Below are 144,179 nucleotides of genomic sequence, written 5' to 3'. Positions count from 1 at the left end.
TTATAGCGGGTGTCAAAACTCTGTTCATGGCAGTGATGAGTGCATCACAATCGTAAAGGACATAGCTATTGGACTCGAGTAATGGATTAGCCCAAGCTGCTGCTGTACCCCCAAGATGGGAAAGAACAAAGGCTGCCTTTGTCGTGGAATTAGGAAAAGCAGTGGGCCGACACAGAAAATGTAACTTGCACTGGTTGATAAATGTCCGGTATTGTTTGTGTTCCCCGGAGAAACGTTCTGGGGGGGGCCAGCGGGAACTGAGTAGCCATAAGCACCGGGTTTGCCATAAAACCAGAAGCAGAGGCCGTAGGAACACTCGAACCTGATGCAGTAGCACCAGAAGTATCCACCCCCAGGGTTTGGGGAGTTGGAAAACTCTGTAAACTGTCTATCCTATTATGGATAGCATCATGTGCAGCTGTCATGTCAGACCGAAGTTCGGACACCAACCGAACCAAGGTGGCCAAAGGATCGACTTCTTCCATGGCTTCTGTTTTTTGTTACTCACCGGTATGGGGAGTGCGTAAAAAACAGACCGGTCCTTTTGTGCTGGGTATTTGCTTGAAGAGCTCGGGTTGGAGCCTCCACCCGAGCCTCCTCTCTCAGAGGGAAATGAACTCTTTAAACTGAAATGACCACCTGCTGAACTGTACAGGCAAGTGGACCGATCAATCAAAAGAGCGGGAAGAACACACCGCCATGGACCCAGCTGTAAAGAAAAGACAAGAGATGAATATTCTAACTGAATCAACCCTGGCTTTCCTCAAAACCATTACCCTTAATAGAGTACCTGAGTGAGTTCCCCTTATGCCGTAAAAAAAGACCTGGAGCAACCTATAAAGCAGAAGAGAGTTTAGGTACTAGCTAAATGTGAAAACTGCCCAATGATGGTAATCAAGGAATAATACTTTACCACTGGTGGAGGCGAGAATAGTGCAAAGAATCCCCGGCAACAACGAAAGTATAAAACAAAAAAAAGGAAGGTTAGTAGGGTAGCTATCCCCGGACGGCACGAGGGTTGCACTGGTTTCGGGATGGTGCACCACAGCAAAGCGTTCCAAAATGCACTTTGGAAATGAAGCAATGTAATCCAAAAGATGGGGTAACAGTTCGATGAAAAAACAGGATTAAAAAATGAAGAATTGGCCTTACCAGTGTTATTCCCCAGGAGAAGGCAAACACACCGAGGAATGAGCTCAAGAGTCTGTGGACAAGTGAGAGATGGTATTCATACAGGAAGCAACTGTAGCAAAGTCATAAACCAGGAGTCCAGGAGCAGGCAAAAGGTCTGGTACACGAGCGGACAGCAAACAAAACCAAATCACAATCCAGGAGTCCAGGAGCAGGCAAAGGGTCTGGTACACGAGCGAACAGCAAACAAAGTCAAGGCAGGGTCAAGAACTAGGAGTCCGTGTGCAGGTAAGATCGGTACACGGAGAAAACGGGAGACTTCCGGAGTTAAGGCACTGAAAGTAGCACTTCAGAAAAATGCCGGCTGCAACTATAAACAGAAGCGGTGTTCTGAAAAACCGCTGTAGGTTAAGTAACAACAAGGAGGCTGAACATAATCGAAAACGAGGCTCTTGTATTAATGCCGGAAACTACAACCCGTTTTAGGTTTTCTGGGAAATGTAGTTTATTGCAGCTATTCTCCATGGCAGCTGCCACCGTGAGAAAAAGGGTGCATTACAACGCTGTAGCCCCTTATGAAGAGCAACCACTTTCTTTTTCCTCCTTCTGGCTTTACATAGAGCTCCCCAACTGTCCTTGTTAACGCGGGAGACCGGGGGGGCACGGGGCAGACACCGGGATGTGGGAAGAGGCGAATGTCGGGGTGTAACACCACTATACAAGGAAGAAAGACCCTGGTGGGGAAGCAGAAGGAAAAAAATAAGACATGATCCAATATTCACGGTCAGGCTTTGGAAGACATTCAATGCCTGTTTGTGGGAGAATGTGGTCTACCATCCACAAAACTGCTAAAACGCATATCGAAGCAACCAATGGGAATGAGAGGAGGAAAAAGTGCAACAAATATAGCTACACAAACAGGTAGATTGAAGATACCAGAGAGCTGGACTGATACGACACATGCACAAGACACACCAAGGTCCAAAATACAAATGTTGCCCTTGGAGATGGATTTAGTGCCCTCGAACTCAAACCTGTGTCAACAAAAGAGTATCTACCTCCACTAAATCGGCAGCTTTTTTATATATACTTGACACTGTAGTTGCCCTGCGGGTTATTACCTCTGATGTTCTTAAGATTGTTGATCAATTGGAGGATTTAGCCATACCTATATCTAATGTTTGGTTTACCTCTGAAGCTATCCTTGAATAGATCATGCAATATGAAGATGATCTCTACTGTTAAGGATATACGTGTAGGGTTGTAAAAATGAGATCCTATAAAGATAGGAATGGTTTACCAGTTGATAAAGTAGATAGCAACGTAAATCCCCCAACTCAGGGCCGAGTGCAAAAGACACAGGGAGATACAATTATATCGAGAGATGGCCACCAGGAAAGTTATGGCGAGTTGTAATTGTAAAGGGGAGACCAGCAGAAGGGGACTGGCATCACGTGGGTGCTGCTGTGAGAAACTCTGGTTGTTCCCCATCTCAGTGAAACTACAGATTCCAGAAGGCCATAGGAGAGCCACCAAGATATGTCAAAGTGGTCATACAGGAGTTCAAGCAAAATCCCCATACAGTCGAAAGCCATTGATCATACGAACTATTAAGAAAGCAAGGGAAGTGAATCCCGTAATATTTAAAGTAAATGTGAAGGTGAAGTGGGCAAGAGTGAACCCGGAAGAGGGATGCTGACGAGGAGGGGCAGGGTCTAAAGTCCCAAGAAACTGTGTGTTGACAAAAGTGAACCCGGCCGAGGTATGTCCACTACAACTGTTTAAAAAGACATTAAGATTGATGGCTAAAGGAAAAGCCATAGTGAACCCGCTGGAGGTGTAAAAGCAAGAGGAAATATCGAGGCTGAGTACCCCAAAAGGAAATACACCAAACACGGGCTTATAAAGATTCACAGATCTTTATTCTAAAACTGTACAGTTACAAAGAAAACAAAATCAGATCGTTATCTGGCCCTCAGTACATCACAGCGAATACCAGCCCTTTCGGTGTGAGAAGTGAGAGCCCAGCTCGCTATCTGATTTTGTTTTCTTTTGTAACTGTACAGTTTTAGAATAAAGATCTGTGAATCTTTATAAGCCCGTGTTCGGTGTATTTCCTTTTGGGGTACTCAGCCTCGATATTTCCTCTTGCTTTTACATATGGCGCTCGAATGGGGACCCTCAAGATTGATGCCATCTCGTTGAAGGTTGACACGGCTATCGGACCGTAATCGGACGGTGAAAAAGGGGCCCCTTTCTTGGATGAGACTCGATACCTCAGCAGTACTGCAAGACCCGATCCCTGGACGGTGAGCACGCGGTCCGAGACAGCATCTTGACCAGAGTCCATATATCAAGGCGGGCAGATTTGCCGAAATCCTCAACCACGTGGGACCTTTGAGTTCTTTGATATCCAATCGGACCTCCTTAGAATTTGATCAGGTGAGTCGTGACCCGATTCTCAAGTATCCTGATAATTAGTTTTGGCGGATTGCACTCGCAAGTACAATTATTGACCAGGTAACGCCAGTATTCTGATATGCCTGGGAAATTGTCTGCCTGCTTCAGGGCGTTATTCCGCAGTGACAGACAATCTTTGGAATTTGGCCGACCGGCGCCAATGATATTTGACACAGACAAACTGGACATGCTTCCGAACTTCAGTGGCCAACCAATGGTAGTTTTGAAATTCCTCGCATAGAATACTTAGAATCCATATTATTGAAGAAAAAGGCTAGACCTGCAGCATTTGATGTATTACAGAATTGGAAGAAAGAAGCTATGCAGCAGCTTAAAAGTAGGGAAAAACATCTGCGCCGTCATATGATGAACGCCGAAAAAGCATTGTTATATGATCAAAATAAACAGTCTGAGTCAGTTAGGAATGTGGATAGGGCTTTTTTCACTTCGCATCCAGAAAATGTATCCTTCTAAAGACTTTCATGTATCTGATGAGCAGATTGACAAACTTTGAAATGAACGAAGGCCTGGTGCCACTGCGCCACCTCCGTATGTTCCTCTTCCTGCTGTTATTCCTCCTCCCGTAGCTCCTCCTGCTCCACCTATCGCTCCTCTTAATGTTCCTCTTCTTCTGGCTGTTTTTCCTTCTCTTGTCGTTGCTCCTCCACCTGCTCCTCCACCTTTGCCAGCTGTTATGGGTTTGGTGGGTGTAACGCTCACTTGGTGTCCACGGGGACGTCACTCAGCCTGTTCTGACCTCTTACGACCTCAAACCCTTTCCTGGAGGCTATTCGACTGGGGACTGGGCCTGAAACACATGATTGGTAGAGTTTAACTCCATATTGTCTCTGTGTGCTTGAACCCCTTTTTCCCCGGGGTCCAACCCTTCCCTTTGATCCACAGCTCATCTTGTTTTCTTGGATAGTGTGCTCGCCATCCTGCTTTCAGCGCAGGGGCGCGTTGATTGATGCAGGCTCGTTGCTGCCTAGTTACTTCACTGGCAAGAGTCCGACAGGTAAGTATAATGAGTCTTTTGAACAGTTCTCTAACTTCGTTCCTTTCCTTCCTTAGATGATGGCTGGCGTCCGGGGATGGCGGGGTGCTGCTGAGATGAGTAGTGCTGAAGGTGAGTGAGAGCGCGATGGACCCCTTTCGTATTTGCATTGAACTGAGTTCTTTTTCTGTGTCTTTTAGGTGCTGCGATGTTTTCAGCGTGGATGCCGTTTATGAAGAACAAATGTGGTGGGTAAGCGCGGTATGCGGCGCCTCTAGATGTTTCCACGCTAACCTGGAGTGTCTTTTCCCTCTTGCAGATGGTTGAGGAGTTCTGGAGACAGAGTTCCCCCAGAGCGGCTGGGATTCAGGTAAACGTTTGAAGCTCATACAGTATTTAAAAATAAGCAAAGATTGCTTACTAATGCCTTTTTTTCTGTTCTTTTCCCTTTTCCTTAGGAAGCAGCGTGCCGGGATGGGAATGACACCACCGAAGATGCCTGCAGAACAGAAGGAGCGATGAATGATGGGCAGAAGCACCGCAAGGTAAGGCTGTTCCTAACAGTGTTCTTGTTCTTGCAGGAGCTGAGCACAGAAGAAAGATGCAGACCTACTGGAGACCGTTCCAAACACGGTGAGTGTTACGCTGCAGGTGCAGAAAACGCAAAGCATGTTTCTCAGCCTGGGTGTGGCTTAAATAGTCTCTGGGTATCTCAGGTGTCTCTGGGCTGACCACACCCAAAAGACTAGACTGCACATGCAGTTCTGGGAACCGAAATATGTGGGGGCATTCATCTTGCCCCCATCAATGCACTACAAGTCCAATCCCCAATGTTATCCTATGGGAATGAGTGAGTCTTGTACCACAGGCGGCAAGTCTGACTCCAAGTGGGTCTTTGGAGGGATGGAGAGGCCCTTGAGGGCCATGTAGGTGTTCGTGGCCTGGCTCCAGCATGACATCTTGGAGGGCTGGGGACATGAGGGGCAGGAATCATGACAGTGGGTTTGCCTGTTCACCAGTAATAACACCTTTGTTACCAAATATACAAGACTTGCCTACTCTTCCTCTTCCAAGCGGTTCTACACCACTTGTAGTTGATCGGGGAGTGGGATCGAGGGTTGTAACTCGTAATACTGTATCTCCAGAGAGAAAGCATGAATTGACTGCATGGGCTAGACACAGCATGGAGAGGGGTGAACAAGCTGATGTTTTTGCCACACTCTCTAACTTAGACAATTTTCCTGAGAAAAACGTTTTTATTGAAGGATTGGGAGTTCATTTCTGTATAATGTGGAACAGATTAAATGATATAGATCTCCCACAAGGGTTGAAGGATCTGAATATTTTAGCGTTTTCAAGATATACTGCAGAGAAAGTACATGAGCACGTCGAGAGGGTTTTTGAGTATAGAAGGGAGTTGGAAAGGTTGTGGAATGAAGATGTGATGGTGATAGTTGAGATGCTATGTTGGTACAGAAACGGTTCTCGCCTTGTTGCAAATCGATAAATGAGGAAACATGAATTTGTACAAAAGATGCGATTAGGTGGATTTCAGACATGTCGATAACTCCCGTAGAAGTATATGACACGTATAGTCAGTATATGCCAGAAAAGCAGAGGAAAGTGATACAGGTAATGGTAGAGTACCTGCAGGATGAATGTATAAAAAGAAAGATTTGTTGTCCCGCAGAATTATTGAATATTTATAAGAGCTTTTTCACTTGACACTTCTTCAGCTGCTTTAGCGCTCGATCTAGCTCTATTGCTCAGTAAGCGTTCGGAGTTGCCTACTTCTCAGTTGCCTATGAGAGAGGTTCCTCCGACATTTGTCCCAAAAGTCGAGATTCCAGCTAATGTTGCAGCTGGAACACCTGCTCAAGATACCCCTGCACATTATGTGTCACAGTTTGTTCACGTCCCGTTCTCGAGAAAGGAAGTGAACATCATTTAACAATCTATTCCCGATATTAGGAAGAATCCGACAGGGTTCTACAAAGAAATAGTCTGTCTTACAATCATCAGTATTTACCTTGAGCGATATTGATTTGTTATTTCCCGTACTCCTACCTGTTGATTTGTGGAAACAGATTAGGACTGTAGACGATGTACCAGGGTTGGGGGATACATGGGATGATCTGGTTAGACTAGATAGAGATAGGCCAGCTGGTGAGAGACCACCACAGGTAATACTAACTTTGCCTGATAGAATAGTTACAAAGTTAAAAGCTATAATTCCTGAAAGAAGTATAATTTGGGACAAACTTACTGCCTGTGTCCAAGGGAAATCCGAGGGTGCTACCGAATTCTGTAATCGGTTTGAACAAGTGTTTTCAGATTTTGGTGGACAAGATTTGAGCACAGAGTCTGGGAAACGACTATTTGTGGACAAATTTGTGCATGGATTGCTGCCTACATCCAGTCGTAAATTATGTCCTCAGAGAGCGCTTGGCAAGCTAAGACTCAGTCAGAAGTATTGCCTATGGCTCAGTACTATGAGAATCGTGTCAATAACGAAAAAGAAAGAGTGGAAAAGAGAAAGGGAGGCTTGAAAACAAAAGTTCTGTTACAGCAAATTGTTAGAGGCCGTTGAGGGTGTAATTCGTAATTTAGGGGTTAGTATGTTCCAAAGGGAAATGCGCCATTGGGTCCTGTAAACATAAACCAGTGCGCTTATTGCAGACAAGAGGGTCACTGGCGTGCACAATGCCCGATCCTCCAGCAGAGGTCAAATAACGCATTTGGTAATATGGGTATACGATCCAGAGGCCGCCCTGGGGCAGGGGATCCTGGTAGAAGTCAGTTTTCGCAAGATTCACAGCAACCATTTTCACAGGATAATCAGGCACCGAGTGTGGATAATAGAAACATTTTTGATCATCCTTCTACCGCTTACCTCTCTGAAGAACTTCCTTTTGACACCATTCTGTTTTGCTAGGATTGCCCAAAGCAGGGTTTGGAACCGACGCCTATTCTCGTTAATCAGAAAGGTCCCTACGTTGAGATGATAGTGGGAAATAGGAAAATCTATTCTTGATAGATACAGGGGTACAGAAGTGTTACATTGACCATTCACGGGTTCCAAACATTCCACTGTCAAGGCAAACCAATGTTTCTGTAGGGTTTTCTGGCACACAATTAGTCTGTCCGGTTTCTTCACCGGTACCGATTACCTTGGGTCCATTTATGGACCACTGTCCATTCCTTTTCACTACGAATTGCAAAAAGAATTTGTTGGGGTTGAATCTGTTGAAGGAATTAAATGCGGTAAATCATTTTTCTTCTGATGGGGTGCCTTTGACAATTTCACCACAGCAACTTTCTGTCTCTCAGTTCTTGACCAGACCTTTGCCACCCGAATTTAGTGATGTTCCGGAGTGTTTGTGGGCGATTGATGATAATGATGTCGGTGTTTTGCAAATTGAGCCCGTTAAGATTATCTTGAAACATGGAGTAAAGTTGCCACGTATTCCCCAGTATAAGATCTTGGTTGATGGTGAGCAAGCTTTGAAATGCAGAGTCTCCGATTTTGTGCACCGTGAGGTGATTGTGGAAATTGCAGGTAGTTTGTGCAATAATCCGATTTTTGCCCGTGTACAAAAAGGCGACAATGCAATTCCTTTTTGTTTCATAATTGATTTACGTGCCATCAATAAGATTGTTGCTCCACAATTTCTCATTGTGCCTGATGTGACGACAATATTAACTATGATTCCGGCTTCAGCTACTCACTTTAGTGTTGTGGATCTTAAGAACGCTTTCTTTAGTATTCCTATACATAAACACAGTAGATACTTGTTCGCGTTCACCTTAGGGGGAAGCTTGTTTAACTTCATCCGTGCGCTGCAAGATTACATGGAGAGTCCTAGTATCTACAGTAGGGCTTTGAAAGAGCAGCTTGATACACTCGAGTTGCCCACCACTTGTACACTGCTTCAGTATGTAGATGATCTACTCCTAGCTGCTGATTCAGAGAGCGCTTGTAAGGAGGGCACTGTGTTGTTGCTTATCCAACTAGCACGACATGGACACAAAGCTTTGCTTAAAAAGTTTCAGTATTGTCGACAGGGGGTCACCTATTTAGGCTATCGCCTGTCAAAGGAGGGAAGAAGGTTGACGCCTGAGCAGATTAAAATCATTTCTAGCATGTCTGTCCCAAATACACAGAAGGAAGTCAGAGCCTTGATAGGAATGGCTTCTTACTGTAAGCAGTGGATCCCCAATTTTTCGTTAACAATTAAACCAATGTTGGCTTTGACGAAGAAGGGCATTTCTTCACCATTGCCATGGAACTTGGGACACCAGCAAGCATTTGATTTGCTCAAGACTGCACAGTGCTCGGCACCAGACTAGAGAACACCAAATTATGAAAAGGCCTTCCTGTTGTATGTGCATGAACGTGATGGATGTGCTTTGGCTGTATTAACGCAGGAATATGGAGGGAAGAATAGGCCGTGCGGCTACTTTTCTTCTGCCCTTGATCCTGCACCATGCACTTTGCCAAGAAGTTTGAGAGCTGTCGCTGCTGCTGCTGCGTCCATGAAACAGAGTGAGGGAATGGTCCTAGGCCATGCTTTAACCCTGATGGTTCCTCACTCTGTGGATGTTCTATTAAACAGAACACAAATGCAACACCTCACCTCCGCACGATATACAAATTGATCTTGTTTGCACCGCACATCAAAATACAGAAGTGTTGTGTCCTTAATCCGGCTGAACTTACCTTTCCCGCAAGGTACTGCTTGCAGTGACGAAGAGGCACATGACTGCCTTTACACCACAGAGCAAGAGTTAAAGGCAGAATCGATCTAAAAGATACTCCTTTGAACAATGCACAAGGGGAGCTGTTTTGTGATGGCTCCTGTTTCAAACTCCAGGATGGTACATCCACAGCTGCCTATGCAATCACCACATTGAGCAAGGTCATGGAGACCAAAAGAATCAAGCATAACTCTGCGTAGGCCACAGAGATTATAGCACTGACCCGAGCTTGTGAACTTTCCGAAGGGCTTACAGTCAATATATATACTGACAGTATTCTTTTGGCGTGGTTTACAACTTTGGCAGACTTTGGGCAGAACGAGGTTTCTTGACCTCACATGGCACTAAAATCCAGTATGGCTCCTTGATAGAACGGTTACTCTCAGCGCTTGCACGCCCTACTCAGTTAGCAATTATGAAATGCGCAGTGCATCAGAAGATTATAGATAATGTTGGAAACAGGAATGCTTTTGCTGACCAGGTAGCCAAACAGACTGCTACTGATCTCTCTTCAGAAATGTGTACTTCAAGGGAAGCCACAAATGCCTGTACTTTGGATGAGGGTATTGAATCTGTGAAAAACATTCAAGCTGATGCCACGTTAGAGGAATCTAAGAAATCGGATGAGGGTTTGGCAAAATTGGATGATGATGGGCGTTGGGTGGACAAATTAGAAGGGAAATGGTTACTGGCAGATGCGTACATTACGATGATGGTCGCTATGGCTCATGGTCCCACCCATATTTGTGCTTGAAAAGTTACCAAAATGTTGCAAAATGTGTGGGTGAATGATAAAATCTCTGAAGTAGCTGATCGCTTTGTCCAAAGCTGTATGATTTGTTTGCAGCATAATGTGGGAAAGGGCACATTGACTCCTAGGGGTAGTTTTGGTCCACCTTCTGTCCCCTTCGAGGTTAGACATTTTGACTTTATTGAAATGGAGCCTTGCAATACCAACAAGTACGTACTAGTGGTTATCTGTGCTTTTAGTAAATGGGTTGAAGACTTTCCTGTCAAATATGCCACAGCCATGACAACGGCTAAGACCATGCTGAAGGAATATTTTCCTAGGTTTGGTTTGCCAAGAGTCATCTGACAATGGTCCACATTTTATCGCTGCTGTAATTCTGCAGATATACGCGGGATTACAGATCGATAAACGGTTCCATTCGGCTAGGCACGCTCAGAGTGATGGATTGATAGAAAGACACAATGGCATCATCAAGAACAAGCTCGCTAAGACGTTTCCCGGCACCAAACTGAAATGGCCGGACGTTTTACCAATCGTGTTATTGTCTATGAGAACGACCCCTCAAACTAAGAATGGGCTTTCTCCATTTGAGGTGGTCATGGGTAGGCCAGCTAACATTTGGAACCTGCATAAGCCCCGCTCGCTATGTGATATTGAACATGTATTTCTTTCTGATTACTGTGGACAGTTAACTAAAAAACCTGTATTTGATTTACCAACGGGTGCGAGAAGCTCTGCCTATAAAGTACGAGGGCCCAGGCCACAACATACGGCCGGGGAGCTGGGTCTTGGTTAAATCATTTGAAAGATCATCTTGTCTCGCACCTCGTTGGCGGGGCCGACACCAATTTCTCCTGGTCACACAGACTGCTGTGCGAGTGGAGGGCAGGAAGCACTGGATCCACGTGTCCCACATCAAGAGGATTCCCTTCCCTTTGCCACATGATACAGAAGACACAGATACCCCTACCAGTACCGTAACCAATGATCACAAAGCATGAAACAGCATCGAGAGTGCGTCAGAGACTCTCCCTGAGCCCGTGGGGCCTGAGGAAACAGCCGCTTCATCTCCACACTTTCCAACAGTTCCTTTTGCAAAACCTGTTTCGAATCTTGTTTCAAATCTTGCTTTGAATTCACTGCTTCCATCAGGAAGTAACGACACGTTGTTTGCAGATCACTCAGTACCAGGGATCACAAGGTACGATCTGCATCTGAGGAAGTAGACTTACTGCACGGTTCGGCTGTGCCATCAAGGAAAATCATCGAAGGGCTTGTCTCTTTGGCCGATCTTTTGTACGTAAGGGGATTCTGTTGGCTAGGGTTTGGGAAAGGACTAAGAAAACGCTCGATCTGGAGATCTCCAGCACATTAACTTTGGTGTATTCTTTTGAAGAAAAAATGCCTGCAACCGCTCCAACTCGTACGGAACAGATAAGAGACTGTGTGACCGAACCGATCGTAAAAATTAACAATCGAATGCTTGGGCTCCAAAAACCTATTGTTGTCTTATGATTATGTTAACTGGTTTCACAATAGTCATTGCCTTAGGATTTTGGTATTTGGAAGAAGTACATCCGCTTGAAATTCTGTTACCCACTGAAAATGTACCTACTGTTTCTACACCTTTCGTGCATCTGCACACTCTATCTCCTAGAGACTCTCAGCACAGGCAGAGTTACCATAACAATACTCTATTACTCATTATGAATGCCACACATGCCATTTTTAATAAATTCAATTGTTGGGTCTGCTCGCATTTACCGCAACACTGGGATTAGGGGCTGGGTTGGTATATTCATCCTTTACCTTTGACTACGGCATGCTATGCTTCTCTAAGGGCACTATTCTTTGGCCGATGGAATGATAGCATCTCAGTGAACTTTGATGGAACTAACTTGAACGACTTTGAGAAACTTGTTGTAACGCCCCTGGGATGCTCACTCTTTGCGAATTGGAGCAAGCCTAATGTTGCTTCTATTAGGCCTTCTGATAGACTTTTCAATATTTGATATCTTTCAAGATGGCTCCTATAGGCAATAGGGATGCCACGCCACCTTCTTACACTGTTAACCATAGCCCCCATTCAGTTTCTTTCTGCAGACAGAGGAATGGTACTCAGTCAATGGGTAATTTCAAGAGTTGCACCAACGTTGCGAATTTGACTAGTGAGGACAGACCTTTGTTTGTCGGCGAACCTGTCTACTTTGTGGTAATGTAGCTTTCCCATGGTTACCTAGGGATTGGCAGGGAACCTGTTATTTAGGGATTCTGTTACCCAGGGTATTTATTGCTAGCACTGTAGAAATTTCAAAGGCTCGTCCAAGACGGGACGAGAATGGCATTACTTCAGCACAAGTTCTGGGCGATGTAGCAAAATCCTTTTTGCCATTTTGGGGGCAAATACTGAACTCTGAGGATATCAGAAGACTAGTGCGAGTACTGGCGAGGACCATCAACCGGACCACTGACATACTCTATTACATGACTTTAGAACAAAAAGCAATAAGGTTAGTGGCACGTTAGAACCGGATGGCATTAGACGTCATCCTGGCTGAGCGTGGAGGGGTATGTAAATTAGTGGAGTCCGCTTGTTGCGTTTTCGTGCCAGATTCCTCCCCAATTATCTTTAGGGCAATACAAAATCTGCACGTCCTTAGTTCAGAAGTCCATATTCCTGAGGGAAACTGGGATCTTAGCGCTTGGTTCTGGGACTTCTTGCGATCTTGGGGATGGAAACTACTTTCGGTCTTGCTGATCATTCTAGGTATTCTGCTGTTTTTCTGTTGTTGTATACAATGTTTTCTTGGTATGTGTTCGATGTTAGGAGGATGTTGTGCACAAGCGATGGGTACATTAAGGCACAAGGTATACACCCCTGAGAAAATGTCTAATGAATTCGTGCTGAAGGAAATCTCAGTATCTGACCTCATGGCAATCAATATCTCCGATAGTGATTCAGGATGTATGGACATTGAGACGTGGAGTTACTTGTAAAGTGACTAGAAGTAGTTTAGAGCTTGGGTTAGGCCAAAAGGATGGTTTGTTAAACGGGATATCATATTGTGCCTCCTTTATTGTATATATTGGCCTAAACCCAGTCGCTCTGCGAAGAAAACCGTGTTGCAAAGTTCCGATTCTAGATCGACTTCGCCGACATTTTCGGTCTATCCGCCATTTTGATTTCCATTCCAATGTAACTCTGTGTTCTAAAATGGTGGACAGTGTTTCCCGCTTTTAACTAAGCCATCCTGAACCTTGTATTGAAGTTAATGTTCAAACTGTTTGTTGGCCGAATGTTTGGGTTGAGTAAAGAGACCTTGTCCCATGCCTGACTTGTAGACAGAGGATTGTCTGCACCAATAAGTCCGATCCACAGACATACATCGACTACGATGTGGAACAAATACTGAACGTGGACACTAGCTGAACTGCATTGTAAAGGACATGTGTTAAGACTTATTGTTAAATCCAAGAATACACTGTTGCCATTGTAACTTGTTTGTATGTAAACTCAGGATTATCCGTGTGCATATTGTCGGTCAAGCCAGAAGTGAACTCGGCACACACTCTAGACCATGGATTATTAACCTACAGAGGGGCTGGACATCATTATTGGAAATGTATAAAATGTACAACTGTTTAGACGTCCAGTACCTCTCAGTTCTCACACCGAAAGGGCTGGTATTCGCTGTGATGTATTGAGGGCCAGATAGCTATCTGATTTTTGTTTTCTTTGTAACTTTTCTTTGTAACTGTACAGTTTTAGAATACAGATCTGTGAATCTTTATAAGCCCGTGTTTGGTGTATATACTTTTGGGTACTCAGCCTCGATATTCCCTCTTGTCTTTACAGAGGGAGGCGGAACGTAAAGAGGGATCGGCATCCAGGAGTGAAGAATCCTCTCCCTTGGTAAAACTAGGGAATTAACTTTTGTTTGGTTGAACTAACTTTTTTTTGTGTTTTGAATACGTCAGGCCCTCAAAGGCAAGAGACTTTCAGGAGAAACACGACTTGGCCATCGACGGTCCTGATAGCTGCTAGTGGAACTGTCGTCTTTTTCTGTGAAAGCTCAAGTGTGTGCTGTGCTCCAAGATCCCACCTGACCCGTGCTCAAAACGTTGGGAAAGAAGTCCCAGGCTACTGCATCCTGACATATTATTTGTGAACACTTCTTTCTTTTCTTGAAAACTATCCCACACTCTTTTTGTATAAGTTGTACAATTTGATAATAGGTTTCTTAGTATAGGCCTTTTTATTTTGACACAACATCACTAGGACTGCCTTATTTTCATTTGATGGTCGACGTTTGCATCCATCTTAGGTTTAGGTTTAGTTTAGGCGTTTTTCCAACCTGCATACAGTGTAATAAATACCCTTTAACTGTGATCACTTGTGTCTGTCTTTACTGTTCCCACCATGAGTTCCTTACACCACCTTCGTTCCCTATCTTTTAATTTTCCACTAATAAAGCACATGGGGTGCTCCCTGCCTTTACTATCAAATTGGCCCAAGGCTGCTCCTATCCCTATGTTGGAAGCATCAGTTTGGACTAAGAAGGCCTGAGTGTAATCTGGAGCTCTGAGCACTGGAGCTTCACAGAGGGAATCGTTCCATCCCTGGGAGGCTTTTACACAGTCCCCATTCCACCTGACCTTTAAGGGTACTTGGGAGAGGATATGGTATTTAGAGGAGATGCTATGGTCCCGTCTCAAGGAGGTTCCTGTAATAACCAGTAGGTCCTAAGAATGACCTTTCTTGAGTTGGAGTAGTTGGAGTTGCCCAGTATTTTACTGCCTGTACTTTGCTGGGTAACGGCTTGATCTCCCCTCCTCCCACTTTATTCTGACCAACTTGGCACTTACTTGCTTTGATGGTCAGATCGGCCTGTTGAAGGCCCTGCAACACATGTCCCAGGTGGTCAAGATGTTCTTGCTAGGAAGGTCTATACACTGCTATGTCATCCAAGTATGCCATGAAGCTGTTCTCTAACCCATTCAGAACATGGTTAACCATTCTCTGGAATGTGGCAGCTACCTTCTTTAAACCAAAGGGCATGACCTTAAACTGGTACAAGCCATCCGGAGTTGAGAATGCTATCTTCTCCTTGGACTGGTCAGTCATGGCAATCTGCCAATAACCACTTGTCAGGTCAAAAGTACTGAGGAATTTTGCTGCGCCCAGCTTATCCACCAGTTCATCTATCCTTGGCAAGGGATTGGCATCCGTCTTGGTAACAACATTCAATGCCCTATAGTCCACAACTTAGTTCCTGCCTTTGGTACAGACACAACTGGGATAGCCCATGGACTTATGGAATGTTCAATCACTCCAGGTTCAAGCATCTTATTCACCTCTTATATGTGGTTCCTTCCCTTTGGCTGGTGGGAACAACCAGTCTGGCAGACAAAGGACAGTGGTGTGGAATACCCCGATTCCTGCCTGCCCATGCACTCTGGAGCCTGGGTGGGATACCTACTGGTTCCTGCCAAAGGTAAAACGCACACTCACACACACAGACCACCCCCTCCCAGAATGGTGGTAGAAGGGCTAACAAAGAACAAGCAAGCTAGTAATGGCAAAAAAAGAAGGGGGGGCCCCAAGTTGGTACTTGGGTGCCCCTATTGTGCACTACCGAGGCTATGAACATAGACTGCGGTATAACAAAATACACAATAGTTGGTAGAACATATCTACTGCCACCAGCCATGACTAGGTGATTGTCTATGTGACTACAAAGTCACAGGAGCAGAGAGAAGGGGGATACAAAGTATCCCATCAGCACTCCACTGAAGGTGGTGTGTGCCAATCTCTCAGCCTATAGAGTTTTGGGAGAGACCCTAAGGGCCTGATTCATAGAAGAGTTTTTATAATGGTGCAATCCCATAGCAAAATGCTACGTGAATCAGGCCCCAAGTATCTCTCTATCCTTAAGAACAGTAGTTACTTAAGGATATAGAAAAGGGATCTTAAAGGAGGACATTAAGGGTCCCCAGCAAAACTGCTCATAAGGAGCTGTGTACTGCAGTAGTAAAGCACAGATGCCTTTAAGAGCTATGGAGCAGACAGACTCCATAGTACAGGTAGAACACAAAGAATAGAGTTCCAAAAGACAGAACCTAAAAGAATGAATGAGGGGATAAAAGCTCCACTCATTCAGGATTGAAAGAAAAAGGTCCAGAAGTCCCAAAGAACGTGCTGGGGGTCCCACTAGGAGAGGGGATGCACAATAATTATAAATTGGGTGGTGCTGAGGCAGACTAGTCCCAAGAGGGCCCAAAGGGACCAGGAAGCCAGTCGCAGCAGCACAGCGATATTAGCAAGGAAGGGGGAGAAGGAAGGAAGGAAGAGTAGAAAAAGAAGGTCTTGAGAACCTTCCGGAACTTAAGTAGATCCGGCTCAAGTCTGAGAGGGGTGGGGAGGCCATTCCAGAAGGAGGCTCCTGCCGAAGAGAGAGATCTACCCCCCACTCTGTGCTTGGTGAAACATCTGACCTGCAGAGATTTAGAGCTAGAGGACCGAAGGGCTCTAGCATCGAGGTATTTAGGAAGAGAGAGTTGAATGTAGTGCGGCCCCAGGCCCCACAAAGCCTTGTGGGTGATGCAGATGGTCTTGAATTTGATCCTTGCAGCCACTGAGAGCCAATGGAGAGATTCTAGGGCTGGAGAGATGCGGTCGCTGGGCTTGAGGCCAAGGATAAGTCTTGCAGTCCTATTCTGGATTAGTTTGAGAGGGCAGAGAGAGGAAAGAGGCAGGTTTAGGAAGAGGCTGTTACAACAGTCCAACCTGGAGAGAACCAGAGATCTAGAGATGCTGAGATTCTGGGGGAAGTTCGAGGAAAGGGAGAATGCCTCTGAGGAGGTGAAGCTGAAAGTGAGCCTTCTTGAAAAGGTCATTGATATGAGGAAAGAAGGAGAGAGAGAGAGAGAGAGAGAGAGAGAGAGAGAGAGAGAGAGAGGAGGCGAAGATGTCACCCAGGTTTTTAGCCTTACAAGAGGGTGAGGGAAGGGGCTCAAGAAGAACAAGTAGGGGTGAACAAAAGGGGCGGGAGTTCCAATTAGAATGATCTCGGTCGTTAGCAGCACACCATGCCTGAATAGCAGTCAGACAATCAGGAATGAGAGAGTAAGGAGAGGAGGAAGAAGAGGGGAGCTTAAAGGAGAGTGCGTGTGTCATTCGCATAACACTGGAAATGAGGAGAGAGGGTGGAGATCAAGTGGGAAAGAGGGGCAAGATAAACGTTGAAGAGCCACAGCGAGAGGATAGTGCCATGAGGGATGCCACAAGTAGAGTGTGAGGTAGAGGAGAGAAAAGGGACCAGTTGGATTTGAGAGGGCCGGTTCGAAAGGAAAGTGGACCACCAAGCCAGTGCCTGGTCCGGGATGTCCAGAGTATCACAGAATTGATTTAGGAGGGTGGCTTGATTGACAGTGTCAAAGGCAGAGGACAGAACAAGGAGGATAAGAACCGAAGGAGAATTGGAGTCACCACTTCACTGTGTTTCTATTTATTTGCTTGAGGTATTACTTGTCCCACCTTTCCCACATTTACATCTCATACATGGGGACTTGTTCAAGTTTTGTCTTTGTGTTTTATCAGGTTGGTATTCAAATATTCTTATTTCATTTACTTGCCTACATGCCTGTCAATACGCCTGGGGTCCGCAATTGCTCTGGGCATACTCACTGGTAGTTTGCAGCGTTCCTAATCCATGGGCAGTCTCTGTGATTGAGCTTCTGCTCATCGACGGCCTGCTTTGCACTGCAAACCATCCACCAGCATTCCCTGCAATTCCGCCCTCACCCACCGGCTTCTCTTCGTGACCTGGATTGAAGAATGCTGCTTTTCAGCACACCCGTATCTCTGGTAGCTCTGTTGCTGCTACCGGTCCTCCAACGGTCCTCCAACGGTGCCCGCTGCATCTCTCCTTCCTTCACACCACCTGGTATGTGACACTCGCTGTTGCGAACTGCTATTTGGATGTGCCTGTTCTTTCGATCTCCTCCGGCACAATCCTTTCCCGTTCCGCCTCCTTCTGTGGCTATACCTGCATCTCGAGTGTGGATACCATTTTTAAATGTCCTGGGCACTCGTGATCCACCAAAACAACTAGTCCGCATTTTCAAATTTGTGTTTTTCAATCTCGATCAACTCCTTCCTCCTCTTCCTCGTCTCAATACTTGAGGCTTTATGTGAGTGGAAGTCCATAGAATTTCTAGGATCTCTAAATGATGTAGTTTAGGCCTTTTACTTAGAAAAATATCAGAAACAGGAGCTGTTATGGGTATGTTGTGTATGTTTGAGCGATTAATGGTATTTTGTCTAGAGTGATTTGATGGAAGGGGTTTCTGGGTTTTACAATGGGAGAGATATGTGAGGTGATAACAAGCCATGAAGAATTTAGGAATTATAAGGTCTTCAGTAGTAAGAGAAGAATACTGTGTCTTTCCTGATGGAGCCACCAACTTCCCTTGACAAACGTCTCCTTGCATGTAATCCTCCCTCATATTACCAACCCCGGGGTCAGGAACAGGTAGCGGCTGCTGTCCCCTGGCCACATGGGAGGAGATCATTGACGGGGAATCTGTGTTGATGCCACAGGATTCATCACAAGTGTTAGTTTGTACAATAATTCCTAAGCATTTTTCACACTGTTTTTAATTTCCCCGAGTTCCAGTGTGTGGTAAATACGACTTGCTTCAAATATAATCATCATACATGACAAACCTAATCAATTTTCACTTATTTTTGTTCTTCAATTCTAAGTACACAACAATAAATCACTTGGATATATAGTTCTTGTATATGTCCTCATTAAACATATTTTAAATCATGGAATATGTAACAATTCCTCAAAGAAGCCACACTTTTTACATAACAATGGTTCACTAGTTCTTGTATGTGTACTCATTAAGCATAGTTCAGATAATGGAGTATACAATCACTCTTGCATGTTTTTCACTATAATGTCTTTAAGCAGCACATCCTAAACACTCATTCAGTGTGGAATTCTTGTCTAGCTTTGTATAGAACAAGAAAAGTTACATTCTGCGTTGTAACCAGCTGGGAATAATGAGTTCAGCCGGTCTATCCAGAAAGTCTCTTGTTGGTCGAAAAGTTTATTTTGTATTGTCCTTCTCTTTGACAGATAACCTCCAAGATCTGTAAACTTATCTCTGACACTTGGTGTTTACATTGTAAAAAATGTTGTGTTACAGGTGACCTCATGTTCATAGTTTGTAAATTGGAATGGTGTTTATTTCAATACAGTTTGGCTTTGTGTGTAGACTGACCTACGAAATACTTGCCGCATGGGCACTTCATGCTGTATATAAAATGTTTGCCCTCACAAGTACCAAGGCGTTTCAAGTATATTTTTTTGCCTGTGTTGGGATGATGTACTACGTTGCCTCTTGGCACAAAGTAACAGTCTGAACACTGTAATCAGGCATAGGTAACGTATCTGTGCTGTTATGCTTTGTCACTTTTTATCAACATGTCCTTTTAGTTTTGGTCCTGCTGCATGCAAATAATGGTGCCTCTCTGTACACATGTCCCAATGTCTTATCCTCTGCTAAAACATGGCAATGTTTCTGCACTATCTTTTCAGTGCTCTGACTTTCTGTTGAGTATTTAGACACATATACTAACGATGGTTTGTATTTGGTCGTTGTTTTGAGGGTATTACAACTTTCAGGACATGTTTAAAATAAAATATGCTCAAATCGAGCTCCCAAATCATGTTCTTGTCTAGGGCAAGCACATGTTTTGGATTTCAGAACAAATGATTTGTTTTTTGTGTTTAACTGTGTTTTACCAGTTTTTACAAAAATTACGCTCTATGATGTTCTGTTTTTCCCTTAAAATGAGTCTCTTTTTCTCTGTTGATTAGATCCTTGTGTCCAAATCTGAATTGGATGTGGTTTTTTCCAGATAGTGTGTTCAGGTCCAGACTCTCCACAAAGCTTCCGACAGCAATAACCGGTTTTCCATTTGATTTTATTTATTTATTTATGTAGCGCTTTACACCAAGGCGCTGTACAGTGGAACAACAAAATAACAACATTTAACAATGAGAGCAAAATGTACATCTTGAATCATTCAACAAAACAGTGCAAAGAGCAATTAACTTAGGTGGGGGGGTGGAAAGGGGAGAGGGAAGAGGTGGGGGGAGTAGGAGAGGGACAGGGCGAGGGAGAATGGAAGGGGAAAAGAGGAGTAGGAGAGGGGAGAGAGGAATCAGATGAGGGTAAAAAGAGGGGGTGTGGGGGGGGAAGTGAAGAGGGCAGAAGAGAAGTTTTCAAGGAGGAGAATGGAGGAGGAGGGATTTAAGGGAAGTGGGAAATGAGGTGAAGGTTGTGGTAGAGCGGATTGTAAGAGGGAGCGAGTTCCAATGCAGGGGTGCAAGGAGTTGGAATGAGCGGAAACGGGAGGAAGCGCAAGGGGAAGTAGGAACAGTGAGAAGGAAATGGTCAGCGGAGCGAAGGGAGCGGGAGGGGGAGTAGAAGGAGAGGAGGGAGGAGAGATAAGGAGGAGCAAGACCATGGAGGGATTTGAAGACAAGGCAGAGAAAGTAGAACTTTAGTTGTGAGTGGAAAGGTAGCCAGCCAAGGTGAGAGAGTGAGGAAGAGATGGAGTCACGGGAGGTAAGGAGACAAAGGGTACAGACAGCAGAGTCGTATATGGATTTTAGAAGGGCAGGCTGAGATGCGGGAAGTCCAAAGATTAGAGAGGAGCAGTAGAAGAGGCGGGAAAAGATGAGAGAGGAAATTAGGAGTGATGGAATGTGAGGGAGGGACGGATTTTGCGTAAATTGTAGAGGTGGTATCGGCATAAGCGGGAGGTGAGTGAAATATGTTGAGAAGGTGAGAGAGCAGTCAAAGAGTATGCCTAGATTACGAGCTTGGGGGGAGATAGGAGGGAGGAAAGTGAATGAAAGGAGGAGGGGAGGGAGGGGGAAGAGAGTTAGAGGAGAAGAAAAGGACTTCGGTTTTATCAGTGTTAAGAGAGAGAAAGCGGGAGGACATCCAGTTCTTGATAGCAGTGAGACACGAGGAGAGTTTAAGGTGGAGGTCAGGCGAGAAGGAGGAGAAAGAAAGAAAGAGTTGAGTATCGCCAGCATAAAAGTGGTGAGAAATGCCAAACGAAGAGATGACAGGGGCAATGAGAGAGGTTTAAAAATAGAAAAGCAAAGGACCAAGTACAGAGCCTTGAGGAACACCGTAGATAAGAGGGAAGGAAGGAGAGGACTGGCCTCCCCACGATACAGCAAAGGAACGGGAGGAGAGGTAGGAGGATAGCCATTTTAGAACAGGGCCGTTAAACCCGAAGGAGGAAAGAGTATGGAGCAGGAGTGGGTGATCGACAGTGTCAAAAGCTGCGGATAGATCAAGTAGACTAAAGATGGAGGATTGCTTAGCATGTCGAGCAGAGAGGAGTGAATTAAGGATAAATATGAGAGCAGTTTCAGTAGAATGTTTTGGACGGAAGCCAGATTGGAAGGGAGGAGGGAGAGAGGAAGAAGTAACAAAGGATGAGAGTTGAGAGTAGGCAAGGCGCTCAAGAAGCTTAGAGAGAAAAGGTAGAAGAGAAATAGGTCTGTAGTTAGCAGTGAGCAGTGGATCAGCAGAGAGCTTCTTTAGATTAGGAATAATCGTTGCATGTTTGAACGCAGAGGGAAAGATTGATGAGGAGAGGCAAGAGTTGAAGAAGGTGGTAAGGTAAGGGTTAAGAAGAGGGTAGATCTTGGGGATAAGAATGGGGGGGAGAGGGTCAGAGGGGCGGACGTGGGTTGGGCTTTGGAAAGAAGGGAGGAGACTTCAGAAGGGGAAACGGGAGAGAAGATGGACATAGTAGAAGGGAGGAGAGGGGGGGGAGGAGAGGGGGAGTCAGAATGGGATTTAATTTTTTGCCGGAGAGTGAGGATTTTGGAGGAGAAGAAGATTGAGGGGGAGGAGGAAGATGGATATTAAAGTCACCAAGTACAGTAAGAGGAGAGGGGAGGGAGAGATAAGTGAGAGGAGGTGATCAAGGTCTTCATAGAAGGAAGAGAGAGGGCCAGGGGGGCGATAAATGATCAGGGAGGAGATGGGGTGAGGAGAGGAGAAAGACTTGTACAGGAATTCAAAGGAAGGGAAAGAGGGGAGAGTTGGAGAAGAAGAGGAGGAGATATATTTGGGGTGGTACAGGAGACCAACGCCTCCACCACGGCCAGAGGGGCGGGGGTGTGAATGAAGGCGGAAGAAGAGGTTGTCAAGGAATAGGCCTCCCACCAGTAGTCTTCGTCCAAAGTGCAGAAGTGTGAGTGTAAGTGCGCTAGATTACATTTTCTGTTAGACACCAGTGCCAGGCATTTAAGGATGAGGTGCTTTAGATTTTCAATCGAGAGTGGATCTGTCCTGAAACGACAGGAGATTACGTCAGTCTTGTTCCAGGTCCCCAGGATTTTGTTTGAATTTAGGGTATTTAACCTTGCTCTCAGGAAATCGGAACACATTTTCTTATTAGGAAATTTTAGGAGATAGCTTATAGGCTTGTTCAGTTTCTGTGCAAAGGGCGGAAGTTGTGCGCTGCATTTATAGCTTATTGCCTTGGTCAAGGTGTTACACCAATCGGTTTCTTTAAATTTCCTTGCCACTTTTGTTGGGTTTGTCAAAAGCTCCTCTTCCGAGCTTCCTATTTCTTTCCTGATTTTTGTTCACACAGTTTGTCAACATTTTATTGGAAATTTTCATCATTTCTTCATGGATGAGTACAAAGATTTTGTTTTTGGAAGATATTATTTTCCTGAATAACATTAGGCCGTTCAGATCGACAGTTCCCTTGAGAGATGTGACACTTGGCTCTCTTCTGATTTCAGCCAGTGGGGTAGATTGGGGAAGATGTAACAGTTTCCTCCATACCGATGCCTCTAGCCTGTTCCAGATGTTCCCAGGAATCATTGGTATTGCTTCTGCCCCATAAGTAAGTGCAGGAATCACTTTCGCCTTGTAAAATGTGATTGCCACTTATAGTGAAAAGCGCCCAAACGTTCTGTCCATCAATATTGTTTGATTTGTCAGGCTTTTGTTTTTTTGGATCAAAGTTTCTTGCATCGGTAATTTGCGTGGATGGTTACTGAAGATGATTCCCAGATATTTAAAGGCTTTAACTTTCTAAAGGCGCTCTTTAACAAGAAACCATGCTCCAGGATCTTTTCGCCTCGAGCCTTTGTCTAAGTACATTACTTTGGTCTTTTTTGTGTTGCTCTCCAAGTCATTGGATTTAAGGTATTCGTCTAGGTTGTCCAACTTTTGTTGTAAACTGATCTTAGTTTGATCGATTAAGATGATATCGTCCGTGTAGATCAACCTGCAGATTTTTCCTGAGCCCAGAGAAGGCGGGAAGGCTTTAACTGTGATTTCAGTATGCTGGTAGTCGCCTGTATAAGCGTAATACAACGCCAGAGCCAGAGGGCATCCTTGCTTGACTCCACGATCAGTGCCGATATTTGTTGAAAGTAATCCCATTCCATTGAGGCGAACTCTCATCGAGGTCGGCGAGTATAGTTCTTTGATCGGTGCTAGCAGTGAATTAGGACAATTCCAATTTCAAAGTGTCCTCCACAGTTTGTTTCTATAGACTTTGTCGAATGCTTTTGTCAGATAGATAAACGCAAGGAAGAGATGAGGTGAAACTTCCAGTACTTTCGCCTTTTAAATGCTGAGAGAAAATATATTGCGATTGTTCCTAGGTTTTTTGTGAAACCTGTTTGGAAGGGTTCCGAACCTTCAGAGGATGAGACCCATACTTTGAATTTGTCTAAGAAAAAGGATCCAAAATGTTTCCCGATGCTATCGAGTAGAGCGATAGTGCGGTAGTTATTTGGGTCACTTCTATCCTCAGATTTATAGAGCGGCGCCACATTTGCGGTTTTCCAAGATGGCGGTATTGATCTTGATAATGAGGATGATTCGAATATTTCGACTATCAGCAAGGACCATGGGCCAGAGTTGTTCTTTAGGTCCATGTTTGACAATCCATCCGGTCCTGGGGCACGAGATGATTTAAGCTATTTGATTTTTTCTTCGATATTGCTTCTGTCCAGTTCTATGTCCTATCTGTCGGCGTCCTCAATGTATGCCGGAGGTAGGTTTGGACAATCATCCAAGAGATTAGCAAAGTGCCTCACCCAGGTCTTCTCGGTCACACAGTTCGTTAGTGAATCCTGGTTTATTTCTCCTCTTGGTGAGAGTAATGACCATAAGGCTTTTTGTTTTTTTGCCACTGAGGGTTCTTAACATCGCCTCGGAGTCTTCTTGATACAGTTGTATTTTGTATCCCTTAAGCCAGTTTTTATAATGCTTTGTGACCGAAATAGCCTTCAGAGGATTGTGTAAAGAGGGGAGACAAGTTGCTTTTCTTTTAGCTCATCTCATGCAAAGTCTCTTTTCCTTCAAGATCTGGTTGTTGTGGTGCTGTCTTTTTTTTAGTTGATCTAACCCCCGTTTTCGGTGCTTGATATGGTATCGAGAGGGGACAGTAATCTGTAAGAGATGGAGCCACTTTTCGCTTTTTGAGCTTTTTGATTTGGCAGTAGCACTCGGTTAAATTGGTGATAGCTGTGACTTTCAACCGTAGACGAGTACCCTTGTTGTTGGTCTCAATGTTAGACAACATTGAGGGGCGAGCAAGAATACTGGTGGAAGTAGTAGATTTCCATGTTGTTAACAAGAGGTTGTGATCACTGTGCGCGGTGCAAATGATCTTGAAAAGCGTAACTTTAGTAACTTTAGTCAATAGATCACAAGAGGCATATGTGTGATCTAGAGTTGCCTTACGACCTGCTAACTCCCAAGTTGGAATGGCCAGTCAGAGGGATTTTTTAGAGCGTGTAAGTTGTGCATATCGTAGGCATCCATGACTGTTGTCCATTTATTTCCTCTGGTTATAGCATCTGGAATTGTTAAACCTTTGTTTTTCTTTTCCGAAGTGCGATTTATTGTCACATTGCATTTCTGTCCTTGCATGGTGATTTTAGGGTTCAAGTCCCCACATATAAACGTGTTGTCTATTGTGTGGGCCCTGCCCACTTTATCCATAATTTCTTCAATTTTAGGGATGAATGTCTCTTAGGGATGAATGTCTCTACAGGAAGTTCTCGCGGGTTCCAATAGATATTTATCACAAGATACGTGGTTCCTTTCCATGAGTTGGTGGTAGTTTGTATTGGGGACCATCTGATTAGAGTGGTAAGTATATGCCGATCATTTGTTATTGTCTTCTCTAATTGGAGATCGCCTCCTATTCCGATTGCTGTAATTAGGCCTGCCCTTGTTCTTCCTGCCGGTCCTTGCAAAGCTGCGAAAAAGGCGATGGCGAAACCGTCGATCGAAGGCTTGTTTGTCATCCAAACTTCTTGGGGGCAGAGGATATCAAAGAGCCCAAAGTTGATATCTGTGCAATGGACCAATTGTGAGAAACCCTGGGTATTCCAAGAGCCTAGAGTCAGACGGTTGGCTTCCACTTTAGTGGGGGCTAAGATGTCGCAATGTATTCCTATGCCAGCCGCTAATTGCTAGAATTTGGGTTTTATTGCTAAGGCTCCTGGCAACCATGCCCAGTTTTTCAATTCTTGTTCCATCCAATTTTGGTTCATGGTATTCGTGGTATCCAAATGTCTCTGTTTTGGTTTATCCTGGTTGATCGTTATGTTCCAATTTTTTGTGGTCTGGCCGGGTCAAGCTCATTTTCCAGTGAGTTAGAACTGCTTTGGCTTTTTTGATCTCTCGGAGGTATTGTATGATTGGTCCTGGTAACTCGCGATGTAGCTCTGTATTCTTCCTTTTGGGTTTTTCTCTCTGGTCTGTCTCTCTTCCTGCTGTAGTCCCTTCTTGTTTCGATAGATTGACTTATTTGCTTTTATTCCGTGGAGGAGAACTTTGTTTTACATAGTTCTTGGTGTACCGAGATTTCAGATCAATGGTTCTACTTCTGTGCCCCCTAGTTGGTCTAGAGGTCTTGGGTCTTCGATCAGATGATTTATGAGACGGAGGGTGCTAATTGTAATGAGAGATTGATCGATTCCTTGATTCGTTGTTCTTACATTCTTTTGAAATCGTAGCCCAATGCTACATTTTTGGCCTCGATTAGGAGGGACTTTGTGGTTGGAGATTTTATATGGAGGTAGATACGGTCTGTGCAGTCCCCATCCATAAACTCCACGATGAAGATCTCATCTGATGACATGTTTCGAAGTGAAGGGATGTGGTGCAGAATGGTCAGAATAGATTTCCTATTTAGTATGAAGGAGGAATCTTCTTTCCAAATATATTCTAGCGTGAAAGTACAGGTTTTTGTGGTTCTTACCGAACAGAATAGCGATGCACTTTTTTTCATTATATCCTTGCTCTTTTTGCGCTTGTGATGCTGTTGTGTGTCTCTTTTTAATCTCCCCGAGCTGGCTTTTCTTCTTGTTTGCATTTACTTTTCTCGTCTCTCGCTGTCATTTGCTTTGTTGCGATGTCGTGAAAGGGGTCTACAAAAAGAAGACCACCTTTTTGACCTTTGCTTTAAGTGAACTCTGGAGCTCCACCTAGAAGAGATCTTTTTAGGGGAGTTAGTTTTGTACTTATATTAATCTTCTTTCGACTCTGTCCCATTAACTAATGGCCGTGGTTGGAACTTAGGTTGTTCCTTTTTCGTTATATGTTGAGCTGGAGGATATTTGTTGAGATTTAGATGCTTTTTCTGTATCAAAAGTTTCAATTATTTTTCCTCTAATGTTAGGAATATTGGACTTTCAAGCTCTGGTATCGAGGCCTTCTGGGCCGGTTCATCCACCCCTGACAAATAGGTGCCTCGATTTGCTTTCCTCTTTCCTCGTAGTGGAACACTCTCTTCTGCATCTAGGGTGCCTGTAAGGGCTGCATCAGATTTTCGGACGGCTTCCATGAGTTTGCTTTCTGTTAATGATAGAATACTGGTTTCTGACTCCCAAGCAGTCTCAACATTGATAGGAGAGGCTCTGTTTTGAGCCCTTTTGGTGTGAGAGACAGACCTTTTTTCAAAGTTTAGACCTGCTTGTTTGAAAGTAGCCATTGTTTAACACTTGTTGTTTTTGTTTGAATATGTGGGCCATGTCGTTTAGCCGGCTGAGTGTCTGCAGGACTTTCATTATCTTTTGAAATAGAGATGTCAGTGGTCCAGACCGAACACCCGTTCTTTTTGCCCGAAGAAGTGAGGACTTGGTTTTGTTTTTCCACTGGGCTATTTAGCTGTTTTTGAGAGTTGCTGCAAAACATCCAAGTCTGAGAGATGAATTGGAGTCGTTTCTGCAGGATGTACCTTAGGTTTGGGTTTTGGCAGAGAATTTCCACTAAATTGAAATGTTGTGTTAGGGATCACTTCTGTTTGAGTAACCGATTCAGAGTTTGCTAGAAGTTTGGGTGACACTGTCTGTGAGGCGACCTCTCTTGTGGCCAGTTTATTGCTTTCTTTAGCAGTGATGTACCCTTCAAGAAATGTCAATCTTGTTTGTATATAAGCAATTAGTGTGACCTGATCTTTGGATGTGTCACTGAGGGCTTTGTAAAGCTTTGTGAAGGGAGCCAAAGCTATTGTCAAAGTTGACACGATAGAGAAGAGATCTGTTCTTTTAGAAGGCATCAAGGAGCCTGTTCTTTCATATTTTCAATGGATCTTGAGGATTTCCTAGGAGTTTGTGTGGTTGTCATGATCTCTGCTTCCAAAAGGTCAGGGTTTTCCCAACTCCCTTGGAAGCAGATCCATAACCCAGGTTCCGAGTGCCAACCAGTCCCAATTGGGACCTTTTGGACCCAGTCCTGGCGCCAGTGGCACCAGGCTCATAAATATGCCCAGTCCCAGCGCTGGAAGCGCCGGGCTCATAATGCTTGGGTGGACTTACCTTCAGCAGACCATGCTGCTTACTTGCCTGCCAGTTGAGCCTCTGATCCTCTTCTGTTTGGAACTACTTTTCCTGTTGGGTGGGGCTGGAGCCACTCCCTAGATTCAGAACACTGGAACTCTTCTGGAAGGCAGGAACTCTTTTCTTACCAGGAACTCTTTTCTTACTTAGGCGTGGCTGTGGAAGGAGACACCTAAGCACTACAGGAGGCTATTTAAACCACACCCGGTGGATGAATCTTGCTTTGCGTTATTCTGCAACCTCTGCAGCAGAACGCTCATCGTGTCTTCTGCATCCGGTCCTGGGCCTAAGGAAAAAGGCTTACCATCCTGAATCCAGTCTTCAGCAACACCTATAAAGACAAGAAAGAACAGGTTAGCATTCCGGCATCTGAAAGGCAAAGGCTTACCATCCTGAATCCAGTCTTCAGCAACACCTATAAAGACAAGAAAGAACAGGTTAGCATTCCGGCATCTGAAAGGCAAGTTTACCAAATCTTCGCACGCTCCGTAGGCCTTCTGCGCTGCATCCCGCATCTGAAAGACAAAACAAGGTGCGTTTAAAGACATTGGGGAACTTTAATACTCACGTGCCATTACTCCTTTCCACATCTAATCCAGTGGGTATTCCGGCACCCTGCAGCCGCTCCGAACTCGTACCTGCAAAATAAAAAGACAGTTAGAGCGCATAGTGAAGCAGGCAACAAGCGCTTACTTACGTGCTTCCAGGCGCTTCTATTCATCACACGGGCTCCATCTTCAACTCACTTCAGCCCGTCATCCGCCATCGCCGGAACCCTGCAAAACAAGAGACATCATTACTAAAGACTTTAAAGACATTTGAATGACTCGAAACTTACCGTTCGTGCAGTAAACGACGGACAGCAGTCCTCTGAAGTCAAGAGGCCTGCGCTACCTATCCAGTGAAGAAACTGGTTACAGCACCCTGCCCCGAGGCAGATGGAGAGCTCAGCATTCACTTACCTAAGGTGAGAGCGTTAACCTTTGGGGGTCTACAGGAGAGGAGAAGAGGAAAGAGATAGGGACACCCCAATAACCCCAGTTCATTAACCCCATATTTTCTATCTGCAGACATCTTACTCTACACGTCAGGCATACAGTGCACAGAGGTCCAGCCCAAAGAGCCAACCGGGTGCTACACATCACCTTTGAAGATACGGTAGTCGCCCAGTCAAGACCGGCGCCTCTGCGAGAATCAGGTGAGCGTTACAGTGGTTGTGGAGAGGGTTTGAGGTTCGTAGTTTACCATCGGTTTGTTTAATCCCAGGGAGTCAAGATTAGTGGATGGTCTGTGAACCGGTTTCATGGGATCATTAGGTTCAGGCACTTTGAGATGATCCAACCTTTCCTCGCGAGGTAGACTGTGTTTAGAAGGAGTCGTACTCTTCTCGGGAAGAGTTCACTTCTGCGCTTTCAAGCGGCTGTGATTCAGAATTTGCTGTTTGAGTTGCGCAGGCTAAGGGGATCTTTGCCTAGCAAATTTGTCACTGCTTTGGAGTAGGACGGGACATCCTGTGCCGTGAGCAGGGCTTCTCCTTCCTTTGCGGGCCGTGGTTTCATATGCCATTTTTTTCAAGAATGCTATTTTTCTGAGTGATTTCTTTTCGTCCTCTGGTTTTTGCCGGGAACCTGAATGAAGAGGGGTTCTAAAGTCAGAATCAGTGGGCAGCTTGTGACGTGTTCCCTCAAGTAGGTCTGCATCAGATATCTTTTTTTTTTCCGTAATCTGTGTTTTGGTTTTTTTTAGAACAAAGAATTGTTTCTGTGGTAAGAACCCCTGGTGAAAAGAATTCCGTACTTTTTTTCATTTTAGTTTTTTTGTTAATTAGCCATTGTGGACTAGTGCAATTAATTGTTTATTTTTTGTTCGTTTTTTTTTTAATTTGATTTTATTAAGTTTTAACACATAACAGTTCTATCAATGAGAAAAGAGAAAAAAGAAAAGGTTACATATGCATCCATATTCGTTACACGGGTGAAAGTAATTCCAATATACAGTGCTTAGTTTCGTTTCTATACATCCAACGGTATAACAATGGTAAAAAAAAAAAAAAACATATTTTTCTCGTTCTCTTAATTCTTTTACACCTTCCCCCCCCTCCACCCACCCCTGACGGACTAAGGAATCGTGTAACGAAGGAGTTGTGTTTTCATGGTCATGCGCTCGTTGTCGCAGGCAGAAAGTGTTTCGATGTGGTGTGTTCAGGGACTCGCCATAAGGAGGGTGTCTTGTCACGGTTCTACTGATGTCTGAGAGGGAGTGCAGAAGTAGTCTCATAATGGGTAGAGGGGGAAAAGTACCCAAGAGGAGAAGGACCCAGTCGGGCCCTATAGACAGTGATCCCTATCTCCATTTGGGGTGGGATGTCTGTTTGATGTGTGTTTGCTTAGGAGATCTGACCACAGGACTTCACACTGTGTCGCCCTGCCATGGAGTGATGCAGTAATTTTCTCCATGGTACATATGTTCATTGTAACATTGATCCATTCATTCTCGGTCGGGGTCGTGATTGATTTCCATTTGGTGGCAAGTAATGCCCGAGCAGTGAGCAACAGATGGGGAGCTAGGCCTTGGACTCTCTGCCACTCGTCCTCTATTTTCTCGAGACCGAACAGGACAAGATGGGGGACCGCCATTCTTTGAATCCCGTCTAGGTGTCGAATCCACCCCAAGACCTCATCCCAATAAATCTTAATCTTAGGACATCCCCACCACATATGCCAATAGTCTGCGACTTGTCCACATTCACGCCAACAGAGGGGGGAGGATGATTGATACATTTTGAATAGTTTATAAGGGTCATACTGCCAGCGGTGCAAGAGTTTGATGGAGTGGAGTTTGTATTGGCACAATATGGAAGTGCGTGTTGCCATGCGGCACATTTTATCCCACATGTCTTCATCGATTTCCGACCCCATGTCATTCCCCCCAATGTGCTCTGAGATTATGTGTGTTCCCTCTACCCGCCTCCACTAGTAATTTGTACATGGCGGAAATCAGGCCCTTTCTGTCAGTCTTGGAGTCCAACAGTTTTTCGAAGGGGGTGAGCTCCCTACTCAGTTCTTTCTACCATGCTGCCTTTGTTAAGACCCCTTTAATCTGTAGGTAATGGAAAGTGGACAGCACACCTATATTTAGGGCCTCTGTTAGCTCTGGGAGAGTGATAAAGGAATTGCTTCGGAGAAGCTGGCCCACCCTTTCTAGTCCTGCTTCATACCACGCCTGGAATCTTTCAACATTGGGGATGTGGTTATTTATGCCCGGGACCATAGGTGGCTCAGTGGAGACGGCCATGTTGTGATTTCTCTCATCTCTGGACATTCCTTCCTTATTTCCCACATGGTGGCAAAGAGCGGATGCGCCTTCGTCCTCGTCAACACTCTTTCGTGGGGCCCATAGCCACTCTGAGAGTGTTGCTGGGTCGAAATAGTGGTTGTCCATTGCTATCCATTGTGGTTCTTTTTGGTTATGTAAGTGAGAGACGAGCAACCGTAATTGGGCAGCAACATAATACTTCTTGAGGTCTGGGAGGCCTACCCCTCCTTTATTTTTGGGCAACGTTAATGTGTTGTAGGCGATCCTGGCTTTTTTCCCACGCCACAGGAATTTCAGGGTCGCTCTTCTAACCTCGGTGAAGTATTGCTCCAGTATTTTAATGGGAAGCATCTGAAAGGGGTAGAGAAACCTCAGGAGACAAGTCATTTTAATGGCGTTAAGCCAGCCAAGCCACGAGATTGTCAATTTGTCCCACCTGGCCAGATCCGTATGGAATCTGGCAAGAAGCTGTGGAAAGTTTGCTTCATAAATATTGTCTATTTGTTTCGTAATTCAAATGCCTTAATATCGCATGGTGTCGTGCTCAAGCGACAGCCCAAGGGAGGAATATTTTCCGTTTGCCTCTGCCACCCCCTGGAGGGGGAACAATATGGATTTGGACCGATTGACCTTGAACCCTGATAACTGACCATATTCTTCAAGGAGGGATATAGCTCGGGGAATGGATCTTTCAGGATTGTTGACATGGAGGAGTATGTCGTCGGCATACAATGCCAACTTGTACTCTGGGTGTCCCAGGTGCATCGCTTCTATACTGTTGTCTGTTCTCATCTTGTGTGCTAATGGTTCAAGCGATAAAGCGAACAAGATTGCCGACAATGGGCATCCCTGTCGGGTACCCCGCTTCAATTGGAACCACCTAGAATATATCTCATTTACAAATACTGAAGCTGTAGGCATCGAATAGACCGCCTGGATTCCCTTTCTAAGCTTGGGGCCCATCCCAATTTTTTGAAGGACACCCATTAGAAAGTCCCAATCTACCCTATCAAATGCTTTTTCTGCATCAATGGAAAATAGTGCGGGATCAGTGTTCAGGTTGTGGGAGGCATGTACCAAGTGCAGGGTCTTGCGCATGGTGTCTGCACTCTGGCGGCCCAGTATAAAGCCCACCTGGTCAGGGTGGATGAGGCGGGGCATGAATGATTCAATTCTAGCTGCCAAGACCCTTGTGTATATCTTTGCATCTAAGTTGAGTAGGGAGATAGTAGGGAGACGGTATGATCCGCATTTTTTGGGATCTCTCCCTTCATTTGGGATGACCGTTATGAGTGCTTTGACAAATGAATCCGGAGGTTTCCCCGTCTCCAGGATCTCATTAAATAGTTTCACTAGAAAGGGTGTGAGCTGTGAGGCAAATGTCTTGTAAAAACCTGCAGTATACCCGTCTTCGCCTGGGGATTTACCTAGTGTTAGTCGTTTGATGGCCTCCTGAATCTCCTCCTCAGTTATGGGGGCGTCCAGGATCTCAGACTCTATGTATGTCAGTTTGGGCATATCGATATCAGCTAAATAGGATCGGATGCTAGACGGGTCTGATTCCGTCTCTGGGGTATACAGGGCTTCATGGAAGTCTGCAAAGGCTTCGGGGATGGTGGTCGTACTTATAACTGTGTTGGGTCCTCCATCAACTATTTCCTGTACTCTGCGTTCTGCCTCTGTGCTCGTAGCCTGGCCCCTAACAACGCGTCTGCTTTGTCCCCTTTCTCATAAAATTTTTGTCTTGGGAAAAGAAGTTTGTGAGCTATTTGGTCATGTTCTAGGAGACGGAGTTCCTCCCTTTTTTTCCTTGCTTGGCTGACTTTTTCATGGTCCATTACGTCCCCTTCCTTTGCTTCGTTATCTAGTTGGGCGATTTCTCTACGGAGTCTATTTTCAATCAGGGTTCTCCCTCTCTTTTTATTGTCTCCCTCCCTCATCAGGTCCCCCCTCCAGGTCGCCTTGCCTGCATCACTGAGCCCTTGTGTAGAGACCTCCCCGGTATCATTCAATCGAAAGTAATCAGCAATTTCAGTTTCCATCTCCGACTTAAAAACAGGGTCTTTCCATAGGGTCTCATTGCATCTCCATTTTCCACCTCTAACTGGTAGGGATTCCCATATTATATCGGCGGTCACCATGTCATGGTCAGACCATATGATCGGTGTGATTTCTATGTGTGAGGTCGTATCGCATAGATCTCTTGAGAGGTAGAGATGGTCAATGCGGGTGAGTGTATTGTGAGGGGCTGAAAAAATGTGTAAGCTCTCGCCGTGGGATGCATTTGTCTCCACACATCAGTCAAACCATACAGTTCCATCATCACCCTGAATTGAGCGTGGTCTCCTCCGAGTTTATCACGTGTTTCTGGGTTACCAGGTTTCCAGTCTAACGTGGGATCTGCCCATGTATTAAAATCTCCTCCAAGGATGATATGACCCGTTGACTCTAGCATGATTTTGGGGATTGTTTTGGAGAGGAATCTAACCTGCCCTACGTTGGGGGAGTAAATCGTGGTGATTGTAGTGGACACATTCCCAATGGTCCCTGAAACAAGCAAGGCTCGGCCTTCAGCGTCTGACCAAACCTTTGTGGTCTTGAAGTCTATCCCCTTCTTAATGATTATTCCCACTCCCCCCCCCTCTTTAATGGTCCAGAGCCCCAGAATTCAATCCCGGATCGCCTCCCCAGGACCGCCCTCTCCTCACCCTTCATATATTTAGTCTCCTGCAATAAGAGGATATCGATATTTGATCTGCGAAACTCTCTAAAGACAAGTGATCTCTTGGTCGGTGAATTAAGACCTTTGACGTTCAGTGTTCCCACCCTTATGGCACCCCTGCTGTATGGTTCAGCGGTCATCGTAACAACGGAATCTGAGACCATACATACTCTCTGATCATTTCAACCCGCTTCCTCCAGTGTTAAAACAACCATGTAACCATTGTACTGTTCATAGTTCTTGAATATCCCTTTGATTTGACACGTGCCTTCGTCTGTCTCCCCCCTGCCCCCTTCCTTCTTCCTGAGTTCGGTGGCGTCCGATCGAGCTTAGTTAAACGCACTAGCCCAGAACCGAACCACCAGTGGAGACCGTTACCTCATGATCCCCTTGTAAAATAAGCATCAAAATAACTAATGAGCCCCGGTAACCTCCCCCCAGCGAGCACATTTCTGCAAAATAAGTGGAGGTCTCAATCACGTTCCTCCAATAGACACCCATGTTCTCCCCTTATCAAATGTCAATTCAAGCGAAGAGTACCGTACTTGTCGAGGATCAGCTGCCCCCTTTGGGGAGCCGTTCCCCCTGTGATATTTCCTCGAGCCTTTCACCTTCTTCCTCTTCGGGCCCTGTATCTGCCATTCCCTCCGTCCTTGGGGTCATGGTCATGGGATTCCTCCCGTTCCTGCGGGCCCAGCAAGTCAGATATGCAAGCTTTGATTTGTTGCTCGGAGCCCAACCTGATCCTTGTGCCTTCATGTTCGAAAGAAAGAGAAAAAGGGTATCCCCATCTGTAGCGTGTGTCACAAGATTTAAGCCATGCCGTGAGTGGTTTACACATTTTCCTCAGGGCCAAGGTCAGGGAGGAGAGGTCCTGGTATATCGTTATTTGGGATCCGTTTAGGGAGATGGTGCTCCCGCTCCTCGCCTTTTCCAACACTCTCATCCTATCTTGATAATGCTGAAATCTTGCCAGAACTGATCTCGGGCCTCCAGGTGGGCCTCCCGCTCTATGAATGCGCTCTGTCTTGGGGTTCATCAATGTTGTCGTCGGCAACCAGGAGCTTGATGATGTTGTGGAGGGTTGTTTTCAGGTCCTCTTCCATTTCTCCTTCTTTCTCGGGAATCCCAAAAAAACGTAGGTTGTTTCTCCTTTCACGATTCTCCAAATCGCCCATCTTAAGTCTAAACTCTCTCTTTGTTCTAGCTCAGTTATTCTGTGGGCCAGCTGTGTTTCCAAGACATCGATTAAGGCCTGGTTGTTTTCGACGCCTTCAACTCTATCCTCTATGTTGTCAAGGCGCTGTGTAAGTTTATCAATCTTTCCTCCTATATTGGCACCCATGTTCCTTATTTCCGCCAGTAAATCTGCTTGTCTCCTTTTGTGGCGGCGGTTTCTGTATCTGTGATTGGCGATGTGGCCATTTTGGAGCTGACATCGATTTGGGGTATCGAGACGTATGCGTAATTGGCACGTTTCTGTCAGGCGTTCATGCGCCTGATGTCGTAGTTTCAACGTGTCGAACCGTGCCGCTGCTAGAACGCCTGTTACCACAGAGGAGGCACATGCCCCAAGGTCACTTATTTCGTGCTTTTGCTTTCCGTCCCAAGGGGACCTTTCCCTCTGTGAGGTAGATGCGTCCGTTATTGCAGTCTGGGTAAGGTCCTTATCCTCTGGCAGATGAACGGAGGGGGGGGGGCAAGGGCAGACACTTCTCTCACCCCATCCCAGGTCGCACCCCAGACTGGTGGCGGGCCCGCCTCGCTTCGTCCGTCAGGGGAAGCAATCTAATCCTGATGCAAAGTTTGTTTCACCGGAGGAGGAAGCACGTGACCCGTGCCTCCGTTTTCTCCTCGGGGCGCCTGGCGTCGGACCGCTTCCAAAGTTCTCCCCGCTCCTTTCTCCACTATTGCGGTCTACCATCTGCTCCGCCGGGTCCATCCATCCAGGATTGGCGTGTGTGGACGTGGGGGCCCAGCCTCCAGCGTGCGCTCCACTGGGTGTTGCCCCCAGCAGGCCAAGAGTTCCGGACAGTCTCAAGTCTGATTCTAGTTTCGTTTTCACCTTCACAGTTTCACGATGATATTTGGTGGATGCTGGGGCTGTTTTCACTCGGGATTTCTTCCATACGTGGCGAATACCTTCACAGACCTTGGTCTCGAGTTTCCACCCCAGGGGGAGTAAAAAAACGGGGGCTCATTCTGTTCTTCGGGACCTCGGGACGGGAGCTCACGCTGGAGAGGATCTCATCCACGCGCCCTCCTTCTTTCCTTTCTCGGAGATCCTTCCGCTTTCTATAGCGATGGTGGAGCGGACCTTGTGGAGTTGGCCAATGTTGGTGTTGAGCAATTCTCTTTTTTTGTCAATATCATTTGGAACGGGGCATTGAGGGCCAATAAGGAGGGATGTCTCCGCTTCTTCATCAGAAAGATCTATCGTAGAGAATGAATAGTCCTCAATTTCTGATTCCTTGTCACTTTTATGTCTGTTAGGGGCACTGAGTAAATCAGCCTGAGCATAGACAGGGTGGATGTCCATTTTAATTGTCCCCTTAGAAAGCAAGAGGTTCTCCTGGCACTCTGTTGAATTTTCAGATGGCTTAGAGAGGTGGTCTATCCCACTCATTATGCCCGGACTGTGTTTGAGGTAACTCACTTCCCCCGCTCCATTGACAGAGTGCAGGGGGCTGGGTATTGAAGTCCCAGAGGATAATCCTGCCTCCTCGCATTTGTCTTGCTTTTTTTCCAAAGTCGTCTGCTCGATCCATTGCATGGCGGTCTCTTCAGCCTGCTGAGTTGGCGCGCCGCCGGAGACTTGTTGTTCCTGACTCCTTGGTACGGCGGTCCTCCCTGGGTTCCCGCTCAGAAGCTCCTCCTCATATTCCAGAGCCAGCCCCTTGGTAGCACTGCTACCAAGGGGCTGGCTCTGGACAGTCTGCGCCGCCTCCGTATGATCAGTCAGTCCACGCGATGGATCGGCGACTTCAGGTAAGCGATCCTCTGAAGTTTGTTTCATTCATCTTCGTAGTGAATTGTTTTTGCTTACTGGGACGATATGGTATATCCTTTTAATCCCCGGCGAAAATGCGTTTATGCGAAGTCATTACTTTGAAAGTTATTTCACATGAAGCGGTAGAGCCTTTGGGCGTGTGTACCGCCAAGTTTTGATCCTCTACCCCAGTCAGACTAGCAGTGATATTTGCTGGAAAAGTAGTGCCGAGACCAATAGCTGTGGTTGTGATAGCTGTTGTGACTAACATGCCAGACAAGCCCTTGAACTGGCGGGCTTTGTTTTCTGATATTACTGCAGCCTTTTTCTGTTGGTGGGTGGAATTCAGTGGACTGCGGCATTCCAAGCCGCTGTCTTCACTGCATGTCTATTGGCTTCTCAGCCAGTGGCCTTCCTCGCCCTGCAGTCGGGAGGTCGTTTCCTTAACCAGCAAGCTGCAGTCGGGCCGCGGACTGCCACAGACTGCCTTTACTCTGCAGCCTTCACTCCGTGGCCTGCTCTGCGGCTGGAATGGAGCTTTATGGAGGCTCCTCCTTGCAAAAAACAGCACAGTGGAAAGACTCTCCAACACAGGGTCGTGCAACCACAGACTGCCTTCACTCTGCAGCCTTCACTTCGCAGGTAAGCGATCCTCTGAAGTTTGTTTCATTCATCTTCGTAGTGAATTGTTTTTGCTTACTGGGACGATATGGTATATCCTTTTAATCCCCGGCGAAAATGCTCCGGGGCTGGAATGGAGCTTTATGGAGGATCCTTCTTGCAAAAAACAGCACTGTGGAAAGACTCCAACACAGGGTCGTGCTGCCACAGACTGCCTTCACTCTGCAGCCTTCACTCCGCTGCCCGCTCCGCGGCCGGAATGGAGCTTTATGGAGGCTCCTCCTTGCAAAAAACATCACAGTGGAAAGACTCCAACAGAGGGTCGTGCTGCCACAGACTGCCTACACTCTGCAGCCTTCTCAATAACAAATTATAGGTGTGTGACTTAATTTCCCATGGTGCTGTTAACCTAATAGACAGGTCTGTTTGATTTGCTTGGACCTGACATGGAACGACTTGCTTTCAAAACAAATTACCCCATGGTTTGTACTAATAACCCAAACGTGTCTGGGGTACAATGTATAATAAGCATCAATTTTGCAAATATGCAAATCAAGGTTGCAAAACATTCCCAGTCTGAGCAGCCTGCTTGGGTGTGAGGCAACACCTTCCTACTGCCATGGCCCGCCTAATTAAATATCAAAGGTTCCATGGACCTGCACTATTCTGTTGGTCTAAGTTCTATGTGGTGGCAGTGCAAACTAATGAGAGTTAAATGAAAGCAGGCCTGCGAAGAGGCTTTGGTCATAGAACTAACACAAGGGACAGGAAACTAACACCTCTTTGATATGCAATGTGTCAACTTGAAGCTAGCTCCCACCCCCCTGTATGAAGGGCAGCGAATGCCATGTCTGGGACAACTGTTTACAGTATGCAACGTCTGCAGGGAACCCCCTTTCAGAGGGAAGAAGTATGTGATTTGATGGAGACAGAAAGTCTGTTCTTGCCACAAACCTCAAGGGAGACCTGCGCTTTGATCAGGAGTTATAGAGAGCTTAATTAATCAGAGACTCTCTTTGATCCACAACAGACTGGATGATGGGTGGGCCTTAGTAGTACATGCTATCACCCCTTACCTTTTGTGTTGCAAAGCACTTTGTTTATGACCACACGCATAACAGAAGATTGTTGGTGGTGACCCAGGGTTGGTTCATTAAGGTAGGCTTAGCCTGCACCAATCACTGGGGCCATTTGGCTTTAATAGAGGGCTGAGCCCATTACTTAGCAGATCATCCGACAACATCGAAAGAAGTAAGAAGAAGGACTCATTTGGACCCTGGCTGAAGGTACAGTCTGTTTTACACATCCCGCCAGTGAAGGAAGGCCAGGATTTCCAAGAGGGAAGCAAGATCCCTAGCATAAACATCTCCCAGGGAACACAGGCCGATACTGACTTCAGAGGACCCGTCCCACTATTCCAGAACTGGTACCCAGCCATCACACAGCGTGCCTTGCTATGCAGTGCTAGCAAGCCTCCTCGGTGGGAAGTGCCAGAGAGTCTGACTAAAGGACAAGGCCGTTGCCTGCAAACACTCTCCTCAGCTTTGGGCTGTCTGCCTTAAAGGATGTCACAAGCCCAGCGAAGAAGCTAGGAGGAGTGTCACAACAAGCATTTTCGAGGCAGTCAAGCCCTCAAACCGCGACCGACTGCATCACTGACTGTTGTCATGCTGCAGTCACTAAAGCCATCTGAGATGCCTTGATCAGCATTCCAGATCCGCCAACCAGCACAGAGACAATGCTTCTTGACCCCGAGCCGCTGTGTAGGCGAGCCTGCAACCGTCCATCCAGCCTCACTTTCCGAACTGCCTGCCGCCTGATACCCGCAGCTGTCTCCCATCTTGAACTCTGTTGCAGGAGATGCAAAGCGCCCTGGTACTGACTTGACGCTGTTGAGCATCAAGATCATCACAAGCACCAATTACATTGTGGGTCTGTCCCCCTGGTCCTTTTCCGAATGCCCCTAGTGACATTTACGACTCCTTGCTCCCTTGAGGCTGAAATCAAATAACCTTGAATGAATAAGACTGATTGCTTTACCGACTACCCTCCAGTCAGTATCCAGAGTGCATCCCTTTACCTCGTGAAACTGTGTCTGTCCTCTGTGTTCCTTTACACGGTGGGTTGTATTTTGTAGAGTGCTAGAACTGTCTGTTGTAATAATAATAAAATAGATATTTTTATACAACCTTGACTGGACAGTCCCTTTTATCATTGGGTAATCATTGGGTAATATTATGGTATAATGTATTTTCGCTGTATTGCAACTAATCAACAATCCACGACCTTGCATAGATAAGCCTGCCTTTACGTCCACGTTACCAAAATTGGACAAGGCGGTCTTAATAATTCACTTGCATTCCATTCTTTGCGGATCCCTTCTGGTGCACTAGAGGTGTGGGGCTGAATGATGGTTTAGAAACCGATATTCATCCCTGGAAAACTGGTTCCTCTGGAAGTTGATTTGTCACACATACTTCCACAGGAATTACCATTATTTTCATTACACTCCAATAGACCATCCGAAAAGCCAGTCCAGTATTTATTGATAAAATAACCTGCAGAAATCAATCAGGACACTGAAAATGTTGCTAGATACTGCATGTCATGTATAGAGTGATAACCTATGTTACTGATATTTTATGCCGGCCATTCAATAACATAGGTTTTGTTTTTTTTTTAAACTTCATTTTTGCATTTTTTCGCTTTACAACAATACAAACTAGCCTGAACTACAGGCTATGTAACTTACGCCATTACCATTTCCCCACCACCCCCGCACCCGCCACCCTCGACCTCCCCCCTGTCGTATTTGTTTGACGATCATCAGTCCTCTTAGATGGTGTGTTGGTATTGGTGCTTAGACCATACCGGTTCCAGTTTGTGCTGGGTGTGGCGAAGCTGTGGGGGAGTCAGCATTGGTGAGCAGATATGATACGTAAAGGGCCCATATGTCAGGAGGCCTCGCGTGCAGTGGCAGTGTTTTTATGAATTCTGCTTCCACTTCCTGGCAATAGAGGATGCCCTTCCTCCAGTTTGCTATTGTGGGAGCGGGGCCTCGTCCCCATGCCATAGCTATTCTTCTTCAAGCCAGCATCAAAAGTATGTTTGCCAGTTTCCTCATCAGTGGTGCTAGGGTTTTTGTCATCCATAGTAGTGCTATAATTGGGTCGAGTCTTATCACTTCGCCGATTATTGCTTCGGTTTCGTGAAGCACTTCTGTCCAGTATTTGGCTACTGCTGGGCAACTCCAAGCGAGGTGTATGAAGTCGGCTGCCGGTGTGCCGCATCTGTCACATGTTGAGTTCAGCTCTGGGTGGTGTTTGTTCCTTTTTTGGGGCATGTAGTAGGTTTGGTCTAGGAAAATGAAGTGGATTTGCTTGAATCGTGAGTTTAGTGCCACTTTCTGTGTCTGTCGTAGTATGTAATCCCATTCTTCATCTGGGATAGATGTTAGCAACAATTTCTCCCACCTTTCTTTTGTCTTTGGGCTCATTGGAGATGTGTCCATTTGAAGAGATCTGTATATTGATGACACCAGTTTTCCCTCTCCCTGTGTCAAGCCGTGTAGCAGCTGCCAAGTTGTTGGTTCTTGTGGGAACAAGGGGATGAGTTCTTGTACGGCGTATCAAAGCCTAAAGTATATAAATATATACAGGGAGGTGATGCTGCCTTTCTCTTTCGCCTGTTGGGGTGTTATAAAGGTTCCTTGGTCGAAGAGGTCGTCTAGCGTGCTTATTTTGCATTTGTCTGCCCAATTAAGGAATAGTCTTTCAGCGGTGAGGAGTATCCCTTGGATAAATTTGATGGGCAGGAGAGGCGAATATGTAATCTGTTCTTTGTATTTATCGGCCATTTTCCGCCAAACGGAATATGTGGAGTGCACTATTATTCAGTGTGGTGTGTGGTACCACCTGCTTGCTGATAATCAGGGCTCTCAGCAGGTTCGGTGAGGCAAGGGCTCATTCGACCTGCACGTGTGGTCTTATGAACTGAGTTGAGTACCAATGGCTGAGATATTGAGCCTGGGCTGCCCAGTAATATTTTTCAATATCAGGGAGTGCAAGGCCACCTTTAGTCACTGGAAGCGTGAGTAATGAGTATGCCACCCTCGCTGGTTTGCCCGCCCAGACTAGGTCTAGCACTAGGCTTCTCACGGTCCCCAGGAAGCATCGAGATAGTAGGATGGGAATATTAGAGAACAAATATAGGACTTTAGGGAGGATTACCATTTTCACTAGGGACCCCCTCCCCCATAGGGTCAATGGGAGTGTTTTCCACCTATTCACCTTTTCGCGTAGTGCTGTGAGTACGCGTTCATAATTGTCTCTGAATATTTCGTGGTGATTCAGGGACATCTGAAACCCCAGGTACTGGACATGAGTGTTTTCCCATTTAAAATTACAATCATCCGTGAAGGAACTGGTGTTGGCGTTTAGGGGGAACACAAACTTTTATATAAGCGGATTTTGATGTCCCTAGGGTGATCGCAGATTGGGGTTGGTTATGGAGGAGGGAGACCAGTTTGATGTATTGTTTTCCGAGCCCATATTGCTGCAGTACTTCGAACATGAAGGGCCACTCGACCGATTAGAAAGCCTTTTCGGCATCTAGAAGCACCGCTATCGCCTGCTGATTGGGATCGACCGCAGCTATTACCCCGAACATTCTTCGTATCCTGAACGTGGTATTATATCCGGGTACGAAGCCCACTTGATCTGCGAGTATTAGCGCAGGCATTAATGGGAGTAACCTATTTGCCAGAATTTTTGCCAGGATTTTGTTATCGAGATTAATTAAGGAGATTGGACGAAAGTATTTTCATTCCTAGGGGGGTTTATCTTTTTTATACAGGAGGATTACGTTGGCTTCTCTTAGAGTTTGGGGGAGAAAGCCAGACTCACTTGCTTCCTCATAAACTTTTAAAAGGAGGGGGGCTATGTTGTGGGCAAAAAATGTATAGACTTCGCCAGTTAACCCATCATGTCCGGGGGCTTTGGAAGAGGGTAAACTCTTTATTGCCTATTGAATCTCAACTGATATGGGGTCATTTAGGGGTTCACAGAGTTCTCTCTCTACCCAATATAGCTCAGAGTCGTCGAGATATTTGCAGATCGCCTCCGCGTCTGGCGGGTGGTTGGCGCTATACAGCTCTTGATAGAACGTTCAGAATACCTCGACGATTACGTCTTCCTTGTACACCAGGTCTCCTTGTGGGGATCGGATTCATTCCACCTTAGTAGGCTTTCTATCCGCTGCAATCAGTCGGGCGAGGAGCGCTCCTGGTTTCTGGCTCTCACCATATTGTCTGACCTTATGTCTGTGTCCCAGGAATTTTATTTCCCGCTCGGCTAGGGTCCTGAAGTTGAGAAGTTCTTTCTTCAGCTCTGCACGGGTGAGCGTTTCGTTAGTCATATGTTGCTGATTTTCTAGGGTTTTCAGGCGATTTTCGCTGATCATCAGTTGGTGGCAAATTAGTTTCAAGATTCCATTTTATTTGGCTAGGCACACTCCCCTTATAAAACATTTGAGTGATTCCCACGGCTTACCTGCAGAGTTAACTGTACCCTGGTTGATCTCAAGATAGGTATCGATTTCTTCTCGCAGCTCCGTTGCGAACACTTGGTCAGCGAGTGCTCCTGGTTTAAAGCGCCAATGTGGTGGCCTCGGTCTGGTGTCGGATAGGCTGCATTTAAGTGTCACAGTGGCGTGATCAATTTGGAGAGTATTTGGCATGGACCCCATTGCCACTTACTGTGGGATGAGACCAGTAGATTATCAATGAGCGAACTCGAGTTGTGGGTGTTAGAGTGTTGTGTATAGTCTCCGTTTTCCCAGGTTTGGTGTCTCCATATATCTATTAAGTCGACTGTTTTGCAGATTTCTTGCACCTGTCGGCTGGCTTTAGATGGGGTCGCAGTTGTTGACTGTTCTATCTTTCTGTGGATCGAGGTGTGTGTTCAGATCACCTCCCCATATTATAGTTGCATTGCCCACTTGTGCTAGACGAGGTTGCACCCAGTCAAAGTTATTTGCTCCATCTGTGTTGGGGGCGTAGGATTTGACGAAGACTATTTCTTCTCCTGCCACCACGCCCTGTACCAGGAGGGCCCTCCCCTCCTTGTCCTTTTCAGTCTCGATCAGGCGGAAGCTTAGTGACGGGGGATGAGGATTGACCCTCCTCTTGCATAGGACGAGTACAATGAAAAATATCGATGACAGCCCCAGTTACGGGCCCACTGGTGTTCATTATGGGGGAGGCGATGTCTCCTGGATCATTGCCACCTCTGTTTTATGGCGTCTGAGGAGTTGCAGGACCCTCCTTGTCTTGGCCGGGCGGTTGCCCCCTCCAATATTCCATGATGTTACTCTGAATTGTCACGGAGATGTGTTATTTTGTGCCCGCAGGGAGGGGTGGCGGCTGGTTTCTCGTGATTCTTGCTACTTCGGCTTTTATGACCACGTTGCGAGGTACCTTCTTCAGATGCCTGGGGGTATGGGGAGTTTATAGAGGCTGAGGGGCTGGGGTGGTGGCTGGGTAATGACAGGTTGCGCGTGTCTTGAATGGCAACAACAAACCTTTTCCCTTTGCATGAACAACCCCCAACTTGTCCGTTAGGAACCCCCCCAACTTGAACTAAAAACATGCTTTGCTTGGGGCGCAGGTGCCTTTCCAAGAGTTGGCTCCCGTTTCCAATGCTGATATTGCCCTGACGGCAAGTTTCAACTTAGGTGTGTGCAGGTATTTCATTTATTCTTCAGGAAGGGATTCTACCCATTCTTTCTCTCCTCGGTGGTCCGGAATTTTGGTTGGCTGGTTTGCACCCCTGTCTGTCTAGAAACAATGTGGCTTCGTAGGGGGTAGTGAAGAATTGTGTACTCCCATCATATTGGATGCAAAGTTTCACCGGAAAGAGCATCAAATAGGGGATTTGGTTGTCGCAAAGTCTATGCCTGACATAGGTAAAGGACTTCCGCTGGGCCTGGACTGATGGGGAGAAGTTGGGAAAGAACTGAATGTCATCGCCATCATACTGGAGTTTGCCTTTTTCCCTTGCCATTCTCAAGATTGTGGCTCTATCCTTATAATTTAGTAGCTTGGCTATGATTGGCCTAGGTGGTGCGCCTGGGATAGATCTGGTGGATGGGATCCTGTGGGCTCTCTCCACTACAAACAGTTAGGACAGCGCAGTGGGTCTGAACAATTCAGTGCATATTTTTTCGATATGTTCCTCCATTTTAGTCTGTAGCTGTTGTTCTCTAATGCCAATCACCCTTATGTTGTTCCATCAGGAACGCCCTTCTAGGTCCTCATTTTTAACCAAGACTGTTTTCATTTGACCTTCTAGTGTAGTGACTCTCATGGTAAGTGAAGAGGCTCCATCATCGAGATCTGAGATTCTCTGCTCAACATTGTCCAATCTGTCATTGTGTTTATCAAGACGGTGTTGGAGAAGGTCTACTTTGGATGATAGTGTGTCCATCTTGCTGCCCAGGCCGCCTATTCCGGCTTTTAAGTCCATTAGTATTTCTGATATGTCTGGTGGTTGAGGATTCTCTTCTTCTGGGAGGTTTGACGGGGACTCTGGGTGACTCTCTGATCTGGAGGCTTTAGATGCTGGGCCAGCATCGAAATTGAGTTTTCTCTGGTACTTGTCAGTTTTGCCCATGGTGGCCCAGGTAAGGGTGTGTCTCCTGATTTTGTTAGGGACCGAACTGTTTAGGAGTGGAGCCGAGATCTTTGGTTTGGAGAGGTTGCTGTTCCTAAGAGGTGTGAGTGGTCACTTCTCGTTGTCTGTTGGAGGGGCTGTTGTTTTCTTTATTGTGAGTGGTAGCAGGGTGCTGCCCTCCTGCCACCGATTGGCGCCTAGCTGGGTTGGTGCAGCGTGGGGGGGCTGGGGCGAGCCCTGTGCTTGATGCTGATGTTGGTTGTCTCCACTCTTGTTGGGATTCCGGCACTGGTGGTTTTGGCGCCGTTCTTGGAGGATTGAGGCCATGTGGTTTGGACTTATAAATCAGCATTTGGCGGTGTGCACTTATGTTGAGTGGTGCGCCGCTTATATGGCCCTGGGGGTGGGGGACACTCGCTGCTGGGGAGCGTTGGAATGCCACCTTCTGGGAGAGCACTTCTGGTGGTATTATAAGGTGCACTGTGCTTATGGCCCTTTTATCAGATGTCTCCTCGTAGGCGCCAGTTACTAGTGCTAATGTCGGTTGCTCCTGCTCCCCTCCTCGATCTGTATCCACTCCGTCCCCGGGCCGCGTTGCGACTTTTCCCTCTCAGCTCATTTCTTGAGTCCGCTCCGGCTCCGTTTCGTCTGGCGAAGGGCGGGTCGCTCCGATCCCTCCGCCGGGATGCGAGGGTGCTTCTGCAGCTGCCTTGCCTCATCCCTACTTTCACAGGGCTGCTCGATGAAACGGCGGTTGCATTCCCCCCAAGTTCAGGTAGTGGTGTTTGCCCGGCTTGGTTTTGCAGCAGTTGTCTGGCAAGATCATCAGTGTGCTCCTTTGACACAATCAGTTCTCTCCTGAGGGCATTAGTTTCTTGGCGTCAGGTTTTGTGTGGCTGGATGCAGGGGGGGGCGCGGCTCCGGCCACCGCCAGTGCTGGCTGTGGGGGCTCTCTTACTGCTCACTGTGGTGATTATCTCCACCCTCCGGCGTTTCCTTCTCCTCGACCGCTGCCTCTTGCGTGTCTCGGCATCACGACCGTTGTCTCACACGCGGTGTAGTTTGGCTCTTTGGGTCTGCGTGAGATCGGCTGATGCGGCCTACCCCACGGTGTTATCTTGATGGGGGAAGCTCAGTTTTCACAGTTTTTCCGACCGCAGGGTCAATCTCGGGTAGCTTAGACGTTGTGTCTGCATATATTGAATAGTGCACGTCAGGGATGCCGCGATTAAACAGGATTCATTTGGGTGGACGCCGGGAGCTCACAGGGATGCCGCCATCTTGGTTGGGCCTCTAGCGCCCCCTAATAATAACATAGGTTTCTGAAATGAAATGTTAATACAAGTACCTAAATTACTGTGTTGACTGCTTTTGACAAATTATATTTTTGAAATTAAAAAGAATCTATAAGGGTGTGTGAAAGGCTGTGAGCATCGTCCGTGATTCCATGATGACACGCGATTGTGTTAAGGCATTGACAGAAGCATTTTTCCATGACGGCTGCGCATGGCAAAAGCATTGGTGTGCAGGGGCGCAACAAAACTTCCATTTCGGGGTGGGAGGGGCTAACTGGTGACGGGAGAGGCCTAATTAGAAAATGGGTGTGGCAAACTTGGAGGCTCCACCCCCTCTGTTCTACCCCACAGGTTGTCTGGCGTTGGGCACAAGTACCAAATGGTAGCAGCCCAGCATTACACATAGGCATTCATGCAATTACACATTCACTCACTCATTTAAGCATCCCATTTACCATACACTCGCTCATTTACATGCACACCCAGCCTCTACTTACATCACTCACTCCTTCAAACACACATTAGACACACTCCTTGAACACATGCACACACAATGAACTAATATGCATTGCTAGTTTTAGAAAAGGCTTTCCTCACGTCTCTGGCTAACAAGAAGCAAGTGTGCACATCAGCCCCTTCCCCTCAGATGTGAAAGAGCATATCATGTTCACACACATCCTTGGTCGGGGCGGGGGGCTGGTGTGTCCATTTGATTTTTGTTAGGCATAGAGGTAAGGGAAGCCTTTCTTGAAACTAGCAGCTTTAAAGTTTTGCTGCGTTTGTGCAAATACATTTTTCTGCACACACACGCCTGTTTTAGGAAACGCTTTCCCCTATCTGATTAACAGAACAGTATGGCGTTCAACGCCAATTAGCTAATCGGGCCTCAGCCCCGCCCTCAGCTCACCTTTCAGGGTGGGGGGCTGAAGCCCGATTAGCTCAATGGCTCACGCACCTTTTGGTGTGATTGTGTTGCAAGAGCAGTTGAACTTAACTTACATGTATGGGACTTTTCGTCACCACAAGATGGCTATGGTGACAAAGTTTGGGTCGTGGTGCAAAGGTCATGATAAAGCACGTGATTCTCTGTATAAGACACAGTGAGTGTACATCGCTGTGAGGTGCAGGGCAGGGGTAGAGATGACATATTGAGAAACAGTGAGAGGAGTGACCATTTCTTTAAGGACCTTTGTACCACCGCAAAATATGTTGCAGTGCTGTGGGCACTTTAAAAGTGAATTGCGCCAAAAAGTCGAAAGTGAATGCTGCTAAGATGTCGAAAGTGAGTGCTGCTATGATGTCGAAAGTGAATGCTGCTAAAGAGTCGAAAGTGAATGCCGCTAAAGAGTCGAAAGTGAATGCCGCTAAAATGACAAAAGTGAATGCCGCTAAGATGACATAAGTGAATGCTGCTAAGAAGTTGAATGTGAATGCCTCTAAGAAGAAGAGTGAATGCTGCTAAGATATCGAAAGTGAATGCTGCTAAGATGTCGAAAGTGAATGCTGCTAAGATGTCGAAAGTGAATGTTGCTAACATGTCGAAAGTGAATGTTGCTAACATGCCGAAAGTGAATGCCGCTAAGAAGTCAAAAGTGAATGCGCTAAGATGTCGAAAGGGAATGCAGCTAAGATGTCGAAAGTGAATGTCGCTAAGATGTCGAAAGTGAATGCAGCTAAGATGTCAAAAGTGAATGCAGCTAAGATGTCAAAAGTGAATGCAGCTAATATGTCAAAAGTGAATGCAGCTAAGATGTCAAAAGTGAATGCAGCTAAGATCTCAAAAGTGAATGTCGCTAAGATGTCGAAAGTGAATGCAGCTAAGATGTCAAAAGTGAATGCAGCTAAAATGTCGAAAGTGAATGTCGCTAAGATGTCAAAAGTGAATGCAGCTAAGAAGTCGAAAGTGAATGCCGCTAAGATGTCGAAAGTGAATTCTGCTAAGATGTCGAAAGTGAGTGCTGCAAAGATAATAATAATTTCGCATTTATATAGTGCTACGAACCCTCAGATATCTGAGCGCTGCTTATCATTACCCAGGGTGTGTGGTGCTCATTTATCGACCTCTGAAGGATGAAAGGCTGAGTTTGGCCCTAGCGGGATTCGAACCTGCGTTAGCAGGCTCTGCACGGATGTCAAAGCGAGCGCTCTACTCGCTGTGCCACTTGACCGGCTCAGCGAAAGTGTTTGCCGCTGAAGAGTCGAAAGTGAATGACGCTAAGAAGTCAAAAGTGAATGCGCTAAGATGTCGACAGCGAATGCCACTAAGATGTCGAAAGTGAATGCCGCTAAGAGGTCGAAAGTGAATGCCGCTAAGATGTCGAAAGTGAATGCTGCTATGATGTCGAAAGTGAATGCTGCTATGATGTCGAAAGTGAATGCTGCTAAGATGTCGAAAGTGAATGCTGCTATGATGTCGAAAGTGAATGCCGCTATGATGTCGAAAGTGAATGCCGCTAAGATGTCGAAAGTGAATGCCGCTAAGATGTCATAAGTGAATGCCGCTAAAGAGTCGAAAGTGAATGCTGCTTAGAAGTCGAAAGTGAATGCCTCAAAGATGTTGAAAGTGAATGTCGCTAACATGTCGAAAGTGAATGCTGCTAGGAAGTCGAAAATGAATTCTGCTAAGAAGTCGAAAGTGAATGCAGCTAAGATGTCGAAAGTGAGTGCCCCTAAGATGTCGGAAGTGAATGCTGCTAAAATGTCGAAAGTGAATGCTGCTATGATGTCGAAAGTGAGTGCTGCTATGATGTCGAAAGTGAATGCTGCTAAAGAGTCGAAAGTGAATGCCGCTAAAATGACAAAAGTGAATGCCGCTAAGATGACAAAAGTGAATGCTGCTAAGAAGTCGAATGTGAATGCCTCTAAGAAGAAGAGTGAATGCTGCTAAGATGTTGAAAGTGAATGCTACTATGATGTCGAAAGTAAATGCCGCTAAGAAGTCGAAAGTGAATGCAGCTAAGATGTCGAAAGTGAATGCCGCTAAGATGACAAAAGTGAATGCAGCTAAGATGTCGAAAGTGAATGCCGCTAAAATGTCGAAAGTGAATGCCGCTAAAATGTCGAAAGTGAATGCCGCTAAGATGTCGAAAGTGAATGCTGCTAAGAAGTCGAATGTGAATGCCTCTAAGAAGAAGAGTGAATGCTGCTAAGATATCGAAAGTGAATGCTGCTAAGATGTCGAAAGTGAATGCTGCTAAGATGTCGAAAGTGAATGTCGCTAACATGTCGAAAGTGAATGCTGCTAGGAAGTCGAAAGTGAGTGCCACTAAGAAGTCGAAAGTGAATGCCGCTAAGATGTCGAAAGTGAATGCTGCTATGATGTCAAAAGTAAATGCCGCTAAGAAGTCGAAAGTAAATGCCGCTAAGAAGTCGAAAGTGAATGCAGCTAAGATGTCGAAAGTGAGTGCCCCTAAGATGTCGAAAGTGAATGCTGCTAAAATGTCAAAAATGAATGCAGCTAAGATGTCGAAAGTGAATGCAGCTAAGATGTCGAAAGTGAATGCAGCTAAGATGTCGAAAGTGAATGTCGCTAAGATGTTAAAAGTGAATGCCGCTAAGATGTCGCAAGTGAATGCCGCTAAGATGTCGCAAGTGAATGCCGCTAAGATGTCGAAAGTGAATGCCGCTAAGATGTCGAAAGTGAATTCTGCTAAGATGTCGAAAGTGAGTGCTGCAAAGATAATAATAATAATAATAATTTCGCATTTATATAGCGCTACGAACCCTCAGATATCTGAGCGCTGCTTATCATTACCCACGGTGTGTGGTGCTCATTTATCGACCTCTGAAGGATGAAAGGCTGAGTTTGGCCCTAGCGGGATTCGAACCTGCGTTAGCAGGTTCTGCACGGTTGTCAAAGCGAGCGCTCTACTCGCTGTGCCACTTGACCGGCTCAGCGAAAGTGTTTGCCGCTGAAGAGTCGAAAGTGAATGCTGCTAAGATGTCGAAAGTGAATGTTGCTAACATGTCGAAAGTGAATGTTGCTAACATGCCGAAAGTGAATGCCGCTAAGAAGTCAAAAGTGAATGCGCTAAGATGTCGAAAGGGAATGCAGCTAAGATGTCGAAAGTGAATGTCGCTAAGATGTCGAAAGTGAATGCAGCTAAGATGTCAAAAGTGAATGCAGCTAAGATGTCAAAAGTGAATGCAGCTAATATGTCAAAAGTGAATGCAGCTAAGATGTCAAAAGTGAATGCAGCTAAGATCTCAAAAGTGAATGTCGCTAAGATGTCGAAAGTGAATGCAGCTAAGATGTCAAAAGTGAATGCAGCTAAAATGTCGAAAGTGAATGTCGCTAAGAAGTCAAAAGTGAATGCCGCTAAGAGGTCGAAAGTGAATACCGCTAAGAGGTCGAAAGTGAATGCCGCTATGATGTCGAAAGTGAATGCCGCTAAGATGTCGAAAGTGAATGCCGCTAAGATGTCGAAAGTGAATGCCGCTTAGAAGTCGAAAGTGAATGCCGCTTAGAAGTCGAAAGTGAATGCCTCAAAGATGTCGAAAGTGAATGCAGCTAAGATGTTGAAAGTGAATGTCGCTAACATGTCGAAAGTGAATGCTGCTAGGAAGTCGAAAATGAATTCTGCTAAGAAGTCGAAAGTGAGTGCCGCTAACATGTCGAAAGTGAATGCTGCTAGGAAGTCGAAAATGAATTCTGCTAAGAAGTCGAAAGTGAGTGCTGCTAAGAAGTCGAAAGTGAATGCCGCTAAGATGTCGAAAGTGAATGCTGCTATGATGTCAAAAGTAAATGCCGCTAAGAAGTCGAAAGTGAATGCAGCTAAGAAGTCGAAAGTGAATGCAGCTAAGATGTCGAAAGTGAATGCAGCTAAGATGTCGAAAGTGAATGCAGCTAAGATGTCGAAAGTGAATGCAGCTAAGATGTCGAAAGCGAATGTCGCTAAGATGTCAAAAGCGAATGCCGCTAAGATGTCAAAAGTGAATGCCGCTAAGATGTCGACAGCGAATGCCACTAAGATGTCAAATGTGAATGCCGCTAAGAGGTCGAAAGTGAATGCCGCTAAGAGGTCGAAAGTGAATGCTGCTAAGATGTCGAAAGTGAATGCCGCTAAGATGTCGAAAGTGAATGCCGCTAAGATGTCGAAAGTGAATGCCGCTAAGCTGTCGAAAGTGAATGCTGCTAAGAAGTCGAAAGTGAATGCCGCTAAGATGTCAAAAGTGAATGCTGCTAAGATGTCCAAAGTGAATGCTGCTAAGATGTCGAAAGTGAATGCTGCTAAGATGTCGAAAGTGAATGCCTCAAAGAAGTCGAAAGTGAATGCCGCTAAGAAGTCGAAAGTGAATGCCGCTAAGAAGTCGAAAGTGAATGCGCTAAGAAGTCGAAAGGGAATGCCGCTATGATGTCGAAAGTGAATGCCGCTATGTCGAAAGTGAATGCCGCTATGATGTCGAAAGTGAATGCCGCTAAGATGTTGAAAGTGAATGCCGCTAAGAAGTCGAATGTGAATGCCACTAAGAATTCGAATGTGAATGCGGCAAAATGTTGACAGTGAGTGCTGCTAAAGAGTCGAATGTGAATGCTGCTAAGATGTCGAAAGTGAATGCCACTAAGATTTCGAAAGTGAATGCAGCTAAGATGTCGAAAGTGAATGCCACTAAGATGTCGAAAGTGAATGCCTCAAAGAAGTCGAAAGTGAATGCTGCTAAGAAGTCGAAAGTGAATGCGCTAAGATGTTGAAAGTGAATGCCGCTAAGAAGTCGAAAGTGAATGCGTCTTGATGTCGAAAGTGAATGCCGCTATGATGTCGAAAGTGAATGCCACTATGATGTCGAAAGTGAATGCCGCTAAGATGTCGAAAGTGAATGCTGCTAAGATGTCGAAAGTGAATGCCGCTAAGATGTCGAAAGTGAATGCCGCTAAAGAGTCGAAAGTGAATGCCGCTAAGATGTCGCCATTCGAGGTCCTTGGAAAAGAACAGGCTTTATCAGGGTGTGCTCGGCCTTGTGCTGGGCTTTAAGTTGTTGAGAGAATTTGGACATGAAGAACACCACCACAAAGATCCTAAAAGAATCATTCACTATGCAAATAAGAGGTAGCAGGCAGAAATACAGCCAAGATGGACTCTTTCATTGTATGAGCTCTCCAAAGAACTCGGTACAAGGCGAGAGGGCACAAGACCCTGTATCCATTCAAATATATTTCACACTCTTCGAACTAATATCTGTCACACATGGCCAGCAACTTAAACACACAGGACCATATGTGTGTGAAAAAGGCACACTGTGGGATATTAACCCCATTTTGCACATCCTAAATATTATGTCAAAGTGTCCACGCTTCAAGTCACCTTAACATTAATTTATTAATTGGGCTAGCCCTTAGAAATATTAAAACAATTCAGCAAATATCACAAAACATCATGATTTGATGCCGTATAAAAGCAGATTATTGAAGCACATTGATTCCAAAAATGACAATGTTTACAGAATAAATTAAAGAAGAAGAGAGGAGTTGTGGAAAGACTGCCTTTATACAATTCATTTCCCATAGCGTCACCCAACTATTACCACCAAGACTTCGAAATTGCTACAGTTCATGCTTGAGTCTACTGGTTGTCCCTCGCCCCGAACCGAGACACCCCCCCGATCCCCCTCCGCATGGAGAGCAGGGTTATGTATACACCAGCCATGTATCCAGCTAGAAGTACCCCGGGGGATCCTCTCAGGCGACGTTCTTAATCTCCCGAATGGTACAGCCGAACTGAACTTCTTTTGGGGGTTCAGGGAAAGCGGGTCGTGAGTCCCGCTGGTGTGGTTGCATTTGGTTAGATCTAACCAATCAATTAAGGGTGGTGGCGGCCCCCTAATGTACTCGACGCACCCTGATGTTGCCCCAGTCCATCCTACATCTGACCCGGCTCACTGCAGTATTTGAATACAACCGTATAATTGCTTGACCCCTACCGATCATATTTGCATTGAGTCATCTGTTAAACAAATACTTTTCATTGGTTTATGGTGTTTTGTATGGACTGTATGAATCGATGTTAGAAGTATTCAAAAACGTAGTAGAACGACGCTCCCACCGTTCCCGCTCACTTCGACCACCGGTATGAATACTGGATACTTTACAGCACGGTTTGTCAAGGATATAAGATCTCAAGGAACAAATAATTAGATTTTCTCGTGTTTCCAGGATGGGAGAGAGTAAAAAGCAAGACATTTAATGGAATGCTATAGTAAAGGTGTGCTCTTTTAATGAAGGGTTTAGGTATTCACTTACGGTGGGATGAAGAGGTCGTCTAACCTTCACCTAGAGACCCTTTGCCCATGTGGATGCTGGTGACACTGGGGCACTGCCCGGCTGTGCCTAGGTGGAGAGCAGGTGTAGTGTGTGTCAGGTGGATTGCATGTCGTGTCTGTGCAGATGCAAATCTCTCAAGTTTCCCCATTCCATACAAAAGAAAGCCCCCCCCAGTCCCCCAGTCCCCTTTACTTCTTGGAATTCTGCAATCTGTACTACTACATTTTAAATGGTAAAGACAAAGCTGCACGAGGACTGGATGTCCTTTTTCAAGCGTGGGATAGTAATCTTGCTAGGTTTCACCATCCATTTTCTCTTGAAATGTTGAGACTTGTGCTTTTGCCTCTCCTAAATTAAATGTAGGACTACGCATCCCAGAATTCCACCGGAACATACAGTATTGGATGGCTATTTCATGTATGGAATGCAGAATTTGAGAGCTCTATGTGATTCATGTATGGTGTGTGCGAGGAGTGCTTGTTCACAACTGGGTAGACTGGTTGGGCTGAGAACTGGTGCAAAGTCTGAGGGGTGGCTTCCTTTTGAATTCGATCAATTACACAGACTATTGCAATGACATCCACGGAGTACAGAGTGTTTCTGCGTTGAGTTCAGGACAGGTGTCTTGTGTGTTTAATGTCCCATGACCTGGATGTAGGATGCCTAGAGACCGTCCGCTTCCTGGTCGAGTTAGGGGTGTGCTGTCATAGATTTGCATTCCATCCCCATCTGAGGTTCTTCAAGCCCCAAGAAAAATCATTGGGCTACATTGGAAGTAGCGGCACTCAGACGCTGACCGGTTCATACATGTTTGAGAGTTTCTTGGCAGTAAGTAAAACTCACGATTAGGCTGTGTTGGAGCTGCCCTGCTTTTACCCAACTTTATCAGTAACTGGTTGACACATGAAAAATACAAGCCCTTTAAATATTGTGGATTTTTGAAAATTAATTGATCTTATCGTTGACATCTTAAGGCTTGATTCATGGATTTATTTTGCACTGTGCAAAGTGACTTTGCACTGACAACAAACACCCTGATTCATGGAACTGTGCAAAGTGTATCTATGCATTGGCAAACACCCTGATTATAGAACTAAAAAAACGTATAGACTCCATCTACTTTACGTTTCTCAGTGAAGTACATAGACTCAATAAGATTTTCCAACATTTCCATTTGCATTTTGTGTTATGCTAATGTGAATATTGTGGCATTCATCCCCCGTTCCAGGGACTGGAACAATGGATACCAGACCAGCAGCCAAAGTTATCAGCCCAAGCAAAGCAAGGGTGGATTATGAGGTCTCTGGACCATTATCCCCCCCATTCCGGCCCCTGTAATGGGGGATGAATCCCATTAGCACCCTAGGTTCCCAAAGCGGGAACCAGGGTGCTAAAAAAAGGATTTTCCTTCCTACATCGGGACGCCTTAGGCGTCCCGGTGTAGGAAGGAAAATCCTTTTCCAAGATGGCCACCATGGAAAGGAAAGGCAGGGTTCCATACGGGGCCCCTCTTAGCTTTCCATGGCAGCCTGCAGAACATGAAAAGAGAACCCTATGACCATATTACCACAAGCACATTTTTCTTCCCTTTCAAACCTATCACAATTTCGAATAACTTTACACAAAGCCAGTCCCAGGTGGACATGCCACTTTAACCCCATGAGTTGTCCCTCGTGGTCATGGCCAGTAGCCAGATTGTCCAGATCATGACCTTATTCCACTGCTTATGGCCACAAGCTACATCTCAGTCACAAAGGTATATCACTATTTTTTGTACCTACATTATGACACTTGTCAAAAAATAAATCGCGGACGCATTTGCAAAACCATTCTTTAAGGTCCTTGCCAATGCTCCTCACACAAGTTTCCTGAAATCCACCCGTTTTATATTTTCAAAAGTGTCAAATGTATGCCCATACAATAGTCATATATCAGCCTCCACTTGACAAAATCCATTCAGACTTTACAAAAACATGTATATCTAGATTTCAAATCTTTTTGTAAACTTTTGTGTAGGTTCATCAAATTTCACCACATTTATAAGCCTTTACAATATTTTGGGACCCCCCCTTCTAATTTTGCCCCCTCTTGACAGAATCCCACCAAACCCATTCAGAATCGGGTTAAGATCATGCAGTTATATTAAGTGGCGCCAAAGTTATAAGCCATCCAAGAACTGCTTTTCACCAACCCTGTAATGCAGAGGTGCCCGCAAACTTTTCAGGATTGTTCGCGAACCTCCAAACTGTTCACGGACTTTCACAGTGAAAAAAGCCCGTTTTTTTTGCTTCTTGCAGCCATATCCCATCCTTATCACCCCTCACCTCCTCAGAGATTATTTCATGTCCGCAAATCCATGATGGCGGGTGCATCGAGAAAATGTGACGCACCTCATGCAACCAATCAACGAACACGCTGTCTGTCCGCGAACACAACGTAGGTCCATTGGCCAATTGGTGTCCTGTTCGCAGAGCGAACATTGAAGTGTGTCCGCGGAGCGGACATAGATATCACTAATTATTTGGGACCTACTTTTTGTAGGTTTTAATAAAAAATTACTGGACGGTTTCCACCAAATTTAAAAAAGCACGCTTTCGGGACCAAGCCGCCACTCCTACCGCAAATTTGGTGTAAATCCGTCCAGCGGGTGGGCTGTAGGTGTGAGCAAAGTTTTTCTCCATTCAGTCTATGGGAAAAAAAGACATTTTGGACCACCCCATAACTTTGCGCCCCTCTTGACCAAACCTCACCAAACTTTGCAAATAGATTCAGGGTGGGCCATATGCTTACCTTGCAAGGTTTGGTGAGGTTCGTCCAGGGGGAGCAAAGTTATAAACCACCCAAAAAGTGCTCCTCCTATGGGTTTAGCAACTTAACCATAACTACATGGCCACTACCACAGGTCAGCTAATATATATGCAAATATCATTTATATTAGGTTTCTTGCATTGCCCCAAATACTCAACAATATCAGAGTGGAGGCATTGTACTAATATAACCCTCTGGTTAGGAGCTAGCCAATCAGGAGGCTAGAAACACGGGTTGATACTCCTGATCTATCCCTGTTCCAAGCCACCTGATCGCTGGATCCCAAGCCCACCATCTTCCTCTAACGCCGCTACAGTCCTTTTGCCTCCCACCCCCCAAACTCCACTTACCTGTTTGCTACGGTGGCGGTTGCCGCTGCAGCTCCAGCAGCTTTTCTCCTTGTTCCATTTGGCTGCCATGGAAAGGGAAGAGGTGCTCATACTGAGCCCTGCTTTCCTCAACCGTGGCAGCCATCTTTGCACAATATTTTCATTCAATGAATGGGAGGCTGCGCGCGTCTCGTTCTTTGAATGAAAATACTTTTTAATACCCCGGGTTACCGGTTTGGGAGGCTTGGGGTGCTAATGGAATTATAAACCTGTTCCATGGGCTATACTGGGGTAACGTCCCGGTGCCCTCGTTAAATGCACTTGCTTTGCTCGGGCCTTTAACTCGGGCTGCCGGTCCGTTCACCCAGTATAGCCTGTGGAACGGGTTAATAATGTTATAATATTACATTTGAGGGCATTTTTAGCACCAGGGTGATGCCCATTAAAACACATCTAGTGAGGACCATGTGTACGGCTGTCCAGCTATACACGGGTGCCTATATATCTGGGCAAGGTGTACATTCACAGTGCTGTATTGGTGTAAAGACACTTTGATGTGTGGGGGAAGGCTATTATTATGGAAAAATGGCCAACAGTTTGTGTATTTACTTTATTACCAATGCTACTAGAGGTAGGGGGTACCTCCACAAGGAAAACGAGAGTGGCTGCAACGTGTCCCGCCCAGCCCCCAGGTAGAGCATCCGACAGCTAACAATTAGTTCCCTGCTCCAAACCAAAAAAGTTCAATACTTTTAGAAAAGTCTTCAAATAAATATATTTCTGCTGCTGTTTTGGGTGCCGCCACAATAGCCATCCTCCCGGCTCAGGAAACAATGGAAGGAGAGAATGTCTGCAGTTTTTGGAGCACCTTTTGTGCCGAAGAGTCTGCCCCTGCCCTCTGCTGGCTGGGCTGATTCCACATGGCATATCCTTGATGGGGGGAAGGCATGGTTGGCATCCCAACCCTAAAGCAGGCCTCTGACAACTGTTTAAGATGGGATTCCAGGGGCAAATATTTTAGTAAAGCCCCAGAAGTGCAGGTGGTGGCTTGCTTGGACTTTAGGCCATAATAATGGAGGCCTAGCGGCCGATTGTCGCTCTGGGGGCTCGCTTCCAGGGATGGGGTCTCCTGGCTCCACGTTATTGCTTCGCCTCTGTTCTGGAACCTGCTTTCGGTGTGAGCCGGCCTTGTTGATGAAAGGGGCATGGATGGACTCTGCACTTTCAGGTGTCTGCCAGCTGAAGACATCAGGCAGCTCGGGTGATCGTTTGTGGATGTAGGCACATCTCGACAGCTCCGGCGACATGATTCCAGGAAGCTGTTCCATTGCTCGCCATTTTCTCTCCGACAGGCTGGCGAGGAAGTTACAGTCAATGCATGGCCTTCGTGAGCTTTACTGTACACAGTATTGTATAATCCTGGGTTATTGAAAGAGGTCATCAATACATCACCATTCGTTGCATCAATAAACCGGCTCTGTTTGATCGGTGGGTACAAGTCGAAATCGGTTGTCCTTCGGAGGAGCGGGTCTGATTCTGCTCGCTGATTTGGCTGTAGAGCACCCACTTGAGGTGCTTTGCAGTGGGACTCAGACCTGGCAGCTTTCTGCCAGTCTGGAGTTGACAGCACGGACTGGGTGGGTGGGATCATGTGCATGGTCAATTCATGAGGTAGAGCCTTCAAAAGTCTGTTTGGGGTGATATCTGTCAGAGCAGCAAAGGCGCCATTCATTCTTGCAGAAGGAGCCATCATGGAAGCCGGATCGGCTGTGAGGTCCAATGAGGTGTCCATTCTCGGTTTAGCAATGTCAGGATAGTCATCTTTAACAGGAAGTGGGCCATATGGGTTCCTAAAGTATGTGGGGTTTGGAGAATGTAAATTTGCCATCACAATGTTATTCACTACAGCAACACTCCCTCCAGGACATGGATCTCTGGAACTAACGTGGCTCTTCAAAGGGCCTTCTGCCTTCGGGATCTGATGCAGAGGATATAGAGAGGAAACCTGGTTGAGAAACTTGGGAACGGTACATGTCGGGGAAGAGGAAGGATCTGGTTGGACCTTCTGCCCACTAGAAGGTTCAGGACTTTGTCTTTTGGATGACAGGTTCAGAGGAAGCTCTTGCCTGCCTCCATCTTGGCTCTCGTCCCAATGACGCCCCACGGGTTCCGTCGGCACGTGCGCCACTGGCCGTTCTATGAAACTTCTGTTCGGTTCTCTTTGTTGCACCCTTGAGATGTGGTTGGAGTACTCCAAAGACAGCGGGAGGGTGGCACGGGCGGTTGAAGGAATAATGATCATTCCCTGTAAACTGGGGAAGAGAACAGAGCGCTCCAGTTGCTGTTGCTGCCATAATTGTTGATAGTCTGTTAAGCGAGAGATGCTACCCATTGAAACCCTGTTGATGCTTCGATGAGCTGAGTTGGTTGCGTCCTGCAATACCAATAGAAAAGGAAGAGTTACTACAAAGTACACCCGTACTCAATTCCACACAAACAAATGACTTAATGGAGTTACTGGTTTGTTGGCAGAAGTTGACGACAGCCCCCATTTAAGTCACATGTCTGCCTGTTTCATGCCTTCAAATTCGTCAGTTTCTATAGTGTTTAGGTGAAATGAAACATTTCAAAACTTCATTAATAAGAAGAAGAAAAAGAATCCATTGAAAACTCCATGCCACAACGATCAGCCCTAATCGATTTCCAATAAATGCAGCCTAAGTCTTAGCAATGCATGTTCAATTACCCATGGCCAGAGAGACACACAGAAACACATATGCCAGTGTCTGCTCCCTGTGTCGTCCTGCACTGCTCGGACAGTTCTGGAGTTCAGCCTGGGTACATCAGCAGCTCAAGCCACACAGAGGAGCTCTACACATGTGCTATCCTACCTAACAACCTAAAAGAAACCTCCTCATGGTAGTTACTGGACTCCAAAGAAAGTATGTGTTACAACAAAAAAACACATGGGTTTTTTAAATTGAAATTTACTATTTTGCCTAAAAATATACTAGTCAACCATGTGCACTCCTTTTTTTTAACTTCCTGAAAAATACATTTCCTCCTGCCTCCCACCAGGGGAGAGTAAACTACACAGTTATATGATCTGTGAGAAGAGTGGAGAAGTTTGTTTGTTCAGGACCACAAGTCCAGTTAATTGTACTCAAGAAGCTAGCAAGAATGATCTGTTTTACTTGGCATGTTCCAGATAAGATCACTACGTCTCCCACAATGCACTGTAGTTGCCTAGTACGAGGCCTAGAACCATAGTATGCACTTTCCATCACTATGCCTGCACAATGCTCTGTGCTTGACTGGCGGATGGCTCTATGTCTTCTCTACATGCATTTCACCTGAAGCCCAGTGCTGCATCGAGATTTTCCAATCACCGCAAAAAATGTGAAATGGGCACTATGAAAGTAAAGAGTGGAAGTGGTGATGTGAGAGAGAGAAGGCACAGGGGAGAGCAAAAAGGGGAGAAAGGAAGCACACACTGGGGGTAATAGAGCACAAGGTGAGTACATGTGCTACTGTTCTGGTTATTTCAGCTATTACGTTTACTACTATTACATGCACAACTACTACATTTACATTTGCTGCTATTAATTTTCCTACATCTACTATTACATTTACTACTATTACATGTACTGCTATGACATTTACTACTATTACATTCACTATTTCTACGTTTATTACTATTATATTGGCTGCTATTACATTTACTGCAGATACATTTAATACTATTAAATGAACTACTATTACATTTACTACTATTAAATGTACTGCTACTACATTTACTGATATTATATTTACCACAACTACTGTGTGTACTACTATTACATTTACTACTGTTACATTCACTACTACATTTACAGCTACTACGTTTATTGCTATTATATTTACCACAACTACTGTTTACTAGTGTTACATTTACTACTACTACATTGACATTTGCTGCTATTATATTTAATACAACTACTACATTTACTACTATTACCTTTATTAGTACTGCATTTGCATTTTTTGCTATTAATTGTACAACTATTACGTTTACTAGTATTACATTTACTACTACTATATTTACATTTACAACTATTACATTAACTACATTTGTTGCGATTATATTTACTATAAATATTACATTGACTACTATTAAATCTACTACTATAGTTATTACAACATTTACAGCTTTACCATTTACTACAACTACCACATTTACTACTATTATATTTACTATACACTACTCTTACATTACTACTATTAGATATTCTACTATTACATTTACAGATATTATAGATACTACAACATTTACTACCATTTGGTTTACTACAACTACTACAATTACATTTACTACAACTGCTAAAACATTTACTACTGTCAGGTTTACTACTATGAAATGCATTATTAAATATACTGCTATTATAGTTACCACACCATTTACTATTATAACATTTACTACAACTACTACATTTACTGCAACTACTACTGTCTTTACATTGACTTGTACTACTTAATTTACTGCTATTCCCACTTCTACTATTTCTACCGATAGTTATGTTAGTATTGACAATAATGCTTCCCCGGGATGTAAAGTCATAGTTGGGGTTGGGTGGACGGCCATGTCACGACCAGCCACATTCCAGAAATCTCAGAGTTTTCAATGAAAAGAATTTTCAATTATCTGACTCTTTTATCTCATCATTCACGAATTATTGATGCAGGGAGTAGTTAGAAAGTTGTATCCTGTCTACAAGGCAGATATTTTGGCCAGAAAACCTGTAGTTCTTTGGCCAAAGAGCTATTGGAATAATAGTTTTGAGTTGCAACTATTGTTTTGCAGTTTTTTTGCAAATAATCCACTTGCATTTACTTCCCTCCTCATGACGTATAGAACTTTAGTTCTTGTAAGGGAGGATGATAACTTAAAGAAAAAGCCCTCTTTGCCCTCAATTGAGGCCAACAGCATTTCTTGAGCTGCTTTTGCTGGACAGAAGTGACACCACGACAATTACCCATGCACTGTATTCAAAATGCATGGAAGCTCCACAGTTGAGGATAACATAGCTTTGCTCAGTGTCTATACGTGGCTCGGAGGCTCAGGATAGGACGGGTGGCGTTCTTTTGGAGAGAGGATAGCACACGGGCAACGTGCTGGCCTTGGAAGCAAGACTACGCAGAGCAACAGAGGTTCGAATCCCCGATCCGCTTAGAAACCGAACTCCGGCATTATGCGCGTTATAAAAAACGAATTAAAATTAACATTTTACTTCCGGTGGCATTAGCAGAACTTCTCAGCAGGACCTTGCTTTCTTAATTGTGCAGCACCAGCTCTCCACAGCAGGGCTATTATGATTTAAATTGGTCATGAGCAACGCTTTTCAGTACATGAACTATCATTTAACGCAAAAAGCACAAATAGAGGTCTTTGCATTAAGTCAAACCAATTGCAATTTTTCAGAATACATTTGTTTAAGTATTAACAATATCTATTGTCACTTCAAACAGTTGCACTTGTGTAAGTAAAGTAAAGTGAAAGGAAATGAACTTCATATAACAGCCAGTTGCTCTTAAATGATGAAATAAGCAGTAACGCCGACTACATGACTCCGAGTTTCACCTACTCAGGGTTTTTCAAGGTGGTTGTAAGGTCAATCAAAGATGTACATGCAAAACTGCTATCACTCAAACGATATTAAGCAAAGTAAAAGAACATAAAATGTAAAAGAAAGCAAGAGAGAGAGAAAGTAGGTGGGAAAAGGGAAAATAAATAATATTAAAAAGAAAATCCATTAGTCATATTAAAATAAATATTCACCAGAACAATGTAAATGAGCAGCAAGTTTGAAAATCATATACTAATCATGTACCTCCATAGTAGTTAGTAAAGTGTGCTGTGGTAATGCTGCTCAAATTGAAACATATACGCGCTCCTATTGAGCTGTTGGATATGTCCAATGAAGCTGAGAAATAAAAGAAAGTCCCTAATTAGTGTCTGAAAGTCCAAAACATTCTTTCATGCAGAATCAAAATAAAGGGTTCATAATAGATGTCTCTATTGGTCTTGGAAGTGTGCCCTCTTCCTCTGCCGTGTTCGCCTTCTAGTAGCGTCCCTCATGACTTCTAGAACGCCATCTTGTAACACAAGTAAATATACTGGCAGTGATGTCATCACGCTTAGACGCGTATGACGTGCTATACTAATGAAAAAGTGTGTCCCGATGATAGCGTCAGTTTACGCGAAGGTCACGTGAGATGAATTAGAATTATTCCTTCCAATGAGAGCTATGTTTTCCTAGGACTTGCTGTGCACATATTTCGATGAACATGACATAATATCCCAATGAAAGTACATGTCCAGCTGAGAATTCCAGTTTATGTAATTTAGGTAATGGAAAAAGTTGCGTGAGACAAGAAGGAAGAGGGAATGGGAATCATCCCCTTAAGTGAGAGGTATGTGTTACAGTCATGTGATCTATATCGTCCACTCTATTTCCAACTGTATTCCTATAAAAATAGGAAAACACAACAACCGAATTTTTGATTTTCAGGAAAATGTGTTTGTTAGTACACTGCATGTTGGTTTGTATCTCTAATGCTGTTACACTGCTGTGACAGCCCATAATTAAATCAATATTCTCATTGAAACTTGAGCAGCATTACCACAGCACACTTTACTAAGTACTATGGAGGTACATGATTAGAATATGATTTTCAAACCTGACGCACATTTACATTTTTCTGGTGCATATTTATTTTAATATGTCTAATGTTTTTTTCTTTTGAATATTTATTTCCCCTTTACCCACATATTTTCGTCTCTCTTATTTTCTTTTGCACTTTATGTTTTTACTTTGCTTAATAATGTTTGATAATAATTGTTTTGCATGTAGAATTTGATTAATTTTATTTATTTGCATTTATAAAGCGCACAGAACTGCCCTGGGGCATCGTGGCGCTGTTACAGCAGACTTGATCTTGAACATAGCATAGGAATATAGTAACAGAGTACAACAGTTATTTGCAGTGGGACATTGAAGTTCCAGGGTTATGCATTGCTGTGGTTACAGTGCAAGCATAGCTGTGCTTGGGAAAATTCACATTGGTCATAAAACATTGAACCTAGAGGTTATGCTATGCTGTGGTTACAGTGCAAGCATAACTGTGCATGTGGAGGACTTTATCGGAATAGGAGGGTTTTGAGGTTTTTACGGAAGGTGTGGTATGATTTTTCGTTCCTTAGTGAAGTAGGTAAGGAGTTCCAGTTTTTAGGTGCGAGGTGTTGGAAGCTGGATCCTCCCGCCCTGGATCTTTGAAACGTGGGGACATGGATCATGTTGGAGCGGTGAGCTCTGGTGGGTCTGATGGAGGCTTTCGGTGTGATTCTTTCTGAAAGATAGGGTGGGGCATCCAGAGACAGGCATCTATGTGTGATGGCCATGGCTTTGAAAAGTATGCGTTCCTTCACCGGTAGCCAGTGAGCATCTTTCCTTGCTTGCGAGATGTGTTGCCTTTTGGGAATGGACAGCGCTGCCCGGAGCGCATTGTTTTGCGTGATTTGGAGTTTTTTAAAGTTGTGGGCGGAGGGGCCTAGGAATAGGGCATTACAGTAGTCCAGTTTGGTACCTATAATGGCTCTGGCGATGGACAGGCAGTTTTTAGTGGAGAGAAAAGGCTTGACAGCGTTTATCACCTTGGTGGTGAGCACTGAGGAAGAGGCTATGGCGTTGACCTGGCGAGACATAGATACTGAAGCATCTAGGTGAACACCTAGGGTTTTAACAGTCTTGGAGACCGTGATGGTAGAGTTGTCGATGTTGAAGGATTTGTATTGAGGGGGGAGTTTATTGAGAATTTCGTTGGTCCCTACTATGAGGATTTCGGTTTTGTCCCCGTTTAAGCAGAGGCCGTTGGCCGCCATCCAGGTTTGGATGGCTGTGTAGATTCTGGTTAGTGCTGTTACATTTTCTTCATAGGTCCCGTTAGCGGGAGTAGTACCTGCGTATCGTCTGCATAGTTGTTGTACGCTATGTTACGACAGTCGAGGTCATTGAAGAGAGGGAGGGTGAATATATTGGAGAGAGTGGGGGCGGTGCAGGAACCTTGGGGGACGCCGCAGTGGATGATGGTAAGGGTAGCAGAGGCAGTGTCTGAGAAGACTTTCATGAGTCTGCCATTTAGAAATGAGGCCACCCATGCAATGGCTTCCGGAGAGAAGTGTGCTTCATTTTTTAGGTGCATGCCTAGGATATCGTGGTTGACAAGGTCAAAGGTGGCAGATAGATCCAGTAGGAGAAGGAGTGCCGGTTTGCCTTTGTCCATAGTGTCTGCAAGCTGTATTTTTAGATCGAGTAGGGCTGACTCTGTCCCGTGACCTGGTCGGAAGCCCGACTGTCTTTTGCCTAAGATATGGTTGGTTTCAAGATAATCCTGGATTTGCGTGTAGGCAACTTTATCCAGAATCTTGAGCAGGAAAGACACGGTGGTGATCGGCCTGTAGTTGGTAGCTACTTCTGGGTCGAGGGTAGGCTTTTTAGAAGCGAGCGCACCCAGTCTTCTTTTAGACTGTCTGGGACTGTATTGGCGTTGAAGGAGGCGTTAAGAAATGATTTAAGGAAGGGGGCGAGTGTTGCAGTGCAGTCTTTGATCAGACTGGCGGGGCAGGGATCTCCTTTGCAGTTGGATGGTTTAATCTTGTTCATTATCTCAATAACTTCGTGTTCTGTGACCTCCCTGAATTTGAACGGGGTGGTGGGGGCTTTGGTGGATGGGGGCCCAGAGCTAAGGGTAGGCATGTGGCTCGTGGTGGTGGTCGATTTGAGGTGCTGTGATAGATTTTTGTGGTGCTCCTTAATTTTTGTTTGTAAGAGTTCAATTTTATTTAACAGGGCAGATTGTATGGAGTTACACCAAGTTTGGTCTTTAACAATGTCTTGTAATTTGGTGGCCGGTGTGGTGAGTTCTTTGAAAATGGCGAAGAGTTCTTTAGATTCGGAGCTTGCATTAGCAATTCTATCATTATAGGAGACTGACTTTGCTGTGATTATGGCTTTTTTGTATTGGGCAGTGATTTTTTTGTAGGAGGATAGGGTGGCTGGGGAAGGCGATTTCTGCCAGGAGTTCAGTGCTTTTCTTTTCTGTGAGCAGAGTTCTTTGAGTTCAGTGGAGAACCAGGTATTTGAGTATTTAATAGTTTTGGCTTTTTTTGTCTGTAAGGGGGCGATGGTGTCTATGGCAGTGCTTATGGTGCTCTTGTAGATATCTGCTAACTCTGACGGGTCGGATGACTTGAGATCTGTGGAGAGGATGTATAGGTGGGGTGTAATTTTATCTTTAGTAAGATTTTTTAGCGCATCTTGCCAGTGCTGGGGGGATGGGGTTAGGTTTGTTTGTGTTAGATGCGACGGGAATGAAGAATTGAATGAGGTGGGGATTTGACCAAGGAGTTGGGGTGATGGAGCTAATGTCGATGTGACAGTTGTGGTCAGCTACCCAGTCAAGGATGCAGCCTTTGTTGTGTGTGTGTGAGGTTATTTTTTGGTCAAAGCCTAGTTCCTTTAAGGCTAGTGAAAGAGATTTGGCTGGTTTATCCTTTTTGTCATTGTATCCTAGGTTAAGGTCACCTATAAGGATGCTTCAGGAGGTGAGTTTTAGGCTTTCTGTTAATCGATGTAGGAGGTTCTCATGGAACTCCAATAGTGGGCCAGGTGGGCGGTAGACAAGGTTGATGGTGATGGTGGAGTTGGGGGAGAGGGTGGTTTTTATAGCTATGGATTCTATGGTGTCACCCAGGTTAGAGGTGATTTGTCTGGCCTCAAGGTGATCTTTCAGGATGAGTGCTACCCCACCACCTACTGAGGAGAGGCGGTCTTGCCGGATAATGGCGTAACCCTGTGGGATGGTAAGGTTGAGGGCTGGCCCTGCAGCGCTATGAAGCCAGGTCTCGGTGATGGCTAGGATGTCGAGGTCTAAGTTAATTAGGAGTTCGTGAATTTCAGTGGCATGGGCAGGGATGGATCTAGCATTAATGAGGGCACACTGTAGGTTGTGTGTGTGTTGGGCTGAGGTTGGGGTGGTGTTGAGAGGTGCAGCCGGATGTGGTGCGTCATGGCAGGTGTAAGTAAGGGTGTTTGACCGTAAGGGCTGGCGTAGTTGGAGTGTAAGGTGTGATGGGTGGGGCTTGGTGGGTGAAACTAGGGTATCTTGAACGGAGACCTAGGAGTTGGTTCCTGATGTTGGTGGGTCTAGTGTAGGAGGTTATGCTAGGTGGAGGATGACGTGCTGTGGGGTTGCTTTCAGTGAAGAATGATGGTAGGAAGTAAGTAGGAGGAATGTTGGAGAGGAATGTCAGTGGGGCAGCTGGTGAGCTGGTGGATTGGGGATGAGACATGGCGAGAGTATGTGTGGGCTGAGATTAGATAGCAGAGCCACTGGATACTAGGTGGTGCAGCTAGGTGCAAGTGCAGTGAACGGTGTATGGCAAGCCTTCGGCAGTGGGTGTGTCTGGGTGTGTCTAGGTGCAAAGGGCAACTACTAGGCGGTATTGGCCGTTAAGGAGTGGTGATGCTGGAAGCGACAATCTGCGGCAGGAGATAGTGTGGGGGGTCAGGACTCAGGCACAGCTGGGGCAGTGCAATGCAATTTGGGCAACGAGAAACAGGCATAAACTAGGGATCCGCTTGCAATAAGGGGGTCAAGATCTAAGGCACATCTAGAAATGAGATGCAGTGTGGGCAGCAAATCACGGCACAATTGAATCAAAATACAAATGGGGGTCAAGATCTAAGGCACATCTAGAAATGAGATGCAGTGTCGGCAGCAAAATCACGGCACAATTGAATCAAAATACAAATGGGGGTCAAGATCCAAGGCACATCTAGATATGAAATGCAGTGTGGGCAGCAAAGTCTTTCTGGGTGGCAGTATGCGGGGCTTGCAGCATCGTGAGAGAAGGTTATCTCGTAGCGAGGGCTGTTTCTTCAAGTGGGGATGGGAGGTGGCTGGTTGGGTGGCTGTGTAGCTTTGTAGTACGTGGTTGCTGGGTGGGCAGATGTGTTTGGTTTTGCACTGCGTGCAGGTCAGCATGCTAATTGCTGTAGATAGCAATTCAAACAGGGGGTGGTGTGGCCTGCTCGAGGTCTAGCGTGCGAAAGGACGATTAAGGGAGCAGGGGAGGGACAGGGCTATGTGCAAGAGAATCGTACCTTATATTTTCCTGATGGACTCAGCAAAGCGCAATTCTGCGCATAACAGGCGTACAACAGGGGCCTTATCCGAGCAGGCCTTGCCGGATGAGGGCCGCTTTCGCCTGCCGGGCGGAGGGAGGGATTTAAATCCCTGTTGCGTTGCTGGGCAACGTGAACCTTCTCGTGCTGGAGGCACGGGCGGCAATCTTAGAGGCAGGCGAGGGATCAATCGTGGATTTCTTCAAACGGTTATTTCACACCAAAGATGCAGTGTGGGCTGCTATGTGGGCACGCTTGGGTAGGGATCCTCTTACCTACACGCTAGAGCCCACCAGGACAGATCGGTGCTCCATTATGTTTCGTTCTGCTAGGAGGCGGGTTGGTGCCGGCTGGAACAGCTGTTGCAGAGAGAGCTCCTGCTCCCTCTGTGGATCGTCTGCAAATGGGGATCAGGCATACAAAAGGGGCCTTATCCGAGCGGGCCTTGCCGGATGCGGGCCGGTTTCCGCCTGCCGGCAGGAGGGAGGGATTTAAATCCCCATTGCGTTGCTGGGGAACGTGAAGCTTCTCGTGCTGGAGGCGCGGGCGGCCATTTTAGAGGCAGGCGAGGAATCAGTCGTGGATTCCTTCGAACGGTTATTTCACACCAAAGATTAACCTTAAAAACGCATTGAAAAAGCCTGAGGAGGTGCAACTCATAGTCACGTAGTCAGTGTTACTGCTTATTTCATCATTTAAGAGCAACTGCCTGTTGTATGAAGTTAATTTCCTTTCTCTTTACTAATATACACATGTGAAACTGTTTGAAGTGAAAATGGATATTGTTAATAATTAAACAAATGTATTGTGAAAAAATACAATTGTTTTGACTAATTGCAACTGAGCAACCGCACTGGGGTTTGTGCTTTTTCTTTCACAAGATTATGCTAGCACTGGGTTGGCAGATCTTTACTTTCTATTTACAAACTATGGAACTGGAGTGGCACATCTTTCATAGGTCTAACAACCTCTGACATTTTTTCGCTATAATTTAATGGAGCATGACCCACAATCTTCTCTTCAATGAGTGCTGTCAGAGCCAAATAGGTATGGAAATAGGGAATACTGCACTTTACAAATTCATCTTAACACAACATTGCTTACCGTTCTAGCTGGACCACAATACAGGGGATTGGGCAAACAGGATCAACCTTTTTTGGCCTTACTGGGACAAGCTTAGAGGTGTTCCACAGGGTTTATGTATTTTATTGGGTATGTCCCAGCACTTCACAGGAGATCAGCTGTACTTTTAAATCAGACCACAATACCACTTTCCAGCAGAGTGCATACAGGACAGTGCTGGTGTAGAGGTGCAGCCTCTCCCCCCTCTCTGGTAACAGACAGACGACTATGCAATTTAGGGGACATGTCTGGCCCCCTTGTCCAGGAGTGCAAATATGAGAATTGTATACTCGGACAACTATATTATCCATACCCTAAACGGAAACAAACAGTGAGGATAAACATGGTGTGGACCAAGGATGACAGATGTAATGTAATTTCACTTATGACATCACATAGTTGCATAAGAGACAGGGTAAAATGTATTTATCATAGAATAACACAGACATTAAGCCACACTTTGTTTAGATATGGAGGATGTTACTCAAACTCAATAGACGTTAGACATCAGAAAACTGGTAGTGCTCAAATACATGCCCTGACAAAGAAAATGTGACCACAGCAAATGTCCATTATCTTAAAAGGGACTTCACAGTTCGCCTTGCAAATGAATAACTGCCTTAAGTCTGATAGAAGTTTGCAAGTGTTTAGAATCACAGAAACACAGAGTTGGGAAAACACCAGATAAATGGTTGAGCCCCAGCCAAGGTTGACTGCGAGCAACTGAAGACAGGTGAAGACAATTTGATAGAATTTTATAGAATATGTGGTTTCCAATGGTGTGACTCATAAAAAGAAACTGGCATACAGTCAGAAAGGATAAGGTAGGGAAATTAGCCAATAGAAAACCAGACAGTTTATTTATGTCTTGTACATACTGTGCTAAGAAGTTTGAAGATGTGCGTCATTTCTAGAACTTGTTTTTGTCTAGTTTTTAAGGTTTCAACATACAGCTTGTGGTTTTAGTGAAATTTGAAAATACCTAGTCATGTTAATTAGCATAAAAGTCATGTGTTCAGAAAGTGTTTATGTCCAATGAAAATTAAGTGATGTTTGACCTTTTAGTAAAATGGCTAATCAAAGCATATTGAAAATATAAGGTTACTATTAGCATAAAATCATTGTGTAATCTGTTGCCATTATATAAAACCCATGGTGTATGCAGTAAAAAGTTGAGACATTTCCTTTTTCAGCTGTAAGAAGCAGTGATTAAGCAAATGTACTCCAAGCCGGCTGGCTAGATGTCTCTTCCTTGCAGAAAGGTATCTTTATTTCCAGGGATGGCTAACTGCAGAGCATTATGGCTGAGAATCAATATGTTTACACTGGCACTACACACCAGAGATGCTGAACTTTTAATCATGCAGATCCTACACTTCACAACTATGTTCCTAATTGTTTAAAGAGACAAGACCAGCACTTAGGGTCCAGGACTCCAACTACTTATTAGGGCTTCTTCAATTTTAAAGAGGCAGTACATGCACTTATAGGCCCATTTGCTATACCTTCAATAGGACAGGACCAATACAAGCAGGACTGCCTTGCCTTTAATAGGGCAGAACTGTCCCTTATCAGAAAGCCTGAAAAATGCTTAATTGGACATTGCTAGAACTTCTTTTATTATTACTACTGTTAGGGTATTTATTGAGCATGGACTTAGTTTTGAGGGGCGACAGAGTGCTTCATAAGTCATAGGTGAAAGTACACAGCGAGGGAAGCAGAGATACAAGGGATCAATTCAAGAGAGCGGGGGACTAACAATGGGGATGGGGAAGGCGGGCAATTGGGCAGCAAGGGATCTACATGCAACATGGGGGGATCTGGGAGAGCAAATCACTCAGGTTAGGTGGGGCTGCTGAAAGGTCTGCTATGCTCTTAATGGGGCAGTACTAGCACTTTCCAGCAATCTTTAGTGGCACATTACCAGGAGTTCTGTGCAGTGTGACTGCTGTCAAAAGATAGATTAGACCATTAAAGGGACAGGACAAAGACTTATCACCTGTGCTCACGTATCTTTTATTAGACAGTCCAATATATTAATGTCTTTATCTGGACTGAAGTCCATGTTAAGGGGTAGCACCATCAGAACGTCTTGCCAAGGCTGCTATGCATTTAATGGGGAAGTACCAGCACTTCTAAATACCTTCATAGACACATTGAAGAAGCTTCTCCTCACAAGGCCTGCTCTCGGAGAAAGGAAATGGCTTTGCTTTAATTTTTAAGCATCAAGCATTGGACCTTTTTTCATTAATATTTTCTACAGACCACTTATTGTGTCATTAGACCAGAGCTTAAACTACGCTATCTTTGCTCTTCTCTAGGTGGCTGACAGGGGAGGTCATGCACTCATAGATTTGGGGGTTGTTTTCTGGAAGACTCCTGTCTGCAGGTTTGAATATCACCACATGTTCAAGAACTGGTGACAGCTGGCATGTGACTGAATTTTCACCTACACACATGCTATAAACCGCATGTGACACTATCTTACCTTCCACGATGTGCTGTCTGGCAGTCTTGTCTTCTTCTCGTCTGGTCTTGGTTCCTCAGAATCTTTACCTTTGTATATTCCCCGATTGCAACGTTTGGTGGCGGCCTTTGGTGGTGAGGTAGGAAGCTGCTCCTGGCCATGGATGTGGCGCTCGTAAGGTAGAATAAGCCTAAAGGTGTCAACAGGAGGAAGGAGGAGGTAAATAAATCAACAGAAGTACTTTGGCATAGTTAAGAAATCTGGCATGAGTAGCTATTTATGAGCAATATGTTGGGACAGTATTACAGTCAACTACAAACAGATGTTTCTGCAGAAATTGAATCTGGACCCGATATCGATACAGAAACTGTACACCCAATGTCCAATACAAGTCTAGTTCTCGCAAAGCTCAAATTGATGTTATGTTAATTAAGCAATATGACCCGAGGGGGGGCATTACCGGCCGGGTAATGCCTCGAGACCATAATTAGAAGCCCGAGTGAGAATGCAGCAATCTGTGTTTGTGCCCTTATTCACTGTGGGAGTGTGGCGAAGGTTGTGTGTAGGCATATGTTAGAAATGGTGTGTTTTCCCCCTTCTCTGTGTGAGTGTAGTAAATATCAGTTGTCCTCCTCCTTCCCTGCAGGAGTTCATAATAAATTAGGTGCCTGACCCACATCCTGCTGGGAGTGCATTGCAAATATTGTTTGTGTGTGACTCAGTCGACTTACTCAGTGCAATGGTGTGTCCAAGCGGGGACATTTGCCACATATCCCTATGCTACATTCAGACCATAGACATATACAATGCAGCAGGCGTGCGACTTCACACTCTGGGACAACAACTTAATGAATGTCTTTTTCATCACAGCAGTTTCCTGCAAGAACCATTACCACCAGTGTCATGTATTCTTCAGCCACATGCTACTAGTATCCATGACAACATTAGCCACAATCCCCCTTACATTGCACTGGCTGAGCTACTTTCTGCTTGGACAGAGGTCATTCTCTAATGCCACCATGGGCAGTTTTCAGACTGTGTGTGCTTTCAAAGCACAGCACCCTGATCTGCTGCGATAGGGGTGCTTATTACTGTTGATGAATGTTCATTGCTTGACACAAGGCACAGAGAGACTTCTGTTATCAGAGAAAGTTCCTCCAGCAGCATTGAAAACATATGCCAATGTCACACTAGCTGGGAAATCTTAGGATGTCGAGGGCAACACAGACTATTGACGCTGGCCATGCAGATCGCTTGTAAAACCAATACTGCAATGAGTCATCACCCTTGATGACCTGGTGTGTGTCACTCAAATATGCATCCATCATCTGTGCAGCAATGTCCGCTACTGCTGGATGTCCATCACAATGTGGAATGAATCCATCTTCTGAATAGACCCAGTCCGGGTTTTCCAGGAGTCTGATGAGGTGTCTGCAGAGGAGACATGGGAAGCTCTCGATGAGGAGGATTTGGAGTTTCCGCTCTCAACACTAGGCCTGGCGAAACCTGTCCGTGGGCAGTCACCCATGTCAGATGTGTAGAATATTTCTCAGCCAAAAACACCCAATCAACCCCCCCCTGCGCCCCTTCCACTCATTTCACCTCTGAATCAGATGATGGCGGTGGTGAATCTGATGAGGGGAATGATGGCCATATCAAGAGTCCAGAGCTTTTCCTCGATGACATGTCTTTATATCAAGGTTATATATAACAAATGCGCAATCTTTTATCTTGAAAACCTTGATACTAAATGCATAATCTTTTGGGGGGGTCCCCCCCAAACACCGGTTTCCCACCCCTAAAAACCCACACAGACTGTTTCTCCCAAAAATGTAACCCTTTACCCCACCCTAAATACATTCACTATAACGGTTTTCAAGATAAAAGATTCGATATAAACACTGTATACCCTTTTCCTTGACCTTTGGTGCTGGGGGCTCTCGTCCAGAGTCTCCAGGGGTCAAAGTATGTCCTTAATCTGTACTTCCCAGCCAAGAAGGCTTTTAGAGAAGACACTCGCAGGGTTCTGTGACACCCAGTAGCATATCCTTGGTACCAGTGGTCCCAGTTGAAGTAGGCCTTGTCGAGCCAGCAGGTCGCCCTAGATGTTCCTCATGGATGGTCAAGAGAAGGGCCTTTCTCCCTTCTTGGAGCCTTTATCTTAACCCCTGTGGCAGAGGGCTTTGGAAGAGACTGTGCTCCCAGTGAAGGCCCAGATGTAATCATTTTTCGTTAGTATTCTAAAGATGATTCAACAGGTTGGGTGTTCTCACCCGCTTAAATAGTGAATCTAGTCCAGCAGATTGGTTGCTTTCTACTATTCTGCAAGGGGACCAATCCTGGCCACTGTTTCAGAATCCTGTGCCTGTCGATGTCATACCCAGAGTGCTCTGTCTGCAGAAAGTGTGGAGTGGTACAGGATGTTTGGAAGACCCAGGAGAATCCATGATGGTGGGATGTCTCTGTGGACTGATGCTTTGCTCCTGCTACTCTGGATTCTGTTAATTCCCACCCTGGATTGATTCCCTTTGGCCCGGCAAGTCCCTGGGCCTCTCCCTGCTCCTGGTATGTATGCCAGGGAAAACAAGGCTTTGGAGGGGAAGGAGGGGGCAGAGCCTAAATGATCTGTTTCGGGGTGAAAATCAGTCCCAGACAATGAATAAACAGGAGGCATTGACGAGAAGGTCACTAGAAACCAATAAAATAAAACCAAATGATTTTGGACAGAATAATTTTGGATTCCCAGAGACCACAAGGTAATGCCCATGCCTGGCATACATTGAGGTATGCCATCTGTCTGCAAGTTCAGGGAGCATACAATGACATGGTTTAATTTAGGATCAGGTTTGCTCACGGTTGAAAGCAGATCCTGGCTGTTGGAGTTTTGGTCCTACTAGTGATTGGCTGGAATGCACATGTCACTCTTTACTGCCATGTTCCCAAAGCACAAGGCAGCTGCCGAGAGGTGTCACTAGACAGACCCTGTAGAGTTACGCGCTTTCACTATGCTCTTCAGCAGAGAGAATTATGAAAAAGAGTTCTGATTAGGAGACCTCAACTTTAGAGTTAGATATACATTAAAAAAGCTCCGGGTATTCCACACTTTTAGATGACACTCTGTCACACCGTGCCCTACGTACAATTTTCCTGTTTCCAAACAAACATGAATGGCATCACCTTCCTTGCCCTCTGAAAGTTGTCTGGTGACTTCTTAAGTGGCCCAGAAGCAGGTTCCCTACATAGACAGGTGAGGGCTGCTACATGCACTTCAATACCTGACCCACTAAAAAATCCATCAAGTTAGGCGGATCCTGAATTCAGCTGAAATTCGGGTGATTTGGGATTTGGCAGCATAAATTCGCCCAGCTTTACAAGTCATGGAAGATAGTTCAGTCTTGAGCCCGAGTGTCTTTGGAACATAGATATGTAAGACAGGGATCTAAGTGGGCCGGGGCTAGCCCCTTCCCAGACCCTCCAACACTTCCATTGTCTCACCCTGTGGGCTGTGCATACAGATGATCCATTTGATAACAAGAGTAATCAACACAAACTTAATACATTCCATAACCCACTCCATAACCCACAAAAATGCTAACATTTTTTGACTCTGCCCCTAGCCTATTTATTTATTGTTTGCTTGTTAGGTGGGAATACAATAAGAATGTACTGTTTCAAAGCGCCCACAGGGCAGGGAGGGAGGGAGAGTGGGAAATACATTACAACAAAATATTTAAGAGCAGTGGGGGGAAAGAGGGGAGAGGGAGGTAACCTAATATGCCTTGTGAATATTCAGAACGTGCAAGTGCAGAAAGGAAGAGGCAAGGGGAGTTAAGTGCTGGGGAGTCTGAGCCCGTGGCTGAGCCATGGACGAAGTGCTGGAATGTTGAGTGCTACACGGCCTGGGCCACGAGAGGTGTAAGTGTGAGTCTCCAGAGCGGAGGGTGTGCAGATGCAAAGTGCTGTGGAAAGACAGGAGCTGGGAAGAATTGGTGTGGGAGGTCAAGGCCCGAAGATGCATAAGTGCCAAGGACACCGATTCAGCAACTGTGAGATTACCAGAGGATATGATATGATATGGTATTTGTAACGCGCCTATACACAGGTGTTTCAAGGCGCGACGAGGCAGGGAGGGGAGGAACAAGGGGAGACAGACAACGATCCTACTAGGCCAGGTGTCATTCAGATCGCGCAAGTGCAGGGGTGGGGGAGGGGGAAAAGTGCAAGGGGAAGGGAAGGGGGGGAAGTGCAGTACAAGGTAAGTGGCGTAAAGTAATAATTAAATAGGGCCAGCTGGTGGCAAGTGCAAGGTAAGTACAGAACAAGTGCTGGGGAAGGGGGGGGGCTGTAGGGATACAGAGACAGTCCCGCAGTGCAGAGGGGTTCCAGGGCATCAGTGCAAGTGGAGAGTGGCCTGGCCCAGGGCCGAGGCCGTTTAGAGAGGTCCAGTTGCAGGGTCAGTGCAGTTTCAGTGAAGAATATTTAGCTGTTCAGCAGGGGAGAGGGAGAGAGAAAGCAGAAGCAAAGAGGAAGGTTTTGAGGTGCTTCCGGAACCGGAGATGGTTCTCCTCGAGTTTCAGGGAGGCAGGAAGGCTGTTCCAGAGGGAGGCCCCTGCCGCGAAGAGAGATCTACCCCCAGCTCGTTGCTTCGAGAAGCCGCTGACCCTGAGGGAGTTGGAGGCGGATGAGCGAAGGGCTCGGGAAGGAAGATATTTGGGAAGAGAGAGTTGAAGGTATTTAGGACCCAGGCCCCAGAAGGCCTTGTGGACAATGCAGAGGGTTTTGAACTTTATCCTCGCAGCCACTGGGAGCCAGTGTAGAGATTTCAGTCCTGGAGAGATACGATCCCTGGGCTTGAGGCCAAGGACAAGTCTCGCAGTTCTGTTCTGGATGAGTTGCAGAGGGCGGAGAGTGGAGGCAGGCAGATTAAGATAGAGGCTGTTACAGTAATCCAGCTTCGAGAGAACCAGGGCTCGGGAGACAGTGAGCTTCTGGGGGAAGGAGAGGAAGGGAAGAATACCTCTGAGGAGGTGCAGCTGGTAGTGTGACCTCTTGGCGACGTCAGAAATATGAGGAGAGAAGGAGAGTGTGGAGTCGAAGATGACCCCAAGGTTTTTTGCCTTGCAGGTAGGAGCAGGGAGGGGGCCAAGGGAGGCAGGCCAGAGAGCTGCAGGGAAGGAGGGAGTGGGAGTACCGATGAGTAGAATCTCAGTCTTACTGGCATTAAGGCAGAGGTCATTGGCGGCACACCATTCTTGGATAGCAGACAGACAGTCAGAGATGAGGGAAGGAGAGGGCGAGGCTGAGGGTAGCCTGAAAATGAGCTGGGTATCGTCCGCATAGCACCGGAAATTAGGGCAGAGAGCGGCGATGCGGTGGGCAAGGAGTGCCAGATACTGGTTGAACAGCCAGGGAGAGAGATTAGATCCCTGGGGGACACCACAGGTGGAAAAAAAGATGTCGGAGAGGAAGGACCCCAGTTGGACCTGGGAGGGTCGATTTGAAAGGAAAGAGGTCAGCCACGCCAGAGCCTGACCAGTGATACCCAGGTTTTCCCGGAGACGGTTGAGCAGGATGGCATGGTTGACAGTGTCAAAGGCAGAGGAGAGATCAAGCAGAATGAGAACACACGGAGTGTTGGAGTCGAGGTTCAAGAGCAGGAGAGAAGGAGTGAAGGAGGCGGAAAAGAGGAAAGTCTTAAGCAGCTTCCAAATTTGAGAAGATCCTGCTCAAGGCGCAGGGGGAGGAGGAGGGTTTTCCAAAGGAGGGAGCCTGCGGAGGAAAGTGAGCGACCACTTGCCTGCTGTTTAGCAAAACGCTTTACACACAAAGAGTTGGTGCCAGAGGAGTGAAGTGGTCTAGAGGGAGAGTATTTAGTGAGGTTAAGTTGGAGATAGTGTGGTCCCCGGGCCCAGATAGCCTTGTGGATGATCCCCACTCTTGCACTGCTTCTAGCTGACCTTTAGAAGCCCCCAAATGAGCCATACAGTCTGCCAACAGACCTACATAACACCGAAAACAGACCCTTGTAACTCCAGCTGGCGATCTTGATTCAGACATGCTCGCTGCCTCGAACACTATTACACTTCCTTTAAATCGGGCCACCACCCCTCCGCCCCCCTTAAATGTATAAGTGTGCTCCCTTGCTTCTCGGCATTTTGAATCAGCTTTAGAGTAGCACTTGCGCTATACAAACAATACAAAGAAAACATATAATAGGCAGTAAAGAAATACTAACTTCTCATAGTGCTTTCTGGTGCAAGTGGCAGCGCTGGTACTGTGAGGGTTGCCACCGAGCTCGTTGTACACCTGCCTCCAGACCTGCTTCAGTGTGACCTGAGGGCAAGGCAGAGAGGTAAGTAACAGTGCACAGATAGAACTGAAATAGCACACTGGGATAGCAGGGCACTACCTCTGGCCGCGTTTGTGTACAGCTTGCATATAGGGGAACTACTCCAACCTTTCAGAGTATACCTATGCTAAGGGTAGGGCGCGCCACAGTGTGCGTGCCCCCACTTCCTTAACCCATCTATACTTGTTCTCTTCTTCATCTTCCCAATGTTTTCTTTTCCCAGTGAAATACCCCAGAGCCTCCACATGCAGCCACAACCTTAAAAGTTAGATTTAGAGGTGGGTTTTGTAGCGGCCACTCTTGCGCTGCAGCCTGAGGAGGAGGATGCTGCACTGTGGAAGAGGTTAGCTAGCAAAGAGCCATGCCTTAAAGGTCTTCTGTCACGGAGTAGGATTATCCACAGCTGTGAGAGCAAGAGTGTTCCAGAGGCGGGGAGCCTCATAGAGAAGGAAATGCCACCCATTTTCATTATTTAGAATCTAGGATTCAGAATAAGCATCTCTGTAAAGGTGGGATACAAACAACATACAGAGCACAGGACGTGTTCCTTCCTGGCGGCCATTTTGGAACCAAGGTGCGTAAGAGGGGACATCACAGCAATGTGCCATTAGGAACTTCAAAAGACTATCTCTGTTCTTTGTAGCACCACCATATGCAAAGCAACTTTGCACCACGTGGATGGGTGACATTCCATCAACAGCGGTATATAAAGTGAACAAGAATTGTTAAGCACGGGCCTAACTTTGGGAGCCCACAACACTCTTTACAATCATATGGGGAAGTAGGCAGTGATGGAGGCAGACATGAAAGGGAGCAGGAGCTGTGATGCAAGGGAGTGGGAAGCAGCGATGCAAGGGAGTGGGAAGCAGCGATGCAAGGGAGTGGGAAGCAGCGATGCAAGGGAGTGGGAAGCAGCGATGCAAGGGAGTGGGGAGCAGCGATGCAAGGGAGCAGCGATGCAAGGGAGCGGGGAGCAGCAATGCAAGGAAGTGGGGAGCAGCGATGCAAGGGAGCAGGGATCAGAAATTCAAGGGAGCGGGGAGCAGAAATGCAAGGGAGCAGGGAGCAGCAATGCAAGGGAGCGGGGAACAGAGAAGCAAGGTACTGGTGAGCAGAGATACAAGGCAACGGGGCGCAGCAATGCAAGGGAGCGAGGAGCAAAGATGCAAGGAAGTGGGAGCAGAGATGCAAGGGAGCGGGAAGCAGAGATACAAGGGAGCGGGGAGCAGTGATGCAAGGGAGTATGGAGCAGAGATGCAAGGGAGCGGGAAGCAGAGATACAAGGGAGCGGGGAGTAGATATGCAAGGGAGCGGGGAGCAGAGATGCAAGGGAGCGGGAAGCAGAGATGCAAGGGAGCGGGGAGCAGAGATGCAAGGGAGTGGGGAGCATAGATGCAAGGGAGCAGCGATGTAAGGGAGCAGGGAGCAGAGAAGCAAGGGACTGGGGAGCAGAGATGCAAGGGAGCAGGGATCTGTGACGCAAGGGAAAGGGGGCAGAGATGCAAGGGAGTGGAAAGCAGAGATGCAAGGGAGCAGGGAGTAGAGATGCAAGGAAGTGGGGAGCAGCGATGAAAGGGACTGGGGAGCAGCAATGCAAGGGACTGGGGAGCAGTGATGCAAGGGAGCAGGGAGCAGAGATGCAAGGGAGCAGAGATGCAGGGAGCAGGGAGTCGCTATGCAAGGGAGTGGGGAGTAGAGAGACAAGGGACTGGGGAGCAGAAATGCAAGGGAGCAGGGAGCAGAGATGCAAGGGAATGGGGAGCAGTGATTCAAGGGAGCGGGGAGCAGAGATGCAAGGGAGCAGGGAGCAACAATGCAAGAGAGTGGGGAGCAGAGAAGCAAGGGACTAGGGAGCAGAGATACAAGGCAGCGTGGAGCAGCGATGCAAGGGAGCGAGGAGCAAAGATGCAAGGGAGCTGGGAGCAGCGATGCAAGGGAGTGGGGAGCAGAGATGCAAGGGAGCAGGGATCTGTGGTGCAAGGGAAAGGGGGCAGAGATGCAAGGGAGTGGAAAGCAGAGATGAAAGGGACTGGGGAGCAGCAATGCAAGGGACTGGGGAGCAGTGATGCAAGGGAGCAGGGAGCAGAGATGCAAGGGAGCAGAGATTCAGGGAGCAGGGAGTCGTGATGCAAGGGAGTGGGAAGTAGAGAGACAAGGGACTGGGGAGCAGAAATGCAAGGGAATGGGGAGCAGTGATGCAAGGGAGCGGGGAGCAGAGATGCAAGGGAGCAGGGAGCAACAATGCAAGAGAGCGGGGAGCAGAGAAGCAAGGGACTGGGGAGCAGAGATACAAGGCAACGGGGAGCAGTGATGCAAGGGAGCGAGGAGCAAAGATGTAAGGGAGCTGGGAGCAGCAATGCAAGGGAGTGGGGAGCAGAGATGCAAGGGAGCGGGGAGCTGAGATGCAAGTGAGCGGGGAGCTGTGATGCAAGGGAAAGGAGCAGAGATGCAAGGGAGCGGGAAGCAGAGATGCAAGGGAGCGGGGAGTAGAGATGCAAGGGAGCAGGAAGCAGAGATTCAAGGAAGCAGGGAGCAGCGATGCAAGGGAGTGGGGAGCAGAGATACAAGGGATGGGGGAGCAGAAATGCAAGGGAGCGGGGAGCAGCGATGCAAGGGAGTGGGAGCAGTGATGCAAGGGAGCAGGGAGCAGAGATGCAAGGGAGCGGGAAACAGAGATGCAAGGGAGCAGGGAGCAGCGATGCAAGGGAATGGGGAGCAGCGATGCAAGGGAGTGGGAAGCAGCGATGCAAGGGAGCGGGGAGCTGAGATGCAAGGGAGCAGGGAGCATCAATGCAAGGGAGCGGGACAAGAGAAGCAAGGGACTGGGGAGCAGAGATACAAGGGAGCAGGAGCAGCAATGTAAGGGAGTGGGGAGCAGCGATGCAAGGGAGCAGGGAGCAGAGATGCAAGGGAGCGGGGAACTGTGATGCAAGGGAAAGGGGGCAGAGATGCAAGGGAGCGGGGAGCTGAGATGCAAGGGAGCAGGGAGCATCAATGCAAGGGAGTGGGGAGAAGAGAAGGAAGGGACTGGGGAGCAGAGATACAAGGGAGTGGGAGCAGCAATGCAAGGGAGTGGGGAGCAGAGATGCAAGGGAGCAGGGAGCAGAGATGCAAGGGAGCGGGGAGCTAACTTTGGAGGGGGAGGTCAGCAATAAGGAAGCAAAGGATCTACAAGCAACCAGGTGATGAAACAGGAGGGAGCAGATCAGCCAGTCTCAGGTTAGGTGGCCAGTGGTGGGTATGCAGGTCTAAGTGTTAGAAATGCAATGCATCGTATGTCCGAGTATGATGAAGTCGTTGCTGGTTGCCACTGTACTGCTTCATGATCAGGCTTCATACATGTTGCCATCATGCCGCACCCAAGACACCGGACCCCAGGGTTCCTGGGTCCAGTAACTTGGAAATACAAACAAAGGGTAGACTTACCTGCTCATAGCCGCCCAGGCGCTGGACTATTTCGTAGAAAGCACAGAGGTCAACTGAAAGTAGAAGAAAAGAGAAAGTAGAGATCAACATTTTAAGCAGGTCTTATGATGATGAGAGGGACTTTCTTAATTTTCCACGGCATATCAATGGACAGACGTACAAGGTGGATCTCCATCCGCGAGACCAGCGAAAAGCACGTGCGCACGTTTTGCGAGTGCAACGCCTCCACTTGCGATGCACAACAGGGTCATTGGGATTTAGCAGCAACCAGCGTGGCTTGCAAAGTCAGTACTATGATCACCTGCGAGAGCCAATCCAAAGGGCTCAGAACTGGATGGTAACCCCCCACTCAGAGGCAGGATGCCATGGCTAGGCTTGGGGAGGGCGGGCTCATGTGGTTTGCACCCCTATGAAGACCTAATGCTTTTTAATGACCAGTCAACTATCTGTACATTTTAGGAAAAAGTGGGTTAGGCCGTATTTTATTGAGAATGCCATTAGGGCCTGTGCAGACATATGGATGTTTTATGCAATGCAATAAGGGAGAAATCCTACATGGTGCTTTTTAGGATGTAACTGGTGCTCTGCTTTATTGTGATGTAGGTACAACTATGGTCCAAAATATAATGAATCCATGGTCGCCCACAATGTATAATTACTGTGTCATAATCCGAAGGCCTATGTGTAGTTGTGATGTTTTATTGATGTTGTATGTATTGTATGTTAATGGCTAATATGCTGAATATACTTGCACTCTTCTTCTTCAGAAAAGGGTACACCCCCCCTTCCTTATAACTCCTAAGGGCCGATTTATTATGGTGTTACGGGCGGATAATGAGGGCTCCGGGCCGCTAACCCCCGTTCCAGCCCTTGGCATGTGGGCTTAAGGCACCCCAGTTACCAAAGCTGCCACGCCTTCCCTTTCCATGGCGGCCATTGTGAGCAGAGTGGAAGGTGCGGCTGCAACATCGAGTGCCGCCGCAGTTCAAATAAGGTAAGTTGGGGGAGAGTAAAAAAATAAATAAAAACGGGGTGGAGGGAAGATGGCAGCTGGGGGGTGCCGGCCATCATGCGACATGGGATGCGGGCTTTCACCAGTGGTTCAATCCTGCGTTCCTAGCCACCTGATTGGCTGACACCCCCGCCAGGGTGCTAATAATACATTCTGACTGCTGATTTGGGAGCTAATCGTTGGATGGTTTCTGTTGGGCCATTTAGTGAAAGCTAAGGCTGGGGCAGAGGTCCTCTATAATTTGCATACTCGAAGGACTCCTCATTAATAGTCACCAGATGACAACAGGGGGTCTCACTGCGCACAAACTCTTTGCCTTCCTCTGCCTGATGTCTAGTCATGCTGCAGTCCTTACTGCACAGTGCAGACACCGCTTGGTGGTGACTGCACTGTGCTGTTGGCCATGGTTGCTCAGCTTTCACAGCTGTCAGGGTGTCTGTGCTGTGTGCCAGGACTTTGAATCACCCGCAGAGGTGTTAGTTTGGGCCTGTTTCTGAGTTGGATATGCTGTCTCCTACTGCTTCGGCATTTCAGAAGTGGCTGTAATATACTTGACTTTGTCGTGGTCCATCTAGGTTTTGGTTGGGTTTTACAGTTGTCTGTAGGGTTTGCTAAAAGGTCCTCGGTGTTAGGTTGGTGGTTTCTGAGTTTGCCACATGGTTTGAGGGTATGTCTGAGGGGATCAGAGAGTGTGTGAGTTTTCTCAGGGTTGTCACAGTACCCTATCAATTCTCTGAGGGACCCATTGGGCTCCAGAGTCTGATTTCTGGCTTAGGTAAGGATTTGTTTATGTAGCTGTGAGATTTGTAATTTGCCTGTTAGGTCTGTTGCTTAATGCCAAGTTGGTGAAAGTTTCCAAATATTTCAGCCAGGCATTTGGGAATCTTAGGTAGCCATCTGGGAATATTCAGTAGCCGTCCAGTTTTAGATCAGTGTATGTATGTGGGCTTGGAATTATCTACTGTCTGAAGTAGGTTCCGGAAGCTGAGTCTAGATTTAGAATGTTGCAGGGCGTTCTTTGCTGGACACAGTGGGTCATTACAGTGGGTATTCTGGTGATAACTCCGACAGGAAACCGGCAAATGGTAATGCCATTACCGGCAGTCAGTCTGGTGGAATTACCACTCGGTTATGAATGCCATAATGATGGTAAATCCCCATTCCATGAAGTCCTGTTGGACTCCATGGGGGGATTAGCCGGTATTTCAGCCCCCCGGAACACCGGTGCCGGTAATACAAGCTCTTTCTTGCCAGTAGGGTGGCATAATTACCTACAGCTCTTGGCTGGAGGTAATTTTTCTACCCCACCGGCAACCTTGTACTTGGCCGGTGCAGAACCGTGCTGGTATATGGTAATACCGGCACATAAATTCTGCATGGGCCAAGTTGTAATGAGGCCCACTCCACAGTGGGGTCCTTTAGTGCTATTTTGACGTTATACCATGTTAGCTTAACATTAAGCATAAAGTTCCCTGGAGGATACCCGCGTGCTTTAGTCGGTAGTTGTGCTGCAACTTACGTACTCTGTTTAAAGCCCAGACTGGGGATCCTCTCAATTGGCGTCCCTCTGCCCGTCATGAACTGGTAGAGCCCTCGGATAAAATCCTTCTTTTCGGCAAGGTCGTCGTCGATGCTGATGTGGCTCTCACGGCCCGCCGTTATGTGGGACATTTTGGTGGTATACTGATGCTCACCATTCACAACACTGCTGACCCTTGCAGAGGAAATACATGGTCATGAGGCGTTGGAATAGTCTTGGAGAACCGAGCAGGCCTGACATGGATCTTCTCTCACTCCCATCACGGCTACGCCTGATCTACAATATACATTCTGGTACTCAATCATATCATACTCTTCAGTCTGCTGCCTCTGGAGATGTAGCCCCACTCCCCTGAGTGGGCTCTAATTCAGAAAGATTCGAACGGAAGCAAATCAGGAGATGCTGTTGGACCTGCTCCCTACATCCAATTCACAAACCCCAAATCCGAGCAAATCTGAAGACGACTGGAGCCTCTCGCAGATGCCCTTGGGCAAGTCTTTGACACTCCCATTTGGGTGGGAGTGTCTCCAGATGTATTGCAGTTGTGGGGACTGTTGATCGGGTATAAGGTCGCAGGTGCAAACATGAGATGCTTACGGCAACTCTGGATTGGCTCGCGTGCAAATCCTTGTGAATAAGGCCCACAGAGCTCGAGAAACATCAACCCGTATAAATGCTCACCCTTCAAAAGTTGCTCACATAGGATCACAGATACATGCAACATGGATATTTGGTAGAGAACAGGCACTACTTCTCAGTGTTAGCCGGCCAATTATCACAACGGATTGTATTTGTATTTGAATTTGATTATACTTTATATAGCGCCTTTAACCAAAGTGCTTTACAGAGAACACTTTACTGTACATTAAAATCAGCAATAGAACTCGGTGTTCAGAGTCAACCGGTATCAATCAAACAGACAACTGAAGTAAATGAGTTTTTAAAGAAGAAGGGAACAAGAAATACGAGGTAATAGATCGTAGAGATAGAGGAAGAAGGTTCCAGGGAAGGGGAGCAAGAAGTTGGAAGGATCGAAAACGGGATTGTGCACAAGGGGCACATGGAAGAAGACCAGCCGAATGGAGTGTACGAGAAGGAGAATAGAATGAGAGGAGAGATGCAAGATAGTTGGGGGCAAGACCATAGAGAGAGTTAAAGACTAAATAAAGGAAGCTGTACTTGAGCTGGGAATAGAAGGAAAGCCATCCAAGTGAGGCAAGAGATGAGGAAATTGAGTCCCGATAAGAGAGAAGAGAAAGTGAATGAATAGAAGAATGGTAGATTGACTTAAGAGGAGCAAGGCGTGAGCAGTGAAGACCACACAATAGAACAGAGCATTAGAAGAATCGAGACAACTCTAACGAGGATACAAGAAGCTTTGTGGCGTGAAAAATAAGAAAAGGGTGAATTTTTACGTATGTTGTAAAAGATGAAATCGACAAGCACGCGAGGTAAGAAACAAATAATGAGCGAAGGAAAGATTAGCGTCAATGTAGAGACCAAGATTGCGAGCAGTGAGGGAGATAAGGAGACAGGAGGGAGGAAAGAAAATCACAGGAGGAGGAGACGGGGTGGGAGAACATTAGCGGGAAAGAATAGGACTTCAGTTTTTCCAGGATTTAGAGTAAGAAAGTGAGAGGTCATCCAGGATTTAATGGCAGTAAGGCAAGATGAAAGAGTGTGATGAATACCAGGCGTGAAGGATGAGAAGGAAAGAAAGAGCTGAGTGTCATCGGCATAGAAGTGGTGTGAAAATCCAAAAGATGAAATAATAGGAGCAAGAAAGAAAGTGTACAAAGAGAATAGAAAAGGACCAAGGACTGACCATTGAGGAACTCCATAAGCAAGAGAAAAGGAGGGAGAGGTATTGCCACCCCAGGATACAGTGAAAGTACGTTTAGATAGGTAGGACGAAAACCAGGATAGAACAGTTCCATGGAAACCAAAAGAGGAGAGACAGTCAAGAAGCAGGGGATGATCCACCGTGTCGAAAGCAGCAGATAAGTCGAGAGGAATGTGAACAGAGGAGTGTTTTGAATAACGAGCAGTGAGGAGACAGTTTTATACAGAGGTCAGAGCTGTTTCGGTAGAATGATGGGGCCGAAAACCAGATTGGGTAGGGGGAAGAAGAGATAGGTCAGAGACGCATGTTGAGATTTGAGAGTAAACAAGACGCTCGAGGAGCTTAGATAGAAAGGGTAGGAGGGATATAGGAGGAAATTTTGACACAATAAGAGGATTTGCTGTAGGTTTCTTTAAGATAGGAAGAGTGATTGTGTGTTTAGAGGCATAGGGAAGAGTGGAAGTGGAAAGGCAGATATTAAAAAAGGAGGTAATAAAAGTTACCAAGAGCGGATAGACATTGGGAATGAGTAAGGATGGAGAGGATCACCAGGTGCAGCAATAGGGTGAATTCTGGTCAAAGGAAGGGCGGCTTCAGAACCTGAGACAGGTGCGGGATTAGAAACAGTGGTAGCAGGTGTTGGAAAGGATGGGGAAGAAGGATTATATGAGGGACTGGTAGGTTTCGGACCCATTCAATGCCGGATAGCTTACCATGTCCTCATAGGATTAAATCTGAAAATCTCTAGCGGTCCAAATCTAACCATTTTTAGTTTGTTCTAAATGTTGTTGAGGAATTGAAAAACGAAACTATGGAGTTTATATGTCCAATGGCAAATAGCAAACTATTTGCAAGATGAATCGGAAGGGGTCTTTGATCTGGTTCACAGCTCAATGTACTGCAACCTGACACATCCCAACACTGGACTACATGAAAGCAAAGGACATTGTTCAGTTTCCACAAGAGGGTTTATCGAGTGCTTTGCCGTTTGGAAACGGGCCAAAGATTGCTGAACTAAACCAAGGGCGAGCCTTATATTTCCACCGAATTATGGAGCACGGCCTCTTTCATAGAATGTCCAACTCATTATTCAAATACGGTCCTAGCCAATGAAATTCTTCTTATGTGCCTTTTTATGATACCTGTTCCTAATGGATATTCTCAAAACCTACATGGATTTCAGCATTCGCTGAGTCAATTGAATTTAGGGAACAAGGGGAAGAGAAATACGTAATCTTAATAACAATTAAAATAAATAATGGGAATTTTAGAATGTTAAAATGGAGTTGTGCCTAAACCTAAAAAGGAACATTCACATGCTAGAAGTCTGTGCTATGTGGGCAATTTGCGGTCACCTTCTCAGCACTGTTGGCCAGAGAATGCATGTCAGAAATGCCTTATGTGTATGGACTAGAAGGCAATACCACAACAGCAAAGTTCTGATTTGAAATGTTCCACTAGGAGCCTGTCTCAATCACACCACTCTTTCACCAACTACTTATGATTTCAGTGAAAGTCCAGCTCACTCCACTCAGCCCGACCTCTGAACCCAAAGGGCCCCCCGCCTTACTGCCCGTTCCCCCTGCATCCCACCTGCACCACTGGGGTGCATCGCTAATGTTCCAGACTCAGTTGGTTCCCAGCCAAGCTTGTGCTTTTCCTATCCCCTATATAGAATCGTCGCCTATGTTTTTCTCCGTCATTCCAGAGTAGATGATAATTGTCCTCTTACCTACAAGGTTTGGCTCTCCAGATATATGGGACTATAACTCCCATGATCGCTCAGCATTGACTTTACTGGCTGGAGCTGATGGGAGCTGTAGTTCAGAATATCTGGAGACCGAAAGGCTTCACACCCCTGCAGACTTAGATTGTGTGTTATCATATCAATTATGATTGGAATAATTTCTGTCTTTCTTCATTTGTGACAAAACATATGTTGCAATAATACATTATTTGTATTAATTAAAATGACACAAAAGTGTAGTGATGATGAGAATTTGAATAATCTTCATGAAGGGTGTAGAATAATGGGATCCCAATCTTTTGTGAGTAAGATCTGTATTGGCTGCACACGACCTCTTTCTGTAACAGTGAAATGTCAGTGGTTGTCCATTTCCAGTCTCCCACTTCTTTTCACCACTGTCTTTTGGTGACGTGGCGCATTCCACATTTGGCGAAACTCTACCAGTAAGCACTCCCCGGTATTTCCACCTGCCTGCCCTACCCTTCTCACTCTGAGGGGCTAGATTACCATAGGGGTGTGCTGCGCAGAGTGCTGCGCGTGATAATCCGCGCTTATTTATTTAAAGGCTGAAATACCCGCTCATCGTACATTATGTGGATTTCTCCTGCAAGACAGGCGCTAAGCCTTGCAATTATCATCGAGGCGCTACGACCTCTCACCTGCCCTCTTGATTGATGGGCTGCTGTGTGATTTACTGACACTTGAAAGCCAGCAGCGATTCCCAGAGGAAACACAGGGGGCTGGGAAAGCATGAGGCATTATGGTCTGCTTTCCAAATATTTCTGAATGGGCTGTCCCATTAAAAAAACCGTTAGTAAAGAAACCGAACTCAGACCGGTTACATTTACACATATGTCGCAACCTGTCAACATTCAATACGCGTGTACCTAAAACAGGTCAAACAATAAACCCCATAAATTGACCCCTCACCAGGGTCAATCCATCTCCTCGGTCTGAGGTAGACCCAAGTCTATGTGTAAGAAGAGAGATAGATACTCTGAATTACAGATGATTCTCTCATAATAGGTGATAGGAAACTTACTCTCTTTTACTGACTGTCCTGAAAAAATGGACACTGTAACCCTAATAAGTTATATAAAAACTGATGACATCTATTAATTCAATATCAAAATAATATAAACTTCAACGACCCCCATAGTATCACAATGCATGTCATAACTCAATACAATATCACATAGAGAAATTAAAAATACATAAACATTTAACAATACAATAGACACAATTGACAAAAATATTGACTATAACACTCATAAAGTGTCCCTATATGAAATTCCCAACATGTTTCTGTTCATAGCACCATACTGGTGGAACATTCATCAGGGGATATCCGTTTGACTACTTTTTGTTTCTTCAACACTTTGTGCTGTGGGTGACTCTCATAGACAGGGGCGTTGCTAGGGGGGGGCTAAGGGGGCTATAGCCCCTGATCTTTTGGTTATAGCCCCGGATAGAATCTCAGGAGCTACAGCCAAAAGACTAGCTAGCCCCCAGTCTCAACAGTTCCGACATCAGCTTAGCCCCGGGTCTTTTCCAGACCTAGCAACTCCCCTGCTCATAGAACAACAATACACTTTAAAAACTCTAATAAAGAGAGACAAAGAAAACAATTCACCAATTTGAAAAATGCTAATATTGCATATGGCAAAGCCACTCAACCTGTATCTATACAGTGTCAATACGCGCACTTATTTTTCAAAGCCACCGTTAGTCATTGAAGACAGCAGCAGGTCGCCAGCTGAGAGAGTACTAAGTGGGGGTCAGCATTTTCCTGACTTGAGGCTATGTTACGCCCTCTCGCCGTTGGTATTATGCAGAAGAGTGCTGTTGAATATGATAATGGCATAGCGCCACCTGCACACTAACTGCATCTACTGTTTGCATGCAGATAAGTATGAGCGTTTAGGCTTAACAGATGAGCGCTGAGGTAAGAGGCGCAGAGGACAAGTAAAATGTGCACAAACGGAGAGACATGAAGTATCAACGCAACCCATGATAATTGGAAACCTGCGGGCCAGATTAACAGAGATTTGCACTCGTGCAAAAACGTGGAGCAAATGAAGTGACCATGAATATTGCTCCTCTGATAATAGAGAATGGAGCAAACGGGTTTAGCCCCAAAATAATCGCACGAGGAGAAATTGAAGCAGGCTGTTTTATTTGCTATGTTCACTGCGTAGCATGAAACGAAATGTTGTATGTTATGCAGCAGATATAGTGCAAAAAACAGCGTAACTAATGTTTGCCCTCGTGCAAAGGTTTTTAGGTAACATGGATTGTGATCAAATCGCTTTGCTCTATTTTGCGTGACCATAGCATTTGGTCACTATTTAGCACCAGTGCACACCTTTGATAATCTGGTGCGGCTCTTCAACAGATAAAAAAGGCTAACCTTAAGGATAGCTCAGGGGCAACGTGTTCACCTTAGAACCAAGACGACACAGAGCAACACCGGCTCGATCCCCAGGTCCGCGCTTAGAAACCTCTGGGTATTAAGTGCATTATAAATAACCTGACATATCATATCATAATCTGGCCCCAGAGGTCTGAACCAAGGGCCACTCCTCCTCTCACCTCATAAGGAAGGCAAGGCCCCTCCTGTGCCAATACTCAAAGCCTTACCCTCTGTGAGACATGTGCCTCTCCTTCCAAAGAGAATCTTGCGCTTTTCAACACTGCCCACTAATGATGACACTCTACGCCATGGGTCTGCAACCTTTTGCTCTCCATATGTTTTTGGACTTCAACTCCCATGATCATTCCTCATTGACTAAGCTGGAAATGGCTGTTAGCACTTGTAGTCTAAAACATCAGGGGCCATATTACAAATGCGTACATGTGTTGTGCTTTGCAATATTGCTACTTAGAGTGGAATCCCAATCAGTCACTTTTGTGTGATTATCAAAGATTGTGACGTTTGTAAGCGCAGTGCGACCGCAACAAAGGCGCAATTATCAAAGAGGCGCCAAGTGCTTCTTTGCTAATTGCTTACATTTGTGCATCTGTAATAAAAATGTGATTTGCGGCTCGCCTGCAGGGGCCAATTTTCCTAAAAAGATGCACACTGGTGCCTAGTGAGATCTGCAGAATGACGCATGTCTTTTAAACCACGGTGGCCACTGCTTTTGTGCAAATGTGCAGGGTCACTTTCAGTGACTTGCGTATATTGCCCTCGCCACGCCATACTCACATGTTTTGTTTCTCTGACTTCTCAGAGTGACTCTGTGCATAATAAAGTATTCGGATATTGCGTCTTAGCAGGCTGAGTGACTGTTACCTAAAAGTCATATTTTTGGAGCAGCTTTTAAACATGAGCTCAGTCTTTCCTTGTCTGAAATGGCAGGCACTCTTAAATGAACCATGCGGACCTGGGAGTGGTCGGGCTGATACTCAGGGCAGGGGTGGGTGGCAGTGGCAGATGCCGCAATCCCCCTCCCAGGGGCAATGTCGTGGAATTTTCGGTAGTAGTATAGCTTAACAGCCATGGGGCAATACTCACTCTTGACTGCAGCAGTCAGGGGTTTTTGAAGAGTGCATTGCTCTACATTTTCGGCTCATGCGATTTACAAAGTGCAGCAAATAAAGACAACTTTTCATGCCCCTCCCTAAAACACACAGATCCACAGTTGGGCGGTATCCCACCTGGGGTACTGCTCAACATTTTTAGCGGTAGCGCCCACCCGTCCAGCGGTTTTACCGCCGGATCACGTGCTGGGTGCTGCTACTCCCCATTCCCCATTGGGTCTTATTTTTCAGCGCAATTACCGCACAGTAATACCACCATTACCGCTGCATTTAAGGGTATGGCCATTAGCCCCACACTATGAAAGCTCAATACCCATTCACTCCTTAATCATCCACCCACTAAGAAACGAGGTGCACTCAAAAAGCACTGTTTTCCAATGTCTAGAAAGGTTATGAATGGGCGGGATCTGTGCGTAGGCACTGATATGCAGCGGCATGTTAGGTTTTACAGTGCAACCCACATACGTGTGCCCTGTGAGGGCGCGCCATGCAACCGTTAATGGAAAAGTGGTGTGTTCGGAGAGGTTGGGAAGACTTGGTGGTATTGTCCCATCAATGAGGGTCAGATGATGTCGTTACCAGATGCTATTAAGCCACTCCCTCCCCTGCACCTCCAAAGCGCCCCCAACACTAAATACAATTCTAGCATGTAGAAAACACACCTATGCCATGCCACGTGCCCTTTTAAAAGGGACTGCCATCACAAAACGTACAGATGACTTGCTCCCCAGGTGTCATACTGCCCAATGCTAGGTGCCCCAGAGCACAGTTAAATAAGCTCCCCTACCTCACCCCCACATCAGCTGGGCAACCACACTTCGGCCTCACAGTGGCTGTGCCTGCTGACTCCCACGTGCTGTGTGGGTGAGGGTAAGCCGAATATTCTTCACCAGGGACTCACGCTCCGTAGAGGCTACTGTGTGCGCTAGAGGACCCTCATAGGAAATCCGAGTAACCTCTGAGATAAGAGGAAAGGCAGGAGGCGATGCACCATCTCTGCCGAGGCGCAATGTGGGAGGATAACGGGGAAAAGGCGTAAAGTATCCTTCAGAATGGAAACAAAGGCGGCCCCCTCGGCTCGCACCAAGACGGCCCGGCGCAGCTGCAAGATACACCGATGCAGACCTCCGCAGGAAACATCACACAGCACCGGGAAAGGCGAGCTCCAGAGACGGTCTCCTAACACAGTCGATGACAGGAGTGCTTCCTGGGACGCTGACATTTGGGGAGAAGGCGACTTGCGGCATGAGCTGGCGACCAGCCAAGTGCAAGAACGCAGAACACAAGGCTTCTGTTGAGGTAGTCCACGAGCGAGCTGGCCAGTCCAGCTGGCGTCCAGGGACACTCCAAAAGGGCAGGATCCTCGAGAAGGTGGCGAGACTAGTTGGTCCCACTAGTCCAAGGATTGAAGCACTACCCGGAATACAGGTGGCCACGCTGGGCTTTTCAAGGCTGTAATCGCTCTCTTCATTAGCAAACATGCTTTGTTTCCATCCATTGGTATGATAGTAGCCTGGTCCTCTCATCCTCTCCCCATTCAGTGGCTGTGATGGCTGTCATCAGGTTAAGCATTCGCCTACACTTGCCTATCATTAGCAAACGTGCTTTGTTTCATACCTCTGTATGATAGTAGCCTGCTCCTCTCATCCTCTCCCCATTCAGTGGCTGTGATCGCTGTCATCAGGTTAAGCATTCAATTACACTTGCCTATCATTAGCAAACATGCTTTGTTTCATACCTCTGTATGATAGTAACATGCTCCTCTCATCCTCTCTGCATTCAGGGGCTGTGATCGCTCTCATTAGGTTAACCATTCCTTACACTTGGGTATCATTAGCAAACATGCTTAGTTTCTATCCCTCTGTATGATAGTAGCCTGCTCCTCTCATCCTCTCCCCATTCAGTGGATGTGATTGCTGTCATCAGGTTAAGCATTTGCTTACATTTGCCTATCATTAGCAAACCTGCTTTGTTTTATACCTCTGTATGATAGTAACATGCTCCTCTCATCCTCTCCCCATTCAGTGGCTGTGATCGCTGTCATCAGGTTAAGCATTCAATTACACTTGGGTATCATTAGCAAACATGCTTTGTTTCATACCTCTGTATGATAGTAGCCTGCTCCTCTCATCCTCTCCCCATTCAGTGGATGTGATTGCTGTCATCAGGTTAAGCATTTGCTTACATTTGCCTATCATTAGCAAACCTGCTTTGTTTTATACCTCTGTATGATAGTAACATGCTCCTCTCCTCCTCTCCCAATTCTGTCGTCTGTGGGGTCCTATTTTCCATCATAATGTCTCAAATAAACTATCAGTGTTTATGATTCACACTTAGTTTTTATTTTCACGCTTTGCAATAAGGGTGTCATCGTTGCCTTGCACCAATGTATTGGTAGGGTGCTGGACATCCATAGCTTGTTAAAGAGATCCAGAATAGTTTACCTACACCTCCCCTTTAGTTTTTCTAAATACACACATCTTATGCCATCCTCCCCAGGGCGACTGGCTTTGCCTGCTTTGAGTTCAATTCCACTCTGCTATTGAGAATTCTTCTTCTACGTAATTTGTCCACCTCTCTATTCCGATGTCCGGTTGAGAGTACATAGTTCATTGTTACAAAACATTTGAATGTTAGGGTGAGTCTTGAGGAAAATGAATTGAGCACCGAGCTCAGTGAGCCTTACGCACTTAGTAATTGAGGTAAATAACCCATCCATCACAGACATATTTGTCAAATATAAAGAGCTGTGGTCATTCTCATGTTTCCAAAATGCTCTTTGATTTTAATCTAAGCCTGTGTGAGCAAAGGGCGTGATATTGAAGGAATACCTGCTGTTGTGCTGTGGCTGCGTCTCAGCTGTCCTACCAGCTGTCTAACCAGGAAGAGAAACGCCAGAATTGTGTGTGTGTGGAGAAGCGCCGTCGCGCTGAGAAGCCCTGCCCCCTCTGCTCCGGGTACCGCCTACGCAGGAATTGTGCCTGTAAAACAGTGCCCCAGGCAACCTTGCGGCGCTAGCCCGTGTGAGCAAAGTGCGTGATATTGAAGGAATACCTGCTGTTGTGCTGTTTGGCTGCTTGCTGTGGCTTTGGCAGCAAACTAACTACACGACGGGGGCTAGTTGAAGAAAGGACCCTGCAAATTCGAGTGAGAACCTATATGAGGAGCTGCATGACGAAATGAAGTTGGTACCTGTGGAAACGCTGACCGCGGGTTTAAGAACTCGCCTCCAGGTAAGACAAAGATTTACCTCTCTCCCAGAAGTCGAGGCCAATTCAGACCATTTACCTAGAGTGGTGCATAAAGACCTACCCATGCTAAAACAGACACGCTTACCATTCAACCCCAAGAAGCGAAAGAGTCTCTCGGTGGGGGCCGACATGATTATTGAAAAGAACATGCCGACACACTTGGGAATCAAGGACAAATTAGATCCTGCCCTAAAACCGTATGATCCCCAAAGTATCCTCACCACCCCAATCTCAGTGGCCAGTTCAAGTCACCTACCTTTGGATTCCCGCAAAACCCAATGCGCTGATGGGCGATTGGGCGGTGGTGAACTGGGTGACCAAGGTACTAGCCACGTAGGGGAAAACGGCAGGATGGACAGCTCCTCCCCCATTAAAGAGCACAAAAGCTGTATGGGTCAAATAAATGAGAAACCATGTGAGAACTCTGAAAAAGCTCAAGATAGGTCGGTAAAAGAAACCGAGGAAGAGAATACAGAGCTAACAGAAAAATCAAGATCAAGCGAAGGAATGGGATGAGTCGGACCAAACTTCAGACTTAAGTGATCTCATTGAAATGATAGATAAAAACAAGGAAGAGGAGGAATGGGACAGCATCAGTTTATCTGATTGGCAAACCATAGATAACTGGGAAACTGCTGACCAGGGAGTTCAATTAAAAGATCTTAAGACATTGAAATCCCAAAGAGAGAAACTGACAAAGATGCCATTGAAACCAGCTAAAAAGGCAGACCCTTCACAGAAGGATCCCCTCCGTGAAGATCAAAGAGCCACCTCTCTGTTTCAAACTTTGGAACAAAAAAGGAAGCTGCAGGGCATCAAAGTCAAGAAAGTCCAAATAGAGCCAGGAAAGCTCCTGCCAAAATAATCAATTTAAAAAAATGAGGGGGAGAAAGTGGAAGACGATCAGAGCGAAAGCATCCCCCCCCCCCGAAGTGCCAGGAGAGCAAGGCCACCTAAAGGCGGCTATCTAAAGCTAGAAACAAAAGCCCAAGAAGGGTAGTGCTGAATAGGAGCTATGTGATGACTCTCTTCAATCAAACTTCAATCTTATGCACAATAGCAACAGAGGACATAAAAATTATGGAATTTCTGAAAGAAAGGCGGATGGACCAAGTTATATTACACCTAAACTCCAATAAGATGAAGCAGAAATTGCTGGAGGCCAGTGACATCCTTAGAAAAAAGGGCTTCCGATTAGAAAGTCTGGAAGATAGATCAAACGCAGACAATACAAAAGAAACAAATAAGGATATAAAAGAACACAAGGAGGTGAAGAAAGCATATAAAGAAAGGACTTAAGAGAAAAAGCAAAAGAACTATCGAAAACTCAAAGGGAAAGACAATTCACAATTAAAAAAAAGTGCAGAGCAAATGAAAACCCTGAGGTTTACTGTGGATAACTCAGGGAATACGAGGAAAAGCAAAATCAACCCCAAGGAAGGAAATAAGATCCCCAATGACTGGACATGGATGGCCAGCACCTTAAACACAAAGAAAAACAATAGATTGAAGAGGAGCCCCAAAGAAATGTCTACTGTGCCTCACGGAACACCAGAGGCTTTAAGCATTTGTTTACTAATGACAGTAGTTTCATGGGCAAATATGACCTCATTTCCATCCAGGAATCCTGGCTGCAGGATAGTCCAGTCTGTGAGGGATATGAAGTCTACATTAATCCGGCCAGAAAGGGGCCAAAAGGGAGACTATTCGCCGGCCTTATGATTCTAAAACAACTAGACAGCCCCCTGCAAGTTCTGGAACACCATATCCCAAATCCCTACGTGCAAATATTAAAAATAGCATTTAATTCAGAGGAGAATGAAGGGCCATCCAAGTTGTTACCTACTGGAGCGAAAATATGCCGAAACTGGATGGCTACCTAAAAGACATCATGAATGCCATCGACAAGTCAATGACGGAGGTCAAAGACCAGCTGATACTTCTTAGCGGAGACCTAAACATCAAATTTCTGGACACAGAGGGTAAGATCAAAAAGGTAGAACATCTAGTAGGGAAAGAACAAAAATGGATGGAGGAAATGCAAATCCAAGATATGAGGATGTTAAATAGCCAGACGAGATACGACCTGACAGGAGCTAATACATGGCACAGTGGAAAAGCCCGAGCTTGCCTGGACTATTGTTTTGTAGGAGGTAATACAATGGAATGGATAAACTCCTTTACAATAAAGAAACAAACAAACTGCGACCATGGCCTACTGGAAACAGAATTCGCTTGGAAAATAAGACCATCCCTGAAGAGAAAAGGAACGATCGAAACGGAAGGTTCCTGGGGAGGAAATCGTTTAAGGATTAAAAAACAGTCAATCCCACAGCTGGTGCAAAAATTAAATTGCCATAGGGAATAGAGAAGATGTGGTTGAATACGAATGGCTGCTTGAAGCTTTTGAGGTCAAGTATGATCCAACATGCATATGACAAACTCTTAGTGGCCAGAAGGAAACAATACAGAGCTGATCTGACACACATTAAAAAGGCTAATTCTAGTGATAAAGACGAACAATGCAGGAAGTGTCGGCAAACATATAAAAACTGGCTTTGCACAACTCGATTTATACGAGCACAAGGAGACGCAGAGAAAATGCTAGCCGCAGTGTCAGCAAATAATGCAAGAAGCACGTGGGACATAATCAACAACAGGGACCTCACCAAATCTGAATTAGGTCTAAACCAAGTCTCAGAGGAAAATTGGTTTAAACACTACACCCCACTATATGAGGGGAAAAATAAGAAAATGGCTATAGATAAGGCTCCTGAAAAAAACTCCCTGGGCTCTAGAATTCGACAGAGATGACATTGTAAGGCTGATAAAAAAAGAAGTGCTTCTAGTGCAGCGGGCCCAGATGGCATCTCAAACAAAATGCTGTAAGACAGCTGTGAGGAATGGTTAGACTTAATCTATGCATTGTTTCAACAAATAAGGTGATCAAGGCAAATCCCCTCCTCTTGGAGAGAGGCATACATTGTACCAATCTATAAAAAATGGTAGAGGGACCCCCAGAAATTATAGACCAATAACGTTGCTGGACTCAATAGGCAAACTATTTGCGTCTATCTTGCTAAGAGACCTGAAAAAATTGGCTACACAGGCCAAAATCCTGGACGAGAGACATACAGCTTTCATCAGTGGAGTAGGAACAGCCTTAAATTTGTTCCTAATTAATCTTATGAAAGCAAAGGCTTTAGAAGAAAATAAAGCCATCTATTTAGCCTTTATTGATCTCGAACAGGCGTTCGATGGGATCAACCGGGATCGCCTGTGGCAAAAAAATGGGAAAATGGGGATGCCCGGTTCACCTTTTAGAAGCCATCCAAGCCCTGTACACGGACACCACGATACAGGTCCCTTCCTCTTTGTTCTATACATGGCAGACATGAAGATTACACAAGATCAGACCCGCGCCTTCGCCCCAAAGATCAATGGGAGGGAAGTGCCATGGATGTTGTATGCTGACGATGCAGTATTTGCCGACCAAACGCCCATCGGACTACAGCGAAGTGGCCTTTAATAAGTACCTAATAGAAAATGACATGAAAATAAACATCAAGAAATCCATGGTACTAACAATGAAGTCCTGTCGTGGAAAAAGAGCGGTAATGAAGCATCACGTCTGGCTGCTAGAGAATGAAAAACTGGAGGTGGTGGATACAACATTATATCTTGCACTAAGGATAAACAAAAACTGTAATGAAGAAGGCCACTACGCATTGATGCGGGAAAAACTAACGACTTTGACTAACCAAGGGCTGATAATAAATTGAAGGTACGGAAAGTTCTTTTTGACGCCTATTACAACCTTTTATAAACAAAAGGTGTCAGCTGTAATTACTTATGGAGCTGAGGCCTTGCTAGCCCTGAGCTGGGAAGTTTGGAACTTACGTGAGTCTTACTTCTCGTGGAAAATCATATGCCTTCCAACCTCGCTGCCGATTGAGCTCATAAGAACGGAATTAAGGCTCCAATCCTTGGCGTCAATAGTGCTATGAAAAACTCTATCTCTTTACCGCAAATGCATTCTTGACAAACCACCTCAACCATATGAAATACTAGCCCAGTCAGGGCCAATAAATAGAGATATGATACTCCAATGCTCGAAAATGAAATGCAAGGCCATCTTGGAACAGTTCAGTATCTCTGAGGATACGTTGAAATACAATCTGGACAAGGCAAAAAGAACTATCCAGGAAAAAGGCTGACAAGAAACTCAAGCCAAGAAACTGATAAGAAACTAGTGTCATAACATCATATGGGAACGAAAAACATTGAAGACCCTCCCACCATATCTAAAGAAGTTTCCATCACGCCACTACAGAGACCTTCTGCTGAGATGCAGACTGATCATCTGGAACTCTAGAGAGGTAAAATGGAGGAGAAAGCAACTAGAAAAATCAAAAGCATATTGTAGGTTCTGTGAAAACAAAGAACACCGGGAATCTGTGAGACACATTATGCTAACCTGTCCGGCCCTGGCACTGAAACGCCAGACGGCTATGGGGAGCTATACTTCCAAGATTTCACCAGATATGGAGGAGGAATACGGGGAGAGACTATTGACAGCTGAAAAAGTTGGAAGAACAATAGACGCTTTAAAATTTGTGGAATCCTTAATATTGGGATTGGAGGAGGAAGGATCTGGAGAGAAAGGGAAATAAACGGGCTCACAATACTTCCCTGCTTAAATGGCAAAGGAGAATAACATTACATATCGTCAAACAATGAACATTTGCTTGATGTGACGAAATTGAAATCGAAAGTGAATGTGGTAAATGTTAAAGGTTTACATTGTTTAACCAATTAAAAAAAAAAAATGTTTTATGCAAAGCAGCCAAGAACCCTGATTGGTATTCTTTGTCCCCTTTCTCGTGTGATTATTTACTGCAATAGGAGATTTCCAGACTGACAATTTTAGGATGATAACCTACAGAAAAATATTTATATGATACTTCTAGGTTGTGATAATATGCTTTGCTCAGTAAGACAAGTGTAATTTGCAATGCTGGTACAATTAAATAATGTACTTGTTTTAAATAGCTTCTTTTGCTGAAAACACACTCCATTGTTCTCACTGGCTTTCCTCACACTCATATTAAAACCAAGGCTCTGTTTCTTCCGTGAGTGCCAAGGCAATATTTAGGTAATAAGCCACGGGACTGCGGGCCATTACCGCATAAGGTAATGCCCCCGGGGCCCATAGTTAGGGACCCGAGAGTAGCGAGGGCCTTAACGAAGGGCACGGGGTCATTACCGCATGCAATAATGGCCCATAGTCGACATACACGATGCTCGGGATACTAGCAGTAAATTAGAAAAATGCTGTCTCATTAGTACACTTCGCAATTACACATGGTATCGGGAACGTGCTGGCAGACATTCCGACTTCCAGGAAACACTCATCAGGGCCGCCCTAAACCTGTATTGGATGTTCTGTAAACAGAGAGGTAAGGATCACCTAGAACTCTAACTACCTGTGCACTCATGATCCAGCACGACACCTGAGCAGCATGCTGTACTTTTACGATTAAGGAGTAGAATACCCTCGCGGCCCTGGCCCTGCACATATGGCAGTTGGCAAGAGGACCCTCACGCTGTAAGGGCAGGTCATCTCATGCAACACAACACTGGTGGAATACATTCCTTCTGCCACTTTTTTAAGTGAATAGAATCAGGTGCCAATTAGAAAAGCGTTGTTCCTCTAAGGAAGGACACTTTTCTAACTTTGCATGCACCACACTAAGCTCTGTGTGAGATAAGAGGAGTGTAATTATGTGATGGAAAGACACTTTTCCTGTTTGCTGCAAATGTTGTACCTTGATAAACATAGGCACACAATATGTAAAATAAAGTGGTCTTATGTAGCGCCTGTCTGCTAATAATGTTGGCACGGCCGTGCATGGCTCTGTAAGAAAGGAGGGCAAGGTGTGTTAGTCGGATAGCTGGAAGGCAGATGCTGAAACCGGTGATGTTGATGGCTGAGGTCGGAGGTACCCGTTACCTGCGTGCCGATATGAACATCTCAATGTTGTTTGTGGTTGCTACGGTTCGTGCAGGTGAGCCGCATGGCAGCCTTCGGATTGCGGAGCGCAGAAATAGATGGCGTGCCCGTTGATAGCTGACATTAAGGTGTGCACCAGTGTCACGCAGCAGAGGATCACCTCTGTGAAGTGTAAGTATCACCTCTGACACTTCTTCTCTGTTTGCCTTCCCGGCCAATCCTCTTAGAGTTGCCCACACCCCCTACTGCTCACATCTCACCCATGCGGCTGATGTCTTGCAATCCTGTTGTTGTCCCTCTACTGCTGCTTTCATACAAGGACTTGATACAGCACGCGAGCACAGCCACTAGGGCACAGCACACACAGCCCACTCACTGGCTGCATGCGAGCACAGCCACTAGGGCACAGCACACACAGCCCACTCACTGGCTGCATGCGAGCACAGCCACTAGGGCACAGCACACACAGCCCACTCACTGGCCGCACACGCGCACAGCATGGTACAGCACAGGCAGCCCACTCGCTGGCAGCACGCGAGCACAGCCACTAGGGCACAGCACACACAGCCCACTCACTGGCTGCATGCGAGCACAGCCACTAGGGCACAGCACACACAGCCCACTCACTGGCTGCATGCGAGCACAGCCACTAGGGCACAGCACACACAGCCCACTCACTGGCTGCATGCGAGCACAGCCACTAGGGCACAGCACACACAGCCCACTCACTGGCCGCACACGCGCACAGCATGGTACAGCACAGGCAGCCCACTCGCTGGCAGCACGCGAGCACAGCCACTAGGGCACAGCACACACAGCCCACTCACTGGCTGCATGCGAGCACAGCCACTAGGGCACAGCACACACAGCCCACTCACTGGCTGCATGCGAGCACAGCCACTAGGGCACAGCACACACAGCCCACTCACTGGCTGCATGCGAGCACAGCCACTAGGGCACAGCACACACAGCCCACTCACTGGCTGCATGCGAGCACAGCCACTAGGGCACAGCACACACAGCCCACTCACTGGCCGCACACGCGCACAGCATGGTACAGCACAGGCAGCCCACTCGCTGGCAGCACGCGAGCACAGCCACTAGGGCACAGCACACACAGCCCACTCACTGGCTGCATGCGAGCACAGCCACTAGGGCACAGCACACACAGCCCACTCACTGGCTGCATGCGAGCACAGCCACTAGGGCACAGCACACACAGCCCACTCACTGGCTGCATGCGAGCACAGCCACTAGGGCACAGCACACACAGCCCACTCACTGGCCGCACACGCGCACAGCATGGTACAGCACAGGCAGCCCACTCGCTGGCAGCACGCGAGCACAGCCACTAGGGCACAGCACACACAGCCCACTCACTGGCTGCATGCGAGCACAGCCACTAGGGCACAGCACACACAGCCCACTCACTGGCTGCATGCGAGCACAGCCACTAGGGCACAGCACACACAGCCCACTCACTGGCCGCACACGCGCACAGCATGGCACAGCACAGGCAGCCCACTCGCTGGCAGCACGCGAGCACAGCATGGTACAGCACAGGCAGCCCAGCACAGCATGGTACAGCACAGGCAGCTGCTAGGGCACAGCGTGCACGGCTGCTAGGGCACAGCGTGCACGGCTGCTAAGGCACAGCGCACACAGCCCACTCACTGGCGGCACACGCGCACAGCATGGTACAGCACAGGCAGCCCACTCACTGGCTGCACGCGCGAACAGCTGCTAGGGTACAGCACACACAGCCCACTCACTGGCCGCTCACGCGCACGGCTGCTAGGGTACAGCACACACAGCCCACTCACTGGCCGCACGCGCACACGGCTGCTAGGGTACAGCACACACAGCCCACTCACTGGCCGCACACGTGCACAGCTGCTAGGGCACAGCACACACAGCCCACTCACTGGCCGCACGCGCACACGGCTGCTAGGGTACAGCACACAAAGCCCACTCACTGGCCGCACACGCGCACAGCTGCTAGGGCACAGCACACACAGCCCACTCACTGGCTGCACGCGTGCGCGGCTGCTAGGGTACAGCGCACACACAGCCCACTCACTGGCCGCACACGCGCACGGCTGCTAGGGTACAGCACACACAGCCCACTCACTGGCCGGAAGCGCGCACGGCTGCTAGGGTACAGCACACACAGGCCACTCAATGGCCGCACACGCGCACGGCTGCTAGGGTACAGCACACACAGCCCACTCACTGGCCGCACACGCGCACAGCTGCTAGGGCACAGCACACACAGCCCACTCACTGGCTGCACGCGTGCACGGCTGCTAGGGTACAGCGCACACACAGCCCACTCACTGGCCGCACACGCGCACGGCTGCTAGGGTACAGCACACACAGCCCACTCACTGGCCGCACGCGCACACGGCTGCTAGGGTACAGCACACACAGCCCACTCACTGGCCGCCCACACGCACAGCATGGTACAGCACAGGCAGCCCACTCGCTGGCAGCACGCGAGCACAGCTTGGTACAGCACAGGCAGCCCACTCACTGGCCGCACGCGCGCACAGCATGGTACAGCACAGGAAGCTGCTAGGGCACAGCGTGCACGGCTGCTAGGGCACAGCGCACACAGCCCACTCACTGGCGGCACACGCGCACAGCATGGTACAGCACAGGCAGCCCACTCACTGGCTGCACGCGCGAACAGCTGCTAGGGTACAGCACACACAGCCCACTCACTGGCCGCTCACGCGCACGGCTGCTAGGGTACAGCACACACAGCCCACTCACTGGCCGCACGCGCACACGGCTGCTAGGGTACAGCACACACAGCCCACTCACTGGCCGCACACGCGCACAGCTGCTAGGGCACAGCACACACAGCCCACTCACTGGCCGCACGCGCACACGGCTGCTAGGGTACAGCACACAAAGCCCACTCACTGGCCGCACACGCGCACAGCTGCTAGGGCACAGCACACACAGCCCACTCACTGGCTGCACGCGTGCACGGCTGCTAGGGTACAGCGCACACACAGCCCACTCACTGGCCGCACACGCGCACGGCTGCTAGGGTACAGCACACACAGCCCACTCACTGGCCGCACGCGCGCACGGCTGCTAGGGTACAGCACACACAGGCCACTCAATGGCCGCACACGCGCACGGCTGCTAGGGTACAGCACACACAGCCCACTCACTGGCCGCACGCGCTCACCGTTGCTAGGGTACAGCACACACAGCCCACTCACTGGCCACACGCGCGTACGGCTGCTAGGGTACAGCACACACAGCCCACTCACTGGCCGCACGCACGCACTGCTGCTAGGGTACAGCACACACAGCCCACTCACTGGCTGCACGAGCGCACGGCTGCTAGGGTACAGCACACATAGCCCACTCACTGGCAGCACACGCGCACAGCATGGTACAGCACAGGAAGCCCACTCACTGGCCACAAGCAGGCACAGCTGATAGGGCATAGCCCTCACAGCCCACTCACTGGCAGCATGTGCGCACGGCTACTATGGGCACGTATGCTGTGCTTGCCCGCTGACACCAATTTAGAGGAAATAGTAACCCACTGCCGAGGAAGAAAAACACACTCTTTGTCACAGAACCTCCCTCCACCACTGGCACCAAATGATGCCTCTGACACTGCCTCACGTGTATACATGTAATATGCGAGCGGACAGTATGTCATTACCTCCACGGAACACACTATGGCGCTGTGCCCCGGTAGGAGCCATCAGGCCAGAACCAGTAAAAGGACCGAATCAGGGCTGGGGCAGTGAAGGGAAGCAAGCACCCTATGAGAGCAAAGACAGAGCTGGAAGTGGGTAATGGAATGGGCAGGCTGGAGGCGCAGGGGGCATTTATCTGTTCTCAGTATCTATGTTGGAAGAGTTTACAGATGGTGGCTTCTTAACAAGGCCCCAGGGTGCAACACCCAAGCGGGCTCTTTGCTGTTGCAAAATGTGTTTGAGCCTTTGCCAACAGACATATTTATAGAACAACGAAAAGCGAAAGCATTTATGAAATGTACATTCATAAGACAATATAATTAAAAAGTGTAGATACGTGGTGAAATAACCAAATGGGTGTCGCTAAGTCAAGGTCTCTTGGAAACAAGTTATGTTTGGGCGTGCTGCTTCTCTGTTGATTACCCCTGCACGTGAAAGCAATATGTGGAGGCCCCCGGGGGCCTAAGCGGAGCCATCTGAATAGACCCCCTGCGGAGTGTCCGATCAGCCTGGAGACATACCTTCTGATTCAGCGTCCAATGTGAGGTGTATCCAAGTATCGAGGCAGACATATTAATAGACATAGCTAGATAATGATATTAATATAGATAGATATGTAAGAAATACTATCACATTTGTATTTAGTGCTTCATGCATCTCCCACATGCTTCTAACCACTGTAATAATATATGTCAATATTAACTACACTCTCATTGTACTCAACTGAATTACTCTTCGAACTCTTAGTAAAGGCACCGGTGCTAAGTCCTCAGCAAGAGAGCTCGTATATAAACTATCCTACGCAAATCAGTGCTGTGGACCTAATGTGTAGCTGTTGTAATTGGTTATTTATAAAGCGCTTAATACGCAGAGGTTTCTAAGCACGGACCCGGGGATCGAAACTGCATTGCTCCACGTCGTCTTAATTTCAAGTCGAGCGCATTGCCCCTGAGCTATCCTCCCGAGACACTCGCAATCACCCGCAAACATTTGGTCCGCTCAGCCGGGGAACTAGTGTCCCGAAGCGAAGCTTGTTCCAACCGCACATTTGTGAGGAATAATCTTTTTTCAGCCATGGAATTCACAAACCGAGAAATAACGGACCACTCTGCGGAGGAAAATGCATAAAAAGTAATGTAATGTACGGAAACACAGCTTGTCTTAAAATATGTTTAGCACTTGGTGCCTGTGGCGTTGCCCCGTAAGGGCTGCGCACGCGGCGGCGTGACGTTGCACGTCGCCGCGTGCGGCTTAAATAAACGGGGCGTTCCCGGAACCGCAGAGCGACCGGGGAGCCCGAACCTAACGGACGTGTGAGTCTGAGCTCTGTTGGGTTGGGGGCTCACGGGCACGCCTGGGGGGCCAAGGACGGACCCCCAACAGTGGCGACGAGTGATGTCGGATGCCCGGGCCCGGCGGTGAAAGGCGTCCGGAATTTTTCTGAAACGATCAGAACGTTCACGGACGTTTCGTTTCATGCCGTGGCTGCGGACCGCACACGCGGCTGGCGGCCATTTTGCAGACGAGGCCGCGGAACTTCTCGGAGCTCCGGTTCGGACCGAGAAGGTGATCCGGGTCTAATTTTTGGATCTTGTGGGTGCTGAGGACATGATCCACACGCCCATGCCCATTTTGTGAATTTTCATTAAATTTTGGGATTGTTACGTCGAGTGTTAGCCAGGACAAGGGCTAAGATGGCAGGGCCTGCTTAGCCTAGTCCATCCACGTGGCTCAATTTTTGGGACCTCTACACAGCAGTGCTTTGCTGCAAGGTGGCAACAAGGCACTTCCTCGCCCCCTTCATCATCAGGACACTCTTTTGATCCTCTTCATCATCACAAGGTGGTGGCAGTTATCAGAGGTCTTCTGCATCTTTCAGCATCTGCATCCTTCCGCATGGTGGTGGTGGAAATCTGAGTTGCGGCCTCAGGTCTGGTAGTGGGGTGCCTGTGCGCTCAGTCCCATGTCCGACAGTGACCAGGACGGTGACACCGCGGATCCTGGGGAGGAATCTCAGGACGAAGGTCAGGCGGCCCAGCCGGCAGCTCTGCAACCGCTGCCACCGGGAAATCAGGGGCCTGCACCACAGGCACCACTAGGGGCACAGCCTGTCGGCCCCATCATGGCTCAAGCTAGAGCCCAGGCGGCCCTGCAACCGATACCAGAATTCGATCCTACGGGCCCTCCATCCAGTTTGGGGCCCCGATGGAGGAGGTGGGTGGCCCGCCTGGACATGTACTTCAGGGCTGCTCGAGTGGATGATGATGACAGCATGGTAGCCACCATGCTGTATTCGGCGGGAGCCACGGTTCAGGAGATCTTCGAGTCGCTGACTCCGGTGGACCAGACCTATGGTGCGGCGAAAGCGGCTCTCCTTGCGCACTTCCTTCCACTTGCCAACGTGGACTTCGAGAGATTCGTGATGCTGTCGGCCAAGCAGAAGGATGATGAGACTTTGGACACGTTTTACGGCCGCCTACGCCGCCTCTCCCAAGGGTGCGCGTGGGGGGACGCGGAGGACATGATACGGACAATGCTGATCCAAGCATGCTCCTCCGGCAAACTGAGGAGACAGGTCCTCAGGGAGCCGGGAATCACTCTGCACCGTATACTAGAACTGGGTCGATGTCACGAAGTGGCTGAGGCACGGGCGAGCAAGATGGAAGCAGGCTCACGCTCGATCAAAGCCGAAGAGGTGTGCGCTGTGTGGCGGGGCGGCAGAGGAACGAGAAGGCCTGGCGGAGCCCCCCGAGACAGGGCAGGAAGGTCGGGGGAGTCATTCCAGAAATGTGGCTATGACCTCCCCCACTCCACAGAGTGCCCAGCCGCAGGAAGAACATGTGGCCGATGTGGCCTGCCGGATCACTTCGCGAGAGTGTGCAAGTCGGCGCTACCTGTCATGGTACCCAGAGGTCCTGCCCGAGTCTGGACTCCGCGTCAAACCCGGCCATCCAACGTGGCCCAGGTGGATCAAGCGGAAGAGGAGGCTCAGGCAGAGGAGGCTGAAGCAGAGGAGGATGAAAACATTTTCTTCGTCTCAAGCATGGGGGTCCTGAAAGGCAAAAGCAGGAGGCAGCCAAGATGCGTAGTGGAGGTGAACCGCTCGCCTGTCCCCGTGCTGGTGGACACAGGGGCATCGGTCAATGTCATGGCTAGGGGACATTATGACGCTCTTGACCCATTGCCGGACCTGGCTGCGCCAAGAGCTCGCATCTTCGCCTTCGGTGGACTCGAGCCCATACCGCTGGATGGAGCGTTCGTGGCGAAGGTGGAGCATGAAGGTTCGAAGATCAGAGCCCGATTCTACGTCACCCCCATAAGCAACAACACCCTGCTAAGCTGCGCGGCTGCGGAGGCACTCGGGATAGTGAGTTTTGCGTACTCAGTATACCTGGAAAGACATCAACGATCTACTGGACAAGTACGCAGCCCTGTTCAATGGCATTGGGAGAATGACGGGTGATCCAGTCCGGCTACACATTGACGACTCATTACAACCTATCGCCCTGAAACACCGGAGAGTTCCTTTTCATCTGAGAGAGCAAGTCGATAAGGAACTGGACAACCTGGTGGCCTTGGACATCATCGAGAAGGTGGAAGGCCCAACACCATGGGTGTCCCCCATTGTCGTGGCCAGGAAACCAAAACAGCCGGACTCCGTTCGCATCTGCGTGGACATGAGGCTGCCCAACAAGGCCATAAAAAGGGAGCGACACCTGACCCCGACCATCGATGACATAATTGCTGAGGTACAGGGGGCCAGATTCTTCTCCAAACTCGACCTCAGAGCAGGGTACCATCAAGTTGTCCTCCATCCTGAGTCCCGGTACATAACGACATTCACCACCCACCGGGGACTCTACAGGTACAAGAGGTTGAGTTTTGGGGTTTCGTCGGCTGCCGAAGTGTTTCAGAACATTATCCGGGGTGCACTTGCTGATCTTGAAGGGGTGCTCAACATCAGTGATGACATTTTGGTGTTTGCCAACACGGAGGTGATCCACCTGAAGCGCCTGGCCAAAACCTTCGAGAGACTGCAGTCATTGGGCCTCACCCTCCATAGGGACAAATGCGAATTCCTGCGCCCATCAATAGAATTCTTTGGGTTCGTGTTCAAGGAGGGTGGGGTGTCACCCTGGATGTGGTCGCTGTGAAGGGGTCAATGGTGACGGCCTCCGATGGGCGGACGGCTGTCACCCGCAACGTCAGCTTCTTCAAGAAGCTGGGGGACTCGAGAACTGAACCCCCTCTGGACCCTGGTGTCGCCGAGATCCCTGAGGAAGATGGCCCCCCTCTCGGTGCCCCGGTCTCTCCGTGTCGGGAGGCTACTGTTGACGGACTGCCGGTGCCGGAGGTGAGCGGGAGGTACCCCCAGAGGACTGGGCGAGGGAAACCCGCTTACCTCAGTGAGTATGTGTTGGGACAGTTGGAGAGTCGTCCGGGGTGAGGGGGCTGACATTAAAGAGGCCTGGGTCCAGGATGGGCAAGTTGTTTGCGGTGTGATATGTTGTGTTTAACTAATAAAGTAATTGTGTGTCCTCCTGAAAAAGGAGGAGTGTGGCGTTGCCCCGTAAGGGCTGCGCACGCGGCGGCGTGACGTTGCACGTCGCCGCGTGCGGCTTAAATAAACGGGGCGTTCCCGGAACCGCAGAGCGACCGGGGAGCCCGAACCTAACGGACGTGTGAGTCTGAGCTCTGTTGGGTTGGGGGCTCACGGGCACGCCTGGGGGGCCAAGGACGGACCCCCAACAGTGCCCAGACATACCATATCATTATCAGAATACAGCTGAAACCGGTCAACAACTCTGTGCTGAAATCTCCAGATTAGTAGAGACCCGGCCTTTCAAAAATCAGGTATAGATTCTCTTGGTACATACATGTCGGGGGCTCAGTTTATTTATTCACACGGCCCCCGCTCTTTTTACATAGCACGCCTTCCTGAGTAGACGGCCACCACTGAGTAAACATGGCTTGTCTTGCCATCTCAATGTGGGTGCTTTTTAAGTTGCACAGTTCTTGTAGTTTAGTGGCAGGTTTCTTCTGCTTACCCACTTTTAGATACGTGGCGCGCCGGCGTAGCTTGGGGTGAGTTTCCCCCAAAGGGTTTAGTTAAGTTCCCCCATGAGGGAAAGGCGATGGCAGGGGGGAATTCATAGACAGTGACCCCTTTGCTGTTTTGTTTTGCTGTTCTTATAGCCATATATGTGTCATCGGTCTCTTCATACTGCAATACTCAATACATATGTTTTAGTGTAGACATTTTGCACAAATTGGATACAAAAATCTAAAGATTTTATTATACATGTGCATTGTTTATAAAAACCCAATCTCTGCGATACGTGTGGACGTCCACCACACGTCTTCAAACGTTCTTAGCAGAGGACCGATTGGCCAGTTAGAGTAAAGCACCTTCATACACGCGCGCACCACAGGCGCACCCCCAACATAAAGCGAGTACAACTGAGAGGCCCATTCCGTTTCGGGTTCCAGCTTGCAATAACGAAATAATCGGCTTTGACTCAAAACAAGAAAGCATAGAAGTGTCAGAGATCAACTTTCAGGACCATTAAATACACGGTGAGCAATTTCTATAATTAGCTAAGTGGGGGAGGGGGAAAAAACACGTGCTTGTTTTAAAGTAAAAATGCGGTGAGGGAGATGTTTAGTATTTCCGGGTTTTCTGTGCTTTAGCCCAGTCAGCGGAAAGAGTAAGGCAGATCGATGTTACAGCAGTAATCGAAAATGGCTTGCAGAGAAATTGCTGGAGGCAGCAACGTGACCATTCGAACATCCAGCAAATAATGGAGAGAATGTCTGCAGAAAGTTGATGCATGTGAGTAATGATGCATGTGAGTAATGATGCATTCATACACAAAGCCTTGACCAATTTAGGGAATAATCTCCTGTAGAAAAGCACGGATTAAATTTAAACCAAGTTTATTTGTTGTTTCAGGCTGCGAAAGGATGAGGAAGACGCCAATTGCCTGAACAAAAATTGTTGTTTTATTCAAAAAAGGAAAATAAAGAGTTCCTTTAGCCACAGAAACTTGTGGACTTGTCTGTCTCTTCGAACCCCCTTTTATTTTGAGTTCTGTAATGAGGGTGAACAGGGAGGACCCGTTACTCAGTCCTCGTAGGCCCAGTGGAACTCTGTCATAGTTCCCTCCTCTGCAGTACGTCTGTTCTGCAAGAAGAAGAAAAAACTCCACCTAGTCCTTCTTTCCTGTCAGTCCAATAAAGGGGCTGGTCAGAGTTCAGCCAATCTGAGTCAGAAGATCGAGATTGTCTACTTAAACCCTCCCAGGCCCCACACCCTCTCCCCCAGCCCATGGCTTGCCATGATGCCTCACTAGGATGCCCCGGCGCATAGTACTGTACTCCATGGCAGAGAGAGTGGTTTCCCCCGGGAACAGACGTTAAGTACCCGGGTTAGGGTAGGTGCGTTTTTCCTCGCGAATGGCCTTGGACGGAATGGGTAGGGTCAGCGACTCTTCCACTTCACCATGAGCCCTCGTCTCGGGCGATATGGTGGATTCCACGTGGACTGCCATGTGTGGATCTCCAGGGGTCAGGTGGTCGTTTAAGCACTGAGCGGGCTGGTTCCCAGCCCCTTTAATGGCCAATGTTCAGCCTGTGAACTCTTGACTCTTGCTGTCATCTATCACGGATGTTCGCTGCATAAGCGGGTGAAGCCAGGGCTCGGAACCCTGCCGCTTGTCTGTGTCACTCGGCATCGTAGGCTTCCTTGCACCCTTACACAGGCAAACACATGATTGACGATACAGCCCATAATATGAGGGATTGAATACAAACAACCTGCGATCTACTAAGAAAACAACAATAGATGAGAAAAGATTAATGATTGACGGTGGAGTGCATACCCCTGATGAATTTCCATTCCAAGGAGTCTCAATAGAAAGTGGTGAAGAGGAATGAAACATGTTGGGTCGAATGGAGTGAATGACAGAACAAATGGAGACTGTATGTTTGAAACAGAAATAACTGTACATTTCATATTTTTTTTATTGCTCCATTTTTTTTCACTCAAACACAGAAAAAAGAAATAGATGTTTTTATACTAAAAAAAGTTTAGAGTAACATTGTAAAAAGCACTATAAAACCAACAATCAATGTAATCTTGCAAACACAATGGGAGTCATAATACCCTGGCGGTAGCCGTGCCGGTAAATACGGCGTAATTTTTTATCCGGCACCCTGGAATGGGCAATTACCAGGCCATTACAGCCCCGGCGGACTCGGTAATTGCCCATTCCCGGGCGCCGGAAAATATTGCTCCCCATTCCCATTTGAGTCCCTTTGAACACAATGGGAATGGGGAGGACGGCTACACCGGCACCATTCATGAATGGTGCCGGTGCTTCTGTCAAGGTCTGCAAGCGGGTGCCTTTCCGCCCGCCGGGTCCTAAACCTTGAACAACTACTGTGATCATACAGAAGGGCATTTGCCCTTTCCCAGGGCAGTGATATCCTATTTCTGTAATTCTCTCTCTTTAGCGCATATCCTCTTCTGTTCACTTCACAATATTCTTTCTCGTTTGGTTCTGCGTCTTTTCAGGGTTATTCCACTTTGCCCTTCTCTGCAGCCATTGCTCTTTCAATCCTAATGCTTTTCACAATTCTTACTGCGTCACCATTCGTCCAGGCTCTTACTGTCTCATATATATGACTGGGATGACCATTATTATTATTATTATTTTTATTATTTTTATTATGGTAGTTATTGAGCATGGACCTATCTCTGAGAAGCAATGCACTGCATTACAGAGATATACAATACAGATAGATACCTAACAGAGCGCTTTTCAGAGGTAGCTTCTGTCTTCTTCGTTCTTGAAGAACGCTCTGTGTCCCTCTGCATCGTACACATGGCTTTCTGAGCCGGGGAACACACTACATCCAACTTTGTCTTCCTAAGCATCTACCTTCTGCTGCTCTATGCTCGCCCACCTCCAACTCTCCAACTCTCTGAGGGGCAGATGCTTCTCGTGGCTTGGGTATCCCTCTGGAACAGCCTCCATGCCTCTCTCAAACTTGAGCAGGACCACCTAAGATTCAGGAAGCAACAAAAGACCTTCCTTTTCGCTTCAGCGGTCTCTCTCCCTCTCCCTTGCTGATGTCCCTGTCTGCTGCACATCCTAGTTACCTGACCACCCACTGAACATACAGGACCAGGCTCCTGCATGGCCAGTTGCCCTTGCACTGCACCCAGGCCTCCCAACTACTTAGGGACTGTATCTACAACCCTACAGTCCCCTGATTATCTGCACTTATGAGCCACCTCCCTGGAAGCACTTATGAATTCCTTTGCACTCCCGCCCCAGGCACTTCTTCCCCAGTCCCCGCCGCACTTGTGCGATCTGAATGACACAAGGCCTAGTAAGATTGTTGTTTTGGCCTCTTTTTGTCTTCCCTTCCTTGTCTTGTCGTGCCTAGAAACACTTATGAAAATGCGCATTATAAATGACTTATATCATATCATGCTCCACTATCAGCTTCCCAGCAATTTTCTAACTCGCTGGCTTTGCCGTCAGCTGAGTCTCCTCCGCTCTCAGCTACAGTGTGGCCGGTGGGCTTCCCTCATTGGCGTGCACACGTCTCTGCCTTGGCTTGTTTCTGCATCTCTCTCCACATTAGCTTTGCTGTGCCAGTTAAATGTGAATTCGTATTTAAAGAGACATATTCATTTTCTGGTTGACAATAACCGATGGCAGTGTCTTCTTCATCCCAGTATCTGTATTGACTGTCCTTCAGGTGGTCTGATATTCCCAAGTAGTCTGTTTCAGAATATTCTTTTCGGAGTTCCTCATGGGAATGGGAGTCCATGTCCCCAAAGGGGGAGTCTCTCCCGGTGAGGTCCCGCCTGCGTCTACCCCTAGGAAGGGTACTGCGGAGTTGGCTCACCTCCCTAACCTCATGCAGATCTGGTGGGGGTGGGGCTCCTTGTTGAGGAGAGGGAGAAATTCCTGAGATTCGTTACATACCATAATACAGCAATCACTCCCATCGGAATCCACCTAATTTGCTACAAACAGACAGCAATCGCTTGTATCTGTGTCCCCCCAAAAATGTACACGTTTCTGTCTATTAATCACTCTAATTGCTTAGAAATCCATCAGGGGTTACTTAAACGTGTTCATCAGTCCTTTAGGGGTTTGTTTCACATACACATCACGCCTATTCTGCATTGAATCGTTTTCATTTGCTGATCCACATATTGATATTGCTTAAACCTTCTCCTAAATCACTTAAATTGTGTAATTGAAGATTTCTATACGTTCATGTTTCTGTCTAGTAAAAACAAATTGCTTAGATATTCATCAGTTTAAAACTGCTGTTGCATTGTTTGGGGGTTTGTTGTACATATAAAACATGCCTATTATGCATCAGATACATGTAATTCACTTTTCTGACCCACATCCTTGATATCACGTGAACCTTCTTCTAAATCACTTCCATATTGACCTTTAGCCTTTTTTCTGGCGTACCTTTAATTCATTTTAAAATCCTTATATGGCAAAAAGAAACCTCACATGCTCCTTATCCATTACGTGCAAGGTGTTGCAATGTCTAATGTTGCTGTCAGAATTACGATCTAGAAAAATGAGGGGATGTGATGGCCATGTTTTGATTCAAGCCTTTGTCTTGTAGGTAGAGTAGCTTAACTCGCTGAGCTATCTTCCCCACTCAATAAATAGCATTACTTTTACAGATGTTAAATAAAACATGAGAAATGTTGCTGGTGTTAATTTAGGAAATAATAGCTATTTGGGGTGGGGGGGGTTGAGATCACGGTTGGCTATAAGGCCACAGAGATGAAAAATCACACCATGAGACTTTGCTTCAAATACGTAATCTGCCAAATCACAGGAGTTTTCTAGGTAAGTGTGATGCTGGAAATGCATCGGAGGGACAGGGCCTCCGTATCCTCATCCTTTACTGCTTTTTATCGCGTGTTCTGTCGTGTTTTACGCCAGGTGTTCATGTGGGACTCCTGTTGGTGCAGCTCTCTCTCTTTTGGTTTGGTGAACAGACCCATGGGATACCCTTATGGCACCCGTGGGTAGGGGTGCAACCCTGCACCTGTAGTGAATGTTTTTGGGCATCTGTGGGTGACCCACAGAGCAGGGTACGGGCTGGTGGCAGCTCCGTGCTGAAATGACTGGTGCCATGGGCGTCCTCCATTTTCGGATGCCCAGGCCCTGTCATTGGAATTGGTAGATTCCTGATGGAGACAACATGGCCCCATGGCCTCTTGCCTTCCATCACCTGTTACCTTGATCTTCCCCAAGTCCCGGGAAGCCCTGCCTCTGACCCTTCCCCCTGACTGGCTGTTGGGTGGAAGTTCCATATATGGCAGTGTGGGGAAGTGCCGACCAGACTGGCTGGAGCCTTCTCAACGACCGTATGTTATGGGTACGCCTGTGGGTGGGACCTGGGTGAATGGAGTGTGTGACGAATATACATTCTATGTTGAGGCAGTCTAGTATCTGGTGGTTGACACAATGGTTGAGACAGCCCTGACCGAAACCGGTATGAATGCAGCTTGGAGTGTTGAATGGCTCGGTACTTGTCCCAATAATCATAACTTTTTGTGAGTGTCTGGAGAGAAGTGAATGGCCTGAATACCTTGTGTGCCTGATTGGCTGCATGCCTGCATGAATGCCCATAGTCGTGATTGGATGCTTGAGTGTGACCCAGCATAATGAATGGGAGATCAACAGTATATCTGGGGACCTCTCACTGCTAGGAATCATGTTCAGAAGCTGAAGTCCACTATGACGAGTAACTGGAGTAACTGAAGCTTGACCTTGAAGCCCTGCTGGACAGCTGATCTTTGCCTAAGCTCCCTGGTAGACAGACCTTCGACAGGCTGCCAACCCGATACGGGGACTGTTGCGGAACTCCAAGGAGAAGGGCCCGGACTGTTGTCCGCCACTGTCGCCGACTGCTGTCGCCGACTGGAGCCGCCATGCTCCAATTGCCTAAGAACTTCATTGATCCAAGCACGCTCTCGTCCGCATCATCGCCGCCGTATCCTGCTGGAGAAGGCCTGACCGTCGACGCACCGAGGAGCATCCACCGGTGGGTTTCCTGCCACCCAAAGACCACAGAGACGCTGATGACTCGATGCCCTTGCTGGGCCACAGTTCTTCAACTCTTTGCGGTCCAGAACTATCAACACTGAGGTGCCCCGCACAGCACTTCTTTGCAGGACGTTTACGCTTCCCCGTCAACGAGCACCGCTAGGAACGACGCGGCCACTTCAACGTTGTAGCTCGACCTGTTCTCCGTTGGACGTTCGACGACCCGTGACTCCTGCCTGAAAGGGAGGACACTCAAGAAGGGTTGTCGATTTCCCTGACGAGGAACGCTACAACGCCAGGTACTTTGGGGTTGCAGAACTATTGGAAGGTCCAGTGGGAACAATATATGGACTGGGCTTGTATCTTTCTTCTACAGGTTTCCCAGGTGGGGGGATCTCCACACAGCGCTGTGTTTAACGGTAGTTACCAGTATTCTGCTTATTGCTCAACCATCTTGCTTTCCTTCCTCTCTCTACTGCTGGTTTCCTCTTTATTTTGATCTGTGTGTCATTCTGACCGTATGCTATTTAATAAGATCTAGTAACGTTAGTGGTACCACTTTAGAATTGTACATATCTACCATTGTTGATTTTCAGAGTACAAAGTGAGTTATCGTGATCGTGTATATGACCTTGAATATTAATTATATAAAGACTGTGTTTTAACCGATACAGTGTGCAGACATTCCTTCGTGGGTGCTTGGGGACTACACTGTACTTAAGAATCAGCTCGCATCATCTCCTGAGAAGCTAGGCCTTGATTACTCGACTACGTTACCAATACTAGAAAATCTTGGCAGGGGTCTCTGTGCCTCCCCTCTACCATATAGAGAGTGGAAGTGCAGATCCCCTCCGGTCTTCACAGTAAGACAATCATCTGTGGCTGGTTCATTGCGAAATATTACAGGGGCAACCCAAAGAAATACTTCATCTGGCAGATCACAGACGTTTGCTAGGTAAAACCATCAGCTGTGGCTGGTTCATTGCACACTATTGCAGGGGAAACCCAAAGAAATACTTAATTTGCCAGTTCACAGGGGTTCACTAGGTAAATTCATCAGATGTGGCTGGTTCATTGCACAGTATTGCAGCGGCAACCCAAAGAAATACGTAATCTGCCAAATCAGAGGGGTTGCTAGCTAAAACTATCAGCTGTGGCTGGTTCATTGCCAAGTATTGCAGGGGATCCCAAAGAAATATTTAATCTGCCAGATCACAGGGATTTGCTAGATAAAAAAATCAGCTGTAGCTGGTTCATTGCACAGTATTGCAGGGGAGACTGAAAGAAATATTTAATCTGCCAGATCACAGGGGTTTTCTAGGTAAGACAATCAGCTGTGGCTGTTTCATTGCGAAATAATACAGGCGCAACCCAAAGAAATACTTCATCTGGCAGATCACAGACGTTTGCTAGGTAAAACCATCAGCTCTGGCTGGTTCATTGCACACTATTGCAGGGGCAACCCAAATAAATATTTAATCTGCCAAATCACAGGGATTTGCTAGATAAAACAATCAGCTGTGGCTGTCTCATTGCACAGTATTGCAGGGAGACTGAAAGAAATATTTAATCTGCCAGATCACAGGGGTTTGCTAGGTAAAACAATCAGCTATGGCTGGTTCAATGCACACTATTGCAGGGGCAAACCAAATAAATATTTAATCTGCCAAAACACAGGGATTTGCTAGCTAAAACTATCAGCTGTGGCTGGTTCATTGCACAGTATTGCCGAGGCAACCCACAGAAATACTTATTCTGCCAAATCAGAGGGGTTGCTAGCTAAAACTATCAGCTGTGGCTGGTTCATTGCACAGTATTGCAGGGGAGACCCAAAGAAATGTATAATCTGCCAGATCACAGGGATTTGCTAGATAAAACAATCAGCTGTAGCTGATTCATCGCCCAGTATTGCAGGGGGGACTGAAAGAAATATTTAATCTGCCAGATCACAGGGGTTTGCTAGGTAAAACAATCAGATGTGGCTGGTTCATTGCACACTATTGCAGGGGCAAACCAAATAAATATTTCATCTGCCAAATCACAGGGATTTGCTAGATAAAACAATCAGCTCTGGCTGTCTCATTGCACACTATTGCAGAGGCAACCCAAAGAAATACTTAATCTGCCAGATCACAGGGGTTTGAAAGGTAAATTCCTCAGATGTGGCTGGTTCATTGCACAGTATTGCAGGGGCAACCCACAGAAATACTTAATCTGCCAAATCAGAGGGGTTGCTAGCTAAAACTATCAGCTGTGGCTGGTTCATTGCCCAGTATTGCAGGGGAGACCGAAAGAAATATTTAATCTGCCATATCACAGGCGTTTGCTAGGTAAGACAATCAGCGATGGCTGGTTCATTGACAGTATTGCAAGGGCAACACAAAGACATATTTAATCTGCCAGATCACAGGGGTTTGCTACATAAGACAATCAACTGTGTCTGGTACATTGCACAGTATTGCAGGGGCAACCCAAAGAAATTCTTAATCTGCCAGATCACAGGGATTTGCTAGATAAAACCATCAGCTGTGGCTGGTTCATTGCACAGTATTGCAGGTACAACCCAAAGAAATATTTAATCTGCCAGATCACAGGGATTTGCTAGATAAACCCATCAGCTGTGACTTGTTCATTGCGAAATATTACAAGGGCAATCCAAAGAAATACTTCATCTGGCAGATCACAGACGTTTGCTAGCAAAACCATCAGCTCTGGCTGGTTCATTGCACACTATTGCAGGGGCAACCCAGAGAAATACTTAATCTGCCAGATCACAGGGGTTTGCTAGTTAAAACCACCACCATCAGCTCTGGCTGGTTCATTGCACAGTATTGCCGAGGCAGCCCAAAGAAATATTTAATCTGCCAGATCACAGGGGTTTGCTAGGTAAAACCATCACTGGTTCATTGCACAGTATTGCAGGGGAGACCCAAAGAAATATATAATCTGCCAGTACACAGGGATTTGCTAGATAAAACAATCAGCTGTGGCTGGTTCATTGCACAGTATTGCAGGGGCAACCCACAGAAATACTTAATCTGCCAAATCAGAGGGGTTGCTAGCTAAAAGTATCAGCTCTGGCTGGTTCATTGCACAGTATTGCTGAGGCAACCCAAAGAAATACTTAATCTGCCAGATCACAGGGGTTTGCTAGGTAAAACTATCAGCTGTGGCTGGTTCATTGCACAGTATTGAAGGGGAAACCCAAAGAAATATATAATCTGCCAGATCACAGGGATTTGCTAGATAAAACAATCAGCTGTAGCTGATTCATTGTACACTATTGCAGGGGAGACTGAAAGAAATATTTAATCTGCCAGATCACAGGGGTTTGCTAGGTAAGACAATCAGATGTGGCTGGTTCATTGCACACTATTGCAGGGGGAAACCAAACAAATATTTCATCTGTCAAATCACAGGGATTTGCTAGATAAAACAATCAGCTGTGGCTGTCTCATTGCACACTATTGCAGAGGCAACCCAAATAAATACTTAATCTGCCAGTTCACAGGGGTTTACTAGGTAAAACCATCAGCTGTGGCTGGTTCATTGCACAGTATTGCAGGGGCAACCCAAAGACTTACTTAATCTGCCAAATCAGAGGGGTTGCTAGCTAAAACTATAAACTGTGTCTGGTTCATTGCACAGTATTGCAGGGGAGACTGAAAGAAATATTTAATCTGCCAGATCACAGGGGTTTGCTAGATAAAACCATCAGCTGTGGCTGGTTCATTGCACAGTATTGCAGGGGCAACCCACAGAAATACTTAATCTGCCAAATCAGAGGGGTTGCTAGCTAAAACTATCAGCTCTGGCTGGTTCATTGCACAGTATTGCCGAGGCAACCCAAAGAAATACTTAATCTGCCAGATCACAGGGGTTTGCTAGGTAAAACCATCAGCTGTGGCTGGTTCATTGCACAGTATTGCAGGGGAGACCCAAAGAAATATATAATCTGCCAGATCACAGGGATTTGCTAGATAAAACAATCAGCTGTGGCTGTCTCATTGCACACTTTTGCAGAGGCAACCCAAAGGAATACTTAATCTGCAAGATCACAGAAGTTTGAAAGGTAAATTCCTCAGATGTGGCTGGTTCATTGCACAGTATTGCAGGGGCAACCCACAGAAATACTTAATCTGCCAGATCACAGGGGTTTGAAAGGTAAATTCCTCAGATGTGGCTGGTTAATTGCACAGTATTGCAGGGGCAACCCACAGAAATACTTAATCTGCCAAATCAGAGGGGTTGCTAGCTAAAACTATCAGCTGTGGCTGGTTCATTGCACAGTATTGCAGGGGAGACCGAAAGAAATATTTAATCTCCCATATCACAGGCGTTTGCTAGGTAACACAGTCAGCTATGGCTGGTTCATTGACAGTATTGCAAGGGCAACACAAAAACATATTTAATCTGCCAGATCACAGGGATTTGTTAGATAAAACAATCAGCTGTGGCTGGTTCATTGCACACTATTTCAGGGCAACCCAAAGAAATACTTAATCTGCCAGATCATAGGGGTTTGCTAGGTAAAACCATCAGCTGTGGCTGGTTAATTGCATACTATTGCAGGGGCAACCCAAAGAAATGCTTAATCTGCCAGATTACAGGGGTCTGCTACGTAAAACAATCAACTGTGGCTGGTTCATTGCACAGTATTGCAGGGGCAACCCAAATAAATTCTTAATCTGCCAGATCACAGGGATTTGCTAGATAAAACCATCAGCTGTGGCTGGTTCATTGCACAGTATTGCAGGTACAACCCAAAGAAATATTTAATCTGCCAGATCACAGGGATTTGCTAGATAAAACCATCAGCTGTGGCTGGTTCATTGCACAGTATTGCAGGTGCAACCCAAAGAAATATTTAATCTGCCAGATCACAGGGATTTGCTAGATAAAACCATCAGCTGTGGCTGGTTCATTGCACAGTATTGCAGGGGCAACCCAGAGAAATACTTAATCTGCCAGATCACAGGGGTTTGCTAGTTAAAACCACCACCATCAGCTGTGGCTGGTTCATTGCACAGTATTGCAGGGGAGACCCAAAGAAATATATAATCTGCCAGATCACAGGGATTTGCTAGATAAAACAATCAGCTGTAGCTGATTCATTGCACAGTATTGCAGGGGAGACTGAAAGAAATATTTAATCTGCCAGATCACAGGGGTTTGCTAGGTAAGACAATCAGATGTGGCTGGTTCATTGCACACTATTGCAGGGGCAAACCAAACAAATATTTCATCTGCCAGCTCGCAGGGGTTTGTTAGATAAAACAATCAGCTGTGGCTGGTTCATTGCACACTATTTCAGGGCAACCCAAAGAAATACTTAATCTGCCAGATCATAGGGGTTTGCTAGGTAAAACCATCAGCTGTGGCTGGTTCATTGCATACTATTGCAGGGGCAACCCAAAGAAATGCTTAATCTGCCAGATTACAGGGGTCTGCTACGTAAAACAATCAACTGTGGCTGGTTCATTGCACAGTATTGCAGGGGCAACCCAAATAAATTCTTAATCTGCCAGATCACAGGGATTTGCTAGATAAAACCATCAGCTGTGGCTGGTTCATTGCACAGTATTGCAGGTACAACCCAAAGAAATATTTAATCTGCCAGATCACAGGGATTTGCTAGATAAAACCATCAGCTGTGGCTGGTTCATTGCACAGTATTGCAGGTGCAACCCAAAGAAATATTTAATCTGCCAGATCACAGGGATTTGCTAGATAAAACCATCAGCTGTGGCTGGTTCATTGCACAGTATTGCAGGGGCAACCCAGAGAAATACTTAATCTGCCAGATCACAGGGGTTTGCTAGTTAAAACCACCACCATCAGCTGTGGCTGGTTCATTGCACAGTATTGCAGGGGAGACCCAAAGAAATATATAATCTGCCAGATCACAGGGATTTGCTAGATAAAACAATCAGCTGAAGCTGATTCATTGCACAGTATTGCAGGGGAGACTGAAAGAAATATTTAATCTGCCAGATCACAGGGGTTTGCTAGGTAAGACAATCAGATGTGGCTGGTTCATTGCACACTATTGCAGGGGCAAACCAAACAAATATTTCATCTGCCAAATCACAGGGATTTGCTAGATAATACAATCAGCTGTGGCTGTCTCATTGCACACTATTGCAGAGGCAACCCAAAGAAATACTTAATCTGCCAGCTCACAGGGGTTTACTACGTAAATTCATCGGATGTGGCTGGTTCATTCCACAGTATTGCAGGGGCAACCCAAAGACTTACTTAATCTGCCAAATCAGAGGGGTTGCTAGCTAAAACTATAAACTGTGTCTGGTTCATTGCACAGTATTGCAGGGGAGACTGAAAGAAATATTTAATCTGCCAGATCACAGGGGTTTGCTAGATAAAACCATCAGCTGTGGCTGGTTCATTGCACAGTATTGCAGGGGCAACCCACAGAAATACTTAATCTGCCAAATCAGAGGGGTTGCTAGCTAAAACTATCAGCTCTGGCTGGTTCATTGCACAGTATTGCCGAGGCAACCCAAAGAAATACTTAATCTGCCAGATCACAGGGGTTTGCTAGGTAAAACCATCCGCTGTGGCTGGTTCATTGCACAGTATTGCAGGGGAGACCCAAAGAAATATATAATCTGCCAGATCACAGGGATTTGCTAGATAAAACAATCAGCTGTGGCTGTCTCATTGCACACTATTGCAGAGGCAACCCAAAGGAATACTTAATCTGCCAGATCACAGAAGTTTGAAAGGTAAATTCCTCAGATGTGGCTGGTTCATTGCACAGTATTGCAGGGGCAACCCACAGAAATACTTAATCTGCCAGATCACAGGGGTTTGAAAGGTAAATTCCTCAGATGTGGCTGGTTAATTGCACAGTATTGCAGGGGCAACCCACAGAAATACTTAATCTGCCAAATCAGAGGGGTTGCTAGCTAAAACTATCAGCTGTGGCTGGTTCATTGCACAGTATTGCAGGGGAGACCGAAAGAAATATTTAATCTGCCATATCACAGGCGTTTGCTAGGTAAGACAGTCATCTATGGCTGGTTCATTGACAGTATTGCAAGGGCAACACAAAAACATATTTAATCTGCCAGATCACAGGGATTTGTTAGATAAAACAATCAGCTGTGGCTGGTTCATTGCACACTATTTCAGGGCAACCCAAAGAAATACTTAATCTGCCAGATCATAGGGGTTTGCTAGGTAAAACCATCAGCTGTGGCTGGTTCATTGCATACTATTGCAAGGGCAACCCAAAGAAATGCTAAATCTGCCAGATTACAGGGGTCTGCTACGTAAAACAATCAACTGTGGCTGGTTCATTGCACAGTATTGCAGGGGCAACCCAAATAAATTCTTAATCTGCCAGATCACAGGGATTTGCTAGATAAAACCATCAGCTGTGGCTGGTTCATTGCACAGTATTGCAGGTACAGCCCAAAGAAATATTTAATCTGCCAGATCACAGGGATTTGCTAGATAAAACCATCAGCTGTGGCTGGTTCATTACACAGTATTGCAGGTGCAACCCAAAGAAATATTTAATCTGCCAGATCACAGGGATTTGCTAGATAAAACCATCAGCTGTGGCTGGTTCATTGCACAGTATTGCAGGGGCAACCCAGAGAAATACCTAATCTGCCAGATCACAGGGGTTTGCTAGTTAAAACCACCACCATCAGCTGTGGCTGGTTCATTGCACAGTATTGCAGGGGAGACCCAAAGAAATATATAATCTGCCAGATCACAGGGATTTGCTAGATAAACCAATCAGCTGTGGCTGGTTCATTGCACAGTATTGCAGGGGCAACCCACAGAAATACTTAATCTGCCAAATCAGAGGGGTTGCTAGCTAAAACTATCAGCTCTGGCTGGTTCATTGCACAGTATTGCTGAGGCAACCCAAAGAAATCCTTAATCTGCCAGATCACAGGGGTTTGCTAGGTAAAACCATCAGCTGTGGCTGGTTCATTACACAGTATTGCAGGGGAGACCCAAAGAAATATATAATCTGCCAGATCACAGGGATTTGCTAGATAAAACAATCAGCTGTAGCTGATTCATTGGACAGTATTGCAGGGGAGACTGAAAGAAATATTTAATCTGCCAGATCACAGGGATTTGCTAGGTAAGACAATCAGATGTGGCTGGTTCATTGCACACTATTGCAGGGGCAAACCAAATAAATATTTCATCTGCCAAATCACAGGGATTTGCTAGATAAAACAATCAACTGTGGCTGTCTCATTGCACACTATTGCAGAGGCAACCCAAAGAAATGCTTAATCTGCCAGATCACAGGGGTTTGCTACGTAAGACAATCAGCTGTGGCTGGTTCATTGCACAGTATTGCAGGGGCAACCCAAAGAAATTCTTAATCTGCCAGATCACAGGGATCTGCTAGATAAAACCATCAGCTGTGGCTGGTTCATTGCACAGTATTGCAGGTACAACCCAAAGAAATATTTAATCTGCCAGATCACAGGGATTTGCTAGATAAACCCATCAGCTGTGGCTTGTTCATTGCGAAATATTACAGGGGCAATCCAAAGAAATACTTCATCTGGCAGATCACAGACGTTTGCTAGCAAAACCATCAGCTCTGGCTGGTTCATTGCACACTATTGCAGGGGCAACCCAGAGAAATACTTAATCTGCCAGATCACAGGGGTTTGCTAGTTAAAACCAGCACCATCAGCCCTGGCTGGTTCATTGCACAGTATTGCCGAGGCAGCCCAAAGAAATATTTAATCTGCCAGATCACAGGGGTTTGCTAGGTAACACCATCAGCTGTGGCTGGTTCATTGCACAGTATTGCAGGGGAGACCCAAAGAAATATATAATCTGCCAGATCACAGGGATTTGCTAGATAAAACAATCAGCTGTGGCTGGTTCATTGCACAGTATTGCAGGGGCAACCCACAGAAATACTTAATCTGCCAAATCAGAGGGGTTGCTAGCTAAAACTATCAGCTCTGGCTGGTTCATTGCACAGTATTGCTGAGGCAACCCAAAGAAATACTTAATCTGCCAGATCACAGGGGTTTGCTAGGTAAAACCATCAGCTGTGGCTGGTTCATTGCACAGTATTGCAGGGGAGACTAAAAGAAATATTTAATCTGCCAGATCACAGGGGTTTGCTAGGTAAGACAATCAGATGTGGCTGGTTCATTGCACACTATTGCAGGGGCAAACCAAATAAATATTTCATCTGCCAAATCACAGGATTTGCTAGATAAAACAATAAGCTGTGGCTGTCTCATTGCACACTATTGCAGAGGCAACCCAAAGAAATACTTAATCTGCCAGTTCACAGGAGTTTACTAGGTAAATTCATCGGATGTGGCTGGTTCATTCCACAGTATTGCAGGGTCAACCCAAAGACTTACTTAATCTGCCAAATCAGAGGGGTTGCTAGCTAAAACTATCAGCTGTGTCTGGTTCATTGCACAGTATTGCAGGGGAGACTGAAAGAAATATTTAATCTGCCAGATCACAGGGGTTTGCTAGATAAAACCATCAGCTGTGGCTGGTTCATTGCACAGTATTGCCGAGGCAACCCAAAGAAATACTTAATCTGCCAGATCACAGGGGTTTGCTAGGTAAAACCATCAGCTGTGGCTGGTTCATTGCACAGTATTGCAGGGGAGACCCAAAGAAATATATAATCTGCCAGATCACAGGGATTTGCTAGATAAAACAATCAGCTGTGGCTGTCTCATTGCACACTATTGCAGAGGCAACCCAAAGAAATACTTAATCTGCCAGATCACAGAAGTTTGAAAGGTAAATTCCTCAGATGTGGCTGGTTCATTGCACAGTATTGCAGGGGCAACCCACAGAAATACTTAATCTGCCAGATCACAGGGGTTTGAAAGGTAAATTCCTCAGATGTGGCTGGTTAATTGCACAGTATTGCAGGGGCAACCCACAGAAATACTTAATCTGCCAAATCAGAGGGGTTGCTAGCTAAAACTATCAGCTGTGGCTGGTTCATTGCACAGTATTGCAGGGGAGACCGAAAGAAATATTTAATCTGCCATATCACAGGCGTTTGCTAGGTAAGACAGTCAGCTATGGCTGGTTCATTGACAGTATTGCAAGGGCAACACAAAGACATATTTAATCTGCCAGATCACAGGGATTTGTTAGATAAAACAATCAGCTGTGGCTGGTTCATTGCACACTATTGCAGGGCAACCCAAAGAAATACTTAATCTGCCAGATCATAGGGGTTTGCTAGGTGAAACCATCAGCTGTGGCTGGTTCATTGCATACTATTGCAGGGGCAACCCAAAGAAATGCTTAATCTGCCAGATTACAGGGGTTTGCTACGTAAAACAATCAACTGTGGCTGGTTCATTGCACAGTATTGCAGGGGCAACCCAAATAAATTCTTAATCTGCCAGATCACAGGGATTTGCTAGATAAAACCATCAGCTGTGGCTGGTTCATTGCACAGTATTGCAGGTATAACCCAAAGAAATATTTAATCTGCCAGATCACAGGGATTTGCTAGATAAAACCATCAGCTGTGGCTGGTTCATTGCACAGTATTGCAGGTGCAACCCAAAGAAATATTTAATCTGCCAGATCACAGGGATTTGCTAGATAAAACCATCAGCTGTGGCTGGTTCATTGCACAGTATTGCAGGGCAACCCAGAGAAATACTTAATCTGCCAGATCACAGGGATTTGCTGGGTAAAACAAACAGCTGTGGCTGGTTCATTGCAAACTATTGCAGGGGCAACCCAAAGACATTCTTAATCTGCCAGATCACAGGGATTTGCTAGATAAAACCATCGGCTGTGGCTGGTTCATTGCACACTATTGCAGGTGCAACCCAGAGAAATACTTCATCTGCCAGATCACAGGGGTTTGCTAGGTAAAACAATCTGCTGTGTCTGGTTCATTGCACACTATTGCAGAGGAAACCCAAAGAAATACTTAATCTGCCAGATAACAGGGATTTGCTAGATAAAACCATCAGCAGTGGCTGGTTTATTGCACACGATTGCGGAGGCAACCCAAAGAAATACTTAATCTGCCAGATCACAGGAGTTTGCTAGGTAAAACCATCAGCTGTGGCTGGTTCATTGCACACTATTGCAGGGGCAATACCAAAGAAATACTTAATCTGCCAGATAACAGGGATTTGCTAGATAAAACAATCAGCTGTGGCTGTCTAATTGCACACTATTGCAGAGGCAACCCAAAGGAATACTTAATCTGCCAGATCACAGAAGTTTGAAAGGTAAATTCCTCAGATGTGGCTGGTTCATTGCACAGTATTGCAGGGGCAACCCACAGAAATACTTAATCTGCCAGATCACAGGGGTTTGAAAGGTAAATTCCTCAGATGTGGCTGTTTAATTGCACAGTATTGCAGGGGAAGCCCACAGAAATACTTAATCTGCCAAATCAGAGGGGTTGCTAGCTAAAACTATCAGCTGTGGCTGGTTCATTGCACAGTATTGCAGGGGAGACCGAAAGAAATATTTAATCTGCCATATCACAGGCGTTTGCTAGGTAAGACAGTCAGCTATGGCTGGTTCATTGACAGTATTGCAAGGGCAACACAAAAACATATTTAATCTGCCAGATCACAGGGATTTGTTAGATAAAACAATCAGCTGTGGCTGGTTCATTGCACACTATTTCAGGGCAACCCAAAGAAATACTTAATCTGCCAGATCATAGGGGTTTGCTAGGTAAAACCATCAGCTGTGGCTGGTTCATTGCATACTATTGCAGGGGCAACCCAAAGAAATGCTTAATCTGCCAGATTACAGGGGTCTGCTACGTAAAACAATCAACTGTGGCTGGTTCATTGCACAGTATTGCAGGGGCAACCCAAATAAATTCTTAATCTGCCATATCACAGGGATTTGCTAGATAAAACCATCAGCTGTGGCTGGTTCATTGCACAGTATTGCAGGTACAACCCAAAGAAATATTTAATCTGCCAGATCACAGGGATTTGCTAGATAAAACCATCAGCTGTGGCTGGTTCATTGCACAGTATTGCAGGTGCAACCCAAAGAAATATTTAATCTGCCAGATCACAGGGATTTGCTAGATAAAACCATCAGCTGTGGCTGGTTCATTGCACAGTATTGCAGGGGCAACCCAGAGAAATACTTAATCTGCCAGATCACAGGGGTTTGCTAGTTAAAACCACCACCATCAGCTGTGGCTGGTTCATTGCACAGTATTGCAGGGGAGACCCAAAGAAATATATAATCTGCCAGATCACAGGGATTTGCTAGATAAACCAATCAGCTGTGGCTGGTTCATTGCACAGTATTGCAGGGGCAACCCACAGAAATACTTAATCTGCCAAATCAGAGGGGTTGCTAGCTAACACTATCAGCTCTGGCTGGTTCATTGCACAGTATAACCGAGGCAACCCAAAGAAATCCTTAATCTGCCAGATCACAGGGGTTTGCTAGGTAAAACCATCAGCTGTGGCTGGTTCATTGCACAGTATTGCAGGGGAGACCCAAAGAAATATATAATCTGCCAGATCACAGGGATTTGCTAGATAAAACAATCAGCTGTAGCTGATTCATTGCACAGTATTGCAGGGGAGACTGAAAGAAATATTTAATCTGCCAGATCACAGGGGTTTGCTAGGTAAGACAATCAGATGTGGCTGGTTCATTGCACACTATTGCAGAGGCAACCCAAAGAAATGCTTAATCTGCCAGATCACAGGGGTTTGCTACGTAAGACAATCAACTGTGGCTGGTTCATTGCACAGTATTGCAGGGGCAACCCAAAGAAATTCTTAATCTGCCAGATCACAGGGATCTGCTAGATAAAACCATCAGCTGTGGCTGGTTCATTGCACAGTATTGCAGGTACAACCCAAAGAAATATTTAATCTGCCAGATCACAGGGATTTGCTAGATAAACCCATCAGCTGTGGCTTGTTCATTGCGGAATATTACAGGGGCAATCCAAAGAAATACTTCATCTGGCAGATCACAGACGTTTGCTAGCAAAACCATCAGCTCTGGCTGGTTCATTGCACACTATTGCAGGGGCAACCCAGAGAAATACTTAATCTGCCAGATCACAGGGGTTTGCTAGTTAAAACCACCACCATCAGCTCTGGCTGGTTCATTGCACAGTATTGCCGAGGCAGCCCAAAGAAATATTTAATCTGCCAGATCACAGGGGTTTGCTAGGTAACACCATCAGCTGTGGCTGGTTCATTGCACAGTATTGCAGGGGAGACCCAAAGAAATATATAATCTGCCAGATCACAGGGATTTGCTAGATAAAACAATCAGCTGTGGCTAGTTCATTGCACAGTATTGCAGGGGCAACCCACAGAAATACTTAATCTGCCAAATCAGAGGGGTTGCTAGCTAAAACTATCAGCTCTGGCTGGTTCATTGCACAGTATTGCTGAGGCAACCCAAAGAAATACTTAATCTGCCAGATCACAGGGGTTTGCTAGGTAAAACCATCAGCTGTGGCTGGTTCATTGCACAGTATTGCAGGGGAGACCCAAAGAAATATATAATCTGCCAGATCACAGGGATTTGCTAGATAAAACAATCAGCTGTAGCTGATTCATTGCACAGTATTGCAGGGGAGACTAAAAGAAATATTTAATCTGCCAGATCACAGGGGTTTGCTAGGTAAGACAATCAGATGTGGCTGGTTCATTGCACACTATTGCAGGGGCAAACCAAATAAATATTTCATCTGCCAAATCACAGGATTTGCTAGATAAAACAATCCGCTGTGGCTGTCTCATTGCACACTATTGCAGAGGCAACCCAAAGAAATACTTAATCTGCCAGTTCACAGGGGTTTACTAGGTAAATTCATCGGATGTGGCTGGTTCATTCCACAGTATTGCAGGGTCAACCCAAAGACTTACTTAATCTGCCAAATCAGAGGGGTTGCTAGCTAAAACTATCAGCTGTGTCTGGTTCATTGCACAGTATTGCAGGGGAGACTGAAAGAAATATTTAATCTGCCAGATCACAGGGGTTTGCTAGATAAAACCATCAGCTGTGGCTGGTTCATTGCACAGTATTGCAGGGGCAACCCACAGAAATACTTAATCTGCCAAATCAGAGGGGTTGCTAGCTAAAACTATCAGCTCTGGCTGGTTCATTGCACAGTATTGCCGAGGCAACCCAAAGAAATACTTAATCTGCCAGATCACAGGGGTTTGCTAGGTAAAACCATCAGCTGTGGCTGGTTCATTGCACAGTATTGCAGGGGAGACCCAAAGAAATATATAATCTGCCAGATCACAGGGATTTGCTAGATAAAACAATCAGCTGTGGCTGTCTCATTGCACACTATTGCAGAGGCAACCCAAAGAAATACTTAATCTGCCAGATCACAGAAGTTTGAAAGGTAAATTCCTCAGATGTGGCTGGTTCATTGCACAGTATTGCAGGGGCAACCCACAGAAATACTTAATCTGCCAGATCACAGGGGTTTGAAAGGTAAATTCCTCAGATGTGGCTGGTTAATTGCACAGTATTGCAGGGGCAACCCACAGAAATACTTAATCTGCCAAATCAGAGGGGTTGCTAGCTAAAACTATCAGCTGTGGCTGGTTCATTGCACAGTATTGCAGGGGAGACCGAAAGAAATATTTAATCTGCCATATCACAGGCGTTTGCTAGGTAAGACAGTCAGCTATGGCTGGTTCATTGACAGTATTGCAAGGGCAACACAAAGACATATTTAATCTGCCAGATCACAGGGATTTGTTAGATAAAACAATCAGCTGTGGCTGGTTCATTGCACACTATTGCAGGGCAACCCAAAGAAATACTTAATCTGCCAGATCATAGGGGTTTGCTAGGTAAAACCATCAGCTGTGGCTGGTTCATTGCATACTATTGCAGGGGCAACCCAAAGAAATGCTTAATCTGCCAGATTACAGGGGTTTGCTACGTAAAACAATCAACTGTGGCTGGTTCATTGCACAGTATTGCAGGGGCAACCCAAATAAATTCTTAATCTGCCAGATCACAGGGATTTGCTAGATAAAACCATCAGCTGTGGCTGGTTCATTGCACAGTATTGCAGGTACAACCCAAAGAAATATTTAATCTGCCAGATCACAGGGATTTGCTAGATAAAACCATCAGCTGTGGCTGGTTCATTGCACAGTATTGCAGGTGCAACCCAAAGAAATATTTAATCTGCCAGATCACAGGGATTTGCTAGATAAAACCATCAGCTGTGGCTGGTTCATTGCACAGTATTGCAGGGGCAACCCAGAGAAATACTTAATCTGCCAGATCACAGGGATTTGCTGGGTAAAACAAACAGCTGTGGCTGGTTCATTGCAAACTATTGCAGGGGCAACCCAAAGACTTTCTTAATCTGCCATATCACAGGGATTTGCTAGATAAAACCATCGGCTGTGGCTGGTTCATTGCACACTATTGCAGGTGCAACCCAGAGAAATACTTCATCTGCCAGATCACAGGGGTTTGCTAGATAAAACCATCAGCAGTGGCTGGTTTATTGCACACGATTGCGGAGGCAACCCAAAGAAATACTTAATCTGCCAGATCACAGGAGTTTGCTAGGTAAAACCATCAGCTGTGGCTGGTTCATTGCACACTATTGCAGGGGCAATACCAAAGAAATACTTAATCTGCCAAATCACAGGGAGTTGCTAGATAAAACCATCAGCTGTGGCTGGTTCATTGCACACTATTGCAAGGGAAATACCAAAGAAATACTTAATCTGCCAAATCACAGGGAGTTGCTAGGTAAACCCATCAGCAGTGGCTCGTTCATTGCACAGTATTGCAGGGGCCACCCAAAGAAATTCTTAATCTGCCAAATCACAGGGAGTTGCTAGGTAAAACCATCAGCTGTGGCTGGTGCATTCCACAGTATTGCAGGGGCAACCCAAAGAAATACTTAATCTGCCAAATCACAGGGAGTTGCTAGGTAAAACCATCAATCAGCTGTGGCTGGTTCATTGCACACTATTGCAGGGGCAACCCAAAGAAATACTTAATCTGCAAGATCACAGATGTTTGCTACGTAAAACCAACAGCTGTGGCTGGATCATTGCACAGTTTTGCTAGGGAAACCCAAAGAAATTCTTGATCTGCCAGATCACAGGGGTTTGCTATGTAAAACCATCAGCTGTGGCTGGTTTCATTGTGCAGTATTGGAGGGGCAACAGAAAGAGAACAACATATTTTCAGTTCCGCTTGATTTGTCATCGCTCTGGCCCTCCAGCGACATCCCCAATATATTGCCTTTGATTGGGCATTGGAGGGTTGCAGATGAGAATGCCTTGTATCGAAACCTCGATTGTTATATGAAACTGAATTAAATTACAGGTGTGCATCACCAGAGGGCGTAATCCCCCCATTCATCTTTCTGAGACCATACAGTCAAAAAGTGATATTGACGGAGGACAACGAAAGAAATATCTGTTCTTATGGCTTATTGATATCGCAGAACTTGAGCTCTACATGTAACAAGCATGCTATCATGATCACGGTTATGAACGTAAATGTAGGGCATTTAACAGAGTTACGTCTTAATACATTGACAGAGGATGTACCATTGTGTTCCACTGACCCTGGACACTTCTCAAAAGGTTTTCAAGCATAAAGAAAACAACTCATACAATGTTACCCAATTGCTTAGGCTTCCAATCTTCAGTGGACAAGCAAAGGCTGCTTTTGAGACTCAGGTTTGAGATAACTCTGCTCTACTAAACAAAAGCAACACCGCGTAGACCCAGCATGCATCTGTGAAAACAATCAGCATCCATCTGCCCTATGGGAGGAAGTATCACAGGTGGCAAAGTTACATAGCCAAATGAGATAGCGGCACACTCAGACCATGGAAGGCTTGCAAGTCATGGGTTTAACACCCTTTCAGGGGATCCAATATCTGCACAAGAAAAGCTGCGCGTGTTGTGAATGAAATTGCAGGTCATCGTATTCTTGAAGACCTAGAAAATAGACCTCGGAAGGATAATATAAGGGTCAGGGGTGTTCCCGAAATCATCTCTGTGATTTCCCATCACTTTATTTAAGAAGCTTTTGACAAGAAAATACAGACTGGTGTACATTGTGATATTGCGTGTAATATTAACTTTTTCTTAATCATAAGAGGATTATTGTTATGGTGTTTAATCCCCCTGCCCCTAAACTACACCCTTTAGACTGTTCAACAACCTCATGGAGCTAGAGTTTCAGAAAGAATTTTCTAGAAGCCAGGTACTGAAGACAAAGCAGATCTAGAAAGCGAGAGGTAGCGGCAGCACTGGGAGAAAACCCCAATCTGCTGGGGGAAGTCATGCCAAGACCCCATATACATGAAATTGTACAAGGCATTGCCATCAACAATGTTGGCGTCAACAAATAAGATACTGGGGCTGGATGATTTCCTTCTTAAATAGTCAAGCAATGCAACACAGATCCAATGAGGGGGGGGAGAGGACCATTACAAAGGAATAATGGGCAGTCGGAGCAAAGTCAGAGGCGAGACACCATACGCAGAAAAAATGGATCAGGTTAGAAAATACCCACTTCTTTGGAGGTGAAAGTCATGAAACTCTATCCTTTGATAAAGTTCTGTCAATCATTTTGTAATGTTTGCACATCAGAATGTTTTAATTTATTTTTGAAAATTGTGTGAAGATTTATTATGCATTTTTGTTAACAGGGGACACTTTATTTTCTATATTGGAGTTATTTGCGGTGGAATAATTTTCCAGCCAGTCAGTAGATCAGAGATTTAATCAGTGCTGGTTATCGGGACTGGAACAGTGTCTGTACGAGGAGGGCCAGTTCAAGCCTGAGCTATGATTGGGCCCTCTCTAATACCTTGTCTTGTACAGTGCTTTGAGCAGTCTCAGCACTGCCAACTTTACTTTAAGATATGTCAATATTTATATAATAAAGAATATATATATTTGCATGACAGGGCAAGGAAAATGGGCAAGGAAAATTCACTTGTGGGGTCATATGTATTTTATTCCTATACATAAGTTGCTCAAATGGTGGGTTGGACATTTTCAGGAAGATGCAATGCCGCATTTATATTTATGGAAAGTGCAACACAAACTTTAAGGAAGTGCACGTGTCATGCAGATTTTTTTCCATGTGCAATGCGGATTTTAATAACGTTGCAATGCAGAATTTAAGGAAGGTGAATGTGGATTTCACAGAAGGTGCAATGCAGATTGTAAGGAAGTTGCGAGCCAGGTTTAAAGGATGTTGCAATGTGGATTTTAGGTGCAATGCCGATTGTAAGGAAGTTGCAATGCAGGTTTTAAGGAAGGTGCAATGTGGATTTCACGGAAGGTGCAATGCAGATTGTAAGGAAGTTGCGAGCCAGGTTTAAAGGATGGTGCAATGTGGATTTTAGGTGCAATGCAGATTGTAAGGAAGTTGCAATGCAGGTTTTAAGGAAGGTGCAATGTGGATTTCACGGAAGGTGCAATGCAGATTGTAAGGAAGTTGCAATGCAGGTTGTAAGGAAGGTGCAATGCAGGTTTTAAGGAAGGATCAACGTGGATTTCACAGAAGGTGCAATGTGGATTTCACGGAAGGTGCAATGTAGATTGTAAAGAAGTTGCAATGCAGGTTTTAAGGAAGGTGCAATGTGAATTTCACAGAAGGTGCAATGCAGATCGTAAGGAAGCTGCAATGCAGGTTTTAAGAAAGTTGCAATGTGGATTTCACGGAAGGTGCAATGTGGATTTTACAGACGGTGCAATGCAGATCGTAAGAAAGTTGCAATGCAGGTTTTAAGGGAGGTGCCATCTGGATTTCACGGAAGGTGCAATGCAGATCGTAAGGACGTTGCAATGCAGGTTTTGAGGAAGGTGCCATGTGGATTTCACAGAAGGTGCAATGCAGATCATAAGGAAGTTGCAATGCAGGTTTTAAGGAAGGTGCAATGTGGATTTCACAGAAGGTGCAATGCAGAATGTAAGAAAGTTGCAATGCAGGTTTTAAGGAAGGTGCATTGTGGATTTCACGGAAGGAGCAATGCAGGTTTTAAGGAAGGTGCAATATGGATTTTAGGTGCAATGCTCCCTCCACTTATTTATGCCTGAAACACTTGTGTACGAGCGCGATAGAAATAAAATATCAATCAATCAATCGATCTGTCCTGGTTCCCATTGGTTTGTTTGTTTGTTTATTTTATTTATAAAGGGCTCCAGACCCGGGAGTAAAAGGGCGCTTAAAGAGAGGTTACAAGGCATAGTAAATAGAAATGACAATGATACATTTGTAAAGTAATGTACAGTATATACAGTCCGAGGTAATTAGGCAGACAGATGCTGCATTTATGCATGAGCAAAATCAGTCATTGGCCACCTGGATATGTCTAAACACCTTTGAAAGCCGATTACAGTGGATTCCTTACACTGGCCCAATGTTGGCATGGTCTGCAGTATCCTCATTGGTACACCCCGTCCCCCCACCCTCCCGTCTGGTCACTTGCACTTTTGACCTTTTGTTTGGCACTTCCTCTGTTGACTGCATTTGCTCTCGTGCAGGGCTAATGGGAGCCCTCACCTTCAGGCTCAATAAAAGTGCAGGTGCAAAGTTCAACCTCGGGTCACAGAGACGACCCCAATAACAGCTGCAGGGGATGAACAGGTCATGCCCTATAGGCCACCCCCACGTGCCATGTCAGTAAAGAGGAGCATGCTACATTTTAGGACAGACACACCTTCACCACAATCGGGCCATAGTTAGAAGCGCAAAGCCTTCATGGCGCTGGGATGCCAGAAGCAGTAAATGGGTTATTGCACTGGAGCACTGGAAAGCAAACGTCTGTACTAGTTTATTACAGGTGCTTCTGTGGCCGTCTCCCAGAGCCGCACAGCGGGCTTACAACACCCCACCGAGGCACGTGCTGGGGCCGGACGCTCATTTCAGACTCCCCAGGAGAGATGTCTGACAGCTCACAGCCATGAGCGGAACAGAAGGCACCATGGGCAGTTCCACTGGACGTTGGACTCCCCAAGTGCACCAGTTGGGGACAGAAAACTCGGGGCACGCCTCGGCTTTCTGAAGCAGAAATTAACCCCTGAAACTCCTGCACGCTGAACTGTTATAATCACACTGCCCCCCTCCCCCACCCGCATCTCAGTCAGTATACGACTCTGCTATGTTTATCGAGAGTCATAGCACCCACAGATTCGTGTTCCATGAGGGCGAGCGTCTTCTCTTGCCTACATGGTTACACAGCGCCTAGTGGTTTCGACTGCTCATGCGATGCATGTAGGCGCTACTTTATCCCGCTTTGACCAAAACAAAGTTATAGCCCAGACGCAGGAGACACCATAAGCTCAATTGCCCCCTCCCACTTAAATATTGCTGGCCACAATGTGTCATTTCATCCGTAGCGACGTCCTCAGCCTAAAACGGATCACCCGCAGTTCACCACACAGCATGCTGCACCTAACCCATTCAGCTATCTCCCCAACGGAAGCGCGGAATTGAAAAAACGCTCACGGTTTCACCGCTGGTTGCAAGTAGGTTTGACCCCCGAGGCCGGGCCCGGCTTTGGACCCCCGTCAGTAATCAAGCCCTCGGGGTTTGGTAAAGCGCCTTGAGTCCTGGTTCCGTAGACAGTGTCTCCCTGGATGCAGAGTGCGCGTCTGTGTGCACTCAAGGAAGCAGCACACACCTGTCTGCAGTATGCAAATCACTTCCCCCAGGGGGTGGGGAGGGGGCGGTGACGGGGGGAGGTGTCTGTTCTGCGGCCAACCTCAAAACTATTCAGAAACCCCTGATTTAAAGATGCCTTTAAATACCGAGGATTGTGAGCAGGGGAGTCAGGGTCCTGGTGAATCCTAAACTTGGGGGTAACTGTGGTAACTCTGGGGTTTGGCCCCCGACTTGCTAGATTGCTATATTTAACGTGGGCATGGAGATGATATATTAAATGTTAGTTTCCCCTTCCTGTGTCCACATGGGCCCCCCAAGGCTTTATTGGGGAATTAATCAACATTATTGGCCTTAGTTGGGTCACACCTTGGTCTTCATTTCCACCCGCTGTTGGCACTTTCACCTGGAACTAAAACATACATAACTATTTCGTTTTTTCTCTGCAGTCCGGTGGTACCTACTTCCACCCCTTTTAACAGGGGCCTGCAACCTTTGTGTCTCCAGATGTTTTGGACTACACTTCCCATCAGCCCAGCCTGCACAGTCACTGGTGAGGGGTTATGGGAGTCATAGTCCGGTGAGGGGCACACTCTAGACCACTGCTGCATAATACATTGAGCAGCCCCTTGGTTGCCCTATCGCTTAACTGTTTGAAAACTAAAATGCTAATGAAATGACGCTTTTGATTTGATGAATTTACAGTTATACTATTATAGCCTTGAGGGAGGGGTCGTTTTTGCGAGCTAATGACCCACCACTTTGCCGAGGGCCATAAGTTGGGGAAGGGCCATTATCCCAAGCGTTAATGACTCCTCACTGAGGTTAGCATGTGGTGGTGGTGGCAATACCTGTTTTGTAGTTTTTGTTCAGAAGTAAAAACAATGGTGCTTTAAGAGTGAGTAAAGTAAATAGACAAACCGAGTTGGTAAATGAAATGTGGTTTTATTTTGTAGTGTTTAAAGAACATGGTTGTCTTCAAGTTGGGAATTTTAATTGCAGCTTGGTTGCACTGCACTGGAGCAGGTTTAACTTGAGCAGGCATGAGGTGTCATGCAAAAAAAGGTTGGTTCTCAATAAGGAAGTGAAAGGATTTTGAAATGTTTTCATCTTTCTCTTTCGTGTGTTAATTAGCAAACAAAGGTCCTGCCAAAGAGATAGTGTCTTATTATCTAAGCATTTGCATTGGCTGAAGGAGGTTAATTACGATTTCCATATGCTAATAAAAGATATATTATATATCGCATGTTGATTGATTATATCACATTTATAGATACATTAACAATATAATGGTCTCCACGGAATCGAAGTAGCCCTGAAGAAGGCTGGGTCCAGGTGAAAGTGTGTTCGGTTTCAGCCGAAACCTGTTTGACAGCTTATCAAGGAGTACCCAGAGTGTATAGGGGTGTAACTATGTAGTTATATCGTGAGGCACTATGTGTGCATTACATTTAATACTATCAATGTATTGGAAATTGGGGGTGCATGCACGGGTATCCCAAAGATGCCTTGCTTTTGTAGATTGCATGGTGGGCCTGTTATTGAAATAAGCATCTGCTCATTGAATGTGAGAGTGGAAATATTCCTCGTTATCAAGTGCAATATAAGAACAATGTCTTAGAGTTTACTTTGAATGACAAATGGGATGATTTTATGAGGGTGACTGACTGTGATTTAACATTTTATTTGACTAAATTATGTGATTTCTGATTGATTGTTTTAAAAGATTTGGATATATAATTTTAAAGTATTATTTATATATATATATGTGTGTGTCACAGTTTATTACATGGCACACGGCAGCTAGGGAACAACTTCCTCTACAATGAATGTGGGGCACAATAAACACTTTTTATTTTTAATATACAACAGATTCTTTTTGAGTAGGCGTCCAACCCGTCTCACACTCAACCTCCACAAACACCCCGTGTCACAATGGACTAGGAACCATGACACTTTGTATCAATAAGATATTTATTCATTTATTATTCAATGAAAACGGAAAATCAACCAATTACACAGCCACCAATGTTGTGGCAACACAAAATGCAATGATCTGTACAAAACAACCAGGTTAAGAAATACTATTACAGTTAGTTCTGTTTTTTAATGGCAGAACATAAAAATAACAATTTATCACAATTTACCACAATGTGATAGCACCACAGTTAAGCACGCCCCCCTGCAACACTCACCCCCAAACATCAATTTGGACTTGATTTCTTTGAATGGAGGGGAAATCGGTATGGGGGTAAAGCCCACCGCCACAAGATGGAAAGCCAGCAAAGAAAGGGAAAACTGTCTTTGGAGAAAAATGGAAGAATGCGGTTTTTATTATTCCTCACAATTGCTGGGAGACTGAATAGAAGAAAATGTGTATTGCTTACACTTAGGAGATAGGCAAAGTTTTAGAGAATACTAATCAGCACACCAGGGGAAATAGAAATAGAGTAGGAAAATCGTTTTTTGGGAGAAAGCAAATGCAAAGGGAAAATACAGTGGCAAATGGAAATTCGTTTACACCGAGGCTTATAATGACAGGTAGGCTCTGGGAAAGGGGTAACTTATAATAGGAAAATTGGTTTTCAGTGACAATGGCAGAGGCACATAACAGGTAGACCTCTATGCAAAGGGATTACTCACACTAAGGAAACCAGTTGGGGTTTAAACTCACAGATGCAAATAGGAATTTGTTTGGTAACACACACAATTCATGGACAAATGGACAAATTCGGTATTCAGCTCACAAGGGGACTAATTCTTTTGGAGCAACACTTTAATGACTATAATAATTAATAAAAACACTGCAAACATGATTGTTGGTTTCAAGCTTCAACAATCCTGTTCTGTGAAATTCAGTGGGGGAATTTATTTACTTACAAACATACTAAGGGTTTACACAGAAAAATTAGGGTTTTTTCAAGGGGATATGCTAACATACAGAGGCAAACGAGATTCTTCTATGGGGAGATGACTGAACTACACGGGCAATTTGAGTTTTCAATGGGGAATTTTACAATGGGGAAATATTGGATGCAATGCTACAAAAATGAAGGGCTTATGCAATTTATGGCTGGGTTTATTGCTACTTACATAGAAAGCCTTTATTTAAGAGTCAGGAAGCCAACTGGATCTCAGGACACTCTGGACAGGTAGTGCTAGGGTCTGGTCACTGCACTCTCAAATATGGTAAGGTTCAACCTACTCTTCGTCCTCCTTTTTTAGTCTTCCCCAGTTTGCTTCTTTTCTGTCCTAGTACAGTCCTCCTTATATAGCAGAAATTACATCACTAATTTTACAATCTAGGGGAAGTACCCTACTATAATCCCTGCCACCAGGATTGGACAATTTATCTCTCTCTCTCTCCCACTCTCCAGTCAGGATTGGTTTAGGAATTTTGGAGCACCATCTGTATTTTCCCCTTTTATTAACATCCTTTTTTCTTCTTACAACCTTTTGGCAAAAATGAGTTATGTATCATAACCTCATAATTGTACTAGCCACTGCCATATAAAACATATATTCTGTTTGTGCTGAGAATGGAGAATTAGATAAGCCAACCGCCAAATCCGTACGATGTAGCATGGCCATGTGTCACATTTCTGTTGTTTTCATAAAATGTACAATAGTTATGAATATGTAAGTTAACAAGCATGTTCCTAATTTCATCTTCCATTTTTTTGCCAAGTCATATAATTGTCACATGTTCAGATCAGCCAGAAACTTTCTCTAACTGGCCATTACAGTTCCTAGAGTGCCAGGGAGATGCATTAGATACCCCCCAAACCACCTGGAAATTACATGAAAAATGGAAATCAATCCTCAGTCTTATGGCTGTGCAAAATGCGTAAACACGAAAATAGTCTTTTATATGAATGATGAGTGTGTTTGCCAGCGAATGGGATGCTGTCTCATCCCCCACAACCATCTGTTCTCCTGGGTCAGTTTGTGACCAGAGGGTTTTTATGAGTCCCTTTGAAGTGGGTGCAACAATAATTCACACCTTTTTGTCATGCTTCAGCCACGGATGGCATATCTTTTGAACTCCCTGCATTCCTGCCAACTAGTCTGCAGAATAGGGAATTTTGACACCTTTAGCAGCATAACATTTATTGCAGGGTTGTTAGCTGGGAGGTGCGACATCCAGCTGGAGTAGGGCTTTTCATTGTGAAGTTTTGACCTCAGCCAGAACTGTTTTTTACTGAAGTAAGTGTCTCTTCACATTTCACTGGAGTTTTGTGGGTGCACCATGATATACATTTGCTTTGGTCACACCAAACATCATGTTGGGCTTTCTTTATATTTCTCTGTGAGCAGTAATATCCTTTTTCCATTGTGGCTTTTTAAAGCAGTTTTTATTTGCAAACACATGTGCTGGGCGTTTTTGCTTTTAATGTTTAAGAATCCTGTTTTCCATGTCACAGGATTTTTTGATTCCACCTTCTTGGGTGAATTACAGTGCTACTTGTCCATTGATAATGACAGGTAGTCACTTTATCCATGGTTCTTTACTTTTACATGAGTACAAAAGAAAAAGCCAGGCCATTTTTGTGGTAGTGTTGAAATGGCAAGCAAAAGCCAGGCTGTTTTTGGTTGCAGTGTTTAAATGGCTGTTATTCATGTAAAAAGGACTTCTGTTTTTAGGGCCTTTAAATGAACGCCACATGCTTTTCCATGACTCTTTGTTGGGGAAGATCAGGGCAGAGTGGGGTTTCCTTCGCCGTAATTTTCCTTCATCAGGGAGTGGGCACTCCAGTAACCCTTCCTTCTCTGGGTTGGGAGTATGGCATTGCACCCCCCTTTCTTCCTTCTTTTGGGACTGGGCCCTCCAGCCTCCCCTTCCATCTTTGGGTTGGAGAGTGTGGCACGACACCTCCTGTCTTCCTTCCCTTCCAGGTCCCCGGTGTTCTCATCGGGCTCCGCTCTCAACTCCAGGCTGGAATTTAAGGATGTTAGTTTTCTAATAGAAGATTTTTAAAAAATAAGTTTCAGTTCTTTTTACACACATTTTTCCAAGAAGATTTACAAATAATGTACAACAACCTGCAGTTATACATAACCTTCTAGATTCATAACCATTTTTTATATTTTTTTTTAAAAGATTTATTTGTACAGTACCACCAAGTAAATTACTCCCTGTTAGATATATATGATTTTCTTCATCCGGGTTCCAGTTCCTTACCTGTACTCTTCATAGAATTCCTGGGCTCTACCCTCACTAGGTTTTTAAATCAGCCACAGGTCCTGCTCTCTTAATTCGTAGGGGGAGGGTCCACTTATAAGGTGGCCATGCTGAAACATTTTCCCACTCATAGGAACCCATAAGAGGCCCGTAAGGCTGCATATAACTTGCAGTGTGGGGAAGAACAGGCGACTAGGGAGTTTGTGCTGGAGTTAAAGCGTGCATTTGCTCAGACTTCCCGGCGGATGAACACCAATAGGAGCGAGTTCATAACTACATATTTCCATGCTCTCCCCAAATACATAATGACTTTGTTGGTGCGTGACTTTCATGAGCATAAGACCCTGGATTGGGTGATTGAACAGGCCCCCAGGATTTATGAGGTCCAAAAGCCTGCTGAGAGTAGAAATAATGTCAAAACCCCCAAACCATCTAACACCCCTGCTGCTACAAAGGTGGCAGAGGAAAAAACTATCCCTCCATTGGATCTGGAGACAGAGGGCCTAAAAGTAACCCTCCTGCCAACAAGCAAAATGAAAAGCAGAAGGGATCCCTAACCCAGCCCAATAGAATGGTTGTCAGGTGGGGCCCAGAACAATAATCCCTCGGACCCTGCCATCTATAGAAGTCCAAGTGTACTAAAAGAATCCTGGGATATGTATACACTTGCCCGGCCCAAGGGGGGGTGCTAATCAGGTAAGCACTGCCTCGGGAAACTTCCCTCCAAACTTCCCTCAGGAGAGAACTCTCTCCACCTTCCAATCTGAACTTTTCACCAGATAACCCCCAAACCAGAACTTCCAGAACAATCCTCCTCTCTCTCCCCAGTTGCAAAAAAATAGATCCCTGAACCTGGGTGAAAGGAGATTCAGGATGGAAAATTATTGGAGGAATTTCCAGTACCCGAGCTTCTCCGGGAGAAAGGACAGTTACCCCTTTCTGAAGCAGCAGAGGTATGACTTGAGACCTCCCTCCCACACAGACAAGGTCTTGCAACTGGAGCTACAGGTCCAGCAACTGACCAATGATCAGGGGCCCATGCTGAGGGCTCAGTCCAACTCTCAACCTAACCCTGCTTCCCAGAATTCCACAACACTCAGGTCTGATGCCCCAGGGAGGAAATGACGGGAGGAAATCTCTGACAAACCACATGATCCAGAGGAGGGGGCCCGGGTGCAGGGGAGATGCCAAGCTCTTGAGGAAGCTTCTTTTCTTCCCCAAACAGAACACCTAAAAAACCTCTCAGCCTGAAAGAGTCTCGTCTACCCCCAAAATGTTAGAACCCAAAAAGCAAAGTGTAAGTAGGAGAGACCAAAGGAGAACCCACTTTGAGGAGGAACTCCGATTATCCCCTTCGTAAGAGAAGAATCCCTGGAGGATTCAGGTAAGCCGGCCTTTTCTTTTGAAAAACAGGGTGATCCCGCCCAAAGAAAAATGGGCCCCAAAAGACCCTGAGTGGGTCCGACCCAGAACCAGAAACGAGTCAACCCCAAACATGTCGGCCACATAGAAGTGAAACGGAGGAGGTGTCCTTTCTCCAAACAGGTTCTCAGAATTGTTTCCAGATAATGGGGGACAGCCAAGGAGCCGGGGAAAAAGAGGACTCCTCAAAAACACCCATTGTGAGTTGCAAAGTTTTTTTGACAGATTCCCGAACTCTGAGACAGAAACCTGCCCAAGATCACATAGTGTCAGAGTACAATATTAAGAAAATGACCACCCGGCTGTCAAATAAACACTTTCTTTGCACCTTAGAGGAGAAAGAAGGCTGATTTTATGCACCAGTCAAGGTGCAGGGTCAGTGTGAATTCTCAGCTTTGGGGGATACTGGATCTCAAGCCACCCTCCTGTCAAAAAGGGCCTTTGATCAACTAAACTCAGGACGGGGGGCGGGCCACCAAATTCCACTCACACCAGTTCCCAGACAACTCAAAAATTTCGACAGGAATGATTTTTCCATCAAAGGGACTGCGTATCTGGACATAAAAATTGGACGGCACCAGCTGACACATCTGGTAATCGTTGTGACTCCAGAGGGCACACCTTGTTTACTGGGAAGCATTCTCCTGAGGAGGTTATCACCTCTGATTGACTGTGTAAACAAGGTCCTCTGGACTGGACTAGCCGCCCCATCAAATTAAAAATGAGTACCAAGTTGTAAGCCTGAATGGTACCTGTCATGTAATTGATCAACGGTCTGAAAATGTAGAATTCCATTTAAAAATTAACCAAGTCCCAGACATCACAGTCATTTGTGTAGGAGAACAAACTTGTGATGGGAACCCTTCTCCATTCTTGAAAATCAACCTTCCTCCCAGTTTTAAGTGGCAATCCACACTGGAAGGGAACACCTTAAAATTTTACACCAGTCCAAAATCAGAAGAAACCTTGAATCCTGTGAAACCAGACAAGGAAGAAACCGCTCAAAGTCTGATGGACATTCAGAAAAAGAGCGAGCAGTTTTTTTTCCTGATTCAGTTAAAAGAGGGGGAGCAACCAGTGTTTGCATAGTATGCCAGAATAATGGAATAAGCTTCATCAGCGAAGAATTATTCAGGAAACTCCCAAAAGATCAGACCATTCGCACATTTAAATTGATTGACAAATGGGAAGTAGGTCTGGAAACCGCAAATTCTAACCATCTCCTGCCTAGCAGGTGTATGCTAAAGATTTCCAATGGCAACAAAAGCATAGAGCATAATTAATTGTTGGGTTGTGAGAGATGTCCCTTCTGCCTTTTATCTGGGTAGTGACATTCTCAACAGATTCACAATCAATTTGGATCTAATTAAGGAGTAGAACCCGAGCATCGGGGGCATTACCGACTCAGGTAATGCCCCGGGGCCCATAGGTAAGGACCCGAGCAAAGCGAGGGCCTTACCGAAGGCCCCGGGGCATTACCAGAGTCGGTAATGCCCCCGACGCAAGGGTTCTATTGTTATTAGTACC

At 46.2% G+C, this 144,179-nt stretch overlaps 2 protein-coding genes and 1 long non-coding RNA gene across 4 annotated transcripts; 2 read left to right on the top strand and 1 right to left on the bottom strand.

Moving 5' to 3' along the window:
* Positions 1–51,124: 51,124 nt before the first annotated feature.
* On the top strand, positions 51,125–51,988 carry LOC138515416 (axoneme-associated protein mst101(2)-like). Its single transcript, XM_069630263.1, has one exon. It carries the CDS (start codon positions 51,125–51,127, stop codon positions 51,986–51,988), a length of 864 nt encoding a protein of 287 aa, XP_069486364.1.
* Positions 51,989–57,624: 5,636 nt separating this feature from the next.
* LOC138516983 (uncharacterized) lies at positions 57,625–136,045 on the bottom strand. 2 transcript variants are annotated; one of them, XM_069632472.1, is made up of 6 exons: positions 135,896–136,045; positions 84,150–84,340; positions 81,615–81,667; positions 78,075–78,172; positions 71,861–72,029; positions 57,625–59,462 (listed from the first exon to the last, which is right to left on the bottom strand). In XM_069632472.1, exons 2-6 carry the CDS (start codon positions 84,295–84,297, stop codon positions 57,852–57,854), a joined length of 2,079 nt encoding a protein of 692 aa, XP_069488573.1. In that variant the 5' UTR covers positions 84,298–84,340; positions 135,896–136,045; the 3' UTR covers positions 57,625–57,851. The 2 variants fall into 2 exon arrangements, with proteins under 2 accessions (XP_069488573.1, XP_069488574.1); XM_069632473.1 differs by having other exon boundaries at positions 84,150–84,331; positions 135,896–135,993.
* Positions 109,752–110,333, top strand: LOC138515676 (uncharacterized). The gene is made up of 3 exons (XR_011282153.1): positions 109,752–109,868; positions 109,988–110,124; positions 110,245–110,333. It is a non-coding gene; the product is annotated as an uncharacterized lncRNA (long non-coding RNA).
* Positions 136,046–144,179: the final 8,134 nt, after the last annotated feature.

The sequence above is a fragment of the Ambystoma mexicanum genome, chromosome 6q (genome assembly GCF_040938575.1).
Source record: "Ambystoma mexicanum isolate Mex_15411 chromosome 6q, UKY_AmexF1_1, whole genome shotgun sequence".
Lineage (NCBI taxonomy): Eukaryota > Metazoa > Chordata > Amphibia > Caudata > Ambystomatidae > Ambystoma > Ambystoma mexicanum.
Note: the sequence above shows the minus strand (reverse complement) of the source record. Positions and strands in the feature narration are given on the sequence as shown.

What these genes read in the sequence shown, in the direction of transcription:
- LOC138515416 (XM_069630263.1), top strand. Translation starts at nt 51,125, where the DNA reads ATGTCGAAAGTGAATGCAGCTAAGATGTTGAAAGTGAATGTCGCTAAC.
- LOC138516983 (XM_069632472.1), bottom strand. Translation starts at nt 84,297, where the DNA reads ATGTCCCACATAACGGCGGGCCGTGAGAGCCACATCAGCATCGACGAC. An exon ending in ACCAGAAAGCACTATGAGAA is followed by an intron (nt 72,030 to 78,074) that starts GTTAGTATTTCT and finishes TGACACCTTTAG; the next exon opens with GCTTATTCTACCTTACGAGC. An exon ending in CAGACAGCACATCGTGGAAG is followed by an intron (nt 59,463 to 71,860) that starts GTAAGATAGTGT and finishes TTGGTATTGCAG; the next exon opens with GACGCAACCAACTCAGCTCA.